General features: G+C 35.5%; 1 protein-coding gene across 1 annotated transcript; it reads right to left on the bottom strand.

Moving 5' to 3' along the window:
- Positions 1-69,562: 69,562 nt before the first annotated feature.
- On the bottom strand, positions 69,563-129,201 carry MMRN1 (multimerin 1). The gene is made up of 8 exons (XM_015450653.4): positions 128,516-129,201; positions 114,971-115,090; positions 111,994-112,100; positions 100,801-100,902; positions 96,077-96,250; positions 87,243-89,231; positions 72,401-72,553; positions 69,563-71,173 (listed from the first exon to the last, which is right to left on the bottom strand). The coding sequence occupies exons 1-8, from the start codon at positions 129,118-129,120 to the stop codon at positions 70,752-70,754; spliced, it is 3,672 nt and encodes a 1,223-aa protein (XP_015306139.3). The 5' UTR covers positions 129,121-129,201; the 3' UTR covers positions 69,563-70,751.
- Positions 129,202-144,179: the final 14,978 nt, after the last annotated feature.

Below are 144,179 nucleotides of genomic sequence, written 5' to 3'. Positions count from 1 at the left end.
ACATTTAAAGTCAATGAAATCTTGAGTTTATTCATAATTACCTGTGTATGAAATATACATAAAAAACACATTTCATTTCTGAGGTTAAAATAATTTATGTAATCTATTACTTTTAGATCAAAATACACAACAAGAAAAATAATTTTAAGAATAATCTGCAATTTATCTTGAACAAATTTGAATACTGGTTAAAAAATATTTCAAACTTTATTAGAAGTTTAAAATATCAGATTTGAATTATTTCAAACAAAAGATACTGCTACAAAATTCAGTGTGAAAGACTATTGCTGGATTCATAAATGTAATGGAATTGCACTATTGAGTTACCTCATATTTAAAGTATTAAGAATATAAAATCATTACTGGTGTATTTAAACTCATTTTCACTTCTCATAAATTGCTTCTAAAGAAAAGAATGTATTTACAAAGCATTAAGGACCTGTGGACCTGCTTATCCAAAAAATGTCCACTAGGTTTATGAGACAGGACAGTTCACCAGGCCAATGGTAATGCATACAGAAATCTGAGTGGCTGAAAAGTCTTAGGAAAATCACTCAACTTCTCTGGTCTCATATTGCTGATTGGCAGAGCACTAGGATTTCTAAAAGTTCTCTTTTAGCTGATATCTATAAAAGGAAGATGATGGGAGCATTGGTATGGCAAATGAAGATCAGAGATATCTATAAATCATAAGTGGAGGGTAAGTAAACTTTGTAATGCTCTTCTTTATCCCTGATAACTCCTCTTGCTTTGAATTCTGCTGTCTAAGTTTAATATGGCTACTACTGCTTTCTTTTGGTTAGTGTTAACATAGTAAATTTTTCTCTGTCCAAAGTGAGTTTCTTGTAGACAACATATAGTTGAGTTTTATTTTTTGATACACTCTGACAATCTCTGTCTTTTAATTGGTGTATTTAGGCCACTGATATTTAAAATAAATATCTATCATATTTGTCACTGTTTTTAATTTGTTGCCCTTGTTCTTTGTTCCTATTTTTGTCTTCTGCTCCTTTCTGCCTTTTGTGGTTTGGGGTATTTTATATGATTTTATTTTCTTTCCATTCTTAGCATATCAGTTATACTTCTTTTTTCCCCCCCATTTCTTCCCTAGAACTTGCAATATACGTTTACAACTAATTTAAGCCCACTTTCAAATAACATTTTACCACTTAATGGGTAATGTGAGAACCATATAATAACAAGACAATCCTAATTCTCCCTCTTGTCCCTTGTATCATTACTGGCATTCATTTCACTTACATATAAGCATACATATGCAGATGTACTAAAATACATTGCTGCCATTATTATTTTGAACACATTGTCATCTGTTGCATCAATTAAGAACAAGAAAAATAAATTTTTATTTTACTTTCACTTATTCTATCTTTGGTATTATTCCTTTCTTTATATAGGTCTGAGTTTTTATCTGTATTATGTTTTTTGTCTCTAAGATATATTTCTTTTAACATGTCTTGTAAAGCAGATCTGCTAGAAAGACATTCCCTCAATTTTTATTTGTCTGAGAAACTATTTCTTCTTCACTTCTAAACGATAATTTTGCAGAGTATGGAATTCTAGGTTGGCTTCTTTTCTCAACACTTTAAATACTTTATTCCTCTTGTTGCTTGCATGGTTTCTGAAGATAAGTTGGATTAATTCTTATCTTTGTTCATCTATAGACGAGTCTATAGGTAAGATGTTTTATCCCTCTTTTGGGATTTTTCCTTTATTTTTGATTTTATGTAATTTGCAAATGATATGCCTAGGTTTTTGCAAATGATGTGCCTAGATTTTTTGTTTTGTTTTTCTTTCTTCTTCTTCTTCATTGTCCCACTTGGTGTCCTTTGAGCTTTCTGGACCTGTGGGTTGGTGTCTGACATTAATTTGAAGGAAATTCTTGGTCATTACTGATTCAAATATTTCTCCTGTTCCTTTTTATTTTTCTTCTTCTTTTTCATCTTTGTTACCTTTGTTGCCTTTCAGCTTTGCAAATTTCTGCTGAGTTATACTTAAGGTCAGAGGTTCTTTTCTCGACTATGTGCATTCTACTGATAAGCTCACCGAAAGCATTTCTGTTACAGCACTTTTAATCTCCAGCATTTCGTTTTTTGGTTATTTCTCAGGATTTATTTATTTTTGCTTACGTTGCTCATCTGTTCTTTAATGCTATCTACTTTATTAATTAGAGCTTTTAGCATATTAATCACAGTTATTTTAAATTCCTGGTCTGATCATTTCAACATCCCTGACATGTCTGGTTCTGGTGCTTGCTCTGTCATGAAAACCTATATTTTTTGTCTTTGGTATGCCTTGTAATTTCCAGACATGACGTACTAGGTAAAAAGAACTGTGCTAAATAGCCTTTAATAATGTGGTAGTGAGGTTTAGCGGGAGGGGAAGCTTTTTATCTGTTGTTAGGGTGGAGTGGTAAGTTCTAAGCCCCTTCCTACATGCAGAACTGGAAATCAGATGTCTGAAGAATTTTTTTGAGTGTCTATTAGTTTGCTAGAGCTGCCATAACATAATACCACAGACTGGGTAGCTTTAACAAAAGACATTTATTTTCTCACAGTTCTGGAGGCTATAAGGCCAAGATCAAAGTGTCATTAAGTTTGTTTTTTTCTGAAGCCTCTTGTTGACTTGCAGATGATGTCATCTTCTTGTGTCTTCACATAGTTGTCCTCATTCTCTGTGACCTGTGTCCAAATCTCCTTTTCTTATAAGGACACCATTCATATTGGAAAATGGCCCACCCATTAAAAAAAAAAAAACCCTCATTTTACCATAATTAGTTCTCTAAGGTCCTATCACCAAATACAATTACATTCTGAAGTACTAGAGTTTAGGACTTCAGTATATCAATTTTAGGGGGAGGAAGGGACAAAACTCAGCCCATAACAAAGTGTATTTATAAGTAACAGCTCTGTGTAAATGAACTAGGACAACAAACAATTAGAAGGCAATATGTTAGCCAGTTTTCCCAGCACCATTTATTAATTAGGGAATCCTTTCCCCATTTCTTGTTTTTGTCAGGTTTGTCAAAGACCAGATGATTGTAGATGTGTGGTGTTATTTCTGAGGGCTCTGATCTGTTTCATTGGTCGATATCTCTGTTTTGATATAAGTACCATGCTGTTTTGGAGTGGTTTGTAGTTCTCCTTGAAGAGATCAATTGTAAGTTGGATTCCTAGGTATTTTATCCTCTTTGAAGCAATTGTGAATGAGAGTTCACTCAGGATTTGGCACTCTGTTTGTCGGCTATTGGTGTATAAGAATGCTTGTGATTTTTGCACATTGATTTTGTATCCTGAGACTTTGCTGAAGTTGCTTATCAGCTTAAGGAGATTTTGGACTGAGATGATGGGGTTTTCTAAATATACAATCATGTCATCTGCAAACAGGGACAATTTGACTTCCTCTTTTCCTAATTGAACACCTTTTATTTCTTTCTCCTGCCTGATTGCCCTGGCCAGAACTTCCAACACTATGTTGAATAGGAGTGGTGAGAGAGGACATCCCCATCTTGTGCCAGTTTTCAAAGGGAATGCTTCCAGTTTTTGCCCATTCAGTATGATATTGGCTGTGGGTTTGTCATAAATACCTCCTATTATTTTGAGATACGTCCCATCAATACCTAATTTATTGAGAGTTTTTAGCATGAAGGGCTGTTGAATTTTGTCAAAGGCCTTTTCTTCATCTATTGAGATAATCATGTGGTTTCTGTCACTGGTTCTGTTTATATGCTGGATTACGTTTACTGATTTGTGTATGTTGAACCAGCCTTGCATCCCAGGGATGAAACTCACTTGATCATGGTGGATAAGCTTTTGGATGTGCTGCTGGATTTGGTTTGCCAGTATTTTATTGAGGATTTTTGCATCGATATTCATCAGGGATATTGGTCTAAAATTCTCTTTTTTTGTTGTGTCTCTGCCAGGCTTTGGTATCAGGATGATGTTGGTCTCATAAAATGAGTTAGGGAGGATTCCCTCTTTTTCTATTGATTGGAATAGCTTCAGAAGGAATGGTACCAGGTCCTCCTTGTACCTCTGGCAGATTCCAGCTGTGAATCTGTCTGGTCCTGGACTTTTTTGTTTGGTAGGCTATTAATTATTGCCTCAATTCCAGAGCCTGTTATTGGTCTATTCAGGGATTCAACTTCTTCCTGGTTTAGTCTTGGGAGGGTGTATTTGTCCAGGCATTTATTCATTTCTTCTAGATTTTCTAGTTTATTTGCGTAGAGGTGTTTATAGTATTCTCTGATGGTAGTTTGTATTTCTGTGGGATCGGTGGTGCTATCCCCTTTATCATTTTTTATTGCGTCTATTTGATTCTTCTCTCTTTTCTTCTTTATTAGTCTTGCTAGCAGTCTATCGATTTTGTTGATCATTTCAAAAAACCAGCTCCTGGATTCATTGATTTTTTTGAAGGGATTTTTATGTCTCTATCTCCTTCAGTTCTGCTCTGTTCTTCGTTATTTCTTGCCTTCTGCTAGCTTTTGAATGTATTTGCTCTTGCTTCTCTAGTTCTTTTAATTGTGATGTTAGGATGTCAATTTTAGATCTTTCCTGCTTTCTCTCATGGGCACTTAGGGCTATAAATTTCCCTTTACACACTGCTTTAAATGTGTCCCAGAGAGTCTGGTACGTTGTGTTTGTTCTCATTGGTTTCAAAGAACATCTTTATTTCTGCCTTCATTTTGTTATGTACCCAGTAGTCATTCAGGAGCAGATTGTTCAGTTTCCATGTAGTTGAGTGGTTTTGAGTGACTTTCTTAATCCTGAGTTCTAGTTTGATTGCACTGTGGTCTGAGAGGCAGTTTGTTATAATTTATGTTCTTTTACATTTGCTGAGGATTGCTTTACTTCCAACTATGTGGTCAATTTTGGGATAAGTGCGATGTGGTGCTGAGAAGAATGTATATTCTCTTGATTTAGGCTGGAGAGTTCTGTAGATATCTATTAGGTCCCCTTGGTGCAGAGCTGAGTTCAATTCCTGTATATCCTTTTTAACTTTCCGTCTCATTGATATGTCTAATGTTGACAGTGGGGTGTCAGCCACATGTAGAAAGCCGAAACTGGATCCCTTCCTTACACCTTATACAAATATTAATTCAAGACAGATTAAAAACTTAAATGTTAGACCTAAAAACATAAAAACTCTAGAAGAAAACCCAGGCAATACCATTCAGGACACAGGCATGGGCAAGGACTTCATGTCTAAAACACCAAAAGCAATGGCAACAAAAGCCAAAATTGACAAATGGCATCTAATTAAACTCAGGTGCTTCTGCCCAGCAAAAGAAACTACCATCAGAGTGAACAGGCAACCTACAGAATGGGAGAACATTTTTGCAATCTACCCATCTGACGAAGGGCTAACATCCAGAATCCACAAATAACACAAACAAATTTACAAGAAAAAAACAAACAATCCCATCAAAAAGTGAGCAAAGGTTATGAAGAGACACTTCTCAAAAGAAGACATTTATGCAGCCAACAGACACATGAAAAAATGCTCATCATCAATGGCCATCAGAGAAATGCAAATCAAAACCACAATGAGATACCATCTCACACCACTTAGAATGATGATCATTAAAATGTCAGGAAACAACAGGTGCTGGAGAGGATGTGGAGAAATAGGAACACTTTTACACTGTTGGTCTGACTGTGAACTAGTTCAACCGTTGTGGAAGACAGTGTGGTGATTCCTCAAGGATCTAGAACTAGAAATACCATTTGACCAAGCCATCCCATTGCTGGGTATATATTCAAAGGATTATAAATCATGCTGCTATAAAGACACATGCACACATATGTTTATTGTGGCACTATTCACAATAGCAAAGACTTGGAACCAACCCAAATGTCCATCAATGATAGACTGGATTAAGAAAATGTGGTACATATACACCATGTAATACTCTGCAGCCATAAAAAAGGATGAGTTCATGTCCTTTGTAGGGACATGGATGAAGTTGAAAACCATCATTCTCAGCAAACTATCAAAAGGACAAAAAACCAAACACCGCATGTTCTCATGTTCTCACTCATAGGTGGGAATTGAACAATGAGAACACTTGGACACAGGAAGGAGAACATCAACACTGGGGCCTGTCGTGGGGTGGGAGGAGGGGGGAGGGATAGCATTAGGAGAAATACCTAATGTAAACGACGAGTTGATGGGTGCAGCACACCAACATGGAACATGTGTACATATGTAACAAACCTGCATGTTGTGCACATGTACCCTAGAACTTAAAGTATGATAAAAAAAAAAAAAAAGAAGGCAATATGTTGAATCTTTTTCACTAAATCATATGTCCTTAATTGATCTTGGAGACAGCTCAGTCCAACTGTCCATTGAACATGGAAGGAATACAGTCTTGGCACATAGAAGTGATTTGTTCATATTCACTCTGCTGTGTCACTTCACATAAGTGCTTAATCTGTGTTTCATTTACTGATTGGTTCAACATAATTTATTACACATCTACTAGGTTTTCAACACTGTGAAATGTGCTGTGAAGTCTGTGGCAAGTACAAGCAGAAATGGTCCCAATCTTCATGGAGCCTACAGCCTAGCAGGGAGTGAAAGTATTACAAAATAATCATGCCAAAAATGTAAAACATAACCGTGATAAAGAATACAAGAGAGGCCACACATGGTGGCTCACGCCTGTAATCCCAGCACTTTGGGAGGCCGACACAGGTGGTCTCAGGCCACCTGCCTCGGCCTCAGGTCTCCTGAAGGTCTCCTGAACCCGAAGTCAGGAGTTGGAGACCAGCCTGGCCACTATAGTGAAATCTAGTCTCTATTAAAAATACAAAACAATTAGCCGAGTGTGGTGGCAGTTGCCTGTAATCCCAGGTACTTGGGAGGCTGAGGCAGGAGAACCACTTGAACCCAGGAGGCAGAGGCTGCAGTGAGCTATGATTGTACCACTGCACTTCAGCCTGGCCGACAGAATGATACCCTGTCTCAAAAAAAAAAAAAAAAAAAAAAAAAGAGAAATTCATAGTTCTATGAGAACCTGCAATAAGATGACTTAGTCGACTTCATCAGAAAGATTTTCCAACAAAAGTAAACTTGAATTGAAATGGGAATGATAAGCAGGAATTTACCAAATGAGGAAAGGTGAGAATGTAAGTACAAAGGCTCCATGGTGGGAGCTGTATGAGGAGCTATCTGATCTGTAACCCAGTTTACCTGTTACCTCTCTCTGCTCTCCCCTTCACCCTCTCAGCATCAAATGCACTGCCCTCCCTGACATCCTCAGAGCACACGAGCTTTACTCCCATCTTAATGCTTTAGTACCCTCTACCAGATACCTCCTGAGCCAGCTGCTTCACAAGCATCAGGTCCACATTCGCAATGGAGTCTATCCTGACTGTCCCATTTTCCACAATGCTCCAACCTAACCCACTCCATGCTTATCCTGCCATATTTTTCTATTTGTTTTTCCACAGGGCTTATTACCTTTTCACATAGTTTAGAGTTTACATAGATAGTGTTTCTTGTGTATTCATTGACTGCTTAGCTAGAATGTAAGCTCGGTTGATAGCACTGATCTTTGTTTTGTGTACTTACGTATAGCCAGTACCACAGAAAGGTACATGATAGTCACTCAAAAATATTTATTGATTAAACTGACTGATTTATTAATTGCTGAAAAGAAGTTTGTGTCTGCAGCACAAAGTTTGAAGCGGTAGTTAGGGACCAGATCTTGCAGAGTCTTGTGAGTTTTGTTATAGAGAGAGACAGAGAGAAAGAGAGTCTGTGCAGCAAATCCATTAAAGAATTGTAAGAAGGGGAAATAACATGAGCAAATTTAAATTTGGAAAAAGTGCTTCTTGTATTAGTCATTGTAATATTCCAGCAAAAGATACCAGCTTGGGTTAGGATACTACTGGGCAAGATGGAAAGTCAAGAAGGAGTACAGAGAAATTTCTGAGTTAAAATGTTGATTACATGAAGAAAATATGTTATAGCCAGAAATGTATCCTATTTCTTTTTCTTTTTTTTCTAGGTACTCCTCTATTTATTATTTTTAGTTGAATTTTTAACCATTAGGACTCTTTTTTAAACAATCAAGATAGCCAATTTTATAAAAATGTATAGCCTAGACAAAAAATAATTATAACCATTTTCTATAACTCTCATTTCAGAAGAATTACAAATAGTGAGAACAAAGAGAAGTTAAACTGAAAAGCAATCTGATCAATGTGATGACCAAAGCTGAGGTCAGAGTGAGGTGGGGACAAGAGCCAAGAAACATGGGCAGCCTCCAGAAGTGGGAAAAGGTAAAGAAATAGATTCTCCTCTAAAGATCTCCAGAAGGAACACATTCCTACTGACCTATTTTGAACTTCTTGACCTCCAGAACTGCACCATAGTAAACCTGTATTATTTTTAGTCCCCTCCACTGCAAAAAGGTGCCATCTATTACACTTCAAATTTAACTTGGGAAACAAGTATTACAATAGAAGGTGATGTATCTGCCCTCCCCACCGAATTCACATATCTAAGTCCTTTAAGGAGCGTATACACACAGCAAATTATTTTTAGACACAATAGGATACTGAGCACCTTCAAAATTCATGAAGTATGATAAAGATACAATACTTTGAGTATCATTTTAGAATTAAATATTCATCATATTACATTCTGATCCTATAAAAACTGATGGTACTATATGATACATCGATCTCTATTATCTAAAATGTAAAATTAACAAGGAACTTGATTTTTTTCACTTATTATTATTATTTAATTTTTTTTTAATGAAGAAGTTCTTTAGTGGTGATTTCTGAGATTTTGGTGCACCCATCATCACCTGAGCAGTGTACAGTGTATCCAATGTGTAGTCTTTTATCCCTTACCCCCACCCACGACCCTTTTCCCCAAGTCTCTAAAGTCCATTGTCTCGTTCTTATGCCTTTACATCTTCTTAGCTTAGCTCCCACTTATGAGTGAGAACATACGATGTTTGGTTTTTCATTCCTGAGTCACTTCACTTAGAATAATGGTCTCCAATTCCATTCAGGTTGCTGCAAATGCCATTATTTTGTTCCTTTTTATGGCTGAGCAGTATTCTATGATATATATACACCACATTTTTTTTAATTCACTCATTGATTGATGGATATTTGGGCTGGTTCCATATTTTTGCAATTGCAAATTGTGCTGCTATAAATATGCATGTGCAAGTATCTTTTTCATACAATGACTTATTTTTCTCTGGGTGGACACCCAGTGGTGGGATTGCTGGATCATATGGTAAATCTACTTTTAGCTCTTTTTGTTTGTTTGTTTGTTTTTTGAGATGGAGTCTTGCTCTGTTGCCCAGGCTGGAGTGCAATGGCTTGACCTCGGCTCACTGCAACCTCCGCCTCCTGGGTTCAAGCAACTCTCTTCCCTCAGCCTCTTGAGTAGCTGGGCATACAGGCGCACACCACTAAGCCCAGCTAATTTTTTGTATTTTTAGTGGAGACAGGGTTTTGCTATTTTGACCAGGATGGTCTCAAACTCCTGACCTCAGGTGATCTGCCTGCCTCAGCCTCCCACAGTGCTGGGATTACAGGCATGAGCCACTGCACCTGGCCCTTTTAGTTTTTAAAAAAATCACACTGCTTTTCATAGTGGTTGTACTAGTTTACATTCCCACCAACTGTGTGAAAGTGTTCCCTTTTCACCACATCCACACCAACATCTATTATGTTTTGATTCTCTGATTATGGCCATTCTTTCAAGAGTAAAGTGGTATCGCATTGTGGTTTTGATTTGAATTTCCCTGATAACTACTGATGTTGAGCATTTTTTCATATGTTTGTTGGCCATTTGTACGTCTTCTTTTGAGAATTGTTTATTCATGTCCTTAGCCCACTTTTTGATGGGATTGTTTGTCTTTTTCTTGCTGATTTGTTTGAGTTCCTTGTAGATTCTTGATATTACTCCTTTGCTGGATTTATCAATTGTGAAGATTTTCTCCCACTCTGTGGGATGTCTGTTTACTCTTCTGATTATTTGTTTTGCTGTGCAGAAGTCTTTTATTTTAATTATAAGTCTCATCTATTTATCTTTGTTTTTGTTGCATTTGCTTTTGGGTTCTTGGTGATGAAGTCTTTGACTAACCCAGTGTCTAGAAGGGATTTTCCAATGTTATCTTCTAGAAGTTTTATGGTTTCATGTCTTAGATTTAAGTCTTTGATCCACCTTGAGTTGATTTTTGTATAAAGTAAGAGATGAGGATCCAGTTCTATTCTTCTGCGTGTGGCTTGCCAATTATCACAGCACCTTTTGTTGAATAGGGTATCCTTTCCCCACTTTACGTTTTTGTTTGCTTTGTCAAAGATCAGTTGACTATAAGTATTCGACTTTATTTCTGGATTTTTTTTACTCTGTTCCATTGGTCTATATACCTGTTTTTATACCAGTACCTGTTTTTATACCGGTGACTATGGCCTTATAGTAAAGTTTGAAGTTGGGTAATGAAATGCCTATAGATTTGTTCTTTTCACTTAGTCTTGCTTTGACTATGTGGGCTCTTTTTTTTTGGTTCCATATGAATTTTAGGATTTTTTTTTAGTTTTATGAGGAATTATGGTGGTATTTTGATGGGAATTGCATTGAACATGTAGATTGTTTTTGGCAGTATGGTCATTTTCACAATAATGATTCCACTCATTCATGAATATGACATGTGTTTCCATTTGTTTGTGTCTTTGATGATTGCTTTCAGCAGTGTTTTGGAGTTTTTCTTGTTGAGGTCCTTCACCACCTTGGTTAAATATATTCCTAAGTTTTTGTTTGTTTGTTTGTTTGTTTGTTTTGCAGCTATTGTAAAGGGGATTGAGTTCTTGATTTGATTCTCAGTTTGGTCATTGTTGGTGTATAGCAGGGCTACTGATTTGTGTACATTAATTTTATATCTTGAAACTTTGCTGAATTCATTTACCAGTTTTAAGAGCTTTTCGGATGAGTCTTCAGGGTTTTCTAAGTATACAATCATGACATCAGCAAACAATGACAGTTTGACTTCCTCTTTACTGATTTGGATGCCCTTTATTTATTTTTCTTGTCTGAGTGCTCCGGCTAGGATTTCCAGTACTATGTTGAATAGAAAAGATGAAAGTGGGCATCCTTGTCTTGTTGCAGTTCCCAGTGGTAATGCTTTCAATTTATCCCTGTTCAGTATAATGTTGGCTGTGGGTTTGTCATAGATGGCTTTTATTACCTTACAGTATGGCACTTCTGTGCTGATATTGCTGAGGTTTCTTTCTGTTGTTTCTATTGTTGTTTTTGAGATGGGGTCTCACTCTGTCACCCAGGCTGGAGTGCAGTGGTGTGATTTTGGCTCACCGCAACCTCCACCTCCCAGGTTCAAGCAATTCTCCTGCCTCAGCCTCCTGAGTAGCTGGCATTACAGGCATGTGCCACCATGTTTGGCTAATTTTTTGTGTTTTTAGTAAAGATGGAGTTTTGCTATGTTGACCAGGCTAGTCTCAAACTCTTTACCTCAAGTGATCCACCTGCCTCAGACTCTCAAAGTGCTGGGATTACAGGTGTGAGCCATCACACTTGGCCTTGCTGAGGATTTTAATCATAAAGGAATGCTGGATTTTGTCAAATGCTTTTACTGTGTCTATTGAGATAATCATGCGATTTTTGTTTTTAATTTTGTGCTCGTGATGTATCACATTTATTGATGTGTTAAACCATCCCTGCATCCCTGGCATGAAACCCACTAGATCATGGTGGATTATCTTGTTGATATGCTATTGAATTTAGTTAGCTAGTATTTTGTTGAGGTTTTTTGCATCTGTGTTAATCAGGAATGTTAGTCTGTAGTTTCCTTTTTTATTAGGTCCTTTTTGCGTTTTGTGTTAGGGTGATATTGACTTCACAGAATGATTTAGGGAGAATTCCCTCTTTATCTTTTGGAATAGTGTCAATAGGATTGGTACCAATTCTTCTTTGAATGTCGGATAGAATTCAGCTGTGAATCCATCTGGTCTGAGACTTTTTTTGTTGGTAACTTTTTAATTACCATTTCAATCTTGCTGCTTGTAATTGGTCTGTTCAGAGTTTCTATTTCTTCCTGGTTTAATCTAGGAGGGTTGTCTATTTCCAGGAATTTATCCATCTCCTCTTGGTTTTTTAGTTTATGTGCATAAAGGTGTGCATAATAGCTTTGAATGATCTTTTGTATTTCTGTGTTATCTGTTGTAATATCTTCCATTTCATTTGTAATTGAGCTTACTTGAATCTTTTCTCCTTTTTTCTTGGTTAATCTCGCTAATGGTCTCTCAATTTTGTTTATCTTTTTAAAGAACCAGTTTTTTGTTTTACTTATCTTTTATATTTTTTGTTTCAATTTCATTTAGTTCTGCTCTGATCTTTGTTATTTCTTTTCTTCTGCTGGTTTTGGATTTGGTTTGTTCTTGTTTCTCCAGTTCCTTGAGGTGTGACCTTAGATTGTCTATATATATTCTTTCAGATTTTTTGATTTACGCATTTAAGGCTATGAACTTTCCTCTTAGCACTGTATTTGCTGTATCCCAAAGGTTTTGATAGGTTGTATCACTATTATAATTCAGTTTCAAGCATTTTTAATTTTCCATCTTGATTCCATTGTTGACCCAACCATCATTCAGGTTATTTAATTTCCATGTATTTGCATTGTTTTGAGGGTTCATTTTGGAGTTGATTTCCAATTTTATTCCATTGTGGTCTGAGAGAGTACTTGCTATAATTTTGATTTCTTAAATTTTTTGAGACTTGTTTTGTGGCCTGTCATATGGTCTACCTTGGATACTGATTCATGTGCTGATGAAAAGAATGTGTATTCTGCAGTTGTTGGGTAGAATGTTCTGTAAATATCTGTTAATAATATCCATTTGTTCTAGGGTATACTTTAAGTCCATTGTTTCTTGTTGAATTTCTGTCTTGATGACTTGCTAGTGCTGTCAGAGGAGTATTGAAGCCCCCCACTATTACTGTGTTGTTCTCTGTCTTATTTCTTAGGCCTTGTAGTAATTGTTTTATACATTTGGGAGCTCCAGTGTTAGGTGCATATATATTTTCCTGTTGGACTAGTCCTTTTATCATTATAGAATGTCCCTCTTTGTCTTTTTTAACTGCTGTTCCTTCAAAGTTTGTTTTGTCTGATATAAGAAGAGCTACTCCTGCTCACTTTTGGTGTCCATTTGCATGCAATATCTTTTTCCATCCCTTTACCTTAAGTTTATGTGAGTCCTTATGTGTCAGGTGAGTCTCTTGAAGACAGCAGATACTTGGTTGATGAATTCTTATCCACTCTGCAATTCTGTATCTTTTAAGAGGAGCATTTAAGCCATTGACATTCAACGTTAGTATTGAGATGTGAGGTACTATTCTATTCGTTGTGCTGTTGTTGCTTGAATACCCTGGGGATTTTTTTCATTGTGTTATTGTTTTATAGGTGCTGTGAGATGTATGCTTTAAGGAGATTCTATTTTGGTGTATTTTAAGGATTCGTTTCAAGATTTAGAGATCCTTTTAGCAGTTCTTATAGTGCTGGCTTGGTAGTAGCAAATTCTCTCAGCATTTGTCTGGAAAAGACTGTACCTTTCATTTATTTATGATGCTCAGTTTCACTGGATACAAAATTTTTGGCTGGTAATTGTTTTGTCTAAGGAGGCTAAAGATAGGTCATAATCCATTCTAGCTTGCAGGGTTTCTGCTGAGAAATCTACTGTTAACCTGATAGGTTTTCCTTTATGGGATACCTGATGCTTTGCCTCAGTTTTTAAGATTCTTTCCTTCATCTTGACTTTCGATAACATGACTATGTGCCTAGGTGATGATCTTTTTGTGATGATTTTTCCAGATGTTGTTTGAGCTTCTTGTATTTGGATGTCTAGATCTCTAGCAAGGCTGAGGAAATTTTCTTTGATTTTTTCCTCAAATATGTTTTCCAAACTTTTAGATTTCTCTTTTTCCTTGGGAACACCAATTATTCTTAGGTTTGGTTGTTTAACATAATCCCAAACTTATTGAAGTCATTGTTCATCTTTTTAAAATTCTTTTTTCTTTGTCTTTGTCAGATTGGGTTAATTTGAAAGCCTTGTCTTCAAGCTCTGAAGTTCTTTCTTCCACTTGTTCAATTCTATTGCTGAGACTTTCCCATGATTTTTCCATTCTCTAAGTATGTCTCTGATTTCCAGAAGTGACTGTTTATTTTTATGCTATTTCACTATGGTTTTTCCAGTCATACTCTGTATCATTGTTTTTTCTTTCCTTAAGTTGGCCTTCACCTCTATCTGGTGCCTCCTTGATTGGCTTAATAATCGAACTTCTGAATTATTTTTCTGGCAATTCAGAGATTTTGTCTTGGTTTGGATCCATTGCTGGGGAACTAGTGTGACCTTCTGAGGGTGCTAAAGAACCTTGTTTTTCTGGTTCCTTCTCATTTGGGTAAACTATGTCAGAAGGAAAATCTGGGACTCAAGGGGCTGCTGTTCAGATTCTTTTGTCCCACGGGGTGCTCCCTTGATGTGGTGCTCTCCCTTTTCTCCTAGGGATGGAGCTTACTGATAGTTGAACTGCAGTGATTGTTATTTCTCTTCTGGATCTAGTCACCCAGCAGGGCTACTGGGTTCTGGGCTGGTACTGGGGAATGTCTGCAAAGAGTCCTGTAATGTGATCCATTTTCAGGTCTCTCAACTGTAGATACCAGCACCTGCTCTGGTGGACGTAGCAGGGAGGTGAAGTAGGTGAAGTGGACTCTGTGAGAGTCCTTGGTTGTATTTTTGTTAAGTGCGTTGGTTTTGTGTTGGTTGGCCTCCAGCCAGGAGGTGGCACTTTCAAGAATGCATCAGCTGCTATAGTATAGGGAGGATCAGGTGATGGGCAGGGCCATAGAGCTCCCAAGAGATTATGTCCTTTGTCTTTGGCTACCAGGGAAGTTAGAGAAAGACCATCACGTGGGGGCAGGGATAGGGGTTTCTGAGCTCAGACTCTCCGTGGGTAGGGCTTGCTGTGGCTGCTGTAGGGGATGGGAGTGTGGTTCCCAGGTCAATGGAGTTATGTTCCCAGGGGGATTATGCCTGCCTCTGCTGTGTCACACAGGTTGCCAGAGAAGTGGGGGAAAGCTAGCAGCCATGGCCCCACCCAGCTCCTTTGCAGCCTACAACCTGAAATGCTCTTCTCACTCCCACCACGCAACCCCAATAGCACTTAGTTTATTTCCAGGCAGCCAGTAAGCAGGGCTGAGAACGTGCCCCAGGCTACAAGCCTCCCGGCTAAGAAAGCAAGCAAGAAAGCAAGACTCACAATTCCTAGCTGTCTCACGGAGCCTGCAGCAACAATTCACTTCCTTCAAAGGGGCTGTGGACTCTCTCCACTTCCCTGGTATATTTCTGGGATAGTTCTTGGAGCAAAAGTTCCCAGTGTGGGTCTCCACATGCTTCTCTTCATTGGAGTGGGAGCTAGCTGCAAGTTAGTTCTGCCTCCTATCTGCCATTTTCCCCCGTATCCTATTTCTTGATGTCTAGTCTATTCTCTTTCTATTGCAGAGTGACAGGTAGGGAAAAGAGCATAGACTTAATATTCATTTGGTCCTGACTTTGGACAAGAGACTTAACCCCTGTGACCCTCAGATTGTTTTCTATACAAAGGGAGTAAAAATTGGTGCCTGGCAGATTTTCTGTAAATATTAAATTTAAAAATGTATGCCAAGCACCAAATAGTCAATACATAAGGGTTATTCTTAGTAGCATGCATCTCTGAAGAATAACTTCCTTTAAAAAAAAAAAAAAAAAGCTGTTTTATAGGATTTGATTTACACTTTGGTTTTTCTTTTAAAAATGCCATTTATATATATTTTGATATTCAATGTCTTTTACTACTGTAAGCAAGAGAGTCTGTTAAAATTGTCACCTTTAACAACGTACATAATGTATAGTAGATTTGTAGAGTAATGGCTCTCAATTTGTCCATGCCTTTCTATGCTCTCAAGTCTCCTCCTATACTGACTCTACTCTTGGCCACATGACTTATTTTGGCCAATGATAACAGTAAGTATGACTAAGTAGAAGACTGAAAAACACTTGTACTATGTGATTATTCCTCCTTGCTGCTACTGGGATTTCTGTGACTACCCTTATAAGGAAGTCCAGGCTAGCCTCCTGGAGGATAAGTGACAAATGGAGATGAGTTGAGGTATCTCAGGTGCAGTTTCCAAATGTCCCATCCTCAAATACCATCACACTGGAGATTAGGGTTTCAACATATGAATGCAGGGGATGGGACACACATACATTCAGTTGATAGCATCAGAAAAAAAGATACTTTTAAATTACATATCTACATATTTACTTTAAAAAATATATGTGTGTATTTTATTTTATGTATCTTTTTAAAATATGTATCAGTCACTTCTTGATACCTAGGATAGAGTAGTAAATTAAACACATAAAAATTCCTACCCTCATTTGACTTATATTCTAATATAAGAAAGTAAACAATAGAGATAAATAAGTAAAATACATAGCATGGGAGACAGCGATGGATGCTAAGGAGGAAACAGAAATCAGAGAAGTAGGATATAAAATGCTGAAGGGCAGTTGAGAAATTAAATATGTCCACCAGGAAAACTCCCATTGAGAAAGTAGTTTTTGAGTAAAAAACCTGAAGGAAGTGAGCTAGCCATATGAACATATGAGATTTGTGTATACTACTAGTAACATTTTACATTGCTTTGGGGATCAATTAAAATCATGTTACATGGTTTAGAGAGTGGTCATAGTTAAAATGAAAGTTGGTTAAAACCAGACTGAGAAGAAATTTGAGTATGCCTTGATGGCTGACATTTCACTCATAATAAAAAGCAAAGTATTTACTACTACTTATAAGCTATGCTTTTTCTGGTTACATGTAGCTCTCTGACTTCATTACTTTTCTGTTCACTACAGCTCTAATGGTCTTTTTGTTCTTCAAACTTGCCAAGCATGTTCATCTCAGGCCTTTGAACTTGCTAGTTCTGATACCTGGATACTATTCCCAAATATACATATGGCTAGCTCACTTTCTTCAGGTTTTTACTCAAAAATTACTTTCTCAATGAAAGTTCTCCTGATTTACGCCGGGCGCGGTGGCTCAAGCCTGTAATCCCAGCACTTCTGGAGGCCGAGACGGGCGGATCACGAGGTCAGGAGATGGAGACCATCCTGGCTAACGCGTTGAAACCCCGTCTCCACTAAAAAATACAAAAACACTAGCTGGGCGAGGTGGCGGGCGCCTGTAGTCCCAGCTATTCGGGAGGCTGAGGCAGGAGAATGGCCTAAACCGGGAGGCGGAGCTTGCAATGAGCTGAGATCCGGCCACTGCACTCCAGCCTGGGCGACAGAGCGAGACTCCGTCTCAAAAAAAAAAAAAAAGAAAAGAAGAAAGTTTTCCTGATTTATATATCTACTTTCTCAACTGCCCTTCAACATTTTATATCCTACTTCTTTGATTTCTGTTTCCTCCTTAGCACCCATCACTGTCTCACATATGGTGTATTTTACTTATTTATCTTTATTGTTTACCTGCTCACTTTAGAATATAAGTCAAATGAGGTAGGAATTTTTACGTGTTTTATTTACTACTTTATCCTAGGCATCAAGAACAGTTACTGATATATAATAAAAGACTACTGATATGTGTTGGATTGCTAAATGAAAGGAAGAAATATGGAGGTGTTTATTCCTATGTGTTTCAGAGTGTCTGTGAATTGGCTGGACATTTTATGAAACTTTGATGTAAGTTTTAACATAATTTCTATTTACTGGGAGAGTGTCCATAACTGTCATCAGGTTCAATAAGATTTTTTGGTACAGGAACCAAAAATACTATAATAATTGATCTAAAGAATTTAAAATATGTTTTGAAGTGGAGAATTGAGAGTCATTAAAGTTTTTTGAGAAGGGTAGTGGTCAGAGTAGAATGGTACAAAAAGAAAATTAATGAGGAAGAATGATGAATTCAAGTCAGGGAGATTAAAGGCAAAGAGACCAGTCAGAAGGTTATTGTAGTAAGTAAGACAAGCATTAATAAGGTCCCTGAACTGGAAGCATAGCTTTGGAAGTGAAAAGAAGCTTTCTTGCTCATTATGTGCAAATATTGTCAGTTCTGCCACTAGGTTACAATGTGATAGCATTGCTGATATGGAAATCAAGTATCAAATTAAGAAAGCTATCTTCTTATTTTAAACCAAACAAAACCTCAAATGATGGGAGTTTGTGGACAGAGATAAATTCACTGGATAAAGAGAGAAAGCTGTCACCACAATGTCCAACCCATTTTAACCTTAATCCAAAAGCCATCTTTTCTTCTTGCATACCAATGCCACCAAGAATACATTTGGTTATGAGAAAGAAGATGGGGAATTATTGGCTGAGTTCCATTAGGGATACTGGAATAAGACAAAAAATAGCACATTATTTACTCCTTTCACTCTTTTGATCAGCCATGAATATATCCAAATATTTTCATTTGCAGTTAGAAACTAAAGACGATTTATTATTTTAAAAATATCTTAATTCAGTATATTCAAAATACTTCACTGATGTATCTCACATAGCAGAGAGGGATAAACATATGAGAACTGACCTCTCATGTTAAATTAATTCCAAGTCCTATGTTTTATGTGCATTTTGCATTCTCATCAATAATTTATCTGTGTATTTTTATGAAAATTATAATTAAAATTATTCATTGGCTAAATACTGAAGAAAAACAAAATTAAGACTATTGATGCTGTCTTTATAAACCCCCAGAATAATACTACTCATTCAATTTTACTGGACAAAAAAAGGCCTTAATAAAACTATTTTCATTTTTTCAATTGTCATAAAAGAGCCACAACAAAGTGAATCAAGGACTATTACAGTTAACATTTAAAACTTAAATAATGGAAATGTAGCTGCTATTATCTGAGAAATTGTTAGTACCACAATGCAACTGAGTAACTGGGAAGTAAATACCCTTCACACTTGAGTTTCTCTGCACACTGCAGTATATTTGATGCCCTCGTACTGCTCTGTTTCCACAGGCTTACCTCAAATGTCCCTTCTCTTCCTTGAGCAAGTCCTACATTCCTATTCTGACTCTTGAACTTACTTGTCTGGGGCAATATTTCTTCAATTTCTACAATTTGATCTGTAACAGATACAATACATACATCTGGTACTATGTGCATGGGTGTTCTTCAAAAGAAAATCTCACCCCTAAACATGTGTATATTCATCCCGAGATGCTTCTCATCTGTGGCCTTTGTATTCCACTCTTACCAGCCTTTCTGTATCTCAACCCACTCTTTGCATCAATCCTGTTTCTCAGCCCTCAGCATTTAAACTCATCTTCTGAATTACTGAAAATCTGATCATACTATTTGCTTGCTTACAATCTATCAGCAGTTTCTCAAAGCTCTAGAATATAGCTTCAATTATATACGCAATCATACCCAGACCCCAGGTTCTGCCTTTGGATTCTTCTCCCACTACTTCCTCAGGTTGTGCTGTTTCACTCACTCTTCAGAAACACTGTGCTGCTTTCTCCACCTGCTACAGACACTCATTCCTCAAATCTCACTTCCATTGGTTCCCTTCTTTTGCCTAGGCAGGTGCATTCCTTTCCATTTTTAGTACTTTGTATACTTCTATTGAAGCATTGTCTCATCAGATAGTATTGGTGGGATGATTTCTTAGTCATCTTTTTATCAGTACCTGGAGATAAGTTCTAGAGATATGAAAATTCCAGGTCACATACATGAGAAAGGAAAGAAAGTAAATCACTTATGTTTTTCAAACTGTGCCACTTACATTTAAGGAAGCTTAATGGCTGCTGTTCAGCTGCTACATTTGGGAAACCTCAATCTGTCTTTGTCTGACTCACTTTCTGAGTTCTCGCTCCCGTAATGAGGCCATGTGGACACGTAGGAATGAGAAAGAATAGAAGGAAAAGATACTGAGAAATGAGTTGAGGAAACTGCTACTTGGCTTTTAACACTTCCTGCATAATGGCTTCTAGAACTACAGACAGCTGGGCAGAAAAAAGCACTGGCTCTCAAAGGAGATAAACAAATGCAAACCATTTTGATCTTGGCTGTGACTACGCAGGTAAAAAAATAAAGCAACAATAACATAAAACCCAGCCTCTCTCAACAAAGGAGAGCAATTGTTCCCTTTCTATGACGGAAATTTCAGCAGTCAGAATATTGGACCATCCCAGGAATTCTTGGCTGTCTGACAGCAGAGGCATCTAATCTCCCCCTTTACTCAAGCTAACCATCTGGAAATGGAACCTGCTTGCTCTGACGAACAACCTTGGGTGCATGACATCCAGACGTAGACTGGCACAGTAGCCCTGGCCCCAAATCAGGATCCCCTTACGATATTTTAAAATTGAAAACATGTAGTAGGTCCAATTGCTAGAGCTACAGAAAGTCCCCTAAGATTGCTGAAATGGATCCCTAATACCTATGCATTAATATCAGACTGAATTTTGTTTGTTAAAGGGTCCTGTTGCATAAAAAAGATAGTTATTTTAAGTAATAGCATTCAATACAGTAATAAATGTATAAATTATAGATGCTCTTTAATGTTTAAACACAATCCCTGTGTTTTCACATAAAACCTAACTTAAATGTATTATCCACAATAAATCTCCTACTTTGCATTAACATATTTCATATTATATTTTTATTATAGTTATATTTTTATTACTCTTTTTATCGACACCAAAGTGATATACATGTAGTATTAACAAGACTTCCATATCTTACTCTAGAAAGTAATTAAGCTATTTCAACAATAGTTCTATTGAAAAAAAACTGGTTATATTGTCTTCTCCTTCCCATAATCTCAAGAGTATTTGGGGGAACAATGTGAAAAAATAAAGCCTATACTAGATTCAGTGATTCCCTCTCTCCCTTTCCTTTCCCAGTGTTCTACTACTGGTACCATCTGTAAACCATGATTCATATAAGACTTGAGAAAAATAAGAAAGACACTAATATAATTCATATATGTAAACATAACTGTGTATCGTTATATTTTATTTCTATATTTTGCCTACCGTGTATTTTATCATGCTATTGTCTGTTTATAAGCTTCAAAAATGGGTCTGTATAGTTCTAGATTCTAGAATAGGATTAGCAGGGTATCACCCAACAAAAACTAGCACCAATTAAGAAATCCAAGTATTTAAAAATAATCTAGCTCCACTCTACTGGAAAGGAAAAGATTCACTCTTGGCTCTGGTGTTCAATCTTTTTTAGAACTCTGCTTCCTTCCGAGTGTGTTCTATATTTTTTAAAAGCTTGGTACCATATCACAAAATCCCGTGGTAACTGTATTTTCATACTATGTCAATAGCTGAATGTCTACACATGTGATCTGAGCAACATTTTTCGTGATAAAGAAGAAAGAAAGGAAAAGAAAGGATGAAGAAAGAAGAAAGGAAGGAAAGTGGAGAGGAAGAAAGGAAATTTAAGTCTGAATCTGAAAGAGGCGTTTTGCCTTTGTGCTTCAATGCCAAAACCAGGCCATCAAGTGTTCTTGACAGGAGGTCTAGGGCGGCAATTTGTGGTCTTGTTGGCACCAGCCATGTCAGCAGCAGCAGCCAAGGAGCCGTGGTGATAGTGGTGGTAGTAGAGGTGGCAGTGGGAAGTGGTACAGGTAGAACTGATGGTGAAGTTTTATGTGGGTTACTCAGAAATGGAGGTCTCAGAATAGAAGACTTAGACAATTACATACAACATGCTTTTCTTTTAGGACTCTGCCTAATATGTGGCAAAATCTTTTAAAAAGATAAAAATACTATATTAATAGTTTGCAAAGAAATAGTTTTAATTATTTTTAACATGCCATCATTTTATACCAAGACCAGGAGAGCTAGAAGAAATAGATGTTACATATATGAAATAAAATTCCTTTAAAAATTGACTCATGAGGCTGGGAGCAGTGCCTCACGCCTGTAATCCCAACACTTCGGGAGGCCGAGGTGGGTGGATCATGAGGTCAGGAAATCGAGACCATCCTGGCTAACCCAGTGAAACCCCGTCTCTACTAAAAATACAAAAAATTAACCAGGCGTGGTGGCACGCCAGCTACTCAGGAGGCTGAGGCAGGAGAATCGCTTGGACCCAGGAGGTGGAGATTGCAGTGAGCCAAGATCACGCCATTGCACTCCAGCCTGAGCAATAGTGCAAGACTCCATCTCAAAAAAAAAAAAAAAAGATTAACTCGTGGCCAGGTGAGGTAGCTCATGCCTGTAATCCCAGCACTTTGGGAGGCCAAGGCGGGTGGATCATGAGGTCAGGAGTTCAAGACCAGCCTGGCCAACATGGTGAAACCCTGTCTCTACTAAAAATACAAAAATTAGTTTGGCATGGTGGCACATTCTTGTAGTCCCAGCTACTCGGGAGGCTGAGGCAGGAGAATCACTTAAACCTGGGAAGTGGAGGTTGCAGTGAGCCAAGATCATGCCACTACACTCCAGCCTGGGTGACAGGATGAGACTCTGTCTAAGGGGGAAAAAAAAATACAGACTCATAAAAATGAAACTCATAATTCTAAAAGTTATTGCTTGGAAAAATATTTATATGCTGGGAGGCCACAAAGCCCAAAGCCAAGAGAACTAATGTATAATTTTGACAGCTATTCATTAGCAATCAGTGTAAGATGTTTGTGAGAGAAAGACTTTTTGAATGCTTCTGAAATCACAGTACAATTTTTCCTCTGCCTTATTCCTTAATAAATATAATAGTCACATGAAGTCTAGTAGAATGGCACTTTCTTGTGGATGGTTTGTTGTAGACATTCTGGGCACGTAATTTTCTTATAGAACATATATTCATTCTTCTCGTTCTTTAAAAGTTTGTATGATAGTTGTTAAGTTTATTTAAAATAATTCTTCTTTCTTGAGAAATCTTATGGCTACTGACTAAACTTTACTCTTAAAACAGAAGAAAGGACTGGTAAGAGCAGGTGGAAACATTTTTCCTTTAGTGCAGTCATTTCAACTCAGGTGAGTTTTATAGTAACTAAAAGCAATTTCATTTGAACTTTTGAGTGACCTTTATGAGATTAGGTATTGGCAGTTTGAGTCTACCTCCTAGAGGATTTGGCCATATTTCAAAAGCGCCAACATAATTGGCACTCCTTCCAATAACCTTTTCAGAGTCACAAGGTTAAGTGGAAACAGAGACCAGCCCAAACATTCAGAACGGTCTTTGCTGAACAAGGTTAAAGCCTTTGTTTGCTTGTTTGTTTGTTTTGTTTTGTCTTTGTGTGTGTGTGTGTGTGTGTGTGTGTGTGTGTGTGTTTTACCACAATGGGGAACTTTACCCATTATTCTGTCAGTCCAGAACCTTTCATAAATATAGATCAAAGTCAATCTAAGCATTACATTTATTTCTTATGCTATTTACAATCATTGCAAAAGATAGAAAAAATGAACACAAAATGCCCATTTATTAAGACTCTTCTTTGGTCAAAATATTATAGGATGGTGTAGCTAAGTGATGAATGTGAGGAAAAATCAGAGGTGTTTTTTCCTTTTCTCTGTACGGATAAATTGTACAAATGACATGAACGTCGTAAGGCTGACAGTGTATCACTCTGCTCCTCCGTGATTTGGAAATTAGTGGCATATACCACAGTAAATTAATTGGAGGTATTTGAGAGGTTTTTTGTTGTTATTTTTTTTAATTCCAAGCACAGGGAGAGTTGAATTTTTCCTCCTTCTGCCCACTGTGTTTGCCGTCTGGACTGCGGCTAACTGCTGGAAGTGTCCTCTTCTTCCCAAAGAAAAATAAAAGATAAATGTTTTCGAATACTACCTCATGCCCGTTTAAATGTCAATTTCTCACTATACACAGTAGCTCCCTCTACCCCTCCCCCTCATTCCCTTCATTTCCCTCCCTCCAACTATCTTGACAGGGAGAAAGAAAGAAGGAACTCTTACATGTACCACATTCCCATTATGATCCCCAGTGTGGTGCCATTAAATAGTACCCTTTCTGAGTGAGTCTAATTGGCCAATATATGGTGCTTTCTATTGATGCTTTGTAGTCACTGCAGAGTTCGATATACTTACATGTATATAATTCATCACGTGAAGGTCACTTTCTTCACCCTTATTGTTCTGCTGTTTAAATTGTTATTCTATGTGAATTTCCATGTAATTAACTGGTTTGGTAGCAATTTCAAGCACTTCAGAAAGACAAAGGGAAAACGGGGGAAAAAAAAAAAAGGCCGCATTTGTGAATCAGTTTACATTCAGAGGCATTGCTTGTCATTCCCCTGGACCACCAGATGTCAGCCTAAATTGAAGAATAGAAAAGAAACCATGTATCATAATGTTAGTGTCTAGTGTGCCAGATGGAGTTTTACACAACCCTGCAGGAAGAGGTAGCCAGCAGTAGTTAAAATTCAGCGTTAGGAATAGCGCAAGTGACACTGCATGCACTGTAGCATTTTTTGATTATGAAACTTAATTGTATCATAGATCACTGATAGCTTAATTTATGAGGATTGATTTTGTTAAATCAAGCAGTTCAAAAGTCACTGTTAAAGCTTCAGTCCATTTAATTGTATCTGACTTAAGCTTTACTCATGCTATCAGAAGACAAATGGCTGTATAAAGGTAATACATTTTTATTTTTTCTGCTGTTTGTCCATTTATTTCCACACAAGTCACTTATTGAGATTTACATTTCAATGAGCAATATTAGATATATAAAGCAGATTTTTTTTTCTTTTTGGCTCTCAGCTGAGCTAAAAAAAATGCAAATGTTAAATTATGTTAAAATGTCACTTTTGATTTCGCAATAGGATTACCACCACCATAAAATGTTAAGATTTTCCTCACAATATTACCATATTTTTCAAACTGGGAAATTACTTACATTACTTCTTAGGACTAAATAGCTGTTTTGGTCTAATCTAACAGAAGTGGTCTGCTATATTTTTCATTAATATATGCAACATTAAACATGTAAGGAAATTCCATTAACACATCCATTAAGAGAAGCAGTCAGAAATACAATTAGAGTAATTTTGCTTATCCTTATCTTTTGAATTTAACACTGAGGAATGAGTAATATATTAGATTGAATAATAGAGAAATGAATTTAAAAGATTGTGTGTGTGCATGTGTATGTGTGGTGGGGGGGAGAGAGAAAAACAGAGAGTATGACTGTGTAGTATGTATGTTTTGCCCTGATAGTTTATTTAGGATTCAATCTTGCTCTAGCTGGCTCTCAACTGATGTACCAATGAAACATGGTTTTTCTTCCTCTGTCTTTTCTCAGCTTCTCCTTGAGTTCTTAACCCTGACATTTATTTGAACACCACCAGCCAGGTTCTTATCTTTCTTTTCACCCCACTGAGCTATGAAAGCCAAATTCCCTTTGAAGTCAATGCTAATGATAATGATAATAAAACCTCACATTTGCTTATCATTCTCAGAATAAAAGAGCTTAAAATACTCTACAGGCATGATCTTATTAACCTGGTAATAAAGTCCTTTTTGACATAGTGCATGTGAATTTCAAAAAGGTTAAAAGACTACTCCATGGTCGCAGAATCTATCGATGCACAGAATCAAATCACACTCCTTATGCTATTTCAACAGTGGCTTTGACATCTTAACTTCATTTTTAAATCAGATAAGCCGGAAAGAGGAACCAAAAAGAAAGCCAGCCCTTTATTCAATTTTACTTAATCCTTAATAATATTGTGACTTTACAGAAAATGAAATCTGAAGACTTAGGTTTGATAATACCCTACATCTTAGATTTGTATATTTTGATTCGCAAACATCTGATTTGTATGTCTTCCATTTTAAGCAAATATTTTTATAACCCAGAGGCTTGTTCATCTCTAGCACATTATAAACAGCATAGCATGCAGATTTTGTATCATTTCAAAAATCATCTTCAAATGATAGAGATGATAATATCCTAAAGAAGATAGAATAGTTTTACTTCTTGCCTAACATAATCAGAACATTTATTAAGGAAAAAGAAAGAATAGATTTGATTTGATATTTGTAGTTCCAGTAATAAGTTATATTTTAAAAATCAAAGGCAATGCTGAAAACAAGCGTAGCCAAATTATCCACATCAATAGGTGTGGATGTGGCGTGATGGGCTCTACTTCCATAGATGTGATTAAAAAGCAAATCTGAACATATATTTTCAGGCATATAAATGGAACAACATACAAAATATAGTGGTATTGTTTTGTTTTTGTATTTTATTATTCTTATCCAAAGCAGGACAAGACGTATTTGAGTTTTCCCTTTCTTGCTTGTCTGTGATTTCCAATGTCTGATGTCAAAAAGGAAAAAAAAATTATGACAAGAAGTAAACCTTCTGACTCAGTAGAACCCACAAAATATTAGTACTGTATGTGAGTCATTCTGAGTTCCATCAAGTAATTATCTAGATCACAAATAGCTTTGAGAATTTCTATTAGGACCTGTTTACACAGGTACTCCACACAACTTTTTTGCAAATGAAAAGCAGGATCATGGGGCCGCTATACTTCTCACTCCATCAAGGACCAGTCTAAATCAATATCACAGGTAGAAAAGTGTGATGAGCTTCTTCCATATCAATATTGAATAAAAATCAATGCTCCTTTTGTTTCAACCCTCTGTTTATTCTTTTAGTCAAGCAAAATATTTCTTAAATAACCTTCATCCTCTTTGATCGCTGCTCACTCACCTTCCCATTATGCATCTTTGCGTACATAACCTGAAACTTTCAAACATTTGCTGTTAGACACTACAAGGGGAATCTAGGTGAGTTACTCTTTATGGAGTCCACAGTCCAGCAAAAAAAAAAAAAAAAAAAAAAAAAAAAAAAAAAAAGCCGACCCAATGTGGTTAGTGCTTTATCGGAGTAATAAAAATGTGCTAGAAAGGCCAAACAATGTGAACAATCTATTCTTTCCTGGAAGTGAAGTTGGTGCCAAGAAAGACCCAGCAGTACAGCTTCAAGACACAGTTAAGATGTTTCCATATGAATAATCTAAAAGACATTATTCTAGAGAGCAAAGGCACATATATGTAAAAATAGAACGTTTGAAGAATCCTGTGCTTATAGTGTCTTGGGAGAATGATAGACTACAGCTCCGACTTTAATTGTTGTACTTTAGCTTATAAACCTTCTTTGAAAACGTATTCATTTTTCTCTAAACCCCTTTAACACTTAGTAAGCATTAGACTCTGAGGGGATACAAACATCTAAAATACTTGAACAGTGCAATTTGATGTTTGTTTTTTCCATTCTTTATAAACCTCCCAATATTTTATATTTCCCTCTATGACCAAAAGCAAGTTAGAAGCTTTCATTTTTACTGCCCACTAACATCACCTAGGGTTTTTTTTTAAAAAGACCCATATTCAAAGGCTTTTGTGTGTGTGTTTGTGTGAGACAGGGTCTCATTCTATTACCCGGGCTGGAGTACTGTGGCACAATCATGGCAGCCTCAACCTCCTGGGCTCAAGTGATCTGCACACCTCAGCCTCCCAAGTAGCTGGGACTCAGAGACAGAGACCTTTTTGGATTCATTAAAGCAGATATTCAGGCAATTCTCACATGAGACTCTCTGGTGCAGGCTAAGGAGATCTGGTCTTCTGTGTGGTGTGTAACCATGGCCACCAGAATAATTAGTAGGGCACACTCCTATACTAACTCATGTTCATTAGTCTGGAAAAGATTAACCTCAAACAGTCTGTTAAAGTTCAAACTTCTATCTTTCCTGAGTAGCTGATTCTTGAAATACCTTTCATTGAGTCCCCATGGAATTCAAAATAAAGTTAAAATTCTTAACAGAGCATATAAGACCCTTCATTATAGTAATAGTGTCATACTATTGCATATTCAAACTCATCAGCTGCTGTGGGAGAACAGACTATGCCACACCAAAAAATGAAAGACTATTGAACTGAAGGCAATTAAAAGTAGATGCAAGAATGCTCTCTGCCTTCCCTCTATTTACCTAAAAGCAGGACATAGATATACAAAGACAAAAGATATCCCTACCAGGGGAAAAAATGGTTAATAACTACAGACAACTTTAGAACACTACGGACCTGGCAATGGCACCAGAGGAATCTATATTAACAAGCTTTACTAAGAGCCTTTATCTGCCATTTATTTGTCTTTCCCCACAAGTTGCAATCCCTGGAGACTCACAGTCCTTTTGCTTTGTCTTTCACTTCTCTAAAAATTCACTGTTCCTTGTTGACAATGCTATATAAGCTGGAATTCAAAACCACTTCTTGGAAAATTACTCATTCCCTTGTTATCTCTCATGTATATATGAAATATACTTGTAAATAAACTTCTGCTTGCTTTTCTCTTGTTTATCTGTCTTTCTTTACAGAGATTCCTTCCAACTAAGAATTTATGAGTTTAAGCAAAAATTGTTTTCCTTCCCCTGTAGCTGCCTTGTACACACACGCACACACACACATACTTACTTATACACACACAGCTTTTTGTCCAATGACATACATACATTTGCCATTTTCACATGCCAGGATCCCTCAAAGCTTCCAGTTTTGAATGTCTCCCTCCTTTTGCCTATCCGGGTCTTATTCACTCATTTTACCACCCGCCTTGAGGTGTATGGCTGACTCATCCTTTTAGACTCCACAAAAAAAGTATTCTTTGATTGTGCCCCATTCCTCAGGATGAATTAGGTCCTTCCTACTCTCCTTATGATAGTGCTTTTATCACTGTATTACATAGCTAACTTGCCATTAATTACCTCACTAGGAGGTAAGTTCTTGCTGGTTAAGTAGTGGGTCACATTTTCCTCTGAAACCCTTTGAACAAATGCTTAGCATGCAACAGAGGCTCAGATGTGTATTGAAAAAAAAAAGAATTATGTGACTTCATTGAGGTATGTTATTATTCTCAAAGTTAATAATATTTCTAATTTTTGCATTGTCATTGAATATTTTCAAACCTTTGGCATGTTTAGGTACCAAATCTGTGCAGCATGTTTTAGTTATAACTAGACATATGCATAGCTTTCTGTATATAAAAGTCTTCAGTTTTAGAGTTAAGCTTTTTGAAAATTATTTTATATATTTTAAATAACTGAAGTTACAGACTTGGGAAATGTTAAATGTTGTACAGATTTCTTTTTTATATTAATATAAATTAACTGGATAATTCTATTTGGAAGGAAATTTCATGCTGAGAACAAAAAAGCTTTTCTTTGTACTTAGTTCACTGTTTCTATTGTATTTCATGCTTAAAGTGAAGAGAAATGAAAAGCGAAGAAATTTGCGTAAATTGGATAAGCAATCTCCAGATCAGTGAGAAAGAACCTAATTATCCTGTGAAGATTCCTTTTCCTTCCATTTTTTTCCATTAAAAGATGTAGGGGTTTAAAAGTCTACCTCCATCTTCTTAGAGTTCTGACTAAGTCTGAGAAATGAATTGACATAACATAAAATTAACAAGAGAAAAGCATAATATAAGTTTTATGGGGCATGAAAGCCCTCATAAAAAAATGAAGACCTGAAGAAGCAGTTTGAGTCAGTTACTTATATATTGGATTGGACAAAGAATAGTAAGTTATGGAGAAACAGCTAAGTTATGTGGGATGCTTAAAAGACAAGAGATATTTCAACAAAGTTGGAAAAAATTCTCTTGTTTTTGACTTCTCTTCCTGAAAAATAAAGATGTTGCTTCTTTCTCATATCAAGAGGGTCTTTCACACGGGAATCTCACCCTTTGCTTTTAAAAAACAACATGAAGGTCAAAGTGATCTTTTTGTACCAGCTGTTTTCAAGTGTCTTTTACTTAAATAGTTAATATGCCATTAACTGTTACATGCACATTTTGAACCCTTCAAAGGGTAAAAGGAGCCTTGAAATTGCATAAATAAAGCTAGTTAATATTTAATGAGTGATTGACCAAATGCCAGATGTGAATCTACCATGACCAAAGCCAAGGAAATATCTTTCAATGGTTTTCACAGCCTATGTCATTTGGGAATTGTTTTTCAAATATGCTGCTATAATAATACTGATTTTTATAATCAGGCATTTATCCTCTGCTTCTATGGTTAGATAAGATGTAAAAATCTTTGGATTTGTAACCGATGAACCAAAAATCATGTCTCAAGGAAGTATACATTATATACCTCAAAACTGCTAGAAACACAAAGACAAATCTACTATGCTATTCTGACTACAATAGAGATATTTCTATAGTGTAATAAAACTTCCTATTTGAATCATTTCCTTTCTTACTCTTTTATCTCCATCAGTTGCTACTCACTCTCCTATAGTATTTTCAGACTGATTCTACCAAGATGCCACGACTTAAATTTTCACTTTTAAGTGTTGAAACTCCTGGTTACTTCCATCTACACTTCTTTTCTTAGTCTCTTATTCTCTTTCTTTTATGTCTCTCCACACGTTTTATTTCCTCCTTCCTTCTCAAATATCTTTATCTTACTTATTGCATATTCCTAACTACCAAAGGACTGTTGCAGCTGGGAAGCAGACTCTGAGATAAGATCTCTTTTATTTGGTAGAAAGTAGCGTCGGGATTAACGACTATGGAAGGAAAAGGAAACGTTTAGGTCCATTCAGGCTTCTGTAACAGAACACCTTAGACTTGTTGGCTTCTAAAAAAAGAAATTTATTTCTCATAGCTCTGGAGGCTTGAAGTCTGAGAGCAGAGTGTCAGCATGGTCAGGTTCTGGTGAAGGTCTGCTTCCTCGTTCATAGCAGCTGTCTTCTCGCTGTGTCTTCACTTGGTGGAAAGGGGGAGGGAGCTCTCCAGAATTTCTTTTTTTTTTTTTTTTTTTTTTTTTTTTTTTTTTTTTTTTTTTTTTGAGACGGAGTCTCGCTCTGTCATCCAGGCTGGAGTGCAGTGGCGCCATCTTGGCTCACAGCAATCTCCACCTCCTGGGTTCACTCCATTTTCTTGCTTCAGCCTCCCAAGTAGCTGGGACTACAGGCGCCCGCCACCATGCCAGGCTAATTTTTTTTTTGTTGTTGTTGTTGTTGTTTGTATTTTTAGTAGAGATGGAGTTTCACCGTGTTAGCCAGGATGGTCTCGATCTCCTGATCTCGTGATCCGCCCGCCTCGGCCTCCCAAAGTGCTAGGATTACAGGTATGAGCCACCACGCCTAGCCCAGAATTTCTTTTATAAGGGCGGCAGAGCCCTCATGATCTAATCACCTATCAAAGACCCCCATTTCCTAATCCCTTTGCATTGAAGGTTAGGATTTCAACGTATGAATTTTGGGGGGATACAAACATTTAGATTATAGAAGGAGGAAACCAGGATGGAGGAGGGGAAAGGTTAAGCCACAACATAGTTACAACAAAGACCTCAGCTCAGTCAGCTGATCCCACAGGGAGCTCTGAGGCTGATAGGGCTGTCAAACTTTCTGAGTTTAAGCAAGGAACCAAGGCCTTTATGCCTCCAGGTGGATCAGTCATTAGTTGGGTACTACTCCTAGAATGGGACCATGACCTTGGGCAAGGAGACTATCTCCATCTGAGTCAATTTCTGAAGAAGGCCGGTAGCTGAGGGCTCACAGCAACAATATTATCACTACCCAGGGAAGAGGTTCATCAGTCCTGAAAGGGGATCTCAGTGACACATCACAATGCCACTGGAAAGATCAAACTTGTTTGTGTGCCTTTTAACACAGAAAGCAAGACTAACACTTTCTAGGGAATTTAATGACCTTTGCTGACTAAGGACTTTAGATCACACTGTGATGCAAGATATGAAAATACTATGACATAAGAGATGAAATGTCTCCTTTAGCAAACTAACACTATTCAAGGGATTGAATTAGAGGGAAAAAAAGACTCAAGAAAATGGTGTGGGGATAGGAAGTACCAAGTATGATGGTTGAAGGATGGGCACTCTATGGAACAAAGTGCAAAAGAAAAGCCCCAAATAGCATGAGAGGCAAAAGGATTTTAAAGACCATGGTTGTCAATGTCTGACTGGAAGTTGCTGGCGTTGCTTCAACATAAATCTTTCTCAGTCACCCCCACTGAAGTCTTTATAGATCTTCTTCATCCAGCATCTTACATGAATGATATAATTTTAGCAGAAACTAAGTATAAGCTTCAGATTTGTGAATGGGTTGTATAGCATGTGTGCAAAGAACCTGGAACCAGAATTTGGCCATTTGAACATAAACCTTTGACAATTTTCATAAACATTAGCAAATGTTATTTATACATGGGCACAGGATAGGGTTTACACTTATCTTAATAGATTTCAAGGGATGAGGAAACTCCAGGTTATGCTTGTGAACTGAAGTAGTTAAGCAATGAAATGCTATTAATACAGAATTTAAAAAAGGAACAGGTTTGGAGCTCATATGCAGTTGAGATAGCAAAGATGCACTAAATATGATAGAAGAAGGGACATTTTTTTAATTAGCTGTGTTCAAGGCCACATTCAGCCTAGATTTTTTTTTCCCGTGAAAGTTAGGGGTGCTGATGCAAACTCTCCTTCAGCTGCGGTAGAAGGCATTTTGTGGCAAACATATTCACAGGCTTTGTCAATTGTATGTACATACCTGACAGGCCCTTAGTTTACAATTCCTTTTCTGGCATAGATGTTTGTGTCAACAACTTATTAAAGGAATAGAGCAATGAAAATGGGACTAATAACATCTGTTTGATAAAGAAAATTATTGTAGTTTTATGATTAAACCTAGAATAATTAGAGGGAAAAAAATGAAAACATAATCTGTCATTTATCAGGTACCTACTCTGCACCCAGCCCTATGCAAGGTGTCTCAAATCCTCGTGCAGCTCTGAAAGATAGTCCCATTTTACATTGTAGAGCCCTAGGATGACAAGGGTTACATCTTTCAAAAGGACATGGAACTAGGATTCAAACTCAAATTTTCTGGTTAAAGATTCATACTTTCTAAATTGCTGAGAAATTTTGAAATTTTCTCATCAATTCTGATAAAAGCAAATGATCAGTCTGACATGCTGTAGCAAATTTCTATGTAGAATATAAATGATCATGAAATGTAAAAACAGAAGATGAAAGAACAAAAAGATCTTTGTAGAACTGTTGGTCAGTTGGATTGAGGTGTCTTCGATGGCTAATTAAGAAAGTATTGGTAATTAGCAAGAACATCATTGTAACTATACCTGCATATTATTTGAATTTGTTATAAAACACTCACTCTATTTAGTAAATTATAATATCTTAATTCTTTTATGTTTTATCAGTGGTTACCAACGTTCTTCTGTTGACTTTAGGAAATGTAGCTGAACTTGTGGGCCTAAATCATATTTGTAATCTGTGAAAAAAAAAATTATAAAATCTGTAACTTATAAAATGATATACATGTGGGAAGAACAGGCAAGGATTATCCCTTACTGAACGATGCCTAAATCAGATCTGTCCATGTTTAATTTCATTATACCTTAAATTTATAGATGTCAGGCCACTGGAGTACTTGCATCACTACGCCCCAGTTCCATTGGCTAAGCATGGAGAGAGACCTTGTTTGCGAAAACATAAAGGAAAAGAACAAGAGTCTCTGCCTGGTAATCCAGAAAATTCTTCTGGATCTTGTCCAAGACCACCAAAGCTATACCTCTGTAAGTCTGCAAAAAACACAGCGATATTAGACTTTGGTCCCAAATCCCTTCAAATACCTGGAAAGCCTTCTCAAGAAAGATGGGCACAAATAAGCCCAGACTGTAAATACTACAATAAATACCTAACTCTTCAATCCCCTGACACAATGAACATCCACAAGCATCAAGACCACCGAGGAAAACATGACCTGACCAAATGAACTAGGTAAGTCACCAGGGACCAATCCTGGAGAAACAGAGCCATGTGACCTTTCAGACAGAGAATTCAAAATAGCTGTTTTAAGGAAATTCAAAGAAATTCAAGGTAAAACGAGAAGAAAATCAAAATTATATCAATTTAACACAGACATTGAAATAATTAAAAATAATCAAACAGAAATTCTAGAGTTGAGAAATGCAACTGACATAATGAAGACTGCGTCAGAATCACTTAATAACAGAACTGATCAAGTGGAAGAAAGAATTAGTGAGCTTGAAGACAGACTGTATGAAAATACACAGTCAGAGGATACAAAAGAAAAAAGAATAAAAAACAATGAAGCACAAGTGTAAGATCTAGAAAATAGCCACACAGGGGCAAATCTAAGCTGTTGGCCTTAAAGAGAAGGTAGACAAAGAGATCAGGGTAGAATGTATATTCAAAGGGGTAATATCAAAGGACTTCTGAAACCTAGAGAAAAATATCAACATTCAAGTACATGAAGGTCATAGAAAACCAAGCAGATTTAGGCCAAAGAACACTACCTCAAGGCATCCAATAATCAAACTCCCAAAGGTCAAGGATAAAGAAAGGATCCTAAAAGCAGCAAGAGAAATGAAACAAATAACATACAATGGAGCTCCAATACATCTGGCAGGAGACTTTTCAGGGGAAGCCTACAAGCCAGGAGTTACATAACATATTTAAGGTGCTGAAGGAAAACAAAAATTACCCTAAAATAGTATATTCACTGAAAATATCTCTCAACCATGAAGGAGAAATAAAGACCTTCCCAGACAAACAAGAGCTGAAGAATTTCATTAACACCAGACCTGTCCTACAAGAAATGCTAAAGGGACTTCTATCTGAAAGAAAAGGATGTTATTGAGCAAGAAGAAATCAAGGAGTTCCATTGATTGTAATTTCTTCCAAGGAAGAATTAGAATAAACTTGCCTAATAAGCAATCTCTCAGTCTCCTCAATAGACCTGAAAAACTTTTTCAAAAATTATTTTGGCCCTTAGTAGATGACTTTACCTCATTAGAAAAATAAAATTCACCAGAAATTACCTCAATTTTGCCATCTCAGTTACAAATATATCTTCTCCCACTCTCATCTTTCCCTTTTTTTCATAGAGTGTACAAATCAGTGGATAAAAATAAACCTATCTGTAGGCACATTAAGAACCTGTGAAAATTCAGAACATTATGGACAAAGAGAAACTTCTGTAAACTTTCAAAGAGAGGAAACAAAAGGGGGGTATTAACAAAAGATGGGTCAAAATTACTTTGAATTTCTCTATAGCCACGTAAGAAGCTGACAAAGTCACAGAGCAATGTGCTGAGATTGCTGAAAGAAATTGATTTTAAATTGAGGATTTGAAATCAATCCATATTCAATCAAGGACAAGAAAAGAATAAAAGTATCTTAGTAATGCGGGATAGCAAAGAATTACGTCTCGTTAAAATGAGGGACTAAAACAAGAAAGAAGAAAATATGGAATAGATTCCGTTTGGAGAGACATAAGGGAATCTTCACTATGAGAGTAAGAAGAGTCTCCATATGACAACTGTTCACCAGGCCTAGAGGACAATGAACCCAGATTGGAGCCAGAGAGCAGAGATATTTCTTAAAAAAAAAAAAAGAAATTCATAGAATGATTCATGTGTCTGATCATTTTGAAGATTTAGACAATCGGCAAAGGGTTTAGAATTGAATTGTGGTGAGTACAGAGAAAACTAAGAAAACAAGCCAATGAAAACAAGATAACTAGCTCCAGAGAAAACTCATCTGTGACTGACACTTGCATAATCATCCTAATGTAAACATAAAATATAAATCTAATCAAACAATTGATCTAGCTACATTGGTAAGTTTGGTGGTGGTAAGAGGATATGTCCATGGGGCTTGGGGGAAGAAAGTTAACTGCTCTTTTTCCTCAATAGTAAGTGACTAAATAATTCCTAAAACTGAAATCTCAAGTAATAGGGATACAAACGTGATCTTCAGAACCATTTGTTTGTCTTTCAAAAGTTTCTGTGCATGTAAAACTTTAACACAAACAAAATGCAAAATACAATAAAAAACAAAACATTATAAAGGACTAATGAGATCCCATCCTCCCATGGGAAGTATGGCCTAGTAAGGGATACAGTCAGGTAATAAGCACATAAATAAAATGAAGCAACAAGTTCTAATATGTACTGTGAGAGGAACAAAAAGGGTGTTCTGATAGACACTAGCTGGGGAGGATTTTTTTTTTTTTTTTTTTTTTTGCATCAAATGAATCAGGAGAATTTTAGATTTTACCTAAGGAGGTGAAATGTAAGTTGAAACCGTAATGAAAAGTCATGTATAGCTGGGGCTGGGTTTGGGAGATTGTTCCATGCAGAAGGAAATATCAGTCTAAAGACGTAGAGGCAGGAAACAAATGAAGGTTTAGAGGAACTGAGAAAAGGCCTGAGTGTTTATAATAGGTGCGAGGTAAGATGGAGAGTTTGAGATGAGTTTGGAGAAACCAGAAAGGACTAAGTCATGCATGGATTTTATTTATTTAAAAATAAGAGTGTTTAAGGAAGCAAATAAACATATCTAAATATCAAACTGGCTTCCATGTTGAGAATGAATTGGAAACAGACAAGATTAGAAGTAGGGGACCACCTAGAAGGAGTCCAGGCTAGGGACAATGAGATGTGCTCTAGAGATGGAGAGATGTGATTAAACAGAAAATTTCTGAGACATAATATGCAAAATTGGTGATGAATCCCACATGGTGGGTGATAGAAAAGGAAGTATTGAGGATTGCTCTCATATTTTGCTTAGGGCAACTTGGTAGATGGAGGCTCCACTTATTAAAATAGAAAATGCTGGAGAAAGCACAGATAGAAGTGTGCAAGTAGAAAAGTGAGTCTTTTTAATGCACAGTTTAAATTTCAGATACCATTAGTTATTCAAGAGGAACTGTGAATCTCACAACTGGATTTGTTAATCTGAAGTTCAGATATGTAAGTCAGGGAGCTATCAGAATTCAGAAGGCATTTACAACCAAAGGAATAGATATGATCACCTAGACTGAGCAGGTAAAAATGGAAAAGAATAATACTCATGGTTGACCTCTGAGTAATTCTAAAAATTAGTAGTCAAAAGAAAAGGATCAGAAGAAGAGATTAGGTGAGTTACAGACTAGTAGCAAATGACTGCTTTTCTTTTTCAAGTAACAAGCATTCACATTAAGTAAAAAAATTAGAGCAAATTTCTCAACCAACCAGAGTCACAGATGTCAAGAAGACCAGAGCTTTTAATGCTCAGTTGTACTTTAGAATTTTAGTTAGTAAAAAGCAAGTTATTCCAAATGCCTATTGATTTTTACATCTTCAATTTGTTTTGCCACCCATACAATTTTAAAGCTGCAAGGGTCCTCTATTCACTTCTTATAGCTTCTGTAACAAATTACTGCAAACTTGGTGGTCTAAAACAACAGAAATTTATTATCTCACAGTTCTGGAGGTCTGTAGTTTGAAAGTATAATAGTATCACTGAAAGCAAGGTGTCAGCAGAGCCATAATACCTTGGCAGGCTCCAGGGAGAATCCATTCCTTGCCTCTTCTGGCTTCTAGTGGCTGCTGGCATTCCTTGGCTTGTGGTTGCATCATTCCTTGTGGCTGCATTCCTCCATGGCACATTGCCTTTGTCTCTCCCGAATCAAATATCCCTTTTATAAAAAAAAAAAATGGTGATTCCACTTAAGGCCCACTTGGATAATACAGAATAATCTCTTCATCCAGAATCCTTAGCTTAATCACATTTTCAAAGTCCCTTTTTGCCATGTGAGTTGACTTTCACAGTTTCCATGGATTAGGAGTGGGATATTATTAGGGAGTATTATTTGGCCTACCACAAGTCTTTATACATTATTTAACTTGACTATTTGTCGTTTTTGTTTTTGTTTTTGTTTTTGTTTGAGACGGAGTCTCGCTCTGTCGCCCAGGCTGGAGTGCAGTGGCCGGATCTCAGCTCACTGCAAGCTCCGCCTCCCGGGTTCACGCCATTCTCCTGCCTCAGTCTCCCGAGTAGCTGGGACTACAGGCGCCCGCCACCTCGCCCGGCTAGTTTTTTGTATTTTTTAGTAGAGATGGGGTTTCACCGTGTTAGCCAGGATGGTCTCGATCTCCTGACCTCGTGATCCGCCCGTCTCGGCCTCCCAAAGTGCTGGGATTACAGGCTTGAGCCACCGCGCCCGGCCTATTTGTCGTTTTTGATAAGAGAAAATGAAGCAGAGTTAAAGTTACTCACGCAGGTGCATACCCAATCTCAGACAGGGCTGAAACCAGAGGCCACTCTCCTTGCTGCAGAAACCACGCATTAAATTAGAAGCAAGATGACATTTTTTTTTTTTGTTCTCTGACACTGGTTTTGTACAGGCAAGCTAGAGATTTTTGAATCACAGAGATTAAAAATAAAAAATTTGAAAAATGTTAAGTTGTATGATTTTATTTTAATAACTGAAAATTACTTTTAACAATTATACTCACAAAAGTTCTCATTTATAGTGATAATTCATAATTTAATACATTTTATTATAGAGTTTAGTGTCTTCAATTAGTGTTTCTTAAGGGAATTTGTGAACGACTTTCCTGAGGGTTCCAGAGACTTTACTTTTGAAGAAAGTGCTCAAAAACACTAGGATATATCTGTATACCAGAGCACTGGTGATTCAGATAATTAAACTTTTTTTTTTCGTCAAGTAACTGGAGAGATAGAATTAAATGGTATGTGGTTCAAATCATCCCTGTTGAAGAAGCAGGCAAAGCAAGCAGGGTTTACATGTTTCCCAAACCACTTTTACACCCAAATTAGTATACATTTTTAAATTTTATTTGTTTACACTTTACGCATAAACACTTCTTAACCAAAAACGAAAAAAAATTAAAAACTCGGCCGGGCACGGTGGCTCACGCCTGTAATTCCAGCACTTCGGGAGGCCCAGGTGGGCAGATCACGATGTCAGGAGTTCGAGACCAGCTTGGCCAACATGGTGAAACCCCATCTCTACTAAAAATACAAAAACTACCTGGGTGTGGTGGTGGGTGCCTATAGTCACAGCTACTTGGGAGTCTGAGGCAGGAGAATTGCCTGAACTCAGGAGGCGGAGGTTGCGGTGAGCCCAGATCGCGCCATTGCACTCCAGCCTGGGTGACAGAGCGAGAGTCCATCTCAAAAATAAAAAAAAATTTAAAACCCTGTCTTAGACGATAAAATCAAACCACAGTAGATGTTCATATGGTAAAATTTTTGTTGTCAGTCATCATTGCAAACTTTTCCAAGTGTCACATCAGTCTTACATAAAAAATCATAAAATGTAGGAGAAAAACATTCAAATTCAAGTTGATTATTCTGCAGTCACTCAAAGCTGTCACAGAAAAGAAAGAAGACATAATATTACCATATCTTGAAAACAGGTGGGACCTGCCTACTACTGTTTGGAGCTCTCATATATGATTCCTGATTGAGGAACCTTTTCCAAATATTAATGCATTCAGCTCCACCACACCTTTTCTGAAAAATGAGTGTTGACAAACACTATATTTTGAATCTAACTTCCTTTTTTGTTGTTGCTGAGACGGGGTCTCACTTTTTCACCCAGGCTGGAGTGCAGTGGTGTGATCTCAGCTCACTGCAGCGTTGACCTCCTGGGCTCAAGTGATCCTCCCACCTCAGCCCCATAAGTAGCTGGGACTACAGGCATGTGCCATCATGCCCAGCTAATTTTTTTTTTTTTTTTTTTTTTTTTTTGTATTTTTGGTAGAGATGGGATTTTGCCATGTTTCCCAGACTGGTCTTGAACTCCTGAGCTCAAGAAATCCACCTGCCTCAGCCTCCCAAAGTCCTAGGATTACAGGCATGAGGTACTGCACCAGGCCTTTGAATCTAACTTCTGTGCTCAGGAAAGTTCTTAATTCCATTCTTCTGCATCCTTATGAATATTTGTTATTTTCAAAGCATTTTATTTTCAGCAATTCAGTGGTATGTTCACTGTGCAATTCACTGTGCTTGAATTCTGCATTTCCCAATGTTATGCATTCATTTACATGTTCATTGGCTATTTGGATATCCTCTTTTGTCACGTCCCTGGTAGAGGACTTATGTCTATTTTTTTTTCAGCTATACTTTATTTTCTTATTGATTTGTAAGAGTTTCTTATATGTTGTAAACATAAATCCTTTGTTAGATATACACATTTTATTCAGAATATCTCTTTCCCTTTGGAAGTTACCTTCTCACTTTCTAAATTTTTTTTTACACTGACCAATTATTAATTTTAGTATCAAACAAAATATCAACTTTTTTTCTATTACGATAGGGCTTGAAAAATTATTGTTAAGAGGCGAATGGATCACGAGATCAGGAGATCATGACCATCCTGGCTAACATGGTGAAACCCCGTCTCTATTAAAAATACAAAAAAAGTAGCCGGGCGTAGTGGCGGGTGCCTGTAGTCCCAGCTACTTGGGAGGCTGAGGTAGGAGAATGGCATGAACCTGGGAGGCGGAGTTTGCAGTGAGCCGAGACCGGGCCACTGCACTCCAGCCTGGGGGACAGAGTAAGACTTCGTCTCAAAAAAAAAAAAAAAAAAAAAAAAAATTGTTTAGACTTGTTTTGAATCACATGATCAGCCAGCTGTATGAATTTAAATAACATTTTTAAAAGCTGGAATATTGAATGACATCAACCTTAAAATAATGAATCTTCAGGTGAAGAACCTAATTAGAATTCATGCACAATTATTTGAATGAGAGTTATGTGTTAATGTAGCATAGTAAGTAAGCGTGGGTTTGGCATCAGGCGTGGTTCATATATTTCTTTTGACATCTAGTTCAGATTAGTAGATAATATAACCTTTATGAGTCTTCCAGTAAATTCCTCTGTAAAACTGGGGTAATAATGCATACCTGATAGTCTCTTAAATAGCTACCATATATAAGATGCCTTAATATGACATTATTCTCAGATGCTAATTTTGTAAACATGTCAAAGTACCAAAAAATGTTTTCAACCGGAGGATGCAGTGAAGTTTCCGGCTATCACTAAATATATGAATCAAAATATCCCTATACCTGTGGAATAAACATAACTCATTTGAAAGCAAGAATTATGAAGCACCATTCAGATGATGGATGGATGCTCACAATTTTACTTTACAAATGACACTCAGGTACTTAATCAATTTTTAAATTGCTTTATGAGAGATGAAAAATAAACTCATATATCATCAACATAATAATGTCAGCTGAAACTGTGCTATAAAATGATGGTCTTGGAAAGAAAAATATAACTTAGATTCAAGAATTCCAGAGCCATCTTAATTCAAGAATTAAACTCCATGGGTCTTAATGGTAAATGGGAAAATGCTTGGCAATATTAATAATAAGGTACTATATATACTGTGTGAGCAAAGAACAAGCCCTATTTAAGTCAGTGACATATGCTTTATAAGAATGTGAGGACTCATGATCAAGTATGTGAAATAAAATAGACAGGTCCAACAATACAGAATTGACAGCATGGTGTTATCAGCATACACGAGCAAATGAGTGGTGCAATTCTCTGAAAGAGGGCAGTCATCATGCTGTGGAAAGATCAAAACACAGATAGAAATTTCTCATTAAGATTGTTACGTTGGAGGCAATTGTGTAAGTATGTTGTCAGCACTTTTTAAAATGCTGCTCTAGCAATTGGCTAGAGAAGGCAAATTGCTTTGGTTAGATAGTGGTATTACTATATCCCCGTAAGCTTTCCATGAGGTATTCCTCATGGATAAGATCATTCTCTTTGCAATCTATTATTTTCTAATATTCACAGTGTTTTCCAAATTTAGACAAATACTTATAAAACTTACATGTTGACATAAATAACTTACATCATCTCTCCTAAGGGAATTCATCCTACTGGGGATATTTACATAGAGATACATAAGCTATAGATGATATAGACAGAGACATAACATTATAAAAATCTTATAATCATGTGTGTGTGTGTGTGTGTTGTATACATATATAAGATGACTTAATATGATGAAATTCTCAGATGTTCTTTTGTAGGCATTTCAAAGAAGTACCATAATGTTTTCAACCTGAAGCTCCAGTGAAGTTTCCTGCTATCACTAAATATGTGAATCAAAATATCTCTATAGCTGTGGAATAAACACAGCTCCTATGAAAGCAAGAATTGTAAAGTTTAGTTGGTTACGGCTGCCGTAACAAAATGCCACGGACTAGGTGGCTTAAACCAGAAATTTATTTTCTCACAATTCTGGAGGCAAGAAGTCCAAGATCATGATGGCAACAGGTTCGGTTTCTTTTGAGAACTCTCCTGGGCTTGCAGCCAGCTGCCTTCTCACTGTGTCCTCACATGGTCTTTCTTCTGTGAACATCACTCTTATTATAAAGATGCCAGTCAGATTGGATTAGGGCCTACCCTAAATATCTCATTTTAACTTAATCATTTCTTTATTTTATTTTTTAAAAATTTTGTTTCTACTGGTCACATTAATCATCTCTTTAAAGTCCTTATCTCCTAACACAGTCACATTCTGAGATACTGGGGGTTGGGACTTCAACATAAGAATTTGGGGTTTGGGGACACAATTCACTTCATAACAATACATTTTGTATTATTTTATGTTGTGTGTTTAATCACATAAATGTGTTTTACTACAATTGCTGTTTTACCACTAAGTTCGGTAATTTTTTTTTTTTTTTTAATTTATGGACTGTCTTAACTAATGTGAAAGTGGGGAAAAAAAGCCTGCTGTCCTATCTCAAATGATCCTTGGTGACACTTCCTGGGAAACCGGAAATGTTGAGGGGCGGACACTGGCAATCGCAATGTCAAGAGCCTGACACCCTTGACAATTCCTATTGGGCATAAGCACCTGAGCATCCTCCCACATGATATTTGAACTGGCCTTGCAGCACAACATGCGCTTCTGGGTGTGACACTCGAAAAGGGGCATTGGCAAGCGGTAGCTAGAGCCTGAAAATAATTTTCTACAGAAAATAATAGAGAAATGAGTCTTAGCTCAATATTGAGAATAATTTATGTGCCTCAAAATATAATAAGCTTCTCATTACATAATAACCCTTCATCCAATAAAGTGTCCAGGGACAGGATAAGCCCTAGACCAACACTACCCACAAAATACTCTTCTCTTTTCATTTCTACTGTTAACAGAACTGGATCGTTTGCACATTACCTAAGTTTACAATGTGATTATACATTAATTTGTTTCCTGAAAGAAACCTGTAGGTAAGTGAAATGCTGGGTCTCCTTTTAATATCTAATGGCATCTAGGGTTTCTGGACTGTCAAAGACTATGAAATATACTGAGATAGTTACCATCTTATTCTCCTTCAGCTTATCACTATTTGAAGGGTTTTGAATTCTAAAATTAACCTAATAATTTTATAAAGCAATGTGAGAACTTATTTATTTATGAGAATTTTCTTGAAGCAGGTATATATTCTCCCCAATATAAAAGTAATTATGTATTGGTATTTTCTTTCCCCATACCTCCCCATCTTGGAATTAACTGTGCAGTCCATTGTGTGGCTTAAGATCTGCAATAGCTTACCATAATATACAAATAAATTTTTTAGAAGGATTTAAAAAATGTTGACTTTTTTTGGATGTACATCCACTCTTTCTATTGTCTCTTAATTCATGAAGATTCATATGACCAGATCAAATCACCTGAAGACATTTTTTTATTCCTGAAGACCTAGAGAGTCTTCTGCTTGGGAGAGCTACTTTCTAAAAGAAAAGCAAGCATAAGAAGGAAGAAGATGAGCCAGGTGCGGTGGCTAAGGCCTGTAATCCCAGCACTTTGGGAGGCCGAGGCAGGTGGATCACGAGGCCAGAAGTTTGTGACCAACCTGGCCAACATGGTGAAACCCCGTCTCTACTTAAAAAAAAAAAAAAAAAAATTAGCCAGGCTGACATGGTGGATGCCTATAATCCCAGCTACTCGGGAGGCTGAGGCAGGAGAATCGCTTGAACCTGGGAGGCGGAGGTTGCAGTGAGCCAAGGTCAAGCCACTGCACTCTAGCCTGGGTGACAGAGGGAAACTCCGGCTCAAAAAAAAAAAAAAAAAGAAAGAAGAAGATAGGGGACTAAGGGTTCACAGGAGTGAGTGAATTACACTTCCCAGTGTATTGTATACACTAAAAAAAAACAAACAAACAAACAAAAAAAAAAAACCGTGAGTTCGAGTTAGGTTTTGCCTGGAGGGGATTAGTACCAAAAGAAAGGGAAATAAATTTGACATTTGCATTTGTGGACTGAGATTTGCATTCCCACATCTAACAAGTAAATTGATCTTCCTTTCATATTTTTAGTTAGGTTTAATCTTTTTTCCAATACTTTATCACAGTAAAGTGGACAAACATTTCATGAAAACAAAAATATTACATTGGGATTATTCTCAAAATCAGGAATTTATATTTAATAATATTTTAAATATTTAAAATCCATAGAAATGTTGTAATTCATATTGATTACTTTCAGTTTTAAATGAAACCAAATATTTCTTGATTTACACAATAATAAAAAAATAAAATAAAGGAGTATAAATTATGTGCCAAGTGGTATTCTAAAAGCTGTATGTCTGTTAATTAATTTAACCACCATACCAAATTATTTTAGAAAATAATTTCATATCACATTTTGTTTCTTTGTATGCTCTCATTTTAAAGCATTCAGTTTTTTCCTATGTATGAGCTGTTTTACTAGAAGTTAATGACACATTTGTAGTTGGAATATCCAAAGTGCAAAACCATTTTCCTCAGTTATTTTCTTTCAGTAATCCAAATTTTCAGACTGTTGACCAAAATTAAGACTGTTGAAGCAGAAAAAAAAATTATACAATTTTATTTAAAGCCAAATTTGAGGATCAATCAAGAAAGACACACCAACAAAGGTGGGTATGTTCCAAAGTTTGTTCCAAGTTGGAATGCTTTTGTAAGAAAGTTTAGAAGATGGGAGGGTGACTCCTCATACTGGAGTTGTCCTTTTTCATTGGAGGTTACAATCCAGAGGTTACAATCATTGGCTACAGATAACATCTTACAGGCTCAAATGTTTAACGCACAAGACAATAAGTAAAACTTCATGATTTAGAAAGAAATCAGCAAAACTTTATGATTTAGAAACAAATTAGTGTCGTTTTCAATGTCAGTAGGTTACATACTAATCAGTACGTAAACAATTTGCAGAACTCATGATCAGATTTGAACATCTCACGATAAGATTCTTTACCCAAGGACAGGATATAAGACATGAATAATAACCTTCCCCAGGCAGTTAAAACATATTTTATTATTTAAGTATAGGGGTGCACGACTTAACCCTTGCCTGGCATGGGCCTAGGTGCTGTATATAATTTGGTATTTTATTACCATGAAGAATCTGTTCTATCAGTTTTGTAATCTCTATTTTAACATTAATGCTGGTCAGTTGTTGTGTATAATCCCTAAAAGGGTAGAGGTATAATGAGACCTGTCTGATTTCCCATCCCGTCATAGCCAGGAACTCAGTTTTTAAGGTTTCTTTGGGGGTCTCCTTGGCTAAGAGGGGATCAGTTCTGGCAATGGGGTGCTTAGGATTTTATTTTTAGTTTACAAGATGTCTATGTGTTTATGTATTTGTAAATGTGCATGTATATGATAAAAGAGTATGCTTTGTTAATATTTTATCACTTCTAATCTTGCTTTTCTCTTGTTTTGCCAAATCACTAATCTAACAATACAACTGAGTCAGTCTCAACATAATTCTATTCCCACCTTACTTCGCTGAATTGCATTTGTTGTCAGTGGTCGATGAGGCTGTTTTAATATACTTATTCTTTCATCATGACTCTTTTTCTCAGAATTTCTCTTCATAGTATATCTAACCACTTCATGAAGTAGCTAATTAGATCATTTCTAACCTTCTCCTTCAGTGACACATAACTAAGTCAAATATGCAGGAATTATGTGGATTAAGTTTGAAACCTGTGGTTTCCCTATACCATAGCCAAGGAACTTGATCATGTAAGAAAAAAAGCTTCAGAAGGGCAACAGAGATAGATAGAAATGAGTGGGAAATTAATTTTAGTAGCTGAAAGTTCTTGTTTTACATTGGCTTACTCAAGACATTCTTAATAAAATATTGCCTGTTGCCGTCTCTTGATATTTACTTCAAGAAAGATTCTTTGAGCATCTCAAAATCTTTGTTTCAAGTGAAATATTTTTGAGATTAGGAAAAAGCTTTTTTAGATAATAAATTGAAACGTAACAGCTCTGAGCAATAGTGTCCTGACATCCAGAAAGATCCTATCACATTTTTTTACACTTTGACATGGTTTCAAATATTTGTTGCTATCATCTTTAAGTGAAGAATTCCAGAATTACCAGTAGCAAATACTTCAGGAGTACGAATTCTGTGCCAAGTGGTATTCTAAAGGCTGTATGTCTGTCAATTAATTTAATCACCATACCAAATCTATGAGGTAGACACAGGCACACCTCGTTTTATTTCACATCATTTTATTGAGGCTTTGCAAGTATTGCATTTTCTTTTTTTATTTATTTTTTAGTTTTTTTATTTTATTTATTTATTTATTTTTTAAATTTATTTATTATTATTATACTTTAAGTTGTAGGGTACATGTGCATAACGTGCAGGTTTGTTACATATGTATACTTGTGCCATGTTGGTGTGCTGCAACCATCAACTCGTCATTTACATCAGGTATAACTCCCAATGCAATCCCTCTCCCCTCCCCCCTCCCCATGATAGGCCCCGGTGTGTGATGTTCCCCTTCCTGAGTCCAAGTGATCTCACTGTTCAGTTCCCACCTATGAGTGAGAACATGCGGTGTTTGGTTTTCTGTTCTTGTGATAGTTTGCTAAGAATGATGGTTTCCAGCTGCATCCATGTCCCTACAAAGGACACAAACTCATCCTTTTTTATGGCTGCATAGTATTCCATGGTGTATATGTGCCACATTTTCTTAATCCAGTCTGTCACTGAGGAACATTTGGGTTGATTCCAAGTCTTTGCTATTGTGAATAGTGCTGCAATAAACATACGTGTGCATGTGTCTTTATAGCAGCATGATTTATAATCCTTTGGGTATATACCCAGTAATGGGATGGCTGGGTCATATGGTACTTCTAGTTCTAGATCCTTGAGGAATCGCCATACTGTTTTCCATAATGGTTGAACTAGTTTACAATCCCACCAACAGTGTAAAAGTGTTCCTATTTCTCCAAATCCTCTCCAGCACCTGTTGTTTCCTGACTTTTTAATGATCGCCGTTCTAACTGGTGTGAGATGGTATCTCATTGTGGTTTTGATTTGCATTTATCTGATGGCCATTGATGATGAGCATTTTTTCATGTGTCTGTTGGCTGTATGCATGTCTTCTTTTGAGAAATGTCTATTCATATCCTTTGCCCACTTTTTGATGGGGTTGTTTGTTTTTTTTCTTGTAAATTTGTTTGAGTTCTTTGTAGGTTCTGGATATTAGCCCTTTGTCAGATGAGTAGATTGCAAAAATTTTCTCCCATTCTGTAGGTTGCCTGTTCACTCTGATGGTAGTTTCTTTTGCTGTGCAGAAGCTCTTTAGTTTAATTAGATCCCATTTGTCAATTTTGGCTTTTGCTGCTGTTGCTTTTGGTGTTTTAGACATGAAGTCTTTGCCCATGCCTAAGTCCTGAATGGTACTACCAAGGTTTTCCTCTAGGGTTTTTGTGGTTTTAGGTTTAACATTTAAGTCTCTAATCCATCTTGAATTAATTTTCGTATAAGGAGTAAGGAAAGGATCCAGTTTCAGCTTTCTACTTATGGCTAGCCAATTTTCCCAGCACCATTTATTAAATACGGAATCCTTTCACCATTTCTTGTTTCTCTCAGGTTTGTCAAAGGTCAGATGGCTGTAGATGTGTGGTATTATTTCTGAGGACTCTGTTCTGTTCCATTGATCTGTATCTCTGTTTTGGTACCAGTACCATGTTGTTTTGGTTACTGTAGCCTTGTAGTATAGTTTGAAGTCAGGTAGCGTGATGCCTCCAGCTTTGTTCTTTTGACTTAGGATTGTCTTGGAGATGCGGGCTCTTTTTTGGTTCCATATGAACTTTAAAGCAGTTTTTTCCAATTCTGTGAAGAAACTCATTGGTAGCTTGATGGGGATGGCATTGAATCTATAAATTACCTTGGGCAGTATGGCCATTTTCACAATATTGATTCTTCCTATCCATGAGCATGGTATGTTCTTCCATTTGTTTGTGTCCTCTTTTATTTCACTGAGCAGTGGTTTGTAGTTCTCCTTGAAGAGGTCCTTGACATCCCTTGTCAGTTGGATTCCTAGGTATTTTATTCTCTTGGAAGCAATTGTGAATGGAAGTTCATTCCTGATTTGGCTCTCTGTTTGTCTGTTACTGGTATATAAGAATGCTTGTGATTTTTGCACATTGATTTTGTATCCTGAGACTTTGCTGAAGTTGCTTATCAGCTTAAGGAGATTTTGGACTGAGATGATGGGGTTTTCTAAATATACAATCATGTCATCTGCAAACAGGGACAATTTGACTTCTTCTTTTCCTAACTGAATACCCTTGATTTCTTTCTCTTGCCTAATTGCCCTAGCCAGAACTTCCAACACTATGTTGAAAAGGAGTGTTGAGAGAGGGCATCCCTCTCTTGTGCCAGTTTTCAAAGGGAATTTTTCCAGTTTTTGCCCATTCAGTATGATATTGGCTATGGGTTTGTCATAAATAGCTCTTATTATTTTGAGGTACGTTCCATCAATACCGAATTTATTGAGCGTTTTTAGCATGAAGGGCTGTTGAATTTTGTCAAAAGCCTTTTCTGCATCTATTGAGATAATCATGTGGTTCTTGTCTTTGGTTCTGTTTATATGCTGGATTATGTTTATTGATTTGCGAATGTTGAACCAGCCTTGCATCCCAGGGATGAAGCCCACTTGATCATGGTGGATAAGCTTTTTGATGTGTTGCTGGATCCGGTTTGCCAGTATTTTATTGAGGATTTTTGCATCGATGTTCATCAGGGATATTGGTCTAAAATTCTCTTTTTTTGTTGTGTCTCTGCCAGGCTTTGGTATCAGGATGATGTTGGCCTCATAAAATGAGTTAGGGAGGATTCCCTCTTTTTCTATTGATTGGAATAGTTTCAGAAGGAATGGTACCAACTCCTCCTTGTACCTCTGGTAGAATTCAGCTGTGAATCCATCTGGTCCTGGACTTTTTTTGGTTGGTAGGCTATTAATTATTGCCTCAATTTCAGAGCCTGCTATTGGTCTATTCAGGGATTCAACTTCTTCCTGGTTTAGTCTTGGAAGAGTGTAAGTGTCCAGGAAATTATCCATTTCTTCTAGATTTTCCAGTTTATTTGCGTAGAGGTGTTTATAGTATTCTCTGATGGTAGTTTGTATTTCTGTGGGGTCGGTGGTGATATCCCCTTTATCATTTTTTATTGCGTTGATTTGATTCTTCTCTCTTTTCTTCTTTATTAGTCTTGCTTGTGGTCTGTCAATTTTGTTGATCTTTTCAAAAAACCAACTCCTGGATTCATTGATTTTTGGAGGGTTTTTTGTGTCTCTATCTCCTTCAGTTCTGCTCTGATCTTAGTTATTTCTTGCCTTCTGCTAGCTTTCGGATGTGTTTGCTCTTGCTTCTCTAGTTCTTTTAATTGCGATGTTAAAGTGTCAGTTTTAGATCTTTCCTGCTTTCTCTTGTGGGCATTTAGTGCTATAAATTTCCCTCTACACACTGCTTTAAATGTGTCCCAGAGATTCTGGTATGTTGTATCTTTGTTCTCATTGGTTGCAAAGAACATCTTTATTTCTGCCTTCATTTCGTTATGTACCCAGTAGTCATTCAGGAGCGGGTTGTTCAGTTTCCATGTAGTTGAGCGGTTTTGATTGAGTTTCTTAGTCCTGAGTTCTAGTTTGATTGCACTGTGGTCTGAGAGACAGTTTGTTATAATTTCTGTTCTTGTACATTTGCTGAGGAGTGCTTTACTTCCAATTACATGGTCGATTTTGGAGTAAGTACGATGTGGTGCTGAGAAGAATGTATATTCTGTTGATTTGGGGTGGAGAGTTCTATAGATGTCTATTAGGTCTGCTTGCTGCAGAGATGAGTTCAATTCCTGGATATCCTTGTTAACTTTCTGTCTCGTTGATCTGTCTAATGTTGACAGTGGAGTGTTGAAGTCTCCCATTATTATTGTATGGGAGTCTAAGTCTCTTTGTAAGTCTCTAAGGACTTGCTTTATGAATCTGGGTGCTCCTGTATTGGGTGCATATATATTTACGATAGTTAGCTCTTCCTGTTGAATTGATCCCTTTACCATTATGTAATGGCCTTCTTTGTCTCTTTTGATCTTTGATGGTTTAAAGTCTGTTTTATCAGAGACTAGGTTTGCAACCCCTGCTTTTTTTTGTTCTCCATTTGCTTGGTAAATCTTCCTCCACCCCTTTATTTTGAGCCTATGTATGTCTCTGCATGTGAGATGGGTCTCCTGAATACAGCAGACTGATGGGTCTTGACTCTTTATCCAGTTTGCCAGTCTGTGTCTTTTAATTGGAGCATTTAGTCCATTTACATTTAAGGTTAAGATTGTTATGTGTGAACTTGATCCTGCCATTATGATATTAACTGGTTATTTTGCTCGTTAGTTGATGCAGTTTCTTCCTAGCCTCGATGGTCTTTACACTTTGGCATGTTTTTGCAATGGCTGGTACCGGTTGTTCCTTTCCCTGTTGAGTGCTTCCTTCAGGGTCTCTTGTAAGGCAGGCCTAGTGGTGACAAAATCTCTAAGCATTTGCTTATCTGTAAAGGATTTTATTTCTCCTTCACTTATGAAACTTAGTTTGGCTGGATATGAAATTCTGGGTTTAAAATTCTTTTCTTTAAGAATGTTGAATATTGGCCCCCACTCTCTTCTGGCCTGTAGAGTTTCTGCCGAGAGATCTGCTGTTAGTCTGATGGGCTTCCCTTTGTGGGTAACCCGACCTTTCTCTCTGGCTGCCCTTAAGATTTTTTCCTTCATTTCAACTTTGGTGAATCTGGCAATTATGTGTCTTGGAGTTGCTCTTCTCGAGGAGTATCTTTGTGGCGTTCTCTGTATTTCCTGGATTTGAATGTTGGCCTGCCCTACTAGGTTGGGGAAGTTCTCCTGGATGATATCCTGAAGAGTGTTTTCCAACTTGGTTCCATTTTCCCCCTCACTTTCAGGCACCCCAATCAGACGTAGATTTGGTCTTTTTACATAATCCCATACTTCTTGCAGGCTTTGTTCATTTCTTTTTCTTCTTTTTTCTTTTGGTTTCTCTTCTCGCTTCATTTCATTCATTTGATCCTCAATCGCTGATACTCTTTCTTCCAGTTGATCGAGTCGGTTACTGAAGCTTGTGCATTTGTCACGTATTTCTCGTGTCATGGTTTTCATCTCTTTCATTTCGTTTATGACCTTCTCTGCATTAATTACTCTAGCCATCAATTCTTCCACTTTTTTTCAAGATTTTTAGTTTCTTTGCGCTGGGTATGTAATTCCTCCTTTAGCTCTGAGAAATTTGATGGACTGAAGCCTTCTTCTCTCATCTCGCCAAAGTCATTCTCCGTCCAGCCTTGATCCGTTGCTGGCGATGAGCTGCGCTCCTTTGCTGGGGGAGATGCGCTCTTATTTTTTGAATTTCCAGCTTTTCTGCCCTGCTTTTTCCCCATCTTTGTGGTTTTATCTGCCTCTGGTCTTTGATGATGGTGATGTACTGATGGGGTTTTGGTGTAGGTGTCCTTCCTGTTTGATAGTTTTCCTTCTAACAGTCAGGACCCTCAGCTGTAGGTCTGTTGGAGATTGCCTGAGGTCCACTCCAGACCCTGTTTGCCTGGGTATCAGCAGCAGAGGCTGCAGAAGATAGAATATTTCTGAACAGCGAGTGTACCTGTCTGATTCTTGCTTTGGAAGCTTCCTCTCAGGGGTGTACTCCACCCTGTGAGGTGTGGGGTGTCAGACTGCCCCTAGTGGGGGCTGTCTCCCAGTTAGGCTACTCAGGGGTCAGGGACCCACTTGAGCAGGGAGTCTGTCCCTTCTCAGATCTCAACCTCCATATTGGGAGATCCACTGCTCTCTTCAAAGCTGTCAGACAGAGTCGTTTGCGTCTGCAGAGGTTTCTGCCAAGTTTGTTATTGTTTACTGTGCCCTGTCCCCAGAGGTGGAGTCTACAGAGACAGGCAGGTTTCCTTGAGCTGCTGTGAGCTCCACCCACTTCGAGCTTCCCAGCAGCTTTGTTTACCTACTTAAGCCTCAGCAATGGCGGGCGCCCCTCCCCCAGCCTCGCTGCTGCCTTGCCGGTAGATCACAGACTGCTGTGCTAGCAATGAGGGAGGCTCCATGGGTCTGGGACCCTCCCGGCCAGGTGTGGGATATGATCTCCTGGTGTGCCTGTTTGCTTAAAGTGCAGTATTGGGGTGGGAGTTACCCGATTTTCCAGGTGTTGTGTGTCTCAGTTCCCCTGGCTAGGAAAAGGGATTCCCTTCCCCCTTGCGCTTCCCGGGTGAGGCAATGCCTCGACCTGCTTCAGCTCTCGCTGGTCGGGCTGCAGCAGCTGACCAGCACCGATCGTCCGGCACTCTCCAGTGAGATGAACCCAGTACCTCAGTTGAAAATGCAGAAATCACCGGTCTTCTGTGTCGCTCGCACTGGGAGTTGGAGACTGGAGCTGTTCCTATTCCAAGTATTGCATTTTCTTTTACAAATTGAAGGTTTGTGGTAATGAGCAAGTCTATGGGTGCCATTTTTTTCCAATAGCCTGTGCTATTGGAATAACACAGGCTATGGGAAAACATGGCACCCATAGACCAAAATGTCACAAAGAGATTTTGTGCTTCTCATAATAACTCAATCTTTTTCATTATTATATCTGTTATGATAATCTGTGATCAGTTATATTTTATGTTACTATTATGCTTCCTTTGGGTTGCCATTAACCATGCCCGTATAAGATGGCAAACTATCAATAAATGTGTGTGTTCTGACTCTTTCACTAACAGGCCATTCCACATCTCTTTCTTTCTCCTTTGTTCTTCCTGTTTCCTGAGACATAACAATGCTGAAATTAGTCCAGTTAATAACCCTACCATGGCCTCTAACTGTTCAAGTGAAAGAAAGAATCGCATGTCTCTCACATTAAATCAAAAACTAGAAATGATTAAGTTCAGTTAGGAAGACATGTCAAAAGCTGAGATGGGTCAAAAGTTAGGTCTTTTGCCAAACAGTTAGCCAAGTTTTGAATGCAAATAAAAAAATCTAGACAGAAAGTTAAAGTGCTACTTCTGGGAACACATGAATGATAAGAAAATGAAGCAGCCTCATTGCTGATATGGAGAAAGTTTTAGTGGTCTGGTGAAAAGATCAATATGGACACAATGCTTGCTTAAGTCAAAGCTTAATTCAGAGCAAGGCCCTAACTCTTTTCCATTTCATGAAGGCTGAGAAGGGTGAGGAAGCTGCGGAAGAAAAGTCTGAAGCTAGCAGATGTTGGTTCATAGGCTTAGGTAAATGCCATCTTCATAACACAGAAGTGCAAAGTGAAGAAGCAAGTGCTGATGTAGACACTGCAGCAAGTTATCCGAAGATCTAGCTAAGATCATTGAATGAAGGAGGCTTCAATAAATGATTTTCAAGGTAGATGAAACAGCCTTCTTCTTTTGGAAGAAGATGCCATGCAGGACTTTCATAGCTAAAGAGAAGTCAATGCCTGACTTCAAAACTTCCAAGGACGTGCTGACTCTCTTCTTAGGGGCTAATGCTACTGGTGACTCTCAGTTGAAGCCAGTGCTCAATTGCCATGCCAAAAATCTAGGGCCCTTAATGAATATGCTAAATCTACTCTATCTGTGCTCTAGAAATGGAACAACAAAGCCTTGATAATAATGCATATGTTTATAGCATCGTTTATTGACTATTTTAAGCTCCTGTTGAGATGTACTGCTCAGGGGAAAAAAAAAAAAAAAGATCTGTTTCCAAATATTACTGTTCATTGACAATGTATCTGGTCACCCGAGAGCTCTGAGGGAGAAGTATAAGGAGATTAATGCTGTTTTTATACCTGCTAACACAACATTCATTCTGCAGCCCATAGATCAAGGTGTAATTTTGGCTTTCAAGTCTTATTATTTAAGGAATACATTTTGTAAGGCTACATCTGCCATACATAGTGATTCTCCTTGTGGATCTGGGCAAAGTAAATTGAAAATCTTCTGGAAAAGCTCCACTATTCTAGATGCCATTAAAAACATTTGTGATTCATGGTAGGATGTCAAAATACCAACATCAATAGGAATTTGGAAGAAGTTGATTCTAACCCTCATAAATCACTTTGAAGGGTTCAACACTTCAAAGACTTCAGGGGAGGAAGTAACTGCAGATGCAGTGGAAATAGCAAGAAAACTAGAATTACAAGTACAGCCTGAAGATGGGACTGAATTGCTGCAATCTCATGATCAAACTTGAATGGATGAAGAATTACTTCTTACAGATGAGCAGAGAAAGTGGTTTCTTGAGACAGAATCCACTAGTGAAGATGTTCTCAAAATTGTTGACATGACAACAAAAGATTTAGAATATTGTATAAACTGAGTTGATAAAGCAGTGGCAGGGTTTGAGAAGACTAACTCCAATTTTGAAAGAAGTTTCCCTTTTGGCAAAGTGCTATCAAGCAGCATCACATACCACAGAGAAATCTTTTGTAAAAGGAAAAGTCAATTGATACAGCAAACTTCATTGTCTTCTTTTTTAAGGAACTGCCACAGCCACCCCAACTTTCAGCAACCACCATGCTGGTCAGCAGTCATCAATATCCACGCAAGACTTTTCACCAGCAAAAGGATCATGACTTGCTGAAGGTTCAGATGATTGTCAGCATTTTTTAGCAATAAAGTATTTCTAAATTAAGATATGTATTTTTTACATACCTTAACAACATAATGCCGTTGCACACATAATAGGCTACAGTATAATGTAAACATAACTTTCGTATGCACTGGGAAACCAAAAACTTTGCATGACTTTCTTTATTGTAATATTTACTTTTTGCAGCAGTTTTGAACCAAATCTGCAGTATCTCTGAGATATGCCTGTAAAATTTTTATCATTTCTCATTTTATAGAAGATGAAATTGTCACTCAGATTAAATAACTAACCATAGGGCACACAGCAGGTAAGTGGAAAACCCAGGTTTTGAGGTAAGCAATCTTGTTTGTAGCCACTATGCATTCCATCTCTTTAGAAAAATCCTTTTAGTTCATTGTTTCTGTGCCACTTTTAATCTAATGTCTTTTCCAGCATGCTAGACTGAGGAAATAGTATTTTTAATTGAATATTTGAAAATTCTTAATTTAAGATCAATCAAAAAATTTTAGTGAAGCATTTTATTACTACTGAGCCAAATAATTTTTAGCAATATAAAATGGTTTCCTTAATTTTCATTTAATTTTGGTGCATTAGAACAGCTTGTGATATTCAGTAGCTCTAACTTCTACATGGTCTGTGTGATTTGTTATATTGACATTTATGGTTAATATAATACTAAAGAATCTATGAATACTATATTAAAACAGATTCTAGAAAGACAATAAGCAGACTAAAAATGGATTAAACATTTTACTTATGGGAGAAATCCTTTTTCATTTTGGTAATAATTATTTTTGCAAAACCTTTTGTAGTTAATCCTTTTTTACACCCCTGCAAGGTTTGTGACACTATGACACAAAGAAAAGTGAAAAATTAATATAGCTGCCCGAAGTTCAACAAATAATTTCCTCTTGCATTTTCTTGTTCATATGTCCTTGTTTCCTATGCCAGCCTTTTGCTGAAACATTGATATATTACCTTAGGCTAAGGATATATTTCATTTCAGAAGTAAGCAATTGAATGTGTAAGGCTAACTTTTTATCTATTTTTTTCCTTTTAGTTTTTTAATCTGTCAGATGATGTCTGTGCGAGCTTATGCTGGTGACATGATATCTCTTGATTTATTCATTTCCAAAAGTTGTTGTACTCTGCCAGTTCTGTTCATCTTTGTTAAAACTCGAATCCAACAATAAGCAGTTATTTAAAGCTTTCTAATTGTCTCCTCTTTCCTGTGCATTCTTCTTTATCCTTCACAATCTTTTTTCTAGCATAATCATAGTGCTAGCCAATCATTTTGTGGGTATTTGCTAAGTACCAGTCATTGTGCTTAATGTTTTGCCTGCATTGCCACATTTAATCTACATAAGAATCTTAATTAGTAGGAATCATTTTATGTCCATGTTACAGGTGAAGAAAATGAGGCACAAACAAGTTGAGGTTAAGAGGCTGATGACTGTAGTTTAAACTCAATCGTCTGCATCCGTATGATTCCCCACTCTTATTAACCAGCCTCTTGCATCAGATCGGTATGACCTTTGGGTTTGACCAACTGACAACTGATTTTAGGTCTTGTTTACAAGGGAAAGCCTGATTATCTTTGTGCCTAAATCTGTGATTATTGTCGCTAAAAAAAAAAATTTGATTTAAGGTAAATAAACAGTGGAATCAGAACTTTTAAAGACATGCAAATAATCAAACTATGGTTTACAGATGATTCTCATAGAGTTGTCTTTGGAGTTGATTTAGTACTATAGACTTTATTTAATTGTTATGGACAATGATCACAGGGAACTGGATTTATATGAGAGATTATTGTTATAAAAATTAAATTTTACCCTTACTATTTCCACACATCTTTATGTATAAATTATGTGATTCTTCATAGCATATTTCTGTTTGAAGTAATTTTAGCTAACATATTTGTGCACACCTAAAACATATGTCCTTATGAATACTTCACTCACATTAATTATTTAAGTCAAGCATTCACTAAAAACATATTAAGTAAATTATCTACTATATGTTGACCATAAATAATCTACTATATGTTGACCATACTATATATGATATCTATAAGGTATGACTCATGATACCTTATAGATATCATGAACAAGAGAAACAAATGTTAAGTCCCTGTGAAACAGCTCTAATAAATATAACTAGTAAGTGAGTATTGCAGGTTTCTGATTATGGGAGTGAATTTTTTTTTTTTTTCTGTAGTAGCTACGCCTGAATGTAAATACTAAATGCCAGTGTTTCTTTGTAATGAAAAGCAATATACAGGAGTTCAAAAATCTTTTCTTTTTAAAATTTCGGTCATTTGGAAAATAGGTTTGATTATTTAGAGAGGTCTATAAATTACCCTTTATTCAAAATGTCTATAATTTTAATCATGTTATTTTAATTGCAATAGGTTGTAAATTTGCAATAAAATAACAAGAAGGGAGGCTGTAACAGATGTTCTGCCAGCACACGTGATTTTATCTGAGACAATCTAGCATTCATCATGCTTAATCTTCATCAGTTGAAATGTACTACTGCTTTTCAATAATGTCAGCTCTGTACACTCAAAAGGCTTCTGATATTTAGGAAAAAAAATTGACTCAAACAGTTTTTTTGTGTGTAGTTAAACAATGTATCTTTTTATCCTGATTGTAATTTTATTTAGTTGTGTATTATTTCATATTACATGATTTTAAAAGATAGCTATCTCTTTCTATAGATGCAGTATTTTTATTTTTTGGATCATCCCATGTTTCTTTGCACATGATGAAAAATATTTTACCCAAATAGGCAAAATATCATCTATGCTAAAACTGGATGCAATTTGTAAATAATGGTGTTAATTTTTTTCTTTGGAATATACTACCCAGATGGCAGCGTAATTAATTTAGATAGCTGTAAAATCCTATGGAACAGCACATTAGCAGTAATACTTTCATAAAGGAAACACAATTTAGGCCTGCTTCAGTACTATATTCAATGAAAATTAATTTCATTAATAAAATAGTGCTTCCTAGAGTGTGTTTTGTATTATTTTAGGATCTTAGAACTTATGAGGTAAAAATAAAATAAAATGAGAAAACAAAACAACATTCTTTAAATGACGGTTTATGAAAATGTATGTCAGAAAGAGAGTAAGAAGGAGAAAAAAGAATAAGGAGGAGAGCAAAAGAGAGACTGAAAGTGAAAAAAGAGAAATACAGTAATAAGTACGTAAAAAAACTAATGGAAAGAATAGGAAGCAAAGGAGGAAGAGGAAAAGATGGAGGAGAAGGAGGAGAGGAAAAGGAGAAGGGAGAGGAAGAGGAGGAGGGAAGAGGGAAGAGATGGGGAAAGAAAAAGAAGGGAGAAGCAAAAGGAGAACCAGGATCCTGCGAGTAAAAAGACCAAAGCTTTTCCTTTCACTTGCAAAGCCAGACATTCATCTGCTGACATTCAGAGGATCCTGTAGAGAATCAAGCTGTTGGATAATGAGAAGGTGATCTCCTGCCTTAGGGCTTGCTTTCATAGAAAAGGAGTGGACGTGGGGAAAAATGAATGAACATTCCTGCCAATGGGACGTGGGGAGAGACCATTAGGTCTTGGCTAGTTCTCAGATACCACAAATGCCATTTGTCTAGGCCTGGAATTGTCCTTGTTGCTGGGTAAATGATGGCAGTTTGAGAGGCTCCCAAGGAAATGTGGGGAGTTGCCCAGAAACATAAGGCTGGTGAATCAAGAGGTCAAAATAAGATTTCAAATTGGCAAAAAAGGAACAAAATTGCGCTTGTTTGTTTGCCTTTTCTATCCAAAGGGTTGGAGAACAAAACAGAGTAACTTCCAGAATATCTTTTCATTCATTCTAAAAAATTATCATGATAACCTTGCCTGGATGACATTATAAAACGTTTTAGCAAGAAAAAAATCAGAAGAATGTGCCTTTGATGTCTTTTCTGAGATTTATAAAGAAACTCCTCTCCCAAACTCCACTCCCACTGTTATTTGTTTATGAGATTCTCAACTTTTCCAAAATAAATGCAGGATGAAATCAAGAGAGTTTTATTTTAAGTGGAAATTTGTGTTATCTTTACGAGCTTTTTGGGAGAGACAGTAGTACATATTATTACAGATTATTTTCTGATCAATATTTATAAGAACATATTTTGTGCTAAGGGCCAACTGAATTCAATGAAGACTTATTTTAAACCCACTACTCTAAAAAATATTTTAAAATTCATATGCCATTTCCCGCACTTTTAGAGTTCAGAAAAAAATAAAGTTTAAATGTATTTGCTAATTTCCTACTTTAATTCAGTAGCAATGCCAGTGTTGAAATTTAGCAATTCCATTATGAAAGCTTAAGTTCCATTTATTAAAACTGTACCCACTTTACCCATTTATGCCTTTTGTTTTAATGGACAGAGCTGCCTCGTACGACTTCAAGGAGTATGCTGAACAAATGCACCAATGGTCACATTATACCAGGGAATAATCTTAGGATACCACTAAAAGAAAATTTATGGAAATGGTAAGTTTTTTTTTTTTTTCTTGTTCGGCAAATTACCAGGTTTCAAGAGTTAACAGGGAAATAAACGAGAACACATACTCACAAATAATTTTTTAAATGGAGGCATAATCCTAGTCCTTTTTCTTGCTAATTTGTGAAGCTAGTATTGAAACTGCCTTTGCAAAATTATTAAACAGTGAAACAGATCCAATTTAACTGACTCCATCTTGCATCTAACCTCCAAGCTGTCCTTGTTCATTCCTGACCATAGGCTGAACTAACTTTGGGAGAAACTTAGTTTGTAGTTTATAGTTTAAACAAAGACAGCCTTTCCCAAAGCAGACTTCCTTCTTGCCTAGGGACTAGACTAACATAAAACACAGGATTAGAAATGGTTTAGGAGTCATGCAGCTGGAGGCTACAAGATTCTGACCTTCCCTAAACTGCTCCTAACATCAGTGCTTGAGATATTTTGCAGACCCTGCACTTGATGGATCAGCTGGCACCACCCAGATCAACAAACCGGCTTGTCTGATCTTGTAACCCCACCCAGGAACGCCGACTCAGCGCAAGAGGACAGCTTCCCTTCCCTGTGATTTCAGGCCTGACCAATCAGCACTCCTGGCTCACTGGCTCCACACCAACACCCAAGTTATCCTTAAAAACTCTGCTCCCGGCCAGGAGAGGTCGCTCACGCCTGTAATCCCAGCACTTTGGGAGGCCGAGGCGGGTGGATCACAAGGTCAAGAGATCGAGACCATCCTCCTGGCCAACATGGTGAAACCTCGTCTCTACTAAAAATACAAAAATTAGCTGGACATGGTGGCATGCGCCTGTAGTCCCAGCTACTCAGAAGGCTGAGGCAGGAGAACTGCTTGAACCCGGGAGGTAGAGGTTGCAGTGAGCCAAGATAGCGCCACTGCACTCCAGCCTGGGCGACAGAGCGAGACTCCATCTCAAAAACAAAAACAAAAACAAAACAAAAACTCTGCTCCCTGAATGCTCAGGGAGACTGATTTGAGTAATGGTAAAACTCCCGTCTCCCGCACAGCTGTCTCTGCGTGAATTAGTCTTTTCGCTATTGCAATTCCGCTGTCTTGATGAATCGGCTCTGTCTAGGCAGCAGGCAAGGTGAACCCCTTGGACAGTTAAAGTATAAAGTTACTCAAAGAATGACAATTTTTTTTTTCTTCAACTTTTATTTTAAGTTCAGGAGTATATGTGCAGGATGTGCAGGTTTGTTACATAGGTAAACGTATGCTATGGTGGTTTACTGCACAGTTCATCCCATCACCTAGGTATTAAGCCCAGCATCCATTAGCTATTTTTCCTGATGCTCTCCTGCCCAGCTCCCGCACCTCTAATGACAGGCTGCAGTGTTTGTTACTCCCCTCTACATGTCCATGTGTTCTCATTGTTCAACTCCCACTTATAAGTAAGAATATGCAGTGTTTGGTTTGCTGTTTCCTTGTCAGTTTGTTGAAGATAATGGCCTCCAGCTCCATCCATGTCCCTGCAAAGGATATGATCTTGTTCCTTTTTATGGCCGCATAGTATTCCATGGTGTTTATGTACCACATTTTCTTTATCCAATCTATCATTGATGGGCATTTGGGTTGATTCCATGTCATTGCTACTGTGAATAATATTGCTGCAATGAACATACATTTGCATGTATCTTTATAATGGAATGATTTATATTCATTTGGGCATATACCCAGTAATGGGATTGCTGGATCAAATGGTGTTTCTGCTTCTAGGTCTTTCAGGAGTCACCACACTGTCTTCCACAATAGTTTAACTAATTTACACGCCCACCAACAGTGTAAAAGTGTTCTATTTTCTCTGCAACCTTGCCAGCATCTGTTGCAGAATGGCAATTTCACAAAGTCCAAAGGATGGACTTAAAATGTGTTCAAAAGTATGTCTCAAAATGTGTTCAAGATGAATTTGCAAGTTTTCAAAATGGCAACTGGAGTGAGTAGAGACAGTAATGGTTTCCTATTATAGATTTCCTCTCCTAGTTTTTCACATCATCTAGGCTAGAGGGAGGTTGATGGAATGGTACCAGGATCTTACATCTCTGTGGCTTTCACTCTGCCACACTATGTCACACTGTGTCTGTTCACCCTCTGTCTCTTAACATGGACCAGTTTACCAGTTTGGATATACAGTTGACCCTTGAACAACATAGGTTTGTATTGTGTGGGTCCAATTATACACAGGTTTTCTTTTTAAAGTTTTTTTAAATTAAAATAGGGACAAGGTATCACCATGTTGACCAGGCTGATCTCAAACTCCTGTGCTCAAGCAATCCGGCCCCCTTGGCCTTCTCAACTGCAGGTATTACAGGCATGAGCAACTGGGCCTGGCCTATAAGCAGGTATTCTTAAGCCTCTGTCACCCCCACCCTGGAGAGAGCAAGACCAACCCTTTCTTTTCCTTTTCCTCCTCAGCTAACTGGACATAAAGATGAGGATGGAGACCTTTGTGATGATCCACTTCCACTTAATGAATAACACATATATTTCCTCTTCCTTATGAATTTCTTAACCTTTTCTCTAGCCTGCTTTATTGTAAAAATATAGTATATAATACATATAACATATAAAATATGGGCTAATTGACTAGTTGATGTTATTGATAAGGCTTCTGTCAATAGTAGCTTCTTCGTAGTTAAGTTTTTGGGGAGTCAAAATTTTCATGCAGATTTTTGATGCACAGGGGATCAACGGTAGTTTTTTCTCCTTCTCATTCCCGTCTTTCTTTCTCTCATTGTGATCCTCCTTCTCTTTCTCTTTCTCCCACCTCCCTTCCTCTTCCTCCTCCTTATTTCTGTTCTGTTCTTTTGTCTCTTACCTTTAATTCTTGTTCTTTTTCTTGTCTTTGTTATTAACTTCTGCCAGGTAGCCACCAGAAGATGAAAAACAATAGGGAAAGAAAATGTCCAGGAGGTTTGTTCCTGAAGTTTGTGTTGCTTTAGATTTTACAATTATAGAAAAAATGATATTATGCCTTTAAAAGTGTAGTGATATAAGGAAGATTAGTCACTCTGGGTAATGTCCACATCAAAAAGAAAATGACAAAATCAATTTTACATTATTATTCACTGTTGAATGTGATCATTCCCCTTGAGGCTGGAACCATTTGGCCCTATTGCAAATAGTTTTCTCACAGGGTCATTTGCCAAGTAAATTTCTCCATTGGTGTGGTTAACCTAAAACAATCACAAGATCTATAAATTTAGAAAGGGAGACTTCATTTCTTGTAAAAGGTTACAGCCTTGCGAGGTGGCCATCTGGCAGGCTGGGAAGTGTGCCTCCAGCTGAAGCCATTTGCAGGCACTTTGAGGAAAGGAGGGGTAAGGCAAGAATTTAAGTTGAAAAGGTTGGCCAAACATACATATTCAACAGGTTACAGGAGGAGCTATGAATATTCATAAAGGTGGTCTTGACACATGAATATTAAGTAAACATGCATGTAATATATGACCCTTATTTACCTTGGGGGTGCAACTTAACATTTAAATGTGTTACAATTAGGCCCTATACATCAAAAGATGAAGGAGAGCTACAGAGGCACTCAGCCATAATTAGTCCATGGTCAGTGGTCTTATCGGGAGACAGTTATTGAAATCAGTCTTTTGCCCAATCAAAGCTTGTGGAGCAGGGGCCAGGGACCAGTTAGTCTGCATATGGTAGAGTTGCAAATTGTTTTAGTTTTGCTTAGCTCAAGGCCAGCGCTTGTTATTTGCTAGAAAAAAACAAACAACAACAACAACAACAAAAAACCCTTGTGGCAGTTAAAATATAGTTTATTCTTTAAGTATAGGGGTGTATGACTTAACCCTTGCCTGGCATGGCCTTAGTGCTGTTTATAATTTGATATCTTATTGCCACAAAGAGTCTGTTCTCTGTCAGTCTTGTGGTCTCTATTTTAACATCAGTGCTGGTCAGTTGTTGTGTCTAGACCCTCACAGAGAGGAGGTATTGACAGGGACAGGAGTCAGAGAAATTCTAGGCAGAAAAGGGCAGGGTTCCTGCCCAGGGACCCACCCTCAAGCCTGAAATCTGGGGCCGAAGTGAGAACTTTACATCCCCGTTTTCCTGTTCGAATGTTGCCTTTTCTAAAACCATCCCTGGCTTGCACCCACCCCCATCCTGTTCCCATAAAAACCCCAGGCTCCACTGGCAGAGAGCAAAGAAGTGGAGAAGAGAAGCAGCAGCTGAACATCAGAGAGAAATAGTTCGACTTCAGAGGGATGGCTTGACTGCAGGACTTCAGAGAAGAGTCTGGCTGGAGACAGCCGGACTTCAGGGGAAGTTCCCACTCCATCCCCTTTCCAGCTCACCCTTCCTCTGAGAGTCGCTTCCATCAGCAATAAAATCCTCCTCATTCACCACCCTTTAATTCATTTGTGCAACCTGATTTTTCCTGGACACTGAACAAGAGCTTGGGCGCCACACAGGTGTGGACGCTAAAGGCTATCACACCGACCCTCGACCCTCTGCCCTCACTGGCGGAGAGCAACTGCCTCACATAAAAAGGCAGAGGGCCCACCGAGCTGATTAACACTTAAGTCGTCCACAGATTGCAAAGCTAAAAGCATGCAGCACTGTCACACACCCCTCTGGGGCTTTGGGGGTTATGGGTACTCCTGCGAGATGCTGCCACAGGGCCTGCATGGAGTTTTGCTCCTGCTGGCGCCCAGAAGCACTTGCCCTAGCTCCTGTGCCCATTCACCTGTGTGCTCCCCCTCCTGTGAGGGGTTGGACTGAGTAAGCGAGGTACCTCTGCCGTGAGGCCCACAAAGGGGTGGTGGAAAATGTCCTGTTTCAGTATAACAAGGCATGTCTGGCTTTCCATCCTGTCATGGCCAGGAACTCAGTTTTTAAGGTTTCTCTGGGATCCCCTTGGCCAAGATGTGTCTGTTCAATTGGTGAAGGTGCTTAGGATTTTAGTTTAAAGCGTGAAGAAGTCATATCTGGTTGGCAAAACTGCATCAGTGTCTTAGGATATAGCTAGGGCATGTAGTAGCTGTTTGTTAAAACCCAGAATGAGGATATTTTAAGAAAATTCGACATCTGCTTTGTAGGCCTAATTCAACAAAGACGACAACATTAATCAAATATAGATCTCATATTTTACCTCTTCAGACTGAAAAATAAAAATTAGGAGTAGATTTGGGATTTATATTTAAAAATTCATATATATCTCCATTAAGATGTGTAAAATGAATTTTACTAGAAAATTTTCTAAGTTTTGTGACTTTCTCAGATTTTTTTTTTCATGAATTGGAGACATTTAATTCTTTCTATATCTCCAGCATGTTCTGAGCATTTACTGAACTCAGTGTTTTTTCCATTAGCTGCAGTGCCAAGAACTTTATTGATGAGCAATTGGTATATGGCCTCATGGAATTCTAAAATGCTCTGTAGGCATTTTAATATACTTATTCTTCAAAACTGATTATAGAATCAGTTTTCAGATACTAGTATTGTTCCAACAATACCTACAATGTATTTCTTACATTTAAAGGTTCTTTTGTGATACCCAAGAATGCCTTTAGAGCATGTAGGTGTGTTGTTGATAATAATGATGGCTTCTTTTTCTCAAACAGATGTTCTCCGTTGAGTGTACCACATGGGAAGAAAAAAGCCACAATTATACGGAAATGTAATTTGTTTATTCTTCCCTCCACCTTTGTTTATTCTTCCCTTCATTGCATGGGGTAGATTACATAGCTTGCTGTTAACACAGAGCTCTGTAATAGAGGAAAACTCACTGATGAGCTCTCAGTCTGCTGACCATTTAAAGGAAATAGAATTAATATATCAAATAGAATCAAGATTCAAGGGATTTAATGACAAGATTCAGAAAGGGCAGTAAAAGTCACATTAAAAAGACATGTAATCTCTGGAGGATCTTTGAATTTCATCTACAGAATAACTTCTACACTATTTAGCTTCCTCTTCAGCTGGAATAAAGAAATCTAAATGTATTTGTTAAAATAGCAAAGCTACAATGGTGAGGTTGGCAAAAGGGTACAGTAGAGATTGAAGGAGGGTTTGAGACTGTGGGAGGAATCTTTGTAGGTTATTTTTTGTTAATAGCAAGGTGGCTCTATGACAAATCATAAAAATTAATGCATGTTAATATACCTAAGAAATTAGGATAAGGAAAGACCATATTCTTGAGATATATTTGATATATAAATAGCAACTAAATGTCTTTGTATGAGTTTAATACTTTTCTCAACATAAATTATACATCTAGTCACCTTAAATCACTTTTAGAAAGGGTTTGGAAGCACAAATAAATGTATTTTTCCTACGTATATTTTCTGGCAAATTACTATCATCCTTAATCCACAGATTTCATATCAATAAAAAAAATACATGTGGTTCTCTTTATATATATTATGCATAATCACATATTTTGAAGATGATTGTGGCAGCAAGCATAAATGAAGGGAAGTAAATTACAAAAATAACAGAAACTATCCATAATCATCTGTATCCTGGTAAGAGGGACTCAGTGAGTCAATTTCTTTATCAGTGGCTTGAAGTTAGGAGAGTAAAGTGGTATTTATAAGAACACCCATTCCTTGGGTTGCATTATGTACTATTTTCACTGTTAACTTGAGTAGATATAATTAATAGTATGATTCAAAAAAATAGTAAATCCAAATAAATATTTGAATCCAAATAATACATTGAAAAAATACATCAACTTTAAGATAATGTCATGTAGCACATTCACTGTTATCTTCAGTGGGCTTGATATAAATGTTTATTTGAATCTAATAGAAAATCACATTATAACTAGGATCTACTATAGACTGATATTTTAAAAGCTATGCAAGGAATGTTTTAAAACACTATCCTAAATATCACTACATTCAACACTTGGTACTGTACACTGCATGTTTGTGCCCCCTCCCTCCATCAAATGTATATATTGAAGCTCTAACCCCAAATGTGATGGTATTGGGAGGTGGGGTTTCAGGAGTTAATTAGGTTTAGATGAAGTCATGAGGGTGGGGCCCTATGATGGGATTAATGTCTTAAAAAGAAGGAAGAGACCAGAGCTCTCATGTGCTCTCCGCCCTCATGCTCCTTCTCCCTCTCCCTCTTGCACCCTTTCTTCCCCTCTTTCTCCACATGTGAATACATAATGAGAAGGCAGCCTTTTGCCTTCTATAAGCCAGGAAAAGGGACCTCACTAGAGACACCAAATCTGCTGGCACCTTGATCTTGGACTTGTCAGCCCTCAGAACTGTGAGAAATAAATGTCTGTTGTTTAAGCCACCCAGACTATGGAACTTTGTTGTGGCAGCCCAAGCTAACTTAAATAGTTGGAATCTGAAAAGTGTTTTGACTAAAGCCTTGGCTTTGAAAGTTTATGAAGCAATTCATGAGTAAATATAATAAAAAACTCCAAAATTTGGACTTTTCCCAGAGTTTTAGATTGTATAATTAGGATGTCAGCCCAGAGAAATAAATACTACTTTATTGTTGTTTTCTCTGAACACAAATGCAGTATAGCTCATTGAGAATTCTCACTGAGCTGTGGTAAAAGCACTCAAGGGAAGGTTCTTAATAACACTCCCCAATCTATTGATGAAACCCTCGGTTTGAAATCACAGGGACAGGAAATAAGCAAACATCCCTGCCTTCCACACAGGAAAGCAACCCAGCTAAATTGTACACTCTAGGAAAGGCAAGCCTATATTTTTGCTTTAATGTATCCCACAGGTGCCTTGCAATGATCAATGATAGACAAAATTGTGAATAATGAGAAAAATTTTGCTACATTGAAAATTACCTTTGTTGAAGACAAATACTATGTATGACTCACGAGGTTTCCAATGTGAGTTGATAAATTTATATTTTGAAACAGATGAACAACAACCAAAAAATTATCTCTATGTGCCCTAAAAATCAAGCCAACTGAAAATTAGGATGGCTTATTTTAATCATTTCTTAATGATTAACTAATATTAGCTTATTCTTCCAAATTGCAAATTTTGACCAGTGAAAAGAGTAAGAAAGAGCAATTGTAGACACTCATAGCTTTGAATAGGAAGTCTCTCAATTCTGGGAATGAATACAAAAGGAGGTAACAGAAGACTGGTCAACAGCGGAAAAAAAAAAAAAAAAAAAAAGAGGTGGGTGGTTATTAAAGATAAATTTCTCATTCTTACAGAGCTATCCATGATTCTGGTGGTCGTAAATGCCATCATAACCCCGGATTATGTATTTCAAATGCAACATTTGTCTGTACTGATTTACTTTATATACTTTTTATTATTTGTTATATATAATTTATCATGCCTCCTATATTATGTACCTTCAATTAGGTATGTAATTAGCTACTTATTAAATACTAAATGAATGGATTTGAGATATTCATCAGTAATTAGTGACTTGGTGTACTTTGGGAGCCGGTGTGGCTGGAAGATATTGTGAGAGAGAAGGGCTCTGAAATTGAATCTAAAAAATAATATTCAAGGTACTTGGCTATCTCCATAGAAGAAATAAAGAAACGTTCTAGTGCTATATTTTTTTCTACATGTATAAGTTTGAAGATGATGATTAAAAATACAATACTAAATTATCTTTGATTATATTGAGTGACTTTAAAAAAATAGCCAAGCAAGTTCATAGCAACTTAAAAGTTGCTATAATGCCTCTTGGCTATTGGTGGCAATTTGTTATTTAATTGTATATTCTACAAATCCATATAAAAATAAAGAATATTATTAATAATTATATTTCCAAACACCAAAGCATTATGTAATGCTAAATGTTATTATCTAACTAAAAATAAATAAATTATATTGGACAGTGCAATCATGAACATTGTCAAATGATTTCCTTCCTTCTGTTCTGGTAACAGTAAAGAAAAACAATATAATGAAATCACTGAAATCTATGTCAAAAAGTATATATGGAAAACAAAATCTATTTTAATCTGTGAAGAAATAAAATTTTAAAAATTTAGATTATAGTAAATTTTTAGGCAGAGACTGAAGATATCATGAGAACTTTTTAAATGTTTTCGAAAATGACATGTTTACACATAACAAGATAAAAAGTTGTCAGTCATTCAGTGATCTGGTTTGAATTTGTGTCCCCAAGAAAATCTCATATCCAATTATAATCCTCAGTGTTGGAGAAGGGGCCTGGTGAGAGGAGACTGGACCATGGAGGTGGATTTCCCCCCTGCTACTCTCCTGATAGTGAGTTCTCACGAAATCTGATTGTTTAAAAGTATGCGGCACCTCCCACCTCTCCCCTTCCTCCTCCCCCAGCCACGTAAGATGTGCCTGCTTCCCCTTCACCTTCCACTATGATTATAAGTTTCATGAGGCCTCCCTGGCCATTCTACCTATACAGCCTGTGGAAATGTGAGTTAATTAAACCTCTTTTCTTCATAAATTACCCAGTCTCAGGTAGTTCTTTATAGCAATGCGAGAATGGACTAATGCATCCAGTTGTCAGTTTTAACTCTTGGGTCACACTCTTCTTTGGCAGCCTGAATCTAGTAATGAGTGAGGCTACAGTATGAAGGCCTGATTATTTTGACTCAATGCAGGACATTCTGATGGACAATACTTACTTTAGAGTTCCTCTTTGCAGAGGTGACGAAGTTTGTTAGACTGCAGTTTAAAATCTTCTGCATAGTTATTGTGAAATTCCCAGGTATTGTACTGTATTGTATACGTACGTGAAAGTTTGCTTAACCACTTGTCTGTTGCAGGACATGTGGGTGATTCCCAGTTTTCAAGCTATTACAAATAAACTATGAACATTTACATACAAGTCTTTGTATGGATGTATGCTTTCAAGTTTTGGCAAATTTGAAAAATTTTCAAGTATCTGCTACAAATAGAAGATACTTTCATCTTGAAGATTGGAAATATTTCAAAAATTGTTAATTTTTATGAGGATGTGTGGGGTATAAGGAGCCGTTTTTCATATTGATAGGACTTAGATTGTTAGTACCAATCGAAATGGAAAATTATGGTCATCCTTTGTCCCAGAAATTCTCCATCATTGGCTATACTACTAGGAAAATTACTTAACTTCTATGTGCTTCTGATTCTCATGGGCAGAAAGGGAGTAATAATATGTAGTACAAATTTCATAGGTTAACATGTAATTCATTATGTTATAGTGATCATTAAACAAATCAATTCATAAAAAAAGACTTACCATACCAAAACTTTTATTATTATTTTTACTATTACTTATGAAAGTCTGTTCTTCAGAAACATTTTGTCAGATATCCAAGGAATGTATTTTTAAGCATGTTCACTACAGTAATATTGTAATAATAAAAAATGGGAGACTACACAAATAGCAGATAAAGGATTAGTTAAAGAAATTTTAGCACATCTGTGGGAGGTAATATAGAGAAAGGATGGATGTGGGCTCTGGAGAAGACATGGCCTGATTCCAAATCCTACCTCAGCCCTATGAGCTCATGGGCCTTGGTCACTGTGTCTTAGGTTCTTTAACTATAAAAATCATGGTAATAATGCCCACTTTACAAGGGTTATTGTGAGGAATGAGACATCACATGTAAATTGTTTAGAAGAGAAACAGGGCATAGTGAGCATCCCATAAATTGTAGTATTACACAGATAATGACTTACCCTTTAGAAGAAGAAGGGCAGATCTGCAGGTACTGCCATAGAAGAATACTTATTAGAAAAATACTGTTTCCCCCTTATAGATGTTGTGTGGTGGTAAATGATCCACTCATATATTCTTAGACTTGAGTGTACATGTCCAACTACGTGTCACTTACTATGTTATAATTAGATAATTATAGGAAGAGAACAATAGTTAAGCATATTTCAGATTTTCAATTCAACTTGCTTAATTTTGATTCTGAATGAAAATCTTAGTATGGAAAATTGATCAACTCAACGTAAAGAGTAAAAATAAAAGTTTACAAAACCATTTTCATTTTTTGAGTAATTTATTGAAATTTGTGAATCTAGAAAATGTATGTTATATATTTATATAGAGGGAATAACAAAAGTTAAGTGTTTTATTGGAAAGAAAACTGACTGATAATATGGTGTAATTACCATTTTATAATATTACTTTACATTGCAATGATTTAAAATGAAGAAATAAAAAGAGGAATAATTATGCTAACAAATTCACATTGTTTCATGTGCCACTAAATTTCTTTAGGATCAAGAACTCCTTCATATTCAGACATTAAAAAAAATTCAAATAATTTTATAAAATAAACAGACATACAAGTTTACTCATATTAAAAAAAGAAGTTGGTTTTCTTTTCCTGTAGAAAAAAACAAAACAGAGCAGATGTGCAAGCAAAGATAAATGAAAACACTGGCTGTTTCTCAATAAAGGTGATAGTCTGATTTTCATACTAACTTATGTACGATATAGTAAGTAACCACTAAATGTAGTCACAGGGGGAAACTTGGCTGGAATTGTTCCTTTCGCAAGTCGTAACCAGACTTCCTGCCCATAATTTAATTCTAATAAGGCATCCCCAGTTAAAACCCTATCACAGTGTATTTCACTGTTAATATTTTCAGACTCAAATGCAAGCTTGTCTATTCCATCAACCACTAAAAATCCAGAGATATGAGCACTGAATGACTCGATGGTATACTTGAAAACATATACTCCAAGATATGGAATTCTAAATTTTCCAGTTCTTGGGGTATATGAAGCTCCATAATTGACATCCAAGTTATTAAACAGGATAGGACCAGGTGTAGTCATTCCATATGTATGAGATGCAAAAAATGCCACCATAGGTGCATATCTGTAAGATCCTTTGGAAAAATCTGTTAGAGGAAAAAATGGCAAGAGTTAATTTTCATGTTTTTATCTTATTTTGTCTTTCCTTATATCTTCATCACTTTTATCTCAGTTACAAAAAGTCTTAGCAGAAGAGAAAGGCCATCCATAAAATTTAGCAAAGGTGCATGTGTCTCGATGCCTGTCTCTTCTCTTGGGCAAATTACTCTAAATTGCTTAGCCTCTTGGTGCCTCAGTTTCTCCATTTAGACCAGGATACAATAAAAATAACATTTGACACCTTCCTCACACAAATGCCTCAAACATAATTTGCATGTTGCTTTGATCTCCCGAGAGATAAAGGAATTCAAAGCACTCTATGATTATTATGGTTATGTCAGAATGTTTTAAAGCCCCTTGCAGGAATTGAAGCTGACATGATGTAGAAACAATTTTTCCGGCACCTTGTCAAGCAGTTTCTAAAGGCTAAAATGAAAACCATATAAAGTCATATTCACTGTAGCAAAGTAGACAAAGGCAATTTTCTGTGTAATTAATGCCAATTGTACTTACAAAGGCTGAGATCTAAAAACAGACTAAAAAAATTTGCATTTCACTATGCAGGATATTATTAAGAAAAAGCTGATTTGAAATAGGTTTTTTTTGCAGTCATTAAATAACACATTTTTATGCTGCACATAAGTTTCTGTATAAAAATCAGAAATGGTGCACTCTTGAAGTAAATCCAAAGCACAATACTTATGAATTTAAATAAATAAAAACGCCATCTTGTTTTACTTAATACATTTGAGCATGTTCTACTAGTTCTCACACAGTCAAAATGGTACCATTAGTTTAACCTTCACAGAAAACGTGTTACTAAGCATGTATTAAAGCCTCATTTAAATGACCATACCAGACATAAATCAAAGATGTATTTCTTTAACTACTTGTTTGAGGAGAAAGTGTTTCTATCAGTCAGATATATACATCCAAGAGAAAAAAAGTTTTTGAGAGGGTGGAATTTTTCATAAACTGCCTCTATATAGCAATATTGAAAATTTCAACAAGTTCATGTGAATAAGAACTTGCCTAACAAAAAGACATTTTCACTTGTAAATCAGGTACATTATTCAGTAAGTTTCGGAAAAGTAAAAGGAATGGTCAAGTAGATCCAGATTAAGCAGGCTTAAATATTCATTCATAAATATTCTCAAAAAGTGTTTCTATTTATGACAATGAGCACGTCCAAAGATGCATATAGTATTTTTTACCTGGAGCTAAAGCATTTTCTTCCACAAGCTTGATAGTGCAGTTGTCACCAGTGAAAGGATGCCTGCAGGCACAGGTAAAGCTAGTTCTTCCATTTATACATGTGCCCCCATTTTGGCACGGATGCCTACTACAGCTTGAATACTCCTCTGTTACTGAAAAAGAATCAAGGTAAAAGAGAATAAAGTGACCTATTTTCCTGTTGATCTCAAATCGTAGTTTGCATCAGAATAGGAAAATGACTGAATTTAAGTAAGAAAAATGGGCTCCCAGCCCAGGATGCCTGTCGATCTGGTCACAGAACGTCATGCAAATCCCTCAGCTCTGATATCTCCTTCAGTAAAGTGGGCAAAAATCTGGGATCCATTACATTTATTGGTGTGAAATGTTAACATTCTTGTCAACTGCAGAACAGAACAGAATTATCTCAATACAGATCATGTATATTTGAAACTGGTATGTGATAAAGGTAATGCTTTAAATCACTGGAGAAGAAAAATATCTATTCAATACACGGCGCTAAGCTGGTATTTAATATATATATAAATATAAATTCCACATATACAAAAATACTAAATATAAAAAATCAATATGATTGCATTGCAACAAAAAAGGAGAATATCTTTCTAGAGCTTTGAATTTTTTAAAAATTCTCTCAAAGCAAAACAAAGCAAAGCAAAGGAAAACAAAACCCTGAAACCATAAAAGAAAAACATTATCATGTTTGACCTAAGAATTAAAACTAGTTTGCATTGAGAACTACCATTCTCAAAGTTTAATAATAAGTTACAAATTAAAAGAAAATATTTTTAGAAGACATGGCAATCTAATGACTAATATTCGTAACATATGAAAAGCTCTGAAAAGAAAAAAAAAAATTCTCCCCTTAAAAAATGGAAAATGAGGCTGGGTACGGTGGCTCACACCTGCAATCCCACCACTTCAGGAGGCCAAGGCATGAGGATGGCTTGAGCCCAGGTGTTTGAGACCAGCCTGAGCAGCATAGTGATACCCCATCTCTAACTTTTTTAAATAAAAAATAAATAAAAATAAGAAAATGGTCTTCACTTAAAGATCAGAAAAAAATAAGTTAAAAAATGGATAATGTATCAGTAGGCAAATCATTGAACAATACCGACAAAATCTCACTAAAAGTTTTAAAGCATATGCAACCTCATTACTAATTAAGAAATAATAAATTTAGCAATGATAACATTATTTAAATATCAGGTGGCAACATTTAAAAAGATGGAAAATATCCAGTCATGTCAATATAAGGGAACATGGGCCTTTTCATGCAATTCTGGCTAGAGTGTAAACTGCTATAGCTGTTAATAGGACAATGTGACAATATTTATCAGTATTAAAAAGGTTCATTTACTTTGAGCCAAACATTTCTTCTGTCTGTATATATATACTCCAGACATACTTGTCCATGTGCACGAAGACAATTTTTCAATTCAAAATGATATCATTTGCATTTGTGAAAAATTTAAAGACTCCTAAATGATCACTGATGCAGAACTTGTTAAATAAATTATAACATATTCCCACTGAGGAATATTAGACAGCAATTAAAGAATGAGGTAGATTCCCCAACAGGTTTGGTTTACTGAAGACAGAAAGTTACAGCTCACACATTACATATAGAATAATTTCATTTGTTGTGAAAGCTTCAAATTACGAATATGGTTATAAAGATAATACATAATTATGTAAATGCAGAAACAAGGTCGGAAGAATTCAGCGCTTACACTACTTGCCACAATTACTCTGGTGCCACCTTTTGGTAATGATGTAGTTTACCATCCACTTATTTCAAATCAGGTGATTGTTGATGATTTTTAATTTAGAAGTTATTTGCTTTGTGCAATATTTTTCTCATGAAGTGAGATTTATAAATTTCTATATACATTCTATATATCTAAATTTTCATATACATTATATCCGTATAATTGAAATTCACATAAAATGTGACCAAACTGCATGCCTGTATTATTAACATTTTTTGCAAAGCAAATATATTAATATTGCACTTATGTAATGAGAAATTAATCAGAATTATATTGATATATTCTCTGTAATATTCTATAAACTATTATTCCTTATTAATATTTTATAAACTAATATTCCTTATTAAGAAAAGTATTGAAACTATTACGTGTGTGCAACATCTTTTAACAAATATTTCAACTGGCTAACATTCCTTTAACCTCATTTTGCTGCATGTGAATAGAGAACTTTGCCTATTATTTTCCTGTGTCAAAAACATCAATGACTTTTCATTACCTGTAGTAATGTGAATATTTTGTATCAAAGCATTTGCTTCATTTATTTTTACATTCTCTGAATTTAGCATAGTGATCAACCCACAGGAGAGGTTTCAATTAATGCGTTTTACTAGGAATGTATCAATTGTGCAGTAGAATTGGGGGACACTAACTTATTTATGTAATTTGATCAGCTCTATAATTTTAATTTTCCCAAATATAAAAAATCACACTCACCTGTAACCTTGGCCCTGTTCATGAATCAGGGATCAAAGCTGTGCTATAAGGAGAATTTAAGAAACTGTAGAAAAGAATAGACTTATCTGCATTGCTATTGGCTCTATTCTGAATCTTCAGGATGAAGGCTTCTGCCTGCTATTTAATGTCCAGGAGCAGCATTCCATTTTTTGCTTCTTTATGTTCCATTACTTTAGGAATGGGGTCTTGCCTTGCTCTAGTTCTTTGAGTTATTTCAGAGGGTACTATTTTACCCCTTTTTCCAATTTCTTTTTAGGGTCATTCATCTAGAGGAGGGCTCCACTTAAGTTTAATTGAAGGTCTGCATCTACTCCTGCTGTTACAGTAGCCCAAACTTCTTGAGACTGCACACAGCTTCCCTTCTAGGACATCTTTCATGGTGCCTACTGACTCTCTGCCCAGGATGCCTCAGCCACCTGTCTGTACCTGCTTCGACTGCTTCTGTTTTAAGTTCCTTTCTGTGCCTTTTTTGCTATTTTAGGTATGTCTGGACTTTCCAAGTCTCTGCCAAAATAATCACATTTTAGTATATAAAATCATGTCCATGGCACCCAGAACTGGACATATTGCACCAATGGAGCCTAAGCAGAGTAGGTTATGGTAGCAATTGCTAGTTACCCCTGCTGAAATGAACTTACACTTCTGTTAAGATAACACAAGCATTAAGTATTCATTGTCCATTTCTGCATCTGTATTACACTGTCTCATAACAGGTCTCCTGTGCTTTGATATATTGAAGCTTTCTAAAATCTCATGTTTATTTAATTCATTTAAACATGAATTTACAATTATTATTGATAATAAAATTTATCTTATTAGACATGAGTTACCATCTCTGTCCATAGAAACCATTCAGTTTTATTCTGCATGAGATGTTTCAGCCACCCTCCCCATCTTTGTTATTATTTCCAAATTTATGTCTCATGCGTTCCTCCAAGTTATTGATAAAAATAACCACTAGAAAAGAAATACCTAATGGATTAGTGACAAATACAGAGCCTTATAACAGACAACTGAAGATTGGCTGGCACTGATTTTTCCAACTGAAGCTATTTGTACTTTGTTATACAATGAGTTAGAAATCAACTTTTGGCTGGGTACAGTGGCTCATGCCTGTAATCCCAGTACTTTGGGAGGCTGAGGCGGTCAGATCACCTGAGGTCGGGAGTTTGAGATCAGCCTGGTAAAACCCCATCTCTACTAAGAATACAAAATTAGCTGGGTGTGGTGGTGTGTGCCTGTAATCCCAACTACTCGGGAGGCTGAGGCAGGAGAATTACTTGAACCCAGGGGGCGGAGGTTGCAGTGAGCCAGGATCACGCCACTGCACTCCAGCCTGGGCGACGGAATGAGACTCCATCTCAAAAAACAAAACAAAACAAAATCAACTTTTGTATACCACCTGATTTATTTTTCTCCTTTATTATTAAAATACTTAAAAAATGGTCAGGTGCCTTTATAAGTACCTACTCATATTTGTGCTTAATAGGCTACTTGTTATTGAATTACCAACAAAAATCAAACTCCAATAAAGCATCATTTTCTTTTTGACATCTTTCCTCATCCCTATGAGTAAATTACTTTAGTTCTCTCCATTTCTGCCTGATGCTCCAAAATCGTCTTCTTGAATTTATCACACTCAACTGTAATTGCTCTGGTGTCTTTCTCACTTCCGACAAGAGTATGAGGTCTCATGAGGTCAGGGATCATGTTCTCTATTACTTAAACTTCATATCAACACTTATTAGCATAATGCCTGACATGTAGAAAATACTAGTTTTAAGAATGAATAGACAAATTAATAAAAGATGGAATAGAATGCCACATTCTTATCAAATTTCAACCTTCTTCCCAGTTTCTCAAAGGTCACAGAGTTTGACAGTATGTTATCATTGTCATGTTATCCTAGACACATGAATCTATTTATTTATTTATTTTATTTTTGAACTGGAGTCTTGCTCTGTCATCCAGTTTGGAGTACAGTAGCGTGATCTTGGCTCACTGCAACCTCCGGCTCCTGGGCTCAAGCTATTCTCCTGCCTCAGCCTCCCAAGTAGCTGGGATTACAGGTGCATGCCACCACAACAGGCTCTTTTGTATATTTTTAGCAGAGACAGGGTTTCACCATATGGGCTAGGCTGATCTCAAACTTCCAACCTCAGATGATCCACCTGCCTCAGCCTCCCAAAATGTGAGTTTACAGTGTGAGCCACTGTGCCTGGGAGTGAATCCATTTCAGCAAACTTTCCACAACTTCTCTCCTTACTTTTCAATAACCTCTTAAACTCCTTCCTGTCCATTTTTTTTTTAATGGAGATCAGTGCAATTAGGTCAACAGTTCTTCCAATTCAACATTCTACCACTGTGCAAGTAGCATAACTGATATTTCATTTATAAGTTTCAATTTGTTCTGGTCTTTGCTTTCTGGACCCTAATATGTGCTCTAGTTATAATTTTCTATTAATCCTAGTTTCATATATCCTAAATGTTTATATTAAATTTGAACCAATTGGAGAGCACCTTACATTTTCAAAGCACCCTGTCTTTGCTAACATTTGTCATTTTTTTATTATAATTACTTGATTAATGTATGAGCTTCATCAGAAGAGGGGCTGTGTTGAGTTTATTCTATTCATTCAACTTTTCTCAGTACTCATTCAGAACTTACTCAACAGGAATTTGATAAATAAATGAAGGGATACATTGTGTTGATGATTCCTACTGTATTCTTACTTTTATTTGTATTACATATAATGTTATCCATCATATACTTTTATTTTAATTTTACTTTATATTTCATTGCTTACTTCTACTTTAGCATCAAAATCTTAATTTCTTCATGTAAACAGTAACATTGTGAGGGCAGATAATTGATCTTTGCTAGGGCACAATGGAGTTTCCAACAGATTAGTGAGGGAACCTATCGTTTTGCCTCTCCTCCAGTTTTACAATACACAGATGAAAGCATTCTACAAATCTGCTTCTAGGTCATATGCCCACACAGCATTTGCACTTCTCTGTATGTTTCATCCTGATTCCAATGCTCTATAAAATGTTTTCATTTCCATATTAATGGACACATTCTAAACTTTCAGTGCTTTTATGCTTCCCCATTTGTCAAAACTCTTTATATCAAATAAGGTCTATCTTTCTATTGCTCTAGAAATATTTCATATGCCCATTGCCAGCAACTTTCAGGAATACTAATACTTATCTGTTTTTATTAAGTTTTCAAATTCATTGTTTTAATTATTAACATTGTGTTCTTTGGTGTATAGATGGATAGAAATACTGTTTCAAACCATGTTTACTGCTTCTCCTTCAAACCATCAGTTTTTATTTTTGCTATTCTTTTTATATCACACCCGTTGTTTCTTATACTGTTTTCTGGGATCTTTTTTCCTCAACCCTTCATATATTACCTTAAAGCACAATTAGTTGTATCAGCAATCTTCAGCAAATATCTTACACCTGTCCCAAAGGGTTTACTTCATCCCTTGCTGTTAAACTATTATTTTGTTATCTTAAGCCATGACCTATGAAATTAAATGTTTTCGTTTGATGTCATAAACTGATTTATCCTTTTTATTTAGTGTCATAACCATCAATCAAGAGAATAATTAAAAACATTGTCTGGCAAATACATTAAAATATGTTCAGTGTTCCTAGTCACTAGGAAAATGCAAAACAAAACCACAATGCAATGAGATATAACTATGCACCTACTAAAACAACATAAAAGATACTGACAATGTCGAGTGCTGGCAAAAATTTGGAGCAATTCTCATACATTATTCATGGAAATGCCAAGTGGTTAGTCATTCCTTATAAAGTTAAAACTATGTATCTTATAACCAAACTATGGTACTTCTGTATAATTATAAAAGAGAAACAAAAACTGACATTCATACAAAAATCCGAATGTGAATGTTTATAGCAGTTTTATCCACAGTAACGCCAGACTGGAAACAACCAAAAAAAGATCCTTCAACTGGTAAATAGATAAAGAAATTGTATATTTATACAATCTACTACTTACAAATAAAAAGGAATACATGCAAGAACATGGATGAATCTCAGACATGTTACATGAAGTGAAAGAAGACAGACTCCAAAGCCTACACATATTGTATGAGTTTGTTTCTTAGATATTCGGGAAAAAATAAAATTGTCTGGGAAAAAAACAGATCACCGGTTGCCAGTGCTTGGGAGTGAGAACAGGGTTTAACTACAAAGGCGCATGAGGAAATTAGGGTTGGTGATGGAACTGATCTCCATCTTGATTATAGTGAAGGTTATATGACTATGTATTTGTCAAACCTCATAAGCTATCAACATTAGTACATTTAACTAAATGTAAGTTATACCACAAACAAATAAACTCACATTGTTTCAGGTCCCTTAATTTCCTACCTAGGATTTCAAAATCACTAAGAATATTATAGGTCATCATCCCGCCTTTTTTGTTGTTTATAAAACTTATTATTTTACCAAATGTAACTTCCCAAAAGTAATCTCCCTGCTCTTTGATTTCCATTCCATCCCCATTAGCTTTTCTAATTGATGCTCTCATTTTCTCATATCTAGATGATTACAGCAGTCTTAACACCACTTTGCCTGCCTCTAAACAACCCTCGTCCATATAGCTGTGAAATATGCTTCCCTAATTACAATGGGATATAACTGCACAACTATTAAAATGATAAAATAAAAGATACCGATAGTGTCATCATTGTCTGTTAAAAGTCTCATATTTAAATATTTTTTAATTTTTTAGACAAACTTTTTGGGCAAAGTTAACGTGCCCATGTGTATTTATGTGCACACAGGTAAAACACGGCCCTTTCATAAGTTGCTTAAGGGAGCGTAAACTGATACTCTCTGAAGAGAAACTTGGCAATATTTATCAAATTCTTTTAAAATGTGCATGGGCTTTGCACCAATAATTTTACTTCTTGGATGTTATCTTAAGGAAGTAAGATTAGAGATGTTCACAAAAATTTATTAGTGCAACACTATTTAAAATAGAGAAAAAATTTAAACTGTACAAAAGTCAAAAATCGAATACAAGTTAGATAAATACTTAGAATATGCTGTGGTGTGTTGTTTCTTTCACATTCAAAATAGCTTCATAAAAACATGGTATTCATATGCAAGTACCAAAATATCAAAAAAGTATAAAATATAACAGAACATAACACTGCTCTATAGGTATATCTTTCACTATCAATTTTTTTTTTTGAGATGGAATCTCACTTTGCCACCCAAGCTGGAGTGCAGTGGCACGATCTTGGCTCACTGCAACCTCCGCCTCCTGGGTTCAAGCTATTCTCCTGCCTCAGCCTCCCTAGTAGCTGGGATTACAGGCATGTGCCACCACACCCAGCTAATTTTTGTATTTTTATTAGAGATGGGGTTTCACCAGGTTGGCCAGGCTGGTCTCGAACTCTTGGCCTCAAGTGATCTGCCCACCTTAGCCTCCCAAAGTGTTGTGATTACAGTGGTGAGCCACCACTCCCAGCCTCACTAGCAAATTCTTCTAGAACAAAAAATTGCAAAGCTTACTGAGCCAGAGCCTTGCTTTCTAACTTGATCCCACTTAGGACTTAATATTTGTTGAATCAAGTTGAACAATTATGAATCATTATAACTTTCAAATCAAATTCATAATTCTAAAAATAATTCATTTGGCTCCTAAAACAAAAACTGCTTTAAAAAGTTTTAGCACAACATCTTAAGCTAATATGACCATGAATAATAGAAATTATATCTTTATTGTAGCATCCGTCTAGGAAGGTGTTTTACAAAGATCCTCTTGAGGTAAATCTGCAATTTCACATTTTCAAACAAACTTCCTAGTTCAAGTAAATGACTAAATACATGTACACATGATTGTGTACAAGCAATTTCTTAGTTGACAGTAAAGTCACTGAGTTTAGGTTACATATAAAAGGTAGTGTTGATGTCTCATTATTATTCAGATGATGATTTGGGATATTATGTATTTTTTATAACTTCCAATTTATTTTGGCAGGCCTGGAAAATGCAATCATATGCTAGCGTCCACATCAGATGAACTCATCCTCCTGTCTCTTTTGTTTCTTCTTGATATTCTCTCCCGACCTCTCTCTCTCCAGTTATGCTTTAGAGGTTGCTGTTCCTCTGATTCTGCTCTTACGTGAGTCCCCTGGCTCAGTTCACCCACACCCAGAGTTCCCAAACACCATTTTCATGCCAATATCCCTCAAATCTAAATTTCCACGCAAATTTCAAATCTTAACACTTGTTTAAGATTATAAAGTCTGGAAAGTAATTCTGAAAGGAAGGTTGATTAACTGTAAAACAATTGTTTACATTTTTGTAAAAAGTAAAAATATAGGTGTAGTTTAGAACTTTTATCATTCTGGCACAACATGCAATAATTTTTTCATTGATTGCTTTATTTCTACAAACACTGTGTCATAATTTCACTGGTAATTTGATTTTAGGGTAAAGACACTTGAGTTTAGATTTATTAATATTGATATCAATGGAGTGTCATGTGATATTTTCCCCTAAAACAATGCTGTCAACATAATCAGAATTAAAAAGTTCAAATTAGGTTTTTATCCTAAAATAATTATTATTTCTTTGGAGAGCCCATTTTAATCTATGTATAGTAAAACTGGCAATTAAAAAGTTAAAGTATGTTTTTCAGACTTCATATGCAGTTAATATATGACACAGCTATTATTTCTATGCTGTGATTTTTGTCAGGATGAAAATATCATGTTCACTTAGATCATTCCATAGCAAATTTACAATCTGTCATTTAATAATCCTGGCACCTTCCTTTTCATGTTTGATAATAAGTTACAAAATAATACTATTGTGTACAATTTTAAATTCATAATATAGTTAATGACCAGTACAAAAATATATGTTTATTGCATTTCATTTACAGACAAGAATCAAAATTCGTTTCAAATCCTTGGTGTCAAAGAAATTGTCTATTGTTGAGAAACAGCTCCTGTGATTCTTGCTTGGGAAAGAACCCAAGCATATGCAGTGACTGTGTAAATGGAACCTGGAATTCCTTCCCATTTCCTTTTTCATGTCAGAGCAAATGTTAGAAATTCTGGTTCAGAGAATGTGATCATTAAACGTCTGGGTTTCTGACTGTGCGCCTTAGATAGCCTGGCTACTTTACTGAGGACAAGGTGACGGAAAAGGTTGTCAATTTCGTCAGCATTCGCTCTTTAGCTGTCATCATCCTTCCTTATGAAGGGAATCATATGGAAATCTGGGGGAGTCTGTTCTTCTCACAGAGAGCCATGAACAAAAAGGAGTTCATTTACTATTCCCTTCAACACTGGTATGTTTTATTGACACAAACTGGGGAGGCCATCCCCAGCAGACAGGCCTCCTAACCAATTCTGACACAAAGAATATCTTTAAGATAATCTGCAGAAAAGAGTGAACAGAGCAGGCCAGAGACTGCTATCTTTAGAAAGGCCTACTTGGAAGGTTTTACCGTTGGTTAGCATCTGGGAACTTGACTTCTCTCCATTCCCTAACTGATAAGTGTCATTCACCATGCCCAGACTCTCTGTACAAACAATATGGCTTATGCTGAATATCTGCTTCCCTTCTGAGAGTCTGGGGTTTTGGTATGTCCTAGGCAGAGGATGCTAATGTGACCAGCCCCCAGTAGAACTCTTGGGTGCTGAGTATCTGATGGGCATGTCTGGGCAGAATTAATGTACACGTGTTACTAATTTTGTGTATGTGTATGTGGCTAGAAAAAAAGAGCACACAGAAATGCTGTCCATCATGGGAGGGATAAACATAAAAAGTGCTGCGCCTAAATTTCCCCAGACTCAGCTTGTATCTTTTTCCTTAGCTGATCCTATTATGAACTTTTTGCCCTAATAAACCACAGCTGTGAACACTATAGATGCACCAGATCCTAAGAGCGCTTCTATTGAATTACAAAATGCATACTTGCTTTTGGGGGACTTCTAAAACACATCATAAATTCTAAATTGAAGCAGATAGCTTTCAAAATTTAACTGGCTTATATTCAGCCATTTTGTACAGAAGATAACCTATTAGTTATCTTGAGGTATATTTGAAAATATTTTATAATATAGAAAAATCACATAAATAGTAGAAAATCACTTGGAGAAAACCACTTTTTGACATTTATTTTCAGTGCTTATCAATGTACATGTTTTTACAGTGTCTTTATATTTTGTATCCTATTCTTTTTGATTTGTCGTTGTATGATAACCATAAGCTAAGTTAGAAGCATATGCAGAGTTTGAAACAAAGTGACTTATCAAAGTAATAATAAGTAACAATGAAATGCCATAAGTTTGTAAATTATGTTGATGCATGGAAATATTAAGTGAAAATGTTGAGAAAATAAAAACATATACATTGAATATAGCTAAGAAAATTGCATCGTATAGCAATAACTTAATACACTATCTGCAGATTATATTCTTGATTCTCAAAATAAGCTTGTAAGGTTTGTATGTTATTCTTATTTTATAAATGAGGAAAGAAAGGTCTAGAAAAATAAATGGCTTATTACAAATAAATACATTGCCAGGCAGGACTTGAACCCTGGTGTCCTGATTCCAAGTTCAGGGCTCATTAGTCATCACAATTGCCTCTATGCTGAGTCACAAAATTTAGAAATGTTTTCAATGTGATATAAGGCAGGTAAATATTCACTAGATCCTCATTTTTTCTCTTTTAAATAGCATATATTCGCATCTATTATAATTTTTTAAATTACATTTTAAAACAGTACCAAATGTTTTATACAAAGTAACCTTTCTTGGGAGTACAGGAATAATTATTAATAAGAGAGGCTTATGAAGGAGGACTAAATTGGTAAACATTAGGGGAAAAGTTGAAATAAAAAGCCAATGGTTTCACAAGCAGGAGGTGCACATGCTCAACAGTGAGCTGCTGACATTGTGTTAAGGCAGGATTCAGCTGCTCTTGGAAGGGCAGGCAGCCAAAAGCTCTCTGCAGGGATAAGTCTGCCAATTGCTGTACAAACAAATCTTCAAAGATGAAATAAAAACCTCTTGGTGTCTATTAGAATATTGTTTAGAAACAAATCAAGTATTTAGCAATTGAACCAGAATAGCTTATCATCAGTGGCCTACTAGGAATCAGAATTAGCATGAATAAATGTAGGAATGGCTCAAAAGGAAGTGGCAGGGATGAGTACTCTGAATTTTGTCCTTGTTCGTCAGGCAAAGGAAAACCTTGTGACTATTTGATGGTGACTTTCAATAAGTACCCACTGGCCATATCCCAGAAAAGCCAAACTGAAAAGTAGCACCTCTACTTCCTCATGTGCAGAAACAAATTATCAGTATTTGGGTCTTCAAGAAAAGAGACTCCCTAAAAATATCAGCTCTGGCCATATGGAATATACAGATATGGCCAGACTGAAAAACATATGACGCATGAAACAGAAACAGAAAGAAGAGAAAGGCATGTGAACACACGCTACAATCTCTCTGAGCATGTGGTTGAGGACTGAGCCTGAGTCTAGCTGGCCAGAAGCCGAGCTCTATCACTTACTAGTTGAATTACCTTAGGCAGGATACTTGAGTTAATGTCTCCGAGGGTCAGTTTACTTATCTTCAGAATAAATAATAATACTTACCTCACAGGTATTGTTAAATGAAGTTATGAATATTGGGAATTTTCACAATGTCTAACATACAGTAAATATTAATGAATACTAACTAATGTCATATTATTACAGTATTAATATTATCAGGCTTCAAAGTAAGTTATCAGTTATTAAAATTAAGATTAAAACACTGTTTCTATTGCTTTTTTTCTATATACTGTACTTATTTTGCAAATGATGGCAGCTATAATCTGAATAATATGACTCTGAGATTCATAAGATGATGATAAATTATCTTCTGGCTTTAGTTATGTGGGAGAGCAATGTGCCTGTATAATACCTATATAATATCAAAGGTGAAATGAAACAGCCAAATTTAAGCAGTATGTCCCACTCCTGGTATAAAACAGGGTATCAAAAGTAGTAGTTTATTCTGCAATTGTTTGATTCTTACAAGAGAACTTAGCCTGAGTTCATTGGTTTCATCATCTTTCATAGCCCTTGCCTGCTGAGCTGCCCAGTGAGTGACATCTGTTCTATGACCCATGGAAGTCTGGCTGGCTTAATGGGCATGCAAACCTATGCACCCACTTAAAAGGGTCCCATACATTTTGTTGCTGGCCCGGTCTGGCATAAAATGAATATCTACCTTGCACATGGGAATTAGGCCTTTATTACCTTGACATCATTATTGGTATCTTCACTTAAAATAAAGAACTTTTATTTAATAGTTATTTTTGGTAGACAGGAACATAAAAAGTTCTATTCTCAGTAAATAAAGGAACAGGAAGCAATGTTATCAAAGCCTTATTGGAAAAGAAGAATCAAAACTGAGTTATTTCTTATTATTAGCTTATTAAGCTCAATATTGAGTCAATCACAAGTATCTAGATACAATTTTTATAAGGTCCTAACATGGATTCATTATATTATCAAAGTTTAAAAGTTCTTATGTTCTATAAATGTTTTTGCCTCAATTTATTTGAGGCTATTTCAATTTTATACTTACTACAAAAATAGCATATATATATGTTTAAAAAATGGCATAGCTTGCCTGATGTATGGTCACACATGCTGTATAGCTAATTGAAGATCATGATAAAGTGTCCACGTGAAGACCAAGAATAGAAATAGTATGAAAAAACAACTCCTTATATTTCCCAAAATTGTTAATGTAAGAACATCTTAGTTACTGTCTTTCTCTGGGAAACGTATAAGTCTAAATAGTTTGTTCTATGTTCCTACAGAAGTAAAATTAGTTCTATTAGTTCAGATTAATCTGGGGGAGTCATAAATAAATATACTAATTTAAATAGTGGAGAGAATTCAACTCTTATTGTTATTTTTAATATTATCAAAACATACATTAAATAAGAGTCATATTATGTTAGAATAATGGTCATCCTTTGTAATGAAAAAGCAATAAAGTACAAAATTCATTAAAATGGGCTATAATTTAACAACAGACTCATATGAGAAAAACACAGCCATTTCTTTTTGTAAGAATGAATAGCCATTCTTATTGTGAAAAGATTATTCAATATTACTTATATGACAACCATATTCATAAAACACTTATTTCATACAGAGGTACTATTATGCAATTTATATGCACCACACAATTCCTCTTTCTTCCAAAATACATGCTTCTTCTTTGGTGTTTAGAACATCTGTTAATGGTACCACTATTCTGTCATTTCCCAAATTCAAAACATGGGAAAAGTCTAGGTCTCTCTCTTTTCCAAGTGTCATGCATTAAGGCTGTGAACAGATCGTGGTTTTTTTTTACAGTGATGCAATCTTCAGCATATCCCTACTAAGCACCTCAGCGAATCACCTATTGCAATCTCATCACCTAAAAGGAAGAAACTAAGGCCTAGAGAGGTGAACGTTTTACCTAGTGCTATTAACTAACTCAGAAACTTACTAATACAGCTAGGATCAGAGTCAAGATTTGATGTTCCTCAAATCATTTTTCTTGACACTCTCCCTCTGTTTCTGTTTATGGGAGCTTTTCAACATTTCTCACATCTGCCTTAGAGCTTCCTCTATGCCTCTTGCCAATATTCATTCAGTAACATCCCTAATATCACCTCTGCAATCACACTATACACTATTGCTAGCTTCACGCTTTTGAGTTGCAGCTCTTACCACAACCAATCCACTGATACAAATTTTCAGACACCTACTCTTTACAAAATCATGTCTAAGCACTTAGCTTGGCATTGATGACCTTCTATGATTTACCCAAATCTATTTCCTGGACATTCATTGTCAGATCATCATTGAACAGATATTTACTGAGTTCCTATTGCATATCAAAATGAGCAAGTCTGGTCTATCAAAGATCTCCTTGCTTAACAGCTTTGTTTAATTACTTGTACAAAGCAAATTGTTCTATAGGAGCAAATTTAATTATTTTATAGAGGGCTAGTCAGAAAAATTTTAGAAACTTATAGCCAAATATACACTAGAAATATTTGTTTTGTATTGATGCCTAAAATACTGTAAGATAGATTCAGATTTAAATGTCAGTCATCTTCACAACTTGACTATCTACCCAAGTTCAGGTATGTTGTTTTATATTTAATGGTCTTGCTCAACTGTACAGATCTATTAAATATCATTTAAGTAAAAAGAGAGATTAAAAGTTACTTTTCAGTAACAGCTTACCAGTATATATTACGTTGTCTGTGTTTCTTTGAGTCCGGCCTATCAGGACAGTGGTAAGATTTACCGTTGGTTTCTTAAGCATATTAATTTTCTTCGGCAATGATTTTACTTGCTTCTTAGACTTGACAACATTTGCCAGACTACCAGGCAATGATTGATCTATACAACAAGTTAAATTAGAGAGGACAGCTTGAGTTTTTATTTGAATTATTGGTTCCACAAATTCTGTCAGACCTTTCTGAAGAAGTTGAATATCTGGCAGGGAACGTTTTATCCACTTAGGTATGGTAGCATTCAGTTCTGACACACTTGTAGAAGCATTGTGACACATTGTTAAAACTTCATGGAGAGTTTTGTTAAGCAAAAAGAAGTTACTTGAAAGATGGATGGATTTTGCTTCCAATGCCTTAAATCTAGAATTCAATACTTGCAGTTGAAGAGCCTGATCTCTCTCATTTGTAACCACATTGCCTTTTTTAAGTGAAATATAATAAGGTATGAGCGTCTGGGTAACTTTAGACTCAATGTCTTGCAACCGAGTTTCCAAATTTTTGGAAATCTTGGTGGCTAACAGCATTTTTTCTTCCAAATGACTCATATTTTGCTGGTAATTTCTCACTTGGGAAGTGGTTTCATTGAACATTTGAAACATCTTTTGGAAGTTGGACTGATTTAGTTTCTCATCTCTAGGAATACCTGCAAGGGTCTTGGCAACTTGCAAAACAAAGTTGTATCTCTGATTGTCATTGATCAAAATCTGAATAGAATCATTCAGACGTTGGAACTGAGGAATAAATGTCAAAATAGTTTCCATATCAGAGGTACATTTATGATGGACCTCATGATTATCTTTAATAGTACTTAAAGTCTCTTTTAGGGCATAGTTATCTTGAATGAAATCAATAGCATTATTTACAATAGTCATTGTCTTATTTAGGCCATCTTCCATTTCTAAGGCATATTCATTGATACGTCTTTCTAAGGTATCATCACGACTCTGTACTTCATTTCTAAGTAAGTTGTGTCTTTTTGTAAGTTCTTTGATAATAAAATTTAGACTATTGACAGCACTAGTCAGATTTTCTATCTTTTTCCTTGTCACTATTGCTTCCTTTGGTTGTTCATATGTCATTGTCTGTCTGAGTGATGCTCCCTGCTCAAGCAAGGGTTGAAGGATCTCCATATCATAAGTCAAATCATTTAGTTGCTCACTCATTTGATCCATCTTATTGTCCATTGGAAACAGAACTTCAGCCAATGTTTGGTTTAACACATGTAAATTCTCTTCTGTGTCCTTAAGTTGAAATTTAAAATCATTTCTGCATTTGGATAACATGTCTTCACATTCACCTCTGAGAGACTCTTTCTCCATCTCTAAAGAGATGGTGAGATTGTTAATCTTGCTTTCTTGAATGTGCAAATCTTCAAACAGTTGCAGCATCATCAAACTCTGCTTCTTTATATTCTCATGTAAAGTAGACATGTATTCAGTGACATTATTGCTAAGTGACTCAATGGCTGGAACATTCTTCTGGTCTGATACCTGTTCAGTGGATAAAAGCTGCTCATGTACTTCCTTCAATTGAGAAAGAGTTTTATTGAGGGATTCATAATACAGAATGCTTCTTGAGTGTTCCTGTTCTAGAGCACCTTCTAAATGAGTCTGCTTTACTTCTAGTTCTTTAATAGGCTTCTCACATGTAACAGTCATTTCTTGCCTTACATTCACAATGTGATTCCTTAGATCTACTATATCAGTCAAAGTGGGCCGATCGTCTTGCATTAAAACAGACTTTTGCTGGGCTGCTATTGAAACCACAGATTCATTAACTTTTTTAATTATTTGCCTGGTGCTTTCAAGGTCCTCTGATAGACTTGATACAGTCTTGAAGAGCTGTGCTACGGTGTCTTGCATGTCATTTTGAAACATTTTAAATTGTTCTCTTACTATGTCTCTTACCAGTACATTAATGCTTTTTGATTTTAGATCTAGAGAAAGAAACAATAAATAATACATAATTTTCATTATATGAGACTTTAAGCATCTCTAAAAAGATTAAAAAGTTTGAAATTAAACATTAATAACATGTAATAATAAAAATACCACTTAACTACATTTACTTATAAAATTTTAAAAATTACTATAACTTACAAAAGGTGATCAATTCCTTAAATAATAAATCTGAGAGGAGATATCACTTGCAAAACATACTAGAACATAATAAAACCATAAAACTAAGGTCCTTTGGATGAAAGACATGAGGGAACTACTACTGACTTCAGTAATACACTGTTGTGTGTAATAATTCTAGCTCTAGTTTTAGTTTTGTATGAAAATAAATGGCTTTGGGCTTTCTGCTTTAGTAAATAATACCTGGTGTTAGCTCATGACTGTGTTATTAGGTTTCTAGTAATTAAGTTTCAGAGCTTATGCTTTGAGCTTATAAAAGCTAATAAATTGACTTCTGGGGAAAATCTTAATGATATTCTCAAATGAGGAAAAAATGAAGTAATATTCATAAGATTTAATACTGGTTTATAATAACAATAAAATAATAATAATGAAGCTTGGGAATTTCAAAATTAAGTCTTCCTCCAATGAAAATAGGAATTCAAGATACACCTGACATATTATTATAGTATGACATTAATTTTTAACAAAAAGAGAAGAGAAAACTTGCAAGTAATGAAACACATAGTACTGTCTCAAATATTAGAAAACATGGATTAATTGTAAGACATGATTGCAGTAGTCTCTAAACGTAGCATAAAAAAAGGAACAGGAAAAGTATACTGGACTATTCACAGTTATTAATATTCATAACTATTTAGAATAGAAAATGACTATTTAAAATATAAAAAAACTTGCATACAAAGACAGAAAACAGAAAAAAATACATATACTAGAGATATATTTATAATATCTAGTGATGAAGTACACATAAATGGAAGATATGTCCATTCACATTCAAAATATAATTAATATGGCTTGGCTGTGTCCCCACCCAAATCTCATCTTGAATCTTACTTCCCATAATCCCCACATGTTGTGAGAGGGACCCAGTGGAAGGTAATTGAATCATGGGGGTGGGTTTTTCCCATGCTATTCTCAAGATAGTGAGTTCTCACAAGATCGGATGGTTTTATAAAGGGCAGTTCCCCTGCACACACCCTCTTGCTTGCTGCCATGTAACACATGGCTTTGCTCTTTCTTCGCCTTCTGCCATGATCATGAAGCTCCCCTAGCTATATGGAACTGTGAGTCCATTAAACCTCTTTTTTGTTTTTATAAATTACCCAGTCTTGGGTATTTCTTCATAGCAGTATAAAAATGGACTAATATAGTTGTTACCAGTAGAGTGGGGAATGGTTATCAGTAGAGTGAGGTACTGCTATTAAGACACCTGAAAATGTGGAAGCGACTTTGGAACTGGGTAACGGGCAGAGGTGGGAATAGTTTGGAGGGCTCAGAAGAAGATAGGAATATGTCAGAAAATTTGGAGCTTCCTGGAGACTTGTTGAATGGTTTTGACCAAAAAGTCCAGGCTAGGTGGTCTCAGATGGAGATGAGGAACATATTGGGAATTGGAGCAAAGGTGATTCTTGATATGCTTTAGCAAAGAGACTGGTGATATTTTGCCCCTGCCCTAGAGATCTGTGGAACTTTGAACTTGAGAGAAATGATTTAAGATATCTGGCAGAAGAAATATCTAAGCAGCAGAGTTCAAGAAGTCACTTGGGTGCTCTTTTCAGTTTTATTAATTCGCAAATATATGGCTTGGAATTGGAGCTTATGTTTAAAAGGGAAGCAGAGCATAAAAGTTCAAAAATTTGCAGCCTGATGATGAACTAGAAAAGAAAAAAAAAAATTTCCTGAGGAGAACCTCAAGCTGGTGGCAGAAATTTGCATAAGTAACAAGGAGCCAAATGTTAATTGCCAAGACAATGGAGAAAATGCCTTCAGGACATGTCAGAGTTTTCAAAGCAGTGCCTCCCATCACAAGCCGAGAAGCCTAGGAGGGAAAAATGGTTTCATGGGGACCTTGCTCCATTGTGCTGTTTCAGGACTTGGTGCTCTGTGTCCCGGCCATGGCTAAAAGGGACCAATGCATAGCTCAGGCCATTGCTTCAGAGGGTGCAAGCCCCAAGCCTTGGTGGCTTACATGGGGTATTGGGCTTTCAGATGCACGAAAGTCAAGATTTGAGGTTTGAGAACCTCCGCCTAGATTTCAAAGGATGTATAGAAACACATGGATATCCTGGCAGAGGTCTGCTTTAGGGCAGAGCCTTTATAGAGAACCTCTGCTAGGGTGGTGCAGAAGGGAAATGTGGGGTGGGACCCCCCAAACATAGTATCTACTTGGGCACTACCTAGTGGAGCTGTGAGAGGAGGGCCACTGTCCTGCAGACCCCAGAATGGTAGATTCACTGACAGCTTGCACTGTGCATGAGGAAAAGCCACAGACACTCAACATCAGCCCATGGAAGCAGCTGGGAGAGAGGCTGTACCCTGTAAAGCCATGGGGTGGAGCTGCCCACTACCATGGGGACCCACCTCTTCCATCAGTGTGACTTGGATATGAGATATGGAGTCAAAGGAGATCATTTCGGAGCTTTAAGATTTGACTGCTCCACTGGATTTCGGACTTGCATGAGGCCTGTAGCCCCTTTGTTTTGGCCAATTTCTCCCATTTAGAATGGGTGTATTTACCCAATGCCTGTGCCTGCATTATATCTAGGAAGTAACTAACTTCCTTTTGATTTTACAGGTTCATAGGCAGAAGGAACTTGCCTTGTCTCAGATGAGGCTTTGGACTGTGGACTTTTGAGTTAATGCTGAAATGAATGAAGACTTTGGGGGACTGTTGGGAAGGCATGATGGTTTTGAAATGTGAGGACATGAGATTTGGAAGGGGCCAGGGATGGAAAAATATGCTTTGGCGTTGTCCCAACCCAAATCTCATCTTGAATTGTTGCTTCCATAATACCCATATGTCATGGGAGGGATCCACTGGGAGATAATTGAATCATGGGGAGGGGTTTATCCCATACTGTTTTCATGATAGTGAATAAGTCTCACAAGATCTGATGGTTTTATAAAGGGCAGTTCCCCTGCACATGCTCTCTTGCCTGCCACCATGTAAGGTGTGGCTTTGCTCCTTTTTCACCTTCTGCCTTGATTGTGAGGCCTCCCCAGCCACGTGGAACCAAGTCCATTAAACCTCTTTTTCTATATAAATTACTCTCTCTCAGGTTTTTTTTTTTTTTTTTGTAGCAATATGAAAATGGACTAACACCATAATCAATGACTATAATGTTAAATACAACATAATGCAAAGCATTTTAGACAGGAAAGTCTGTACAATGGGATATTGCCATCAGTTAGGGCTACTAGGTAGTCTATTAAAGAAAGATCATCCTTGGATTAAAAGAATAGGCTCTACATGTCTCTATTTTGTAAGTAAGTTTTAAAAAGCACTTAACATACATGAGGGACTTACATAAAATATGTGAAAGAGTGATTATTAAAATATAATGATGTTTGAGCATTTTGATATTGACAACTTTGTACAAAAACAAAGCTGTAAATATTACAATTTAGATGGATAAACGTTTCTCTGGAAATCCTACATCATAAAGATCAGTGTTGCCAGATGAAAAAAAAAATGGAAAAGATATTTTACTTTACTTTTTATAAACTTAGTGGAAACTAAAGTAAGTTTAAAAGTCCAAAGATCAATTTGTATGTAATTGAAAAAGAAAACAAAACATGAAATATGGAATAGTAATCAATGACCACAGCCTTAAAGTACTAAGAAAAGGCTAAATGAATTAGAAAAGACTAGCCACAATTAAGATAAATTATGCAGAAATAGTCCTAGCATTTGTATCAAATAACATGGATAATCACACCAGAAAGGCTTTAAAATATTTTTATCTTCTACATTTTGCTTAGCATTTAACCAGTCACCCATTTATTAAATAAATATTCATGAAGTACATTCTATATGTTATACAGAGAAAGTAAAATTTAGAAAATTAGACTTCTGGTCTTAAAAAAGAATATGTAAGTATCATTGAGTGTAAGGTACTATTCAATAGTAATATTAATATTACTCTTTCTAATAAGAACATTTAGTCATTTCCCATTAGTTAAAAATGACTCTAATTCTCCTGATGTCAAAAACTTGATGAAATATAATAAAACATTTAAGGTTCAGATTAGACCTTCTTTGACTTTATAACCTTACAATTTTTCAAAATTTAAAAGAAATAATAAAATTTAAGCTTTATTGACTTTATTAGTTGTGAACAATTACAATAAATGTTTAACTTCAGCAAACAAAAAAAACTACATGACCTGAAAGCCATAATAAGAGTAACAATAAGCAAAAACTCTGCAGATAGATAAAACTCAGTACAAAAGCTTGATCAATATAATTAGGAAAAAAAATGAAAATGAATAATATAAATTAGCTATTATGCTTTAACACTTTTTTGGAAAAATACATTGAAGAGAGTGCAAAATCACAGCAATGTCTGAAAAGACATTAAACAGATTATTAGCTTAAAAATGTGTTTTGGGATAAGAAGCTTTTCAGATGACATTCCTACAATTTGTTACTAAACAAGCATCTGTGCAAGAATCTGATTTTGCAAGAACATATCAAAGTGCTTTATGTTAATATTTGAGTGGGCATATCGTTTTAATTCTATTTGATTCTGTTTCCTGTGACTGATATGCTTCCACTTTCTTAAATGCATATTACATTTGGTGACTTACGAGATATATTTGGTATCAGATACCTTCGCATGCCCCTTCTGTGACTGTGAATGTATGGCCTTTTAATAACATTTAGGTGCCTCTTAAGGTATCCACCTCCTCTTAAGGAGTTGAGACATTTGATTTTCAACAGTTTCTATGGCTACTGTCAGATTAAGCAGTGTTTTTCACCTTGAATGTAAAATAAACAAGGGAGGAAGCTGTGGTTTCACTAGGCAAGCACAGCACCTTGCAGGTGGGTTTAGTTTTTGTTTCCTGTAAGAATATTCATTAACTTCAAGCCCTCTGGTTCTTATAATTAACGACTGTGCTCAGTATACAATTAATTCCTCCTATTGAGGAGGGAGTTTCATTATTAACGCTGTTGCTGTGAGTGTGTGATTTTTCTCCTGTGTCAGTGCCACAATCTTTGTAGTAGGCTGGTAGGTCACAAAAAACAGGTGACAGGCTAATTCTCTTAGCTCATGAGAACCAACTCTTGCTAAACAAATCTCATTCAGATGGTTATAGTCAATTACACACTGTTTCTATTTGACTTCTTTCTCATGCTGTCACGTCAGGGGGAAAAATATTTCCTTCTCATGCTTAGCATTGGTAAGGTTGGGTCATATCAGATACGTAGGACAAGGTCTCTCTTTTAGTGGCTGAGTAGCAGCAATTATTTATATGATTAAAAAATCATAATTGTTGTTGAGTTATGTAAGTGTCTGTACTGGTAGATGATATATTAAATATCCACCTATTTGTCTTTTTTAAATCTGAGAACCACAATAGAGAAAAGATAACTTGTGAATCATAAAAATTGGGTTGTACACTGAGTTTTTTAATGAATAAAGCAAAGGGAAAAAACCCAGTAATCCTGAAACTTGCAAACAGACAAGTTTCATACAATAAACCCATTTGGGACACTCCCAGGAACCAAACTAACTGCATGCCTAGAACATCCTTGCCCTACCTGAAACTCTTTTGCCTGGTTAACATCGAGATGGTTTCTCCTTCTAGATGCTTTCCCTGGTCCCCTTAGATTGGATTTGTTGCAAGTGTCAAGTAGTCCCATTGTATCCTGTGTATAACACTTTCATAGCAATTACTCACTATGCATAAATCTCTGTGGCAGGCAGAATAAGACACACCCATTTCCCCCAAGGTGTCCATATGCTAATTCCCCATATCTGTGAATATGTATCTTACATGGCAAAAGGGACTTGGCAAATGTGATTAAAGTTAAGTGCCTTGAGATAGGGAGATTTTTCTGATTATCCAGGTAGGTCCAATGGAGTTACATGGTCAGAAAGATGCAGAGAGAACTCAACACAATGTAGCTGGCTTTAAAGATGGAGGACTATGAGTCAAGAAATGCAGTGGCTTCTAGAAGCTGGGAATGGACCTCAGTTTACAGACATCAAGAAAACAGGGACCTCAGTCCTACAACTGCAAGAAAATGAGTTCTGCCAACAACTTGGATTAGCAGAAAATGGATTATCCTGTAGAGCCTCCAGAAAGAAACATAGCCTGCTTTTAAGCCCACTGCTTTAAGAGCACAAAATTCAGGCAAAGCCTATTCACATATATAAATTTTTTTAAATATTAATAATAACTGGAATGTTTTAGGATATATTTAGTAGATTTTACACCATAACCTAGAAAATTTTGGGGCTAACGATACACTTCAGATTAATATTGAGTCAAACAGGCATCTAGCTGTCTTGATCCCCTAAATGTATCTTTATTCTTGAAGTGGATAACACAATGGAAGTAAATTAATATGACTCGCGTTAACTAAAAATGAATATAAGTAAGGCTATAATTAGATGCATTATGTTTATCAACCAAATGGAATATTCAAAGACTTCAGTATATATAATAAAATGTAGATATTTCAAATTATTTCAGAATTTTAGTGATTTTATATCTCATTCAAAAAATATCTTTCTTAGGTTTCCATACCACCCAGACTAAAGCAAAGATCTCGAAGTGATGTAAGAAAAGAAAAATGAATCATTTGCTTCCTGTGTTACTGAATGAATAATTTATTTTATTTTATTTTTACCTTTTAGAAGAGATTGAAATTCTCTGCCTTTATCTTCATTGACTTTTCCTTCTAGGGAAGAGTAAGTGTTCCTTATGTCATTCACAGTCAAAGAAATATTATCAATCTTGTTCTGCAGAAGTGTCAGTTTCTTTGCCTGGTAGTTTACCTGGTCAGTCATTTTTCGCATCACTTCTGCATATAGAAGAAGAGAAAATTGAGACCATTTAAAAATATATTTTGACCCATAGTTTGTATCATATAATGGAGAAAAACTAAAACCCCCTTTCTTCTATCATCTGGAGCACAACAAGGATGCTCACTTTCACCACTGTTTTTCAACAAAGCACTAGAAGCTCTAGCTAGAGCAATCAGACAAGACAAAGAAATAAAGGGCATTCAAATTAGAAAGGAAGGGGTCAAAGCATCCTTGTTTGCAGATGATATGACCTTATATTTGGAAAAACCTGAAGACTCCACCAAAAAACTATTAGAATGGATAAATGAATTCAGTAAAATTGCAGGATACAAAACCAACATATGAAACTCAGTAGCATTTTTATATGCCAACAGTGAATAAACTGAGAAAGAAAAAAAAGTAATCTCATTTACAGTAGCCACACACAAAGTTAAATACATAAGAATTCAATTAACCAAAGAAGTGGAAGATCACTATAATGAAAACTATAAAACACTAATGAAAGAAATTGAAGATATGTCATGTTCATGGATAGGAAGAATAAATATTGTTAAAATGTCCATACTATCCAAAGCAACCTTCAGATTCAATGCAATCCCTATCAAAACACTGATGACATTCTTCACAGAAATACAAAAAAAAAAAAAATCCTAAAATTTATATGGAACAACAAAAGACCCAGAATAACCAAAGTTTACCTAAGCAAAAAGAACAACTGAAGGAACAACTGGAGGAATCATATTACCTGACTTCAAATTATAATACAGAACTATAGTAACCAAAACAGCATGGTACTGGAATAAAAACAAATAGACCAATGGAATAGAATAGAGAACCCAGAAACAAATCCACATATCTACAGTGAGCTCATTTTCAACAAAGGTGCCAAGAACAAACACTGGGGAAAAGACAATCTCTTTAATAAATGGTGCTGGGGAAATTGGATGTCCATATGCAGAAGAATGACTCTAGACCTCTATCTCTTGCCATGCACAAAAATAAAATAAAAAAGGATTAACTATTTAAGTCTAAGACCTCAAAACATGAAACTCCTACAATAAAACATTGGAGAAAGTCTCTAAGACATTGGTCTGGGCAAAAATTTCTTGAGTAATACCCCACAACCACAGATGCTCAAAGTAAAAATGGACAAATGGGATCACATCAAGTTTAAAAGCTTCTACACAGCAAAGGAAACAACCAACAGAGTCAAGACACAACCCACAGAATGAGAGAAAATCCTTGCAAACCACCCATCTGACAAGGGACTAAATAATCAACATATATATGAAGGTCAAACAACCCTATAGGAAAACATCTGATAATCCAATCAAAAAATGGGCAAAAGATTTGAATAGACATTTTCAAAAGAAGACACACAAATGGCAAACAGGCATATAAAAAGGTGCTTAGCATAACTGATCATCAGAGAAACTCAAACCAAAACTACTATGAGATATCATCTCACCTCAGTTAAAATGACTTATATCCAAAAGATAGGAAATAACAAATGCTGACCAGGATGTGGAGAAAAGGGAACCGCCACACCCTGTTGGTAGGAATGTAAATTAGTACAACCATTATGGAGAACAGTTTGGAGGTTCCTCAAAAACTAAAAAGAGAGATACCACATGATCTAGCAATCCCACTGCTAGGTAAATACACAAAAGAAAGGAAATCAGTATATCCAAGAGGTATCCACACTCTCATGTATTTTGCAGCACTATTCGCAGCAATAGCCAAGATATGGAAGAAATATATGTGACCATCAACAGATGAATAGATAAAGAAAATGTGGTATATATGCACAATGGAGTATTATTCAGCCATTAAAAACAAAGAAACAACATGGATGCAACTGGAGATCATTATGCTAAGGGAAATAAGCCAGGAACAGAAAGACAAATATCACATGTTCTCACATATTTGTGGGATCTAAACATCAAAACAATTGAACTCAAGGAGATAGAGAGTAGAAGGATGGTTATCAGAGGCTGGGAAGGATAATGGCTGATTGGAGTGAGGTGGAATGGTTCATCTCCCAGGTGCAAGCGATTCCTCTGCCTCTGCCTCCCAAGTAGCTGGGACTACAGGTGTGTGCCACCACGTGCGGCTAATTTAGTAGAGACGGGATTTCACCATGTTGGCCAGGATGTTCTTGATCTCCTGACCTTGTAATCCACCCGCCTTGGCCTCCCAAAGTGCTGAGATTACAGGCGTGAGCCACCACACCCAGCCTAAAACCATTTAAATGTTTAATTAAAAATTAAATATATATGTGTGTGTGTGTGTATATATATATATGTTTAAAAATATATAAATACAAATTTGTTTTTTATTTGAGTATAAAAATTTTGTTAGAGGCTGGGCACAGTGGCTCACAGCTGTAGTCCCAGCACTTTGGGAGGCTGAGGCAGGTGGACTGCTTTGGCCCAGAGGTTCAAGACTAGCCTGGGCAACATGGCTAAACCTCATCTCTGTAAAGAAAAAAAAAAATTAACCAGGCATGGTGGCACACGCCTGTAGTCCCAGCTGTTTGGGCACCTGAGGCAGGAGGACTGGTTGAGCTCTGGAGATGGAGGCTCCAGATGCATGATCACTTCACTGTACTCCTGCCTGGGTGACACAGAGAGACCCTGTCTCTAAAAACATTAATAAGTAAATAAATAAATAAATAAAAATAAAAAAGAAGAACAAAATAAAGAATGAATAAGACCTACTATTTAATAGCACAATGTTGTGACTATAGTCAATAATAATTTAATTATACATTTTAAAATAACTAAGAGAATATAATTGGATTGTTCGTAACCGAAAGGATACATGCTTGAGGGGCTGGATACCTCCTTCTCCATTATGTGATTATTACACATTGTGTACCTGTATCAAAACAATATATACACCTACTATGTACCCACAAAAATTAAAAATTAATTATATGTATTTAAAACCACTTAATTTTTTATTTTTTATTTTTGAGACCGAGTCTCGCTCTGTTGCCAGGCTGCAGTGCAGTGGCATGTTGTCGGCTCACTGCAATCTCTGCCTCCCGGGTTCAAGAGATTCTCCTGCCTCAGCCTCCCAAGTAGCTGGGACTACAGGAGGGCACCACCATGCCTGGCTAACTTTTTTTATTTTAGTAGAGACGGGGTTTCACCATGTAGGCCAGGATGTTCTTGATCTTCTGACCTCATGATCCACCTGCCTCAGCCTCCCAAAGTGCTGGGATTATAGACATGAGCTACTGTGCCTGGCCTAAAACCACTTCAATTTTTAATTAAAAATTAAATATATATATACATTTAAAATCACTTAAATTTCATGATAGATTTGAAGGTAATTCAAATAAACTATATTTGCACTAATACATTTGAAAATACAAGCCTATATTCATTTAGCAAATGGCAACTTGAATGTTAAGACTAAGTGTAGAAATTTGTAAAAAGCATTATAATAGCTTCGATTTCTAAAATGTTTTAACTTTTCTCAGAATTTTCTGTTTTAAAAAAATTATTTCAAAGAGTTACTGTTACACTCTCAAAAAGAAACAAAGGGGCAGAAAACCAAAATAACTTGCTCGCAGTTACAGAGCTGATGGCTCATCTTCTGCTTCCAAATTCAATACCTCGATATTAAAAATATGCAGCTGTATATATGTATGTAGTTGTAGCTATGTTCTGAGAATTTTATTGTTTACCGAGGTATTCATTAATCAAGGATAAAGAGACTTATAATTTAGTTTGAATCACTTTATATAGCAATAATACTGTCTATCCCTTTACACATGTATTGCAGTAATTCAAGAATGTTATGGTCTTTTATAAAGATACTGAATTTCAATCCCTTAAAAAATTACAATACCATTGTTAGGGGATATTCAGCTGCGTTCTTAAAGACAGCCCTTTAAGTGACATTTCTTAATTGAATGCCTTGTTTTGTATGACTAGATCCATGCCAAACACAGTGAATAGATGTTTTAAGCAGCAACCAACCTTATGTTTGTCAGAGCTAAAGTTTAGCTTAAAAGAAATGGCAAAACCTGATTAGAAAGATGGAAAAACATGTGACATGCCAGCTTTGGATCAGCAGGAGGTTCTTGTTGATTCTTAGTCATAATTTCGTTTCTTAGGGATCAGCACCTGTTAAGCGATCTCTTATCAATGAATGGAAGAGAGCCTTCTTAGATCCCTTAAAATAATACGTTGTTCCTTCCATGTCAAGGGTCTTCCATAATGGCACTCTTTGGAGAACGAAAGTTTGGTCTTGTTTTGGAAACCTGTGGTTTCCTTACAACCTAATATCATAGCATTTTTATTCCTTCTGTGTTTGCACACAAAGCTTCAATAATTGTACATGGTCTTTTCAGTACCTATTATAGCTTACCCACAATTTCTCCCAACATCCAGCACCAGTAGAAAAGGACTGAGAAGTATGCTAATGTGTCACCATCAATCATTTGACAGCTAAGAGATTTCTTGCTTAGAAGTTGTAATAAATAGCACTGGCAATAATTGGGTTAGAGATGATAGCAATTACAGTCTATGACCTGGGTCACCACAGTCTTGCTGCTGCTGCTCAGCTACTCCTCTGCCAACAGCTGTATGACTTTCAGCCTGGTTGGTGTGTATCAAATGTTGCTGTTCCTGGGCTAAAAGGAAGCAGAAAGAGAACAGAGACAGTTAAGCGCTGGGACGGCCTCATTTTTTCCAGTCCTGAACAATAATGTGGCTGACATTCATTTTCCCGTGTACTGAAGCATGATGGTCGGGGATGATTGCAGAGTAAGCTGCTCCGCCCCCAACCATAGGGCAATGTGACACCACACTGGAGTGGGAAATGCAGGACTCTAATTCTGCTTGGAAAAAAAATAAAATTATTCAGGCCTCCTTTCCATGAAAATGGATAGTAGTTTGCGGGAGCTGTGTAAAGTAGCAGATGTATACTGCCTGCCTAATTGAGGAGATTTTAAAATCTGCTGTGTTAAAAGCTGTAACAGTTTTATAAGTGGACTGCCACAAAGGCTGATTGTTTAACAAGGCAATTTCCAACTGAGGTCTACTTGGATAAAAGGGACAGCTACAGGTTCCTTACTAAAATAAAAATAGCTATTTCATTAATAGTGCCACTTAAATGGATTGTTTCCAGATTTTTATAGTCTCAAACTGGACTAAAAATAAAAGTAAACTATTGCAGGCATATTTCAAGCAAATCAACTGGTAAAGTCAGTGAAATTTCATTAAATAGAAATTCTCGTAAAATAAGTCAACTCTATTGAAGATTTAACATGACTCAAGCAATATTTTAAATGGCAATATAGTTTTTCTTCGGGGAAAACAGTTTAGAGAAATGAACTATTTAAAATATTGAGAACAGGGCAGGTGTGGTGGCTAATGCTTGTAATCCCAGCACTTTTGGGAGGCCAAGACAGGTGGATCACTTGAAATCAGAGCTCAAGACCCACCTGGCCAACATAGTGAAAGCCCGTCTCTATTAAAAATACAAAAATTAGTCTAGTGTGGTGGTGGGTGCCTGTAATTCCAGCTACTCGGGAGGCTGAGGCAGGAGAATCAATTAAACCCAGGAGGCGGAGGTTGCAGTGAGCCAAGATGGCACCACTGCACTCCAGCCTGGGGGATAGAGCAGGAATCTGCTAATAAATCAATCAATAAATAATAACAATAAAAATAAATAAAATAAAATATTGAGACCATCAAGTAATGTGGCTTTAATTTACAGACTTCTAATGAACAAATTTATCCATTAAAGTCTGCATGTCAGACATGAGGAAACAAATGTTTTGTGTCTGGCTGTGCTTCTTCCCATGTGAATTTATGAACCAATGAAACTCTGCATCTCTGGCACATGTTAATTATGCTCCCTAAGCCATATGTGGCCGTGACTATAGTACTTAAGCTTCTCTACTCCACAGGAAGTATATTTGATATTAATTTGACTCTCTATTGTTAGATTGAATTTTGCATTGTTTTTCTTCAGGGCATTGAGCTAAATTAATGAATTTCCATTCATGTCCAATATTTTTGTTTTGACGCTGTTTCTTTTTGATTTTCATTTCCTCCACTGTATTCTATAAAGTCCTGTGTAATTGTTGACTTATCTGGTGGACAAAGGCAATCTGCAGCTTGGGAAATAGTGTAATTATTTAGGGGATGGAGTGGGTGGCGAAAAGTGTAAATCTTCTTCTAAGACCTAGCAATAAGGTTATTATAGTGTAAGTTTAAATTAATTCACACAGATACAACCATTTAATCATTGCATAAATTTTTATCATGATTCCTCCTTAAATGGTGTAATAAGGCCTTTTATTCTGGCAGCTTAAATGTAAATCCATCCAAGAGTATAACTAGAGAGTAAAGCAATGGTTCTTAGACTGGGGTTCCTTAATCAGCAGTATGAGCATCACCTGGAAACTTTTGGAGGTAGAACTTCTAGAACCCCACCTTGGACCTACTAATTTAAATATGAGTATTAAGGATACAAACTTAAAAGTATTTATAGCAGTAAGAACAGGTGAATTTAACAGCATGAACAATGATCTTTTCATTTATTTGCTGCTTACATTTTTGGCTAGATCATAGGAACAAAAAGAGCTGGTGCATTTGAAGGTAGTACCATTACTCAGTAGGCTGTGGATACTTCGTTAGGAAGGGAAGCATAATTATAGTGAAAGCAAAGATAATATTGTTTTATGGTGTACAAACAAGGTTACTCTTCAAATTTCCTTTTCTATCATTAACTTTTATTATAACACATATTTCTTTACATCCCATTAGAAACTTTTTTTTCTCATGGATGGAAATCAGAAGTTCCTGTATACTTTGAAACATTAAGTGTCCATGTTCTTTTCACTCCCTCATCTGAGATTCTCATTCAGTAGATCTATTTTGGGGAATGGGACATGTGCATATTAAAAAACAAACAAAACAAAACAAAAAACTCTACAGGTGATTTCCATGTATGGCCCTGGTTAGGAACACTAATTTAGAACAAATTGCTAAGCTTTCTACTTCTAAGAGGGAAATTCATTGTTATAATGCAGAAAATACTAGATAGATTAATACTAAAATTGTAATCCAGAAATCAATCTTCATAGACTTTTAAATAGCATTCCTGTTCATAACAAAGGCATGTGTTGAAGACATGATTTAATAAAGTTTAAGAAATGAAAACCTTGAGTCTCATACCATTCCTTAACGAGTGAGTGAAGTGGGATGGGGGTGGAAGGTGCCTTTCACAGGTTCCTGATTTCCTCATGTAGACATTACCATTCTTTCTATTGTTATAGCACAAGATCCCTAAAGAGGCACTGCTAAGCATGGAAGCATATGAAGGGTGTTTGTGCTGCCTTCACAGCAATCAAATCTACAGCCCAATGACAATTTTAGAACGTCTCAGAAATAAAATCGCTTTCCACTCAAAAGCCAGACTGTTGCTCCTTACTCCCATCTAGCAACATTGCACATTCCCCAACTCCATGATTGTGTTTTGCCAGTATGTAGCAATGTGGTCGGCCAATTGTTAAAATATTGAAATATAATAAAGCCACAACTGTTGGCAAATATATAATGCTGAAGTCCAATAACTGACAGGCTGAGTTATACCAATTATAATATTAACTAATTACAAGTTAATCATGGATACATGATAAAGGATATATTTTTTAGGATATGTGATGAATGGAATTCCTACTGTGGCAACATCTGAAAACTATTTTTCAAAATTAGCATTTTGTTGGACCGATGTCAGGCACTGCATAGATTCCGTGAAACAGTCAGTGTTTTAGTAGAATGAACTGTTTATCATTACTTATGATTTATGTATTTGTTAGAACTTCCAAATCTTTTGGTGCTCAATTTATTTTACTTATTAGTATGTGCTAATTGTTCTAAATGCATAGTTATTTGATAATTATAGTCCAGAAGTTTATAGTAAATTATTGAAGACACTGAAAAAGAAACAAGAGTTTAACCAAATTTTAAAAGCATTTGTTTCAGGTATCATGAGTATGAATTTTTTGAATCTGAGAATAAAACAAAAATTTTATCACTTAGGAACCTAGTCGTAAATTAGGTAATGATACTGTGACAAACTCAGTTAGTCTGGAACATCTTTTAATATGTACAACATCTAAATAATACCAAATAATTATAAAAAATAAATTCAATATTAAATAAATAAGCTACATTTCTGGAATGAAAATCAACTTGATTTTCAATATTAGTAGATTATTTTTTCTTGCTAGGTAAATGTTAGATTCAAACAATCATACAAATTTGTATAATAAAGAGATAAAATTGCTAGACTCATTTTTCATCATAATGACATTTACCCATTATGTTAAACATCATTTGCAACCATGAATCATGAAGAAGAAAATATTAAAGAATGTTATGAAATTAGTCTCATGAAATAAGTATTCTTAATAATAAAATTTTTCAATGAAATCAATTGAAGTAAAAAACTTAAAAAATACTTTATCAGATGTTAATAAAGTGCCCATAAAATAAATAAAATATTTAGAAAAAAATCAGAATTTTAAATTATTTCTTTTTTAAAATAATAAGAGAATTAAAAATAATAGAGCATTTTAGAAAATAAAAATATTATAGAACATACCTAATATAATAATTCTGATCTAGGAATATCATTACAAATCAGTTTTATGATACTGCTTTTCGTAAGACAACTTCTTAGAAAACTTAAAAGTCAACTTGAAAAAATATAAAAGTATTATTAATGAAACTTGAACTCTTTCATATACAAGTATTTTCATAATTTTACTAAAATGTAAAAATCAAGAATTTTAAAGCAGTTAATTTTTTTAATCTCAGTAAATCAGAAGGAAAAGCATCTTTAATACTACATTAGTAATGTAGTAATACATATGAACACTCGAGAAAGGAATTTTCCACGAAATTTGTGTATGTGAAAATTTAATTTTTTAGATAGGTGAAGCCAGTGCAATAATAGTGAAAAAGTAAACCAGGAGTTCCAGGCAAAATTTTAGATAGACTTCTGTTATTTTTTTAAATTTTGGCACTCTAAGTTACTGTATTCAAATATTTCTGACTGAAAGTATAATGTGTTATCAAGTAAACACTTGAAATCTTTTCTAGATGAATTTCATATTTACTACTATATATCAAATAGGGAAGAGACAATAAAAATAGACTAGAGGGAGAGAGAAAGATAGAAAGACAGATGGAAAGCAAGAGTACATGCTAAAAATTAAAATAATAAAAATTAGAAGAATATTTGGACTTCAAAGATAGCCTGTGATACTACAGCTAAAAAGGCATTTTTAAAATTCTATCAAGCCCTATGAATTCACTTTCGTATAAATTGTGAAATTTAACATTTGGAAAATAGACTTTTAAAAAAAAAGAAATGATTTTCAGAGATGACACACTAACAGAAATGCCAATCCTTTTTCAGCTTTACAAGAAAATTCCCCTTGTTAAACTGGAGACAATTTAAAAAACTGATCAAAGATAGTATAGATATAAAAATTTCATGTATTCTGTAAATATACATTTGAAACATATATATTCTATTTTAAATGAGCATATATTAATTGAAATCTATAGATGTATATATACTATTTGAAATAAAAACTAGTAAAAGACCAATTATATAAGAAAAAAGTTTTCTAATAAATTGTTTGAAAATAAAATTTATGTGACAAAACTAAAAAAATGCAATAAATATTCTTTGATTTATGCTGCCAGATGAATTTGGCCTTATGACATTTACAAAGCTCTATAAACAAATAGGATATTTATATAAGAATTTTCATGATTTAGTTAACAGTAAAGATAGTAAACTTTCAAAAATACACACAGTATTCAAGTGCTGATAAAAATTGAATGCAATCACTTTTTATTCAGGAAAGCCCAACAGATAATTCAGCAGGAGGATAATTTAACTGATGTTAATAGAAATTACAAACTTATTGAGACCTCATGTCACCCAGTTTCTCTAAATCTGATGGGTAAGTCATTAAAGGAGGTTGAGAGAGTTCCCTATATTAAATTACCTCTCTGACCAGGACATCATTTAGCTGGTATCATCCATGGCAAAAGAGCACACCAATATAATTTGTAGAAATCAATAAATTGCTTAGAAATTATTAGAATGACATGAGTAATTTTTGGTATGATTTATCTTACTTTCTTACTTGGTCTGTAGTTTTAGACTGTGTTATAGACAATGCTTTAATTTAAGAAAATAAAAAGTAATGCATTCTTAATTTTTGATTTATATACAATATTGACTGTGACTGCTGCCCCTTCCCACCAATCATCATAATCAAAAGGCAGATTGGTTTGGGTGCTCGTGATCCTGAAGTGGAGAGACCTCAATACAAATCACAAAAGCATTTTACACAGGATTTATTTCCGGGGTTCAAAATACTTTGGTAAAGCTTTATTATAAATAGTGACATGTTATTTTAAGTTGCATTTTATAATGGAATTTTAGTCAGTTCTTTTCATTTTACTTCTTACAAAGTATTACATGCTGCATATTTAATATGAAGATTATAATATAATGTTTTACTTAACATCCTTCAAGGACTGGGAAGCAAGGGCAAGGTCTCTCTCTCTCTCTCTCTCTCTCTCTCTCTCTCTCTCTCTCACACACACACACACACACACACACACACACACACACACAAGGATGTGTGGGGGGGTATTTTAACTCTTCTAGGATCCTATTTGAGACTTCAGTAGGAGCACTTCATCAATATATAGTTCCTTCTGTGTACCCAGTCTAGGAAAGATCCTGAATGCTCAAGAAGTAAAAATTTACCTAGGTGAGAGGTAAAGTGTCAAGAATAGAAAAGAGGCAAATGAAGAGCATCAAAGTTTAATTTTCTATTGACCTGAGGGTCAAAAGAATTTGAGATATATATCACTCATGTGATCTTGAAAAATGCTATTACATTAAAAAAGGGAATAGACAGTAATATGTGGGAGATAATCAATATATTGAAAATAGTAACCAAAAACATAAGAAAAAACTTTAAAATCAGTGACAAGAGGGAGAGGAGAGAGTAAATTAAAAAGTTGTCAGAAAGAAAAAAAACAGCAATTGAAAGAGATAAAAAAATAAACATATATAGAAGAATCAAGTAAAAATCTAGTTTTCCTGTACACTAAAATTTGATGATTCATTCCTCAGTATATGAAAATAATATATATAAAATGAGAGAAATTAAGCTTTTTTCATATTTTATAGTTTCAAGATCGCTAATTTGAAAGAAAATGTGATTATGAAGTATTTTATAGTATTAAATGCCAAAAATTAATGTAATTGCATGTGTATATGTGCATGTTCATAAAGCTTCCCATTTGCTCTTAGCAATATTGTTAAATCCTTTTTTTTTTTTTTTTTAGAATCTAAGTGAGAAAACTGTACTCCTGAATAAAAGAAACAACTATTAAGCATCACACAAAGATCCTTGAGATCCAATTGTCACATGAATCTCTTTGCTCGGGAATTCATTAGATGGAGTCCCTGCCAAGGCTGTTAAAAACTTGAAATGCCTGTTTTACAAATTCAATAGTTTATGTTATCTTTCCCTACTTCTGTTTGTTGACTGGAGTTCAATACTTCCATTCATCCCAATTTATTACACGGGATTTAACCAGCCACAGCAAAGAGCTGATAGGATCTCTGACAGTGGAGTCAGTTACTCTCCTGTGATAAAGAGCCTCGTTGATTGATGCTCTTTTGTTTTTTCATTTAGCAATCTTTCTGTCTCCCCAAATGTATTCTCTACCACAAGGACTGCCACAGATTCTAGGTTTTCCAAGCAATCTATCTTTCACTTGACACAGACCTTTGCTTTGTTCCTTACAGGACAGATTTCTAAGTTTCTTTTTCTTGTTCCCTTCTAAGCGATAAGCACAGGGACAGAGGACATTTATTTCAGTCAACTAAATTTGTAAAGATGTTTGTGCACTTCAGATTTTTTTTAAATGCAATATATTTTTTAAGTTGGATTCCTTTTTGCTTTTCTCCCAGCACAATTACTCTCTTTTTTTTCCCCTTGCAATGGAAGCCCTGACCTTGATGGATCAAGGACTTACAGAAGCAAGGTCTGCAAGTGTCTACAGTAGGAGCAACAGCTTCCTTATTAGATCCTTTTTTTTTTTTTAATTAGATGGGTTTTATTTGCATTATTTTGTTGTTGTTTTCCTTCCAGGCCTTTGAACCATATGGAGGAAGTCATTAATGGCAACTCAGTAATGAGAATGTTTGCTCTCTCCCACTCAGAGCCAGAAAACCTTCCTGTGTGGCTTGAGGAGACAGATTTCCAGCTGATCCATCAATATCAGGTGAATACTGGCATGGTGAATGTTCGGTGTACATATTAAGCTTTACTGAGATTTACTAGTTAAATTGAAGTAGGCAATTTGGTGCAACAACCACTTATGGTACACAGTGTTCTTCACTAAAGGCATCATCATTTTATTGTGAAAGATGCTTAGAGAAGGTAATGTTCTTTCTCAAAGAAGAAAACATTTGCTACTGCTGGGAAGAACTAGACATGCAAAACTGCAGGGAATGCATTTTACAATCCTCCTGCTGGAGAAGCCCCATATTCAAATGTTAGTTACAGTAGCTCTTATATAATTTATTGCATGATTTCACAGCATTTGTAAAACCAAATATTTGTTATATATTCATAACATATGGTAGGGGCCAGTTTATTTCAGCACTTGTACATGCTCACATTTTGTCAGCATTCATAATATCTGTAGTACAAAACAGAATGTTATAAGATACCTTCTTCCTATAAAAGATCTGATGATTAAAGCCACTGTATTTTTAAAAACAGATTTGCAGACAAGTTTTCTTCATCCTCTGTAATCTAACATTATTTGTGTTTAAATCATTGCCCTTTGTGTTGTTAAAGTAAGTCACGATTTCCTTGTCCCACTTCAGAATATTTTAGAGACATCTACTGGAAAAGAGCATTATTGCAAATTTTATAAAACAGGTTTAAGTGTATGTTACTGCTGACTTTTTGAAAAGTGTCTTGAATACCATATCACAAAATTAGGTCCTTTCTAAAGGCAAAACCCTTGTGCAAACTGTCTTTGATGACTCATTCCTCATTATGTACAAATATATATATTTGAAATGAGAAAATGACATAACAAATGTAAAACATATCAGAATTATTGCTTTGATGTTGGACTTAAAGCTCCTTTTTTCCCCATATAAGGTTCTATTCATTTAGATTTTTAAAATTGGTTTCCTTTTGATAATATGATGAATATTTTTACAAGGTAATCTAGAACTGTGGCTACCAGTATTTTGATTATCTTGAGTTGCAGCTGAAGTACATGTGTAGCAGATTAGCATATTGTGGAATAAAGAGAGAATCACCCATGGATTCTGAGTCACCACATCTCTTTCTAACAGTTTCGCAATGGATTTACATCCCCAAAGAAATAGAAAGAAGGGTATAAAAGAAAGAAATGGAAAGAAGGGTACAAAAGTGGAGGAGAAGCAGTAAAAAAGAGTACAGTTGCAAATAGCTCCAATTTATTCCTGAACTGGTGACATTTCTTGCATATTTACAAGATCTTCCTACTACAATTTGGTTAGCTATTAGAAGGGAAAATGTGCAAACAGCCCCCCAGGAGAGAAATAATGAAGGTTCAAGGGACAAAGGGACACAGTAGTTCATAATACAACCAGTGCATCAATTGCACTAATAGAAAATTCAGTCATTGAAAATACAACTGCACTAAAAGTGAAAAGTAGAAGGGTCAAAGTATAGTAGGTAGCAACAGGAGGTTCTTTTGGAATCAAAGCTATATTAGAATTGGTTGTATGACAACATGACACAATATGCACATCTGCCATTGGAACATTATTCCCATTGTAGATTTCCTTAGAAAAGAGGCCTTTCAATAACAGCTTAATCAATCAGCAGATACCTGAATTATGAGTTGTTCCAATTACGCTGTTATGACAGAGGTAGTAATCGGAACTGTTCTGGGACACTTTTTGTCACTGGAAATCAATACAATGATTTGTAAATCTAGTATAAAACCTATCCACAGGTTACTTCCAATTAGGATATAAGGTGCCATTAGACAATCCCTAAACTACTTGAATTCATAAATATTTCATGTCATACTTTGAAAAATGAGAATGGCAGGACACAGTCTATATTTGAAGCTGTCGACTAGTCTTTGTTTCTTTTGTCTATATTTACAGGGATATTCTGGTGTTTTTTTCTTCCTACATGTGTGTAGTTCACCATAGTGATAAAGAATTGATTCCTAAGTATAAAAGGTTGAAACACGGAGCAACAACAATTCTCATCAACTAGAGTCCATGACATTGTTTCATCTGTAGACTTTTTCCCTTCCATGTGTCTACCAATAGGATGTGTAATAACATCCTAAATTTCTAGAAATGTGCTCTGCAAACAAACACTCGAATCACCAAGAAATAATGATGGAATTAATAATCTCATGATATCCTTCCTTGTAGAAGAAAATAAATACAGATTTCAGAAACAGAATTCTAAATACTATTCAGAACTTTTAACCATTCACCAACTCTAGACACAAATATGTTTTACCATTGTGAGTATATTCGTGTACTTCATGGAAATCAGAAATCAGGGCCATATTTGGGCCTTTTTAGAATATGCAAAATTCTTTATTTCCAAATATTTTCAGCATAGATTATATTTTATTTAAAAGTTTATTTTGCCTGGTTATAAATGCAGTACATATTCATTCTATAGTCTAAAAATAAATTGAATTTTTATAACATCTTCGAAATTCAGGCCAGACCCAGAATAAATAGCATTATGGTGAAATTTGCCTGCAGATTCTCATTGTATGGGCTAGTAAAACCATAAATAATATCCCTAACTAAAATGCAGGATTCCTAGAGCTTTTGTATTATAGTTTGCTTTTTCTTAATGTGAGTCATAACGGTTTATTCACACTTATATTAATTTTTAATCACAGTCTCTTACACTGTTGATTGAATTCCCCACCACTGCTAATGGCCTTTCTTGTAATATTCATTCACTTAAAATATGTATGCTGATGCCATATTTTATTTTTCAAAGGAAACCTGTTTAAAGCCAAAAGCAAAATAATAGTCACATGGATATTAAGCCACAGCGGGTTACCATGTGTTTGATCAGCCTTGCCACCAGAAAGTCCTTAAAACCTCGGTTGAAAAAAAAATAGCTCCATTAGAATTTTGAAAAAGAGAGAATTATTCATGACATACTTTGTATGTCCTTTAATACTAAATTTCATTCATATGCACATTATTTCAAATAACTGAACTGGAACAAAATTAGAGAGTAGTCTTATTTTTAAATTGAGTCACTTCTAATAACACTTTATTTAAAAATTGAAAATTAGCATTCCTGATATTTTAATAAGGCATGCCTCTATAGCTTGTTGTTAAGAATAAGTAAGATCTTTCATCAGATTTCCATTTGCTCATCATATAACTCCAACATAAAAATGGGGGAAGAAATTAGAGACTAGCTTATGAGACTTCAGAGTGTTATAAAAGCTACCAAGTTAGAAAGCTTAGAAAGTTAACAGTCCTAGGAATTTGGCTACATGTTAATTTACCTTGGTTCAAAGGGGGAAATGCTATTCTTTTCTTCAATAGAATCAGTTTCTTATTGTTCAGAATTGTGATTACTAATATTAGAGTATACCTCTTAGCTGACATTTCGGCCCACTGTATCCAGGACAACACCTCCAATCCAACGAGGTGACAATTTTATGTTGCATCCTGTAGATAGGATTGGATATCTTCTGAGATCTAGAGAGTTGAGCAGTTGGGGGGAAATCAATTATTTGTTTCACATTAAATTATCAGTTGGAATAATAAATGTAAAGTTTTTGGGGAAATGCCTACAATACAACAAGCATTTATTTAGTATTAGCTGTTATAATCATAATATTCATCATCAATATTATTGCCTAACTTAGGTTTCTTTCAATACATTACAAAAAGCAGTAGTAGTTACGGTATTTGGTATTTTAAATTGATAGCTGTCATTGACTTTCTAAAGATATTATAGCTTTTCTCTTGATAATACTTTTCGCTAAATCAATGTTAAAACATATTTTATTACAATTTTAAAGTTATATGGAGATAATTTATTCTACTTCATATTATTTCCTATATTGTTATAATTAAAAAGATCTATATTTCCTCCAGATCAGTATCAAACAACTTGAAACAACTGGATATTCGTGATCTAATTGAAATTTTGATAACCACTATCATTTTCCCATTGAAATTTTATCATCGAAGTTTTGAAATTATACTACCTACTATTTTTGTCATATAGTATTTCTCTGAGAGAGACAGAGAAGGACAGAGAGAGAGAAGGGATGTAATATGAGGAACTTTTATTTCTAAGATGAAACCATAAAACAGCAGAAGAGAAATAAGGAAACTATAGCAGTTCAACCCAACAATCAACATAATTAGTGAATGCTACTAAATTGTGAGCTCCGTGTGTGTAAATGTAAGTCATAAGTGCAATTTGGCCATATTAGTCTTACCCATGTGACTTTAATATTTAGTTGCTATTTATCAAATGGGTCTGTAAAATGGGCACATACTATCTTGCTTAATTTTCATATTAGTTTATGATGAAGGCATTATTATTATCCTGATTTGCTGATGAGGAACCAAAAGAACAGAGAGATGAAATAACTGGCTCAAAGTCCCATATCTAAAAGGGGTAGAGCTGTGATTTTTAGCCCATGACATGTGGGCTAGCCTCCAATGTTATTATCCTAGAGTTTGCCATGTACAACTATATGGAGACAACAGTCATCCACATGGGTAAACCCTGAACATGTGGAACAGTAACATTATAATAGACTGGCCTTTAGGGACTTGGGTTTCAGTTTCTGCTATAACGTGACAGGTAACCGAGTATGTCTGAGGCTATTTGTCAGTTGCAAAATGAGCTACAAGATCCTTTCCATTTGTGAAAGCATGCTAATCATTTACCCTCATTTATTTCACTAAATCTTTCTGTCTAGTGAAATATCATCTGCAATCCCATAGTTAAAGCTAAGTAGGAAGTAAAGCAATTTGGAAAGGGACTCTATATGGAGTTTGTAAGGATGGGCTCAAGCAGTTAGTTGAACTATTGTTGGGGTCAATATTCCTGCTTTGGCAAATTGAGTATCTGTTGCATGTAGCTCAGACATAATAAAAGAAAAGGTAGCAATTATGACATAAGTATTAAAATAGCGAATGAATGGACCCACTCAGAAGGCATAAAAAAAATAAGATTTGAGAATAAAAATAAATACTTCTGGTTTGTTTGAATAAAAGAAAAAAATAAATAAAAAGAGCTCACCTTGAATCCAGAAAGGCAGTATGCTAGAGACTACTGTGGTCAAGTTTTCATTACTAAAGAATTAGCAATGCATTCTTTGTGTCTCATATTGGCAAGGAAATTGTCACAAAGGGAGTAAGGGGTGAAAATAGAAATAGAGTTCAGCTCTCCCAAATCCCTAAGATGTGCTTAGCTCTCTGGACCATGAACCTTAGCTATTCCTCAAGGGACTAAGAAGCACCTTGATTTTATGTATCCTTATTGTGCACTGTTCCAGATTGCCATGTGTCAGATTCATTGCCTGAGTTATTTGTATGACAATTTGCATAACATTAGCCATCATGGCCTGAATAACAATTTGAGTTTTTATTGCAGGCTTTTTGGAAACACCCCTAGCTGAGCTACTGTGACTACATGAATTCAGAGAATTTATCAATTACTCAGCCCCATCTTTTAGGACAACAACACAGATTTTTTTTTTTTTTTTTTTTTTTTTTTTTTGAGACGGAGTCTCGCGCTGTCGCCCAGGCTGGAGTGCAGTGGCCGGATCTCAGCTCACTGCAAGCTCCGCCTCCCGGGTTTACGCCATTCTCCTGCCTCAGCCTCCGGAGTAGCTGGGACTACAGGCACCCACCACCTCGCCTGGCTATTTTTTTGTATTTTTTAGTAGAGACGGGGTTTCACTGTGTTAGCCAGGATGGTCTCGATCTCCTGACCTAGTGATCCGCCCATCTCGTCCTCCCAAAGTGCTGGGATTACAGGCTTGAGCCACCGCGCCCGGCCTTTTTTTTTTTTTTTTTTTTTTTTTTTTTTAATGATAATCAAATGACATGGCTAATTACAATAGATACAAGAAGAAAAGCTTCACTTAGGTGCTTTACCATGCATAATTGTAACTAGAAGCACTTCTAATTTTAGAATATGAACCAAGTTATAAACTTGTCTCTGACCTGGCATGAAGAGAAAACAATAAATCTTCAAAATTGTGCATGAAATTCATAAGCAATTAAAGGACAGGATTGTTGACCTGATATAGAGTAAAAGTAATAGTGATAGTAAAAATAGAAATAAGCATGAGAATTAACATTTATTGAATGCTTACAAGGCACTAGGCTAAATATATTATTGCATGATCTCAAATGATTCTAAAAATGACCATATGAGGCAAACATTATTAGTCTACATTTTCACTTACTGAAGCATAATGCGACGACCATCCCCTGACCCTACTATGTATTATGTACCTTGGATGACTAACATTATATATTCCCAGCTACAATTTATTATGGTGCAAAATCAGTGGCTATTTTCAAGAAATATTACATACCTCTGAGGACAGGATCCACCGGTCCAGCCACAAGGTCCTCTCCCACCTGGTACATAAGTGACCTGGTTGTCCAATATCACTGTAGGAGATAACCTGGTGTGTACATAAGCACACCAATTCCTAAGGAAGATCATAATTGTTAGGGAAAAAAACTGTTGTCAAAAAGAATTATTTTCATCAAAATTATTTTCACAGACAAACGTCTATTTTTGCCATACTATAGATCAGAAACTTTGTAAGATTGCTATTTAGCTTTAAAATAATTAAATATAAGAGAAAATAACTTTTTACTGCATTGCTGTACTCAGGAATTATAAGGAAACACTAACAAGAACAAAATAAAGAAAAGAATAAATCAAAGCTAAAATGAGAAACCTGCAGAGTATAGCTATAAGATAAATCAAAATGCAAGAATGCTCTTGTAGCAAGTATTAATATTAGTACTGAGATTAAAAAACTCAGATCCGGGTCCATCACTTTAAAATATGTGCAGTAAAGCGTAAGTAAATAAGTAAATAAATGGTTTAAAAATCAAAAAAGAGGAGAAAGAACTGTTATTAGCTGTAGTGGATATGATTGTAACCGAACAAAATACAAAATGGTCTAGATGCAGATTATTATAATTAAAAAGAGAATTCAGCAATGTAATTAAATATAAATGTTTATGAGTTAATACAAGATTAATTTATATTAATTCAATCACAAAGTTAAGATCAGTTACATTTCTCTGTACCAACAACAAATTCAAAAAGACACTATTAACAATAGCAAAAAATAACAAGAATAATGTACCTAAGAATAAATTCAGCAAAAGAAGTGTTAGATTTAACATGTAAAAATTTTAAACTTTATTGAAAAACTTTAAAGAAAAAGCCAATGGATCATGTTAATTAATGGGAAACCCAATGCACATATGTCAATTTTCCTGAAATTAATCTCCAAATTCTATGCATTTTCACAACAAGTCTTAGCTTGAGATAAGGAGTTAAATGAGCTTATTCTATAATTTTTCATATAAAAAACTAAAAACATAAATTTCAGAGAATTTTGTCCCTGGCTATATAAACTATCAGATTTACCTTTTTATGGAAAAAATTATAAATCTGGACAAGATGTATAAAGCAACAGTTTTCAGATGTTGGGCAGTAGACAATGCAGTGATATGATGCTTGAGGGACAATATGTGATGTTAGCTCCACATTCAATCTAGTTTTGTGCCTGGGAACAATTTTCAAACTGCATCACAGAAGGATGGATTCCAGAAAAGACACCAAGTAAAGAAAATGGAGATCTGAGTTTGGGGATACTAGGGTGGTTAAAAAGTGTGGCAAAGATTAATAAAATGAGGGGGACAGAGAGAAATATCATTTTAAAAGTCAATATAGGGGTGCCCTTGAATCTTGGACTGAATACTATTTTGTGCTTGCAAACAATAAAATCCAGACACTGATAACATAGCATCCACAGTGCCCAGCATGAAAAGCAAACAAAATGAAATATGAGAAAAAGCAGCAAAATAGGACCAGTATATGGAGTAAAAATCCAGTAAATAGAAAAAAAAAAAAAAAAAAACAAGGGTGACATAGATGTTGGAATTAGCAACCCATGACTTTAAAACAATTAACCATTAAATAGAATGAGAAGTATATAACATATGAATTAAAAATGGACTGGATGTGCTTAACTGAAGTCTGGACACTTTGGAAAGTAAGACCAATAAACTCGAAGACAAGGAATAGAAACCGGCCAAACTGAAGTACAGAGAAAAAATTCAAAAACATAAATGAGCAAAACTGAAGTGGTTCTAAGATCGGCCAGAATAAACATGTGAAGAAAAAAAAGGAAAGTTTTCTAAATGTGTTTTAAAAAAAAAAAAAAAAAAATCAACCCTCATATCTAAGAAGCTCAATGAATTCCAGGAGGATAAACACATAGTAAAACCCCGCTTAAGTACATCATACACAAATTCCAGAAAACAACACATAAAAAGAAAAAAAAAGATATGTTAATTGCTTGCTTTAATCATTCCACATTGTCATTCATCTAAGGCAGATAAATTGAGCTCCATAGAACTTATTGTGTTCTTTTGAATGCGATGTTTAAAATTTCAGGCGCCTCAAAGAAGTAAGAAAACACGCTGGCACATGTTGTTAAATCACTGGTAACAACTGAGGCAAAAATAATGTAAAACAAAGAACTGGAAAAAGTAAGAAATAAAAATAAAACGATTTGAAATTGAGATGACCACAATAAAGGGATCTTTAAAAAATTAACTAGATTCCTCATGCAAATGCAATGAAGATCCTAATTACCGAGACTGACTAACTTCAACAGAAGCACAATTAAATTGTCACATGAACATTCTCTGAATGACTGTGGAGGAGGGAGTGTGGGCCAGAAACAACACAAGGATCGCCATCACTGCATGCTCAGGGCTTTGAAAACAAAAAATATATTAATTCCCTGTGAGGCAAAATGATAGTGTCACCTGGTAGAGGCCTTTTCAAATCCTAAATATTAAAACAATCTCATGACTAAAATAGTTGAGGAGGCAAAGAAGCAGATCAGCAGACTGCTCATGGCCCAGCAATCTTTGATCCAGTATAAATTGGAAGAACAATCCACAGCAAAAGAGCCCCTGGTGTGACTTGTAATTAGGTTTACGCTACCAATGAAATAAGCTCATTAAGGGATGTTAAAAATGTAAATATAATTTTAAAACCAAATTATCTGAAAATGTAGGTTTAAAAACAGAAAATTAAGCATGGCAAAATGGTGATGGGCAGTTTAAAGGAAAATGCAATGAGCCCAGACAAGCATTTTGCTTAAACCTAGTAATCCTTTGTACCTTTGTACACCATAGACAGATTATGGTGGACGGTGAGCAGTTACTTTGAAGTATTTAGTTTTCCAGGGGGTCATAACCCTCCATCCAGCAGACCACATTTGGGATTCTCTTTCAGGGTAATAACTCTGTTGCTTTTGTGCAGCAACATGTACTGAAAAAAAGCTTGTATTGATTCTTTGGATTTTTCAAGTTAATAGGTAAAAGGTTTGTTCTAGGGAAAAGCAGACATCTTTGGTTATGAGCAAAGGCCTAGCTTGTTGAACATATAAAGTAGAGAGGGGAAAGGATTCTATTATGATTCATAAAACTCAAAGACTTGTGGATAATGAACTAAGAGAAGGCATCATAAACAAACAGTTTATTGTATTTTTGATTTTGACATTTTAGAAACCAAATCTTTCAGGAAACTAGTGAAAAGACTAATGTAAAAAACTTCCATTAATTGACTAAATAATGGCCCAGTCATACCAGTTCTTATCCTGAACTGAGTGAGAGGGGACTGAAGCAAAGAAGATGGCTTTAAATAATGACCACACAGAATATTTTCCCAAGAAATAAAGGGATAATCTAAGAATTAACATTATTCAGTTATACTAGTCCTTAGAACCCAGATGAATAGATTGCTTGTCATCTAATTCAAAAGAAGCTACTTAAACTTTCATGTTAATAAACTGTGGCTTTAACAGACAAAATAGTATGAAAATACCAAGTCCTAAGGATGTTCATTAGAAGTCAAGGTAAGCCAATAATCACCACCATAAACCAAGCCAATGGTATATAATTTTCTTTGAGAAGCTGGAGAAGATTTTGTGTCTGGGGGAGACTTTATGGATTGAACGACCTTTGTTTCCCATCATCCCCTTGAACGTAGAGATTTAAAGGAGAACAAGAGGAAAACAAAATAGGACAAGACAGACATACTGCTTCTGAAAATTAACATTCTCTCAAAGAAATAGGATTATCAGGTGACTCTAGTAATAAGCCCTCACACCTCACTTAATACCCACCCATGCCTTTCTGACTTGAGAAAGTGTAAGATCACAAACCCACCCATACCTCTCTGACTTGAGAAAGTATAAGATCTCAAATGTCCATTTCTTTACCTTGTACTTAAAGATGACTACAATTTGCAAATGACAACATATGCATACATTAATGGATTCATAAATGCCTCAGGGGAAGAACTAAGTCTCTGGTGGGACTTAATTTAGAGAGAACAATATTAATCCCTCATAAGAGAATAACTTATTCATATTATTCCTAATTTACCTCATGAAAAATACTATTGTCTTAATTATAAGATTATTATTGCATGGAAGTACATCCAAACAAAACTTAACTGTTTGACCATTACTAATGGCAAAATTATGAAATAATAGTGTTGTACATCATTTTACACTAAACTCCGGAAGTCCATAGGGATAAAATCCTCACCCAATTCAATGATAAGTGAGACAAACATATGCTAAATATATAAAAGTTAGTCTTGTATTTTTAAATAAGTATTTACTGCTTTTTACAAATCAAACCTGCTCATTTTATTCTGGACTCTGTAAGTCTGACATATGTGGATAATTCCCCCTCTCTCTCTTTTTAAAAAATATCACTTAGTAAAAAATTGTTTAAAGAGGAAAATAGAATTTTAAAGGCAACTATACCTTAACAAACCTATTTTTATTGGTGTCAATAATCAAGGAAAAAATTCAACTGAAGCCTCATTTGGTTTAACAGTTCAATTATTAAGTCCCTGAGGAAAATTATGTGTCCTAAGTCAATAAAAGTAGAACAGATTTTAGATAGCACTACTAGTCAGAGTACGTGTTCTCCCTAGCACACTACCCTAATTTGAGAACATCGTTAAAATATCATGTATCACAATAACAGAAAGGTAGAGGCAACTCTAGTGTCCATTGACAAATGAGTGGGAAAAGAAAATCACACACACACACACACACACACACACACACACACACACACACTCTAAATGGGGTATTATTCAACCTTTGAAAAGGAAGAACCTTGAAAACACTATGCTAAGTGAAAATAAACAAGACACAAAAGGACAAATATTGTACAGTTTCACTTATATGATGTACTTAAGTGGTTAAATTCATGGAGACAGAAAATAGAACGGTGATTGCCAGGGACAGTGAGGAGGCTGCAATGGGAAGTTATTATTTAATGGGTACAGAGATTCAGTTTGGGAAGATGAAAATGTTCTGGAAATAGATGGTAGTGATGACTGCAAAACAATGTGAACATACTTAAAGCCACAGAATTGTACGTTTAAAGACGGATATAAATTTTTAATGTATATTTACCACAATAAAAATAAATACATACTGAAAAAATGCCATACAAAGTGATAAATAATAATTTTGCATATCTCTTGTCAAAATCAGAGAGAGTTGAAGAAGAAAAAGTAAGAAATAGCGCAAAGGATGAAAAAATAGGACAAAAGAACAGGAAAGGGGAAAAGAAGGAAGGAGGAGGGAAATGAGGCATTTCTGGCAACATCAGAGCCGTCATCAATACATGCCTTTTTTCACCTCCTAGGTCAGAATTAGAAAGTCATTTCTGATGATGAAGGTCTGCCTGCTGGACAAGATTTTTATTCTTTTAACTCCACACATAGGGGCGAACAAAGAAGAGAGTGTATTGCTGTGCCTAGAGTTTTTTGTTTGTTTGTTTTTATTCCTGAATTAGGCAAGGGTGAGGGGTGGGGGCAGTGGGCACACCTGCATAAGCAAAAGAAAATAAAGAAAAATTTCCCATAACATAGTTGGATGCTAGAGCCAGGCTATCTGCTTTTAGATCTTGACTCCACAATTTATAGCCATGACTTTGTCTGGCAAAGGTGACTTCCTCATCTACAAAGCATCTACAATAATATTATCTACCTCACACGATTGTCGTGAGACTAAATGTTTTAATAAAAGTAAAATACTTGCTGCTATCACTGCTCATAATAATTAAATGATTCAGAGTTAAGTGGAATTTTTTTAAAGAGAATATATATATAAAATATGGCCTCAATATTTTTTTGCCTCAGATACAAAGAGACACAACTCCCGATTTGCTTCTTTAATGACCTGATAATTTCATCTTAACCATAATTGTTTGTATGTTTCAAGTCAATAATTTCCATAAAGCTAACACAGAAGACCATCATCATCATTTATGGGCAATTCAGATGACGAAGTTTGCCTCTCAGGAAAAAATAATATTGAGAATGTCTCTACAGTCTTAAGAAGTTATGAACATAAATACTTCCAAAGTGTTATAGAATCTGTTTATTAAAATCTTTATTTTTTCTAATCAAGCTAAAAAGAGAAGTTTTTAATCAAATTATTAATTTGAGAGACTATAATTGGCATGTAGTTCACTAGGCATAAATGAGAAAATAATTCAAGGGAAATATATACAACATGAAAAAAGATAATAAAAATGGGAAGAAATAATTTACACTTAGTGAAAAGATTCATGATATATAACTTATATTTAAATAAAGCAATAGACATTTGATATTTAGCTTCGGCTAACAGTCCAAAAGACAAGTTCATCTCAATACTTATTTCCTTAAGAAAATCACTGTTTTATTTCCTAACAACAAAATAATTTATGTTTGTGGTTCTTTTTTTGTAGTGTACCTTTATATACTTAATTCTTTTACAGAATTTTATATAATGTTCAAACTGAGATAAAAATATCAGTTTTGTAAAAGAATCATATAAATAAATTGATATTTAAAATAATTTTTTGAAAAGCAATTATGCAAAACTCAGATCATGGGGAATTTCAGATGCTTTGATTTATGGTTAGACTTTAAGAAGAAACCCTTTCTTATGTACCAACTTTTGCATTTAAAATATTTTCATCAGGCATAATTAATTTGCTTTCTGTAGTGGGAACAATGTGGTGAATGTAGTTGAGTTTTCAATGATAGATGACTGTAGAGTGCCTCGCAGCCACAAATTACTGTCTATACACAATATTGTCAGTGTAAAGTTTTAGGAGATCGAGCCGAATGTATACCCATCACAAGATGTGCATAGAGTTTGCTACTTGGATCCAACCTATTTTCCAATTTTAAAGTGAAATTTTTCAATTTTTAAAGTGGTACATCGAATTAACTATGTATAACGTATATTTTTTTATAAGTAATGATTGTTAAAGTCAACCTTTAATACAACCTTTTTCATAAATTTGTTTTATTTTACCTAATTTTATTTTTTGTTTCCCCCTTCCCCGCATAACTGTGACTTGAGCATACTCCGGGCATTGTAAACTGTTTCTGTTCCAGTAGGTGTCAGGCTTTCCCAGCGTGCAGACCACAAAGGCAGGCTAACAGATCCCGTGATGCAGAATTCTATGCTTAATCCAGTTCCTGTAAACTGACTTTTTTTAGCATTTACCCTCAAATAATCAACTTAAAATTACAGTTTTATATTCAGAAAAGCAGAAGGTGTGCGAATACAAAAAGTTCCCACTTAATTATTAGGAATATATAAGCACTCATTAAATTCTAGCATATGAAATGCAATATATATTTATAGTAACGTAGAAACAGCAAAATAATGAAATAAAGAATGCGATTAATGAGTAAAAACTGATAGAGAATATACTTTATATAGTGTTTATTTCACTGGCGGTAATGTAATAGAGACGTCTATTTCACAAAGATATAAGAAAATACCCTTTAGTATAATGGTTTCTCTTTAGAATTTTACAGCATGTAAAAATTACCCATTTTGGATGTTATTAGCCCTAATAATAACTTTGCAAACAACACAGAAATTTAGCTGATCAGATAATTCACTTCTAAAACCTGTTCATAATTCACACAAAATGAGCAGAAAAAAATGTCTATTATGATAGACAGTAGAATTAATTTAATGGTTAATTTTTGTAATTTTAAAATAATTTTCAAATTTGTCATTAAACTCAGAAAAAAAAATCCTCCTGTTTTTTCTGCATATTCAAATTTTACCTTCCTCTGACCCTTCTCATTAATATGTTAACATATGTATGACCCCTCTGTATATAAAATAAAATATAATAAGAAACAAACACAAAAAATAAATAACTGTTTGGACCAGCCTTGGCTTCTGACCACTTTCTCCATTTTTTTTTTTTTTCATAAAAGCCCTCCTTAATTGAGTTGGTTTTAATGGCTCTTTTTTGCCTTCCTTCATACCTCAATATTCTCAGGCCAGAGCACGGTGCTCACTCAACTATTTATCAGTTCCATGTCACTGAAATACTGACTATTTTTCAGTCCTCACTTTGTCTTTTTCAGCAGCATTTCACACTGTTGATCACTTACCTCCTTCTTAAAATATTTTCTTCCTTTGCTCTATGACACCACACTTTTATAGTTTCCTTCCTAACTTCTCTGGTCACCCCATTTAAGGCTGTATTGCTGGCATCCACCACTATCAATTAATCAAATATTAGAGATTCTCTATTCATAATTCTAGTTCCTTCTTTCTTTCAGCATCATCCACATTCATGACTTAATACATTTCTATACACCAATGCTTTGCCAAATTTATATCTCTAGCCTTGATCTCCCCTCTGGATGCCAAACCCATCTAATCATCCATGATTTTACAGAGTTTTATTGAGCTCTTTCTATGTGCCTGGCACTGTTCTAGGCAGCAAATAGAGTAGTAATAAGACAGGCAAGGTCCCTGTTTTCATTGGATGTATTGCGGAAATACATAAAATACACTGTTGTCTATATAAATAGAATAATTTCAAATAATTCCTACAAACAAAAAATAAGGGTGACAAAATAAGGAATGGCAAGTGAGAGGATAGTTATTGGGTCAGAGAAGGTCTTTTTGAGGAGGTGACATTAAAGCTGGAGGTGCAAGAGTCCTTCATTATAAAAGGTGCAGAAAGAGCATTCCAGCAAGAACAAAAAAAGTTTCCCTTGAGATTTATATTAACTTGACATGTTCAATAAACAGAAGGGAAGCCAGCGTGGCTGGAGGAAAGGAAGTGCAGTGAGCTTCAAGTGTGACAATGAATGAAAGATCAAATTTCACAGATTTTAAGACACACGTTTTTGAAATCAAGAATGTGTCTTGAAATCAACGGCATTTTTCAGTCACAAGTGGTCAGACAGCAGTTGTTGCTATTGCCTTAGAAATACTTTACCAGTTTCATTTACATTTTCTTCTTAAGTTTGCAAAAGTGATATGTGTCCAAAATCTCAAAGTCTGAAAGACAAAACTAAAAATTCAAAGTAAGCAAGTATGATGTCATACTTTTCTTTCTGATTAGTACCTAAAATAATGTGTCACTTACAATAATGAAGTCTTACATCCAGTGAAATGCATTAATCTGACTTAAATGTTCAAAAGATTCCTCCCTTGTGTGGATCATGGATTATGGTAAACAAGGGTGGAAAGAAGTGGACCAGTTAGAACACTAGTGGTGAATAATGGCAACTAGAAGATGGAGAGAAGCTAAGGTATTTGGGATCTATTAGAGGTGTAACAAGACTTTTTGATAGATTAGATAAAAACCAGCGGGGAGAGAAAAATTCCAAAGATCTATCCAAGGTTTCTAGTTACGGAACTAGCCATTCACTGATTTGGTAAAAATTAAGATACATGGGTACAGGGGTTGGGAATTGTGAGAAAAGCAGGCAGTTGAATTGTATCGTTACCTAATTTCACTATTATCCTCTCAGGCAAGGTTTACTGACCCCATTCACAATGGGTAGACCATTCCCCTGTTATATACTACAATTTCTTAAGCTTCATTCAGAATCAGCATTTGTGATTCACCGTTATTCCTCCTCTCACCTCTGCCACTGGGCTGTTGGTTCCATAAGGCAGGACATGTAGGAGTTCTTGTTCATTGTTTTACTCCCAGCACAACCACAGTGCTGGGGACAGATAAGGTATTCAACAAATATTTGTTCAACATATAAATACACTAATCCTAATTTCTTATTTCCATCCTTCCTATTTCAAAGTGCTTGGTCATTGACTAATACCCACTCTGCCAGACAGGAAACCACAGGGCTATTGTAGCCAGGAGTTCCTGCAATGCTAAAAAAAAAAAAAAAGAGCTACAAGATGAAACAAAAATGTGCCAGAGTAATCCTGAATAATCTAGAAAAGAACCTGTAATAAACACAAATACTCCTTTTACTAAGAATTATTATAAAATTCCAAGAATGGTAGAAAAAAAATATGTTTATTCTAAATCAACCAGGTTTTTTTCATAAACAAATGCAAATATTTACTTGGGAAGCTTTCTTCTTTATATTCACATATTGATGCTCATATTTCACATTCAGTATGATTAAATATTGATTGTGTACCTGCTATAAACCAGAGACTTTGCTAGCTCTGAAAATAAGTCCCTGTATGCAAAGACACTAAAAATTCATTATGATTATTATGCAGTGTTGTAAGTGCAGTGAATAGGGGAATTCAAAGAGACCTGTAGGAGCAGTTAGAAAGGCCACCTAACTTCACCTGAGGCTTCCTGCAGTTATTATTAGGTGGGAAAGGAGACAATTATGGCAAAAGAGAACCATTGTTAGTCAGAGGGGCAGACAGGGAAAAAACGTGGGTTTAACAAACAGCATATATTGGACCAGAGAACTACTTATTTGAATAGGAAGGAAGTGGCGGAAGATGAGGTTGGGGAGGTAGGCAGGAGGCAGATCTAGGATGGCATCATGTGACTAACTGGGTGACAAATCTAGATTGTAATCTGGAGGCAACCAATAGCCTATGAAGCCTCATGAGCTGGGAAGTGAACTGGTCACGCTTATCCTCCCACTTGTGATAAGAGACTGTACCTGCCAAGGGAGTGTAATGTAGGAGCTGACAGCAATGAATCTAAAGCCAGCCAGCTTGGGTTTGAATCTTTGCCCCGAGATTTGTTAGCTAAATGACCTTAGGTAAGCTACTTAATCCCTCTGTAAAGAAATAATGATAGAATCTTCCTCATCTTTATGGAGTTATAGTAATGATTAAATGAGTGAATATATTCACTCACAATAGTAGAGTACTAGGAACAGATGCCATGTACGTGTTTGCTACTACTATTATTATTATTTGCCAATCAAATGAAAATTTGAAAGACTTCTTTTGACCTTATCAAGGGTTTGCATCCTAGGTCCTTAAGCGAAGGACCTAGGTTTTCTCTAATGCCATTGTCATTTGAATGGCTTAATGAGTAAGGAATCTTGGTAATGGAAAGGATTACTAAAAGAAAACCTCAAGCTCTCCAGGACCTCAAACAGCAGAATCCCTACATGGAGTTGGTACTTTTCTATAGAAAGAATTTAAGAACACTTTTGTTGGAAAAGTCATAGAATAAAGTTCTGTTCAGCAAGTTATACCTTTAATATTGTTTTCTCATAGAGCATATTCAAATTTTTTGAAGTCTGATAGGTATGTTAGTGTTTACTTTTTATAGGGAATATTCCTTAGAGGCAGGAATTATTGTTATTTTTTAAATTCTGTGTGTCCCAAAACCTAGCACAGTGCTGGCACATGATGGGCAAATTATAAATAATCATCAAATAAACAAGCGTTCCCAACCTTTGAAAGCAAGGACCTTGGATAAAACAACTAGTATTTATTTAAAAACTAGTATTGATCAAACTACTAGTTACTAGTTCTAATTATGACAGAGCTGTATGCCACTTTCTATATGGTATATAACATTTAAATGCTATTTTAACTTGAATTGTCTCTTTGTTCTGTTTATTATACTTCCCTTTCTATTAAAAATTTCTGGCTGAGTGCGATGGCTCACGCCTCTAATCCCAGCACTTTGGGAGGCTGAGGCGGGTGGATCAAAAGGTCAAGAGATCAAGACCATCCTGGCCAACATGGTGAAACCCCATCTCTACTAAAAATACAAAAATTAGCCTGGCGTGGTGGTGCGCCACCTGTAGTCCCAGCTACTCAGAAGGCTGAGGCAGGAGAATCACTTGAACCTGGGAGTCGAAGGTTGCAGTGAGCCAAGCTGTGCCACTGCACTCCAACCTGGCAACAGAGCAAGACTCTATCTCAAAAAAAAAAAAAAAAAAATTATTAGCTATAGCATCTCTGAAAAGCTCACAATCGTTTCCCATGAATGTCCAAGAGTTTTATTGTAACTAATTTTTAAAAATTTAATTACAGCCTCTAATAAAATATGATTAACAGAGATGATGCACTCAAGTGATTTAGAAAAAGCTCTCAATAAATGACATTTCTGATTATTATTTAATAGACAAAATCCTCTTGTCCCCCAAAATGAGAAAGATTAATACATGTCCGTTAAATGTTTTTTAATGGCAAATCTACTTGTCCCAAAATGAACATTTTGTAATCTGTACTATTTGTTTTACAGTAAGCTGGCATTTTTCCAAAGTCCACTATGTGAATACTTTTTTAGTTACAATCAGATTTACTTATATATTTTAAAAAATTCTGTAACTTTTGAAATATATTGAAAAATAGACTTGAATAATAAATAATACAGAAATAAGTAAATTAATCAGCTTGTATTCTTACCAGTGTCTCTCTTCTTCTCACCTTTATATCAGCAACAGCTTTAACCAAATGCCTTTCACATAGCAGGTGTGTCAACTTCTATTTTTAACTTTTATTTTATTTTATATTAGTAAGATGTTTAACCCCATTTTGCTCCCAAGACATGTCTGGTGTCTTGACTTTGTTTTATTACATGTAAAAACTATTTGTAAGTTTAGTTTTATAACACTAAACTTCTAGTATTCTAAACATACAGATAACTTTGAGCCTTAAATGAATAAAATATTGACCCACCCAGATAATTTTTCTTTGTTTATTTTGATTTGACTATCACTTCTTTTGAAAACCCTCTTTAACAATGCTCCTTTAAATTTCTTTTATTTTATTTCAACCTTTCAAATTGCTCTAACTTAAAATTAAAATTAATCTGAAAAGTAGATTTTCTGAGTCATCACATTCATGATGGCAACACAACTCAAATAATAAAACAGTACTATCAAAATTTAAGTTCTTGAGCACCTATTCTGTGAGGATCGCGCACCTAAGCACATTTCATTCATTTGTATCTGAACGAGAGCCCTGCAAAGTTTTATTTTTATTGACATTCCTTGTATTAAATCTGTAGTTTCTGTATGAAGAAACCGAGGTTCACAGAGATCAATTCAGTTGCTCAAAATCATGGAACTAGACATACTGAAGCCAGGATTGCACCTTTGGTGTGCTTGGTTCCATCTTTAACAACTGTTACTTTTTATAATACTGCTATTCCAATTCTCAAATCTGTTCATGCCCCAATTTTATTTATTTATTTATTTTTCTCTTTCATATTGTGGGAATGGTTGGGAACACAATCAACATATCCTTGAATTAAACTAACAGCCACCGTGGTGCTACTTTGCTTGGCAATGACTATTCTAAAGTAAAACCACCTCTATAAGTGAATAGAAAAGTGAATGATTATTTTAGTTAAAACAAAATTGCTGCATTTTATTTGTTCATTTTTCCCTATTAGGTAAACTAACAATAAATAACTTTATCTAACTGAAATGGCGAAATTATAAATATGATCCAATTTCATCCTGAATTTGAAATAATTTTCTGGGAGTGAGGTAAATTTCACTCGCAATCTTCTAGACCTGCTAGACAGAGAAAGAACAAAAAGAAAAGAAGATTCCTTACTTTCCTCTAGTTGTTTCGAAACTTGATTTTTGGTAGTCAGTTCTTTGGCTGGGACTGCTGTCACCCCGGCTGAGGTATGTTTCCCGTGGGGCTCGATTTCCGACGCCTCCAGTGCCTCCAACACCTCCAACTGCATTTAGAGAAGTTGCTTGTTCATTTGACTTTCTGGCAAAGCTCTGAAGAAATTTCAGTGTGGAATTGGAAAGGACCACTGGTTCTGCTCCAGGATTGAACTCGATGTTAGCTTTGGTTGGGAGGGTAAGATTCTGCAACTTGACCACTCCTTCTGCTCTCTCTATGGATGTGGGAGTTTGGTTTCTCACACCCTCAGCAGGTGCACTTGTCTCTGAGGGAGGCAGTGTTGATTGAAGAAGACTCTCTTCAGAAGTTCTTGCCTCTGGAGCTGTAGCTATCTCCGCTGACATGACCCAAGTGGTTGGCAGTATTTGCAAACTTTGTATTTTATTTGGAGGAACTGAAGCAGAGGTCATAGTCTTCTGAGAGTTCCCATCCTCAGGTATAGTCCAAGAATGCTTACTGTTGTTAAGGCCAATGCCCCCACTCCATAAACTAGAAAGCAGGACAAATAATCTTGCCCCCTTCATCTCAGTAGTTTGAAGCAAGGTAACTCATGTGAAATTTGGGGACAAAATGCGTGTGGCCTTTTTGATAGCTGCTTCCACACTGAATCTGCTAAGACCAAGCTTTGCCAATTTGAGATGTGTAGAGGAAACAGGTTTCTGTGTTTTGTAGTGTGCTCAGGAAGTTCGATTTCCTGTTTCTGTAGGGTTTTGGTGATCTGTGACCTCTAGTGGGATGGCTCTATGGAAGTGCTGAAGGGTCTCTGACAAAGCTGAGGGTAAATGGGAAAACACAGGCAATTATTATCAGGAAAACCCATGAGAAAAATATGAAGTAACTTTCTTTTTCTGAGCACACCCATGTTTCACATTTCACTGCTTTCAAAGAGAAATTTCAGGTTCACCATAGACAGTGTAAAGTTTTGTTGATATGGGCTGAACACAGGAGTGTTAACATTTTGTTCTACTGCATAAAGACACTGAGAAAAGTTTTTATGATACTTCTTATCTGCTATGCTCTATCCAGAGACCTGCATTTTGTTCAAGTGCATATCAACATGCGTACACATAATCAAAAGGTTGTTTACAGTGTCTCTATCCTTTCATATGGTACATATACCCTAAATTATAAAATGTATATATAATATATATATCTTTCTGTTTCTATAAATACACTTCAGCTGTATCATTACTTAATCTCAATGATTATAAGTAATAACAGAAAAGGAAAGTATAAGTAATTGAGTTAGACAGGTATACCAGGAACTCACTTTAAATTTTGCTCCTGGAACTTCTACCAGAGATACCCGCTAATGGAATAAATAATCAGAATTTTACTTCCTTTATTTTCCAATCCTGAATGTCTGGTGGATGTGGGTAATCAATATTTTACTAGTAAGGGATAGATGAAGAAAAAGTGGAGTCACATAAAAAGAAATTAAAATGGGATCATATAGAATGCTTTTATACTTTTACTGTAGGACAAAATTATACCAGTTGTAGGTAGCAGAGAACCAGATGTATCAAAGAGTTTTCTGTGGGTTTTTTTCTGGTAGAGATGTTTCATGAGATTTATGATTTAAATTCTCCAGCAAATCTCTGATCCTCAGACTTCAATTAACCTCTCGTCTATAAAATTTCATAACAGCCTGTTTAAATAGATATGTAAACTAAGTTATAATAGTTCATTCATTCATTCACTGATACATTTATTTATGTATTTACACGTTCAGTAGTTGCATAACCCCTCATTCTGTGCAAAGTACTCTCTTATATGCTAGGATTATAAAGGAAAGCAAAAATATTCTTTGCTGTCAATTTGCTAATTGTCTGTTATGTTATTTGAAAGCTAAATCCATGTGTAACCAATCTTCCTGTCAACTTCTGTCCCAGGCATTATGCTCTTGCTAAATATTCAGTCATTGATTATTAAACTATTATTAGATTTTATTTTTTGTTATTAGATTATTAAGTTCCTTCTTTCAAAATTAGAGAACTGGAAATCTAATTCCTGCTTGGTTATGTTTTATTGTAGATATTTTCTCTAATCCTTATTCCTGGACACAGTGCACCAGATTTGAAATAAGGCCTAATTCTTCCCTGGGCTACTAACTACTTGGGCTTAATATTTTTCTTCCCTCAATCTTTGCCATTTATTTCCATAAGTGTATTGTTGACCTCCTAGAGAGTATATAATATGGAGTTATTTAAACTAAGACAATCATCAGCAACCCCAATTGACTTTGATATGGAGTAAAAAGCATCCATTTCTCAGATATACCACAGAAAAATCCACAAGCCTTACCTTAGTAAAGGAGCAAAAAGGTCCAGCACAGACAATCCAGGAAATGAGTAGTTAATAAAAAGAGCAATGAAACTGCACAACTGTCACAATACAAACACAATTTTCAGTACAAAGAAAAAGGCTTTACAGTGTCTTTATCTGGAAAAGACAGAAAGAAATAGCTTTGGCTTATAGAAGAGAAGTAATTTTGTAAAATTTAGGAAAAATATTCCTATTTATATTCAATTTTATACCAATTTTCCTAGATTTAGTAAAAATAGATGAATGGACTGCCTTGAAGATTTATAAAACTGCCAGAATAATGACATTCACTGATTTTTTTTTTTTTTCTTCTAGAGTTTGAAAGACTGTTCAAACCTGGTTTGGCAAGTGAACTTTAGTGATAAAAGGTCACCCACTGGTTCTATAACTGATAACAAATAGTTACCCAATGATAATAAAAGCTGAACAAAGCTAAGCAATTCATTTCACCTCTTATAAGGTATTGACCAATAATGACTTTTGCTCACCCCCATCCTAGCTTACAAGTGACCCTGCAATCCAAAGGCTAAAGGTTCTGTATCTCACTATTGATCTACAAAGCCATCTTGTGCTTTAACGCCCCAGAGAATCCCAAGCTCATTTAGTGATTTTGGGTGTATGGATCAGCCCTTAATTAGACATATAAAATACTCCAGAAACTGTCAGAGGCCTCATCTCAAATTCTGCTTTCTAAGACTAATTAATATTCATCAAATAACAATTAAGAAAAATAATATTGCTGAGATGACTGACTGAGGAGTACTCAGTTTATTCATTCTTCTAGATACTCTAAACACTATTGTTGGATTAAACTATAACATCATTTTTGTATACCTGGACCCCGTCATTTTGCTCTACCTCCCATTTCCCACTAGGTTGTTTATATTAAATTATGTTTTACCATCTTGCCATTTGTTCACCATGAATATTTTATAAGATAAAAATCATGAAATTTATTATATTACGTGCTATCAGGAGATTTTTATGTCATTTTTCATTGTATCATAAACACAGGATTCACTATATACTGCAAAATGGGTTATCTGTAGGTGATGAGATAATGGGTTGGGTTCTTTTCCCCCTTATAACCCATATGCATTAATTTTCTAACCGCAAGAAAAACAAACAAACAAAAAAACAAAAAAAAAGATGATTAAGTTGAAAGAAAATACAAATGTGAGTTAAAAGGGAATCTTAGATTGAGGAGTTCACTGTAGATGGTCCTGTGTATTATTGAAAGCCTTTTTTTTTTTTTTTTTTTTTGAGACAGAGTCTCCCTCTGTTGCCCAGGCTGGAGTGCAGTGGCGCGATCTCGGCTCACTGCAAGCTCCGCCTCCTGGGTTCACACCATTCTCCTTTCTCAGCCTCCCGAGTAGCTGGGACTACAGGCGCCACCATGCCCGGCTAATTTTTTTGTATATTTTTAGTAGAGATGGGGTTTCACCATGTTAGCCAGGATGGTCTCGATCTCCTGACCTCGTGATCCGCCCGCCTCGGCCTCCCAAAGTGCTGAGATTACAGGCATGAGCCACGGCGCCCTGCCTGAAAGCATTTTTAAAACTGTAAGAGTTATTATTCTCCGTAAAATGTTGGGGGTATGGGCTAACTTCTACCATTAGTAGGATTTTTCAGCAGCTGTTTTCTTTATTTTTCACGAGAAATCCCTATTTTCTTAAAACAGTTTAAAACATCCAAAATGCGATTTCATTATAACCTTCCTCCGTAAGATGTATCAGTCAAAAATAATTGAAGAAAACAAATTTTAGAGTTTTTTCAATTTAATGGTGTTTGAAAAATATTGAAAACCTTTTAAATTTACATGAAAACCTTTTAAATTTACATGTGGACAAAGGGGGTTATCAACATACAGCAAACGGGATGGAGAAGAAGAGAAACTGATTTCTGCATAATTTTGATGAGTCGATGTGCTAGGTAAGTTAAATTTGGCATATTATGTAATTCTTACAAATGTGTTAGGTAAGTATTCTATTCTCATTATACTCATGGGAAGTTAAACTTAAAGAAGTGAAATAACTTCCTAGGGTAGCACATTAGTAATTGATAGAACAGATATTTATGCCTGATTCTGATTCAATAGGCATTCAGTAAATATTTGTTGAATCAATGAATGAATGGATGAAGCTATGACCATACTGCTATGTATAATGATAACACATGGGTTGAGGAGGGCTCTATTTCACATTCTTATAGCCACACAGAAGAAAAAAAAGTGATCTAAATAAATATAATGCACTTGTTCCAGGAACACAACTTCAAAAGTCTTCTGAAATACCCTTTCAGTCACATTGCTTCCTGTAAGTTCCTCCTAAAGAAAATTCAGAAAGCCTATTGATTCTACATTATCTATTCTCAAAATAAATATGAGGTTTATTTTGAAGCCATCATAGCCATATTAGAACAATAAACCAAAGACTAGGAGCTGTAGAAAAAAAAAGATAACGAAGCAGTAGCAATGCTAGAAAAATATAAGATAAACAAATAAATTGAAAGTAAGAAAATTTAGGTTTGAGTAGGCTGGCAGGAAAGGGAAGATGGACAATTAATGAGTTACATAATTCTTAATATTAAGTGAGAGAAACATATTAGTTTATCAGAAAAAAAACCAACATATTTTGTCCTAATATTAAAATTTTAACTTTATAAGAACATAAGGAACATACTGATAAAGATGACCAAATGCCCCAATGAGAAAATGAACGTATGAATAGTTCACAGAACCATGCCATTGCTAATTTTACATTTCCCATTTAAGTAGAACAGTACCCTTGAAGTGAAAGAGTTCAAAACTCATTTCTTTTGATCATTTTAGAAATAACAATATTTTCATTTTCTTAATGGAAAGTTGTCTCTGGTTATCAAGTGATTATCAGTAGTGACTTCTGCTTCTGAAAATATGGAATAGACATATTTCCCTATTCCTTATGCTAAGTACATCTGAAAATCATGGACATTATATATAGAACAAATAGAAGAAGATTCTGAAGGGTGGAGAAAAGAAGGCAGAATGACTAGGTGACCCAAGGAACAATTAAGCATTGAGTTCCCAAGTGTTCTTTTGCCTCATTTCTGGGTTCTGGGGAATTTGGCAAACTAGGAACACCAATAGGCACAAACAATAAAAGCCCCAATAAAAGCTTTCTTTAGGCCAATGACTAGAAAATTGAAAGCCTAGAAAGAAGGGAAAGATTTTTTTTTTTTTTTTGAGACGGAGTCTCGCTCTGTCGCCCAGACTGGAGTGCAGTGGCCAGATCTCAGCTCACTGAAAGCTCCGCCTCCCGGGTTCACACCATTCTGCTGCCTCAGCCTCCTGAGTAGCTGGGACTACAGGCGCCCGCCACCACGCCCAGCTAATAGGTTTTGTATTTTTAGTAGAGACGGGGTTTCACCACGTTAGCCAGGATGGTCTGGATCTCCTGACCTCGTGATTTGCCCGCATTGGCCTCCCAAAGTGCTGGGATTACAGGTGTGAGTCACCGCGCCCGGCCTAGAAGGGAAAGTTTTTAGAAAATAACCACTCTACCCCCACCATACAGCACAGGAAAAGAAAAAAGAAATAAAAACAAAAAACAAAAGAACCCACCCTTGCCAGCAAAGCCTGAAGGGAGAATTAAACTTCCACCTCACGAGGTTGTAACAAGGTGTCCCAACCCTCATTCTCCTGTTGGGGCAGTGTCAGAGAAGGCCAACAGAGGAGCCAGAAGTTTCTTCATCAAGAGGCCTCGCCTGAGTACACTGCCATAGCTCTCCAAAAGCTGAGTGAAAGGAAAAGAATGAAAATCAATAGCTTCAAAAGGTCCTCCAAAGGCTAGAGATAAGGCAAGAGGTTGGAAAGATGTCTTTCAAGGTGTAGAAATCCAAGGGTGGGTCTGGAAAGAAATGAGAATGTACTAGAGACTTTTTAAAAATGATTTTTCAAAAGTGATTTTTCATTGTAAAGTAGAAGAAGATTTTTCACTGTGAAGTAGTGTTTTAATCACCCTCTCTTCACCCTATTGTTGAGGGAGGAATTCCCACCTTAGGGTTATAGGAATGGGTAAACACATGATGTCCAATGTTGAATTGATGTGACTGGCAGCAGTTTATACATAAACTAAAGCCCTGGGGAAGAGGACACAGCATACCACGCAGGGCCACACCAGGGCTGCACTCGGGAATAGAATGAACAATCAACAACGCTAGAAGATGGACTTGGTAATATTAAGAGTATGAGGTGTCCCCTGGCTGCCACAGGCGGATGTGACTGGCTTGTTTGAATAATTCTGTGGGCTGGCAGGGAACTCAAACCTACTACTCAGGGATAAGCAGGAACTATGCCTGGTCCCCTTGATAAGGCAGTGGATATTGGGCTGGGAACCTTATCCACAAGAGCAGAGTGGGGAAGGAAACTTTTGGGTTAAGGCCATCGATGCCCTCTGGTTGCAGATGTCAAGACAGCACATAATTCTATGTCTTTATTTTAGGCCTCATATTACACACAGTTCAGAGAGCTTTTTCTCTGTTTTGTCAAAGATAAAGAGCTCTCCAGAGCTTTGCCTGTGCTCAGATCTCAAATTTAGTTGAAAGGAAAATCCTTATCATGCCCTCAAAGTATTTTAAGAGCATGGTGAGTTAAAACTTAACACTACAACAATTTTGGTTTATATTAGACCTAGCTCAATTACAAATTGGGATAACTCCGCTCCTACACTAAAGGCCTAGCGGGATAAGAATGTCCTTCTCTCAGGTAAATATTATTTACTATAGCCTTTATTCTTTTATGCATAATGCCTCATATAATAAAAAATTTTAAGACAAATGAAAAAATAAGAAAATGTAATTCATGGTCAAGAGAGAAACCCTAAAAAAATCCAGAAAGCACCAAGGTATTGGAAGTATAAGAGAGAGAATTTCAAATAAGTATGATAGAATGGGTATTGAAGGTGGGTAACATGTCTGAATAGAAAGGGAATTTCAGCAGAGATAAAAATTATTTTTTAAAAAGTTGAATGAAAATGCCAGAAATAAGACATAACAAAAATGAAGAAGTCATCTGGTAAGCTTAATAGCACACTGGAAATATCAAAGAAAATAAGCAGTTAACTTGAAGATAGGATAGAAGAAATTATCAAAACTGAAACACAAAACAGATGAATATGTGAACAAAATAAACAGTGTCTGAGATCTGTGGAACAATTTCATATGGTTTAGCACACCTATAAATGGAGGGATAAAGAAGAAAAGAGAGAGTAAATAGTACAAAAGATAATTTTTTAAAGATTTATAGGTAAGACTTTTCCAAAATTGATGAGACACAATTGATGAGTTGTTAGAAAAAAAAAAAAAACACGCCATATCACATAAAGAGGAACATAATTATAGCTGACTTTTCATTAAGTCAAATAGATGACAGAGAGCAATAGAATTACACCTTTAAAGTGCTCAAAGGAAAAAAATAACTTGTCAACTTATAATTCTATATCTTGTAAAAATATCCTTCAAAAGTAAAGGGGAAATAAACACAACTTTAATAGGTGAAACTTGAAAGAATTTGATTTCAGAAGACCCACCCTATAAGATATAGTAAAGAAATCCTTCCAGCTAAAGAGAAACTATAGAAAAATGGAGCTAGATTGGCAAGAAGGAATGGAGAGCATCAGAAAAGTTTTATATAGGTAAACAAATTTGATATTATCTTTATTATTGATTAAGAAAGGTAGATAATTGATATTATCTTTAGTATAGATTCAAAAAAGATGCATATGTGAACAAAGTGAACAGTGTCTGAGATCCGTAGAACAATTTCATATGGTTCAACATACCTATAATTGGAGGAAATAAAGAAGAAAAAAGAGAGCATTATAATTTCAAATGTAATGTGAAATAATAATGAATTAAATTATTTTTTATTTGACTGTTGGGACAAAAATCACAGCAATAATGTATGGTGAGATTGATAGCATTTTGTAGTTAAAATTCAAGACAGAGGAACACAAACAGCCTGCAGGTGTGTAAATGAAATTACACAGATATAAGGAGATTCTGATGTTATAAGTGAAAAGTAAAATGTTATTTGAAAACATACTAGAATAAATTAAAATGCATATTTTAATTGTTAGAACAAAAATATAGCTCAAAAATCAGTATAGGATTACAATGGAACATTTAGAAAGTACTCACTTCATATAAAAAGGGAAAGAAAGGAGGAAAAGAGACTCAGTCAATCAAGAACACATAATACTGAATATAAATGCACCTAGTAGTGTTTCAAAATATGTGAAGCCAAAATCACTGTAAATGTGTGGATTTATTTCTGGGTTCCCTATTCTGTTTCATCAGTCTATGGGTCTGTTTTCATGCCAGCACCATCCTATTTTGGTTACTACAACTCTGTAGTATAATTTGAAGTTAGGTAATATGATTCCTCCAACTTTGTTCTTTTTGCTTAGAACTGCTTTGGCTATTCTGTATTTTTGGTGGTTTCATTTAAATTTTAGGATTTTTTTTTTCTATTTCTGGAAGAACGTCATTGGTATTTTGATAGGGATTGCATTAAATCTGTAGATGGCTTTTTGTAGCGTGAACATTTTAACAATATTGATCCTTTGAATCCATGAACATGAGATATCTTCCCATTTTTGTGTCGCCTTCAATTGCTTTCATCAATAATTTTTGACAAAAGCTCCAAAAACATACACATGTTTTCTTTAATTTGTGGGAGCTAAAACATTTGCTCTCATGGAGGTAGAGAGTAGAATTTTGGTTATCACAGGCTGGGAAGGATAGTGATGAGTTGGGCATAAAGAAAGGTTGGTTATTGGGTACAAAATACAATTAGATGGCAGAAATAAGATATAGGGTTCAGTAGCACAATAGGGTGACTATAGTTCACAATAGTTTATCGTATATTTCAAAATAACTAGAGAAGTGGATATGAAATGTTCATAACACAAAGAAATGATAAATGTTTCAGGTGATAGATATCCTAATTACCTTGATTTGATAATTAAACACTATATGCTTGTATCAAAATATCACATGTACCCCATAAATATGTACAACCATTATGTAGCCATAAAAATAAGAAATAGAAAAATAAAAATCATGAAGCCAAAATGGATAGAATTAAAGGGAGAAATGGATAAATCTATTATCATAGTCAGAGATATTAACATCCTTCCTTTAGTAGACAAATATTCACATAATCAGCAATGATATAGAAGATTTGAACAAAATTATTAACCGATTGGACCTAATTGATATTCATGGAACATCCAACAACTACAGAACACATACTTTTTAAATGTAAAGGGAACCATCATTGATACAGAATATGTTTTGGATCATGAACTATTTCTCAGTAAGTTTCAAAGCATAAAAATCATAAAGAGAATATTCTATAAACACAAAAGTGTTAAGTTACAAATAAATAAAAGTAAGCTGTTAAAAATCCCTAAATATTTTAAATGAAACAATATACTTCTAAATAATCCTCAGTCAAAGCAGCAATAACAGGGATGTTTTAAATATGTGTAACTGAATGATAATCAAAACATACCAAATTTTGTGCAATTTTGTCACTTGAAATGCCTATATTACAAAAGAAGAAAGGGGGCAGGCACAGTGTCTCATGCCTATAGTCCTAGCACTTTGGGAGGCTGAGGCAGGTGGATTGTCTGAGCTCAGGAGTTTGAGACCAGCGTGGGAAATGTGGCAAAACCTCGTCTCTACTAAAATACAAAAAAATAAAATAAAATAAGTAAAAAACAAAATAGCCAGGCATGGTGGCTAATAAAAAATAAAAATAAAAGGAAGAAGAAAGGGATGAAATTATTGAGGTATGCTTCCATTTTAAGTAATAGATAAAAAAGATCAAAATTATCCCAAAGTTAGTAGAAGGAAGAAATAGTGGAAATAATAGCAGAAATTAATGAAACAGAAAATGGGCAAAGAACAGAGAAGAATAATTTTCGAAGTTGATTTTTTGCAAAAATTAATATGATTAACTGACCTTTAGCAAGACTAATCAAGAAAAACAAGCAAGAAGAGATTATAAGTGTTAGAAAATAAAAGTAGAGACATTATAAAGAGCTTACACACATTGCAAGAATAGTAAGGACACATTATGAAGAATTTATGCCAATATATCTGGCAACTTAAACAAAATGAAAATATTCCTTTAAAAACTAAAACTGGTATAGAGAGACATTTAGAAAACTAAAAATCTCCATTCGTAATAAAACCTTTCCCACAAGTAAAGCTCCAGGTCCAAATGACTTCACTCGTAAATTATATTAAACATTTGAAGAAAAAACAATACAAATCTTCATGGATTCTTTTCAAAAACAGAAAAGGAGATACCACATCCCAACCTCATTTATAAGGCCATAAAAACCTAATACCAAATATTACAAAAAATATTTCAATAAAAACAAAACTTCAGACCAATATATTTCATTGACATAAAAAGAGAAGTATTAAACCAAATGATATCATTATGTAAAAGCTAATATATCATGATCCCACAGGAGTAATTCAAAGAAGTTAAGGTTCATTTACATTCAGAAGTCAGGCAATGTTATTCACCATATTACAATGAATGAAAGAAAGACAGAAAGACAGAGAGAGAAAGAGAGAGAGAGACAGAGACAGGAAAGAGAAGGAGAGAGAGGAAAAAAAGAAGGAAGGAGGGAAGGAAGGAAGGAAAGAACGTAGAAAGGAAGGAAGGAAGGAAGGAAGGAAGGAAGGAAGGAAGGAAGGAAGGAAGGAAGGAAGGAAGGAAGGAAGGAAGGAAGGGAAGGAAATGTATTATATACATCTAAATAGATAGTGTAAAAACATGTGACAAGACTAAACACTAGTTTATATTGAAATCTATCTGCATACTAGTAATAGAAGGCATCTACAAAAAATCTATAGCTAACATCTTTATTAATTATGAAACTTTGAATGCTTTTTCCCTAATATAAAAAGGAAAAACTAAATTATTTGCTCTCACAACTTCTGTTCACTATTGCATTGAAAATCATAGCTGATGCAATAAGGAATAAAAGAAGTTAGAAGTAAGATGACTGGAAAGGAAAATGTAAAGTGCTATACTATATATAAATGACTTGTCTGTGTACATAAAAATGTGATGTAATCCTCAAAGTTTCTAAAGCAGGGTGTGGTGGCACACTCCTGTAGTCCCAGCTACTTGGGAGGCTGAGGCTGGAGGATCACTTGAGCCCAGGAGTTCTAGGCTGCACTGTGCTCTGGTTGCACCTGTGAATAGCCAGGGCACGCCAGCTTCGGCAACATATCAAGACCCTGTCTCTATAAAAAGGGAAGAAAAGAAAAAGAAAAATAATTCAAAATTAGTGAATTTAGGCAAGTTCACATGATAAAAGATTAACATTCATATATTAATCGTAGTTCATATGATAGCCACAAGCAATGGGAATAGCAATTTATTAAAGTTCCGTTTATAATGGCATCCAAAACCCATCAAAATCTTGGAATAAACCAAATTTTGCAAGATTTTTGCAACGAAAACAACAAGATATTGCCAAAAATTTTTTGAAACACCTGAATAAGTGAATATGCCAAGTTCAAGGAATGGAAAACTTGATATTTAAAAGTCCATCCTCCTCAAGTTTATTTATACCTTCAATACAAAACTAATTAATCTTAGCAGATTTTTGTTGATTAAATTTATAAGCAATGCTAAAATTAATAAGGAAATACATTGGATCTAAAAACTCAAAAAATTAAAAAAAATTGGATAGTTAATACTACCTGATGTCAAGACTTAATCTACAATAAGCAAAATAGTATAATATTGGTGTAAAAATAGAAAAATAGAGCACTGGAACAAAATAGTCCAAAAATTAATCTATACCGATTTTGGACAAAGGAACCAAGTCCATTCAATGGTAAAATATCTTATTAAATAATTATGCTGGAACAAATACGTGAATTTAAAAAAATGAACCTTTACCTTGAATCCACTCCAAATCCAAACATTAATTTGAGATGGTTCAGAGACTTAAATATAAACATTAAAACCATACACCTTGTAGATGCAAGTATAAGGAAATGTCTTCATGGTCTTGGTATAGAGAAAGATTTATTTAATAGATACAGAAAACATGAACCATTTAAAAATAGTTGAAACATTGCATCTCCTCAAAATTTAAAACTTTAGCTCATCAAAGGACATAGTTGAAAACAAATTGGCAAGTCACATCTTGGAGGAAAATAATAGAAATTTAGATATTTGAACAAATTACTCCATCCAAAATATAAAATGAATTCATATAAATTAATGAAAAGACAAGCAATACAATTAATAAATTGTCAAAAGCTCTGAACAGACACATCACAAAGGAAGATACACAACTGGCTAACAGACATGTGAAAAGATGTCCCAGCATCTTTAGTGATCACAGCAAAACAAAGCAATTAAAACCTTACTGAGATACCATTTCACACCCATTAAGAGACCTAAAATTTTAAAACCCTCATAGCACCAAATGTTGGATGGGAGTGGAGTGAAGCAATCAGAACTCATTCATTTCAGGTAGAATAAAACGGTACCACCACTTTGCAGAATTGCGCAGCAATTATAAAGTTGAAAATTCATGTCATTCATGATTCAAGAATTTGCCTGAGATACTTACACAAGGAAAATAAAAAATATGTCCACAAAAAGACTTGTTCAAGAATATTCGTAACAGCCCAAATATAAGAGAATATCAAGAGAAGAAGATATAAACAAAGACTGGAATATTGCACTCATACAATGAAATAGTATTCTGCAATGAAAAGGAATGAACACTGATACATGCAATAACATGTATGAATGTCAAAAATCAATATGATTCCTGAGAGAGTTGAGATGAAGAATAATACTTATGTTACAGTTATATTTATATGAAGTTCAAGAGCAAGAAATACTAATTTACAATGATAGAAATCAGAAAGAAGTTTCCTTTGGGGATGGAAAGATTGATTGGAAAGGGACATGAAAAGCATTTCTGGGATGATGAAAATATTTTACATCTTGCTTTCGGTTGTAGATTCTGAGTAGATGCAATTGTCAAAACGCGTGAAACAGAACACTTAACAGCCGTACATTTTATTGTGTATATATTACAAATTAAGTTTTTAAAGTGAAAGAAAAGAACTTAATGAAAATGTAATAAAGAATGTTTGCCTCTTCCTATCATTGTATTCATCTTCCTTAAATCAAGTATGCAATCTTTTGCTTACCGAATACGATGCATATATATTCTTCTGGACAGCAGCAATTATCTACAGCACAGAGAGTCAACTTAAATTGAACTGATATTTATCAAAGATGTAATATGCCTAGGACATTAAATGGAGGAAAAAATGCAGAAGGGCATTAAGAAAACTTCACTGTTAAAAGTGTTAGACTAAAATTTAAGTTTTCTAAAACTAGGTCAGTAGTCTTTCCACACCTTACTCTGTCTGTCTTCATACATGTTCTCTTAAAATCACCTAAATGCAGATAAATTTAAAGCTTAGAAGATTTTTTCTAACTTTATTAAAGAATGAAAAAACGTTAAGTATTGTTCTTAAGTTTATATATATTTATATATTTACTGTTATTTAATATAATATTGATGAAAATGTTTCAATATCAGGAACATGGATTTATAAAGAGACAGCAACAAAAAAACTCATAGCAAGTAGTTGAATAGCAATCTAAATTCTCTTTTTTACATGACAAAACCTACTTAAGGTAGTAAAATTAAGAGACAACAATATCCTCCACTCCATATCATAGTAATTAAATTAAAGATGTATGGTCATTCTAGTGAATGTGATTGTGATAATCAACATCACCAAAATACTAAGGTAATCTTTCTCAGAGGGTAACTTAGCTTAAATTTAGAGAGATCCCCGCTGCTGACAAACTTTCATTAGTAATAAATTTAAGGCATTAGTAATAAATTTAAGGTATAACTAGATATTGGAAACAAGTGTTATTATCAAAGTGAAAATACAAAATAGCCCAGAAAGCACTTTACATTCATCTGAAATATTTTCAATAATAGTTAATGCATAAGTTATTATACTAGACTCTTTTATTAGTTGTATCATTACTCTTTAGCTCTCAAAGGCTAAACTGTAAGTTTAAAGTAGTGCAACCAAAATGGATTCAGTACACAACTTTCAACAATATATTAATGAATTGAAGCAGGTGTACAGCACTTAATTGTGTAAAAATAAGAATCAATACTAGATGAACCAATACTAGAGTTGCAGTAACAGTACTGACTAGAAAAGACATCTTCCATCCACCATGGGCACCTTTGACAAACACAAAACAGCTTTAATGAATATTAAATAATATTCTTTAATTAATATCAATAATATTCTTCTATCAGTCCTTCATTTACAAGAAAGTGAAAAGGCATATAATTCATTTATACACACATTAGAATTCATACAAAATGAGAACATCTGCTTTTACAGTTAGAAAAAATCATTTTTAACAAAACAAGTACATACAACATTCATTCTCAACTTGTGGAGACTGTATGTCATGACTAGAAAACGGCCACACTTTGTTCGAGTCCTTTAACACCTCAGAACAAGCAGGTCCTAAATTTAAGAATTGTGCTACAAATGTATTTGCTTAAAATTTACAAATGTGGTTTGAGTTTTGAAGTATGTATGTGCCAGATTGGAATTTAAACTTAACTAGATGCTAGCATATGCCCCAATAAAATTAAGAAGTTGCCTCCACCGGCAGTTAATTTGTTGCTTAGCTTACTGTATACAAGCTGTGTTATCATTCGTTAAATTAAAGAAATTAGTCACTGAAAAAGTTCCAGTGAATACAAGCAAAAGATTTCTACAGATTTGCATTAAGGGAGCAAACAAATGCCGCAAACAAATGCCTTACCCTTAATTTATCAGTGCTTCTGCTCCCAAATCCCAGTAGTTACTACATTTATCTACTTTATGAAAGCACATAGTTTTTCTCATATTTTTATGGACTTCTTCCCTCTCAACCCTTTAACATTTCTTTTAGAATTACATGCAGCGCAATATAGAAAGAAATATCAGGATCGAGCCTAAGACTGTTTTTTAACATCCCTGCTGTCAGGTACTGCTGGTGTGGTCTTAGACATATCGGTTGATGTTGCCAAGCTTCAGTTCTGTCCTCTGTATTCTTCTTCCCATGATTACATGGGTCACACTGCCTAGGACTGTTCCATTCGATGTAAAGCCATATATCGGTAAA

This window comes from Macaca fascicularis, chromosome 5 (genome assembly GCF_037993035.2).
Source record: "Macaca fascicularis isolate 582-1 chromosome 5, T2T-MFA8v1.1".
NCBI classification, from domain to species: domain Eukaryota; kingdom Metazoa; phylum Chordata; class Mammalia; order Primates; family Cercopithecidae; genus Macaca; species Macaca fascicularis.
This window is presented reverse-complemented; position numbering and strand designations above follow the sequence as displayed.

Bases quoted from the DNA above. Each gene is read 5' to 3' on its own strand.
- MMRN1 (XM_015450653.4), bottom strand. From the start codon at position 129,120: ATGAAGGGGGCAAGATTATTTGTCCTGCTTTCTAGTTTATGGAGTGGG. The intron at 89,232-96,076 runs GTAAAAATAAAA...TTCTTTCTCTAG, and splicing joins ATTTCAATCTCTTCTAAAAG to ATCTAAAATCAAAAAGCATT. The intron at 72,554-87,242 runs GTAAGCTGTTAC...ATTCTTTTTCAG, and splicing joins AGACAACGTAATATATACTG to TAACAGAGGAGTATTCAAGC.